The sequence below is a fragment of the Trichosurus vulpecula genome, chromosome 4 (assembly GCF_011100635.1).
Source record: "Trichosurus vulpecula isolate mTriVul1 chromosome 4, mTriVul1.pri, whole genome shotgun sequence".
NCBI lineage: Eukaryota > Metazoa > Chordata > Mammalia > Diprotodontia > Phalangeridae > Trichosurus > Trichosurus vulpecula.
Window position 1 is genome coordinate 169442619 of NC_050576.1, and position 123760 is coordinate 169566378.

At 39.7% G+C, this 123760-nt stretch overlaps 2 protein-coding genes across 2 annotated transcripts; both read right to left on the reverse strand.

Annotated features, from left to right (window-relative positions):
* Positions 1–57818: 57818 nt before the first annotated feature.
* GDPD1 (glycerophosphodiester phosphodiesterase domain containing 1) lies at positions 57819–108259 on the reverse strand. The gene is made up of 10 exons (XM_036757857.1): positions 107928–108259; positions 93883–93925; positions 81421–81556; positions 76178–76223; positions 70200–70318; positions 69648–69737; positions 67940–68073; positions 65301–65360; positions 61950–62001; positions 57819–59239 (listed from the first exon to the last, which is right to left on the reverse strand). Exons 1-10 carry the CDS (start codon positions 108067–108069, stop codon positions 59120–59122), a joined length of 942 nt encoding a protein of 313 aa, XP_036613752.1. The 5' UTR covers positions 108070–108259; the 3' UTR covers positions 57819–59119.
* A 7089-nt stretch (positions 108260–115348) lies between these two features.
* Positions 115349–120725, reverse strand: SMG8 (SMG8 nonsense mediated mRNA decay factor). The gene is made up of 4 exons (XM_036757560.1): positions 118958–120725; positions 118222–118367; positions 116501–117373; positions 115349–116001 (listed from the first exon to the last, which is right to left on the reverse strand). Exons 1-4 carry the CDS (start codon positions 120723–120725, stop codon positions 115804–115806), a joined length of 2985 nt encoding a protein of 994 aa, XP_036613455.1. The 3' UTR covers positions 115349–115803.
* Between the last annotated feature and the right edge of the window lie 3035 nt (positions 120726–123760).

Sequence of the window (123760 nt, forward strand, 5' to 3'; positions counted from 1 at the left end):
ACCACCTAGCTGGCTAGTATAGAGGGCAGCTGAGCTGAAATCACTTAACCCTATTCAGTACCACAAACAGCTCCTATGCATTGTATACAAGGCTAAGCATCTGGGGTTTGAAAATGAAAAATGATAAAGTCCTTGCTCTCAAGGAACTCAGACCAGCAGGGGTCTTTCTGTCCTCCCCACCCCTACCCTCCAACCTCCATTGTTCACCAGATGGTTATTCAATCACCATTTGATGTTAGAGAGTAAGGGAGGGAGATTTTCCCCTCATCACAACCTAAGTAAGTAATAGAAATGAATGCAATCCACCTTTTAACTGTCACTCTGGGGAAATGAGAAGAAATAAGTGGATAGTAAGTGGAGAGTTATTCTAAGCTTTCTAAGAAGGTACATAGTGGGAAGGAGCAGACACTTAAAGCAAGGTTTTGAGAAGGGGGTACATGTGCAAGGATAACCACTGACAGCTATTATTTCATAATGCTATTAATGGACAGAGAGAACTGCTGCTAAAGTTCCTTTTTAGTTCACTTTTAATTAGATAAAAGAAGAGGCTTTGTATTTTATTGCTATTCTGATAGGAAACTACAGCGACGTTAGGGAATACATGTGGAAGGTAGTCATAGATGGCTGTTAAGCAGTGACTGTAGGCCATCCTCAGTCTCCTTGTTGCTTTTTTGTGGTTTCAATGTTTTCTTTGTTAAAAAAAGTATCAATAGCTTTTGTTTTTATGTCAACTACTCTAAATATATTATTCCTCTATTCTCCCCAGAAAGCCATTCCCCATAACAAAGAATGAAAGGGAAGGAAGGAAGGCAGGAAGGAAGAAAGGAAGGAAGAAAAAAGGGAGTGAGAAAGGAAGGGAGGGAGGAAGGGATAAAGGAGGAATGGAGGGAGGAAGAAGGAAGAAAGAAGAAGGGAAGGAAGGGAGGGAAAGAGGAAGAAAAGAAGAAAGGGAGGAAGGAAGGAAGGAAGGGATGGAGGAAAGGAGGAGGAGAGAGAAGAAGGAAGGAAGGAAAAACCAAGAGAAATAGAGAGGAAAGGAGAGGAGTAAGAAAAAGTAGTTCAGCAAAACTAATCAACAGGTTAACCAAGTACAATAATGTGATTTTCTATGCTTAGATTTCCCAGCCTCCCCAAAGAAGAAGAAAAAAAACAATGCATTTCCTCCCATCTGTTCTTTGGGCCAAATGTGATCATTATAATCACAACGTCTTCAGTTTTGTAGGGGGCTTTCTTCCCGCTTAAATTGTTGCAGCCCTTGTTTATATTGTTTTCCTGGTAATGTTTCCTTCACTTTGTGTCAGTTCATATAAGTCTTCCCATGTTTCTCTGTATTCTTCATAATCATCGTTTCTTAAAGTACAGTCAAATTTCACTACATTCGTGAACCACAGTTTCTTTTTGTTGGAGCTGGTCTTCATTTTCTGGGCAGCTACAACGTCTCCAAGCTTCAGCTTTTTCACTTGTGTTCAGTCATTTGCCAGTTACGTCTGACTCTTTATGACCCCATTGGGGGTTTTCTTGACAAAGTTACTGGAGTAGTTTGCCATTTCCTTCTCCAGGTCAAACAGAGTTAAGTGACATGCCCAGAGTCACACAACTAGTAAGTATCTGTGGCTGGATTTGAACTCAGGCCTTCCTGACTCCAGGTCTAGTGCTCTATCCACTGTGCCACTGAGCTATAAAATACTAATAATAATATTATACAACCTATCTTCCAGGTTGGTATGAGGAGTGTTGTGCAGACTTTGAAGCACTATATAAGTGTAAGTAGATACAGATCAGTCCTTTACTTGGTACTCATGGACAAAGAAGCCGTTCATCCCTGTGACTAAATCAGCATTACAGTAAGTAAATATGTCCAGATATCTGTTGATTTTTTCATACTTAAATGTTTCCCTTGGTTTCTGTTTTTTTTTTTTTAAAGTAAAAATGCCTACCAGAGCATGCCTTAGAAACTTCCTCTTCTTAGGCTACTTTTTTTTTTGCCTTCCATCTCTTCTCTCCAATAAATTTAGATTATAATTGTTTAAATTGCCTTTTAAACTGTCACACACATCAGTATATCAAGGATCTCTGATTGCTTGAGGAAATTCTCTCCTCTGTAGCTTACTGAAACCCATGTATAACTTAGTAAAGGACTAAAAAATGTTTTCTGTGCCTCAAAGAGGTTAAGTGATCACTCAGAAAGTGTCAGTCAGGAGGCATTTATTAATTGTCTATTCTGTGCTACAGATGCAGAAACAAAAGAAGCTTCCATTTTATAGGGGGAGACAACATGTACTCACAGAGGTATTATAAGACACAGAGCCTGGGGAGGGAAAGTACTCTCTTCCCACTAAGGGGTACCACTCTGACCTAATGCAGACCAGGTTCAATCCTAGGAGAGCCTGACCTATAAAAAGTGGAAATCAGGTTTTTTCTCCAACTTTTCTAGCTCATTACCCCCACCATACAACTCTGCACTCTGATGATTCTGGAAGAGAGAGTGAAGTTGATGACTTTGGGCAACTCTGCCCCACTTAAATCCAATTTCCCTAAGTCAAGACATCACCTCATGCAGAAAATCTTTTAAACAAAGCTAGAAATAGTTCATGCTGAGGGACTCTCCAAAAATGGCTAACAGGGTCCCTTCTAGAAAGGTACTTTATGTACAAAATAGATCAGGTATAAGCTATTTATCTCCTTCACCATAAAAGAAATGCTTCACACCAACACAAAAGACTTATAAGCAATCACTGGCACTTAAAACATGATACAGTAACTCATCACATATTATAGTCTTCCAGGGGAGGAGGATCGCAATACAGTCTTCAACCAGGAGGTTGATACTAATACTTAAAACTCTAAATGTAACTGCTGAATAGTCATTTCACTTTCACCTGGGATCCACACTCTTTACTGGTAAACCAAGGCATGACTAGGGCTTTCTCAGCCCTTTTACTTGTAGCAGCCTTGCAGAAGTGATCTTTACTTCTCCTCTGAGAACTTGTTTCAGAGATCACTTCCACTAGACCCAGAAGTACCTAATCCCTTGAATTTATAAAGTAGCCACCAAGGCTAGGAACATCCATCTCAAGATGGCTGTTTAATCACCTGTGTTCAAAAAAAGAAAGAAAAAACAGAAGAGTCAGGTCAGGATCTGAACTTCAGTCTCAGGCTCACCTAGATAAATATATATTCTCTCTGGCTTGTGTAAGCAGCATCCATAGCTGCCAAAATATGGGTAAGGGAGAGACAGTTCCTGTGCCCAACCCCCCAGAAGTCTAAGAGAGATTTCAAAGGGTCCTGACAGGCCCAATAGATGGGAAAAGAGAGAGAGAGACTAAGAGGTCAGGGCAACTTCTTTTAAAGATTCTGTACTGAGTGAGTGAGCGCCTCTTCCTGGCTCAGGGGCCAATTTTCTTTAGCACAGTAACCCCTTTCCATGCTGGGGATCTAGGGGTCCCTGTATCATCCCAAAGTACAATTCCTTCAGTGTTGAACAAAAGTAATTTTCTAAGGAAGTGGCCAGGTCACAAGCGTGGCTTCAAGAAAAGTATCCCAACCAAAGAACATGAATCACAGGAAGCAACAATAATACATAGAGGCTCAGGTCCATGGCAAATGCCCCAGATCAGATGCTCAGAGAATTGCCACTTATTTTTTTTAAACATTTAATTTATTTATTTTCATTTTTCAACATTCATTTCAGTAAGTTTTAAATTTCTTCCTCCTCCCTCCCCAAAATGGCATACAATCTGATATGGGCTCTACACATACATTCCAGTTAAACACATTTTTACATTAGTCATGTTGCATAGAAGAATTATAATGAATAGGAGAAACCATGAGAAAGAAAACAAAACAAAATAAAAAAGAGTCTGCTTCATTCTGTATTCCAACTCCATAGTTCATTCTCTGAATGTGGATGGCATTTTCCAATATGAGTCCTTTGGGAAAGTTTTAGGTCCTTGCATTGCTGAGAAGGGCTAAGTCTATCAAAATCAGTCCTTGCACACTGTGGCTGTTACTATGTATAATATTCTTCTGGTTCTGCTCACTTCACTCAGCATCAGTTCATATAAGTCTTTCCAGGGGGGTAGAGCCAAGATGGCAGCTGGAAAGCAGGGACTTGCTTAAGCTTCCCTCCAGGTCCCTCCAAACACCTATAAAAATGGCTCTGAACAAATTCTAGAGCTGCAGAACCCATGAAATAGCAAAGGGAAGCAGGGCTCCAGCCCAGGACAGCCTGATGGCCACTGGGAAGGATCTATCGCATGGAGCTTGAAGTGGAGCGGAGCAGAGCCCAGGGTGGGCAGCGCCAGGACCAACCAGACTGAGAACTGGTGGAACAAGCCCTAGCACCCTGAATCAGTGAGCTGTGGCAGTTACCAGACTTCTTAACCCACAAACGCCAAAGACAACAGAGAAGGTTAGTGGGAAAAGCTGCTGGGACAGAGTGAAAGGAGTTCGCAGTTGGCCACCACCCCAGGGACAGCAGAGGTGGTGCAGCTCTGAGGCTGCTTCCAGAGCTACGGCTGCAGTTGCTTCAGGCCCCAGACCCACCTGGTAGGAGGAATTAAGTGCCAGATTAGAGAGGGAGTGCAAAGCCTGCTTTGCCCTGCCTGGATCTGGGCCGCAATCCTGGTTAGCAGTTCTTGGGGGAGGAGGAGTGCTGGTGTGGCAGAGCTTGCTGTGTAGAAGTAGCTCTGAAAACAGTAGCACAGCCCCTCAAGCTTGGGACAAAGTACTCTCTACTCTACAAGCAGTCATCCCACAGTGAAAAACTCAAGGTCGAGTAGTTGGCTGGGAACACGGCCAGGCAGTGAAAACGGACACAGATTCAGACTCAAACTTTGGAATCTTTCTTTGGTGATAAAGAAGACCAAAACATACAGCCAGAAGAAGTCAACAAAGTCAAAGAGCCTACATCAAAAGCCTCCAAGAAAAACATGAACTGGTCTCAGGCTCAAAAAGCATTTGGAAAAGAAAATTAGAGAAGTAGAGGAAAAATTGGGAAGAGAAATGAGAGTGATGAGAGGAAAAACATGAAAAACAAGTCAATGACTTGCTAAAGGAGACCCAAAAAACATACTGAAGAAAACAACACCTTAAAAAATAGACTAACTCCAATGGCAAAAGAGCTCCAAAAAGCCAATGAGGAGAAGAATGTCTTGAAAGGCAGAATTAGCCAAATGGAAAAAGAGGTCCAAAAGACCACTGAAGAAAATACTACCTTAAAAATTAGATTGGAGCCAGTGGAAGCTAGTGACTTTATGAGAAATCAAGATATTATAAAACAGAACCAAAGGAATGAAAAAGTGGAAGACAATGTGAAATATCTCATTGGAAAAACCACTGACCTGGAAAATAGATCCAGGAGAGATAATTTAAAAATTATTGACTACCTGAAAGCCATGATCAAAAAAAGAGCCTAGACATCATCCTTCAAGAAATTATCAAGGAGAACTGCCCTAATATTCTAGAGCCAGAGGGTAAAATAGAAATTGAAAGAATCCGCCAATCACCTCCCAAAAAGAAAACTCCTAGCAATATTATTGCCAAATTCCAGAGTTCCCAGATCAAGGAGAAAATATTGCAAGCAGCCAGAAAGAAACAATTTGAATATTGTGGAAACACAATCAGGACAACACAAGATCTAGCAGCTTCTACATTAAGGGATCAAAGGGCTTGGAATATGATATTCTTGAGGTCAATGGATCTAGGATTAAAACCAAGAATCACCTACCCAGCAAAACTGAGTATCATGCTCCAAGGCAAAATATGGATTTTCAATAAAACAGAGGACTTTCAAGCTTTCTCAGTGAAAAGACCAGAGTTGAATAGAAAATTTGACTTTCAAACACAAGATTCAAGAGAAGCATGAAAAGGTAAACAAGAAAGAGAAATCATAAGGGACTCACTAAAGTTGAACTGTTTTATTTACATTCCTACACGGAAAGATGATGTGTGTAATTCATGAGACCTCAGTATTAGGGTAGCTGAAGGGAATATATATATATAGACAGAGGGCACAGGGTGAGTTGAATATGAAGGGGTGATATCTAAAATAATAAAATCAAATTAAAGGATGAGAGAGGAATATATTGAGAGAGGGAGAAAGGGAGAGAATGGGGTAAATTATCTCACATAAAATTGGCAAGAAAAAGCAGTGCATTGGAAGGGAAGAGGGGGCAGGTGAGGTGGAATGAGTGAATCTTGCTCTCATTGGATTTGACCTGAGGAGGGAGTAACATACACACTCAATTGGGCATCTTACCCCAAAGGAAAGAAGGAGGAAGGGGATAAAAAAGCAGGGGATGATAGAAGGGAGGGTAGATAGGGGGAGGAGGTAATCAAAAGCAAACACTTGCGAAAAGGGACAGGGTCAGGGGAGAAAACTGAATAAAGGGGGACTGGATAGGAGGGAGCAAAATATAGTCTTTCACAACATGAGTATTGTGGAAGGGTTGTACGTAACAATACATGTGTGACCTATGTTGAATTGCTTGCCTTCTTAGAGAGGGTGGGTGGGGAGAGAAAATGGGAGAGAATTTGGAACTCAAAGTTTTAAAAGCAGATGTTCAAAAAAAAGTTGTTTTTGCATGCAACTGGGAAATAAGATATACAGGCAATGGGGCATAGAAATCTATCTTACCCTACAAGAAAGTAAGGGAAAAGGGGATGGGGGGGAGCGGGGTGACAGAAGAGAGGGCTGACTAGGGAACAGGGCAATTAGAATATATGCCATCTTGGAGTGGGGGGGAGGGTAGAAATGGGGAGAAAATTTATAATTCAAAATCTTGTGGAAATCAATGCTGAAAACGAAAAATATTAAATAAAAAAAATTTAAAAAGTCTTTCCAGGTTTTCCCATTGTGCATCTGCTCATCATTTTTTATAGCACAATAATATTCCATCACATTCATATACCACAACTTGTTCAGCCATCCCCTAATTGATGGGTATGCCCTTGATTTCCAGTTCTTGGCCACCACAAAAAGAGCTGCTATAAATATTTTTTGTGTGTGTGTGGGTCCTTTTCCCATTTTTATGATCTCTTTGGGATATAGAAGTGGTATTGCTGGCTCCAAGGGTATGGACATTGTTATAGCCCTTTGGGGCATAGTTCTTAATTGTTCTCCAGAATGGTTGGATCAGCTCACAGCTCCACCATTTCTCCAACATTTATCATTTTCCTGTTTTGTCATGTTTGCCAATCTGATAGGTGTGATGTGGTACCTCAGAGTTGTTTTTATTTGAATCTCTCTAATCAATAGTGATTTAGAGCATTTTTTCATATAACTATAAATAGTTTTAATTTCTTCCTCTGGGAGAGGATTCTGGGAAGATGGCAGAGTAGGTTGGAAAATTCCAAGCTCTCAAGATTCTCGCCCCCAAAATTTAAAATAGCACCTTAGGGTGAACAAAATGTGGGTGGAGACAAAGAAGAGTAGGGACACAACCAGGATCTTGCTGAGACAGTTTGAGAAGATCCGAAGAAAAATCCCAGGACCAAGTTTGGTCCCTGTGAGGAGTAAATAACTCCAGGCTAGGTTCTAGTGGCAAGCCCTGGGGTTAGTTGGTTTGAAAGGCTGCCTCGGCCCCAACCACTGGAACTTTGCACTGGGATAGTGAGGGGAGTTGGGCATTTGAGCCCAAGAAATTGCAGGAACCTCTGTTGATGAGGAATGCCAGACCCAGCTGTGCTTCAAAGAGTGGTGGAGGCAAGAAGGAACCACCACAGGCCCAGTCAGTGCAAAAGCAGTGGGGCAGAAAGCTCCTGGCTGTGGGCACTTACAGGAGGATGGAGGTTTGGCTTTGGTTCCAGGCTAGAGGGGAGAACTGAAGATCTGAGGCAAGAGGCACCATTTCCCATACCCTAGGGCTAGAGGTAATTACAAAAATCAAATTACCACAAAAAATGCACAGGCAAAGGAAAAAGAATCCAACAGAGAAACCTCTAACAGGAATAGAGATGATCAGGGTTCATCTTCAGAGGAGGATATTGAAGTGAGGAAACCCCCAAAGAGTAATGTCAAGTGGTCACTTGCCCAAAAAGAATTTGCAGAAGATCTTTAAAAAGACTTTAAAAATCAAATGACAGAGATGGAGGAAAAACTAAAAAAAAAAGTGCAATAAAAATAAGAAGATTATGAAAGGAAAGTCAACCAATTAGAAAAGATCCAGAATTTCAAGGAGGAAAATGACACCTCAAATATTACAATTGGGCAAAGTGGAGCCAGTGAAATTATAAGAGATCCAGAAATAATTAAACAAAACATGAATAATGAAAAATAGAAGAGAAAGTGAAACATCTTATAAGAAAAACAATAGATTTGGAGGATAGATCAAGAAGAGAAAATATAAAAATAATCAGACTAACTGAAAGTCATGATTAAAAAAAGAATCTTGATACAATAATACAAGAAATAATTAAAGAAAATTGTCCTGAAGCATTAGAACAAGGCAGTGAAGTAGAAATAGAGAAAATCCATCGATCACCACTTAAAAGAGATCCTATGAGGAAAACTCTTGATGCTTGTATGTTGAACTGATAAGCTCATAAGAAAGAGGGGGATAAACCTGACTATGATATGAATTTAAAAAGTAAAACCATTTATAAACAGCTAAAAAGAGTAACTATTTTATACAAAAGAGGTGCAAGAGGAAGAAAGGATACAGAAGATTTAGATGGGGGAGGAGGGCTGGTAGTTCTGGTAACCTACTTTCATTGGGAATGGATTTAAGAGGGAAAAATACATATATATTTAGAAGAGTATAAAAGTCTTCTAAATTTAGAAGAAATAAAATGGTATGGGTATGGTGAGGGGGGAAGAGGACAAGGGAGGGATTTTTAGAGGGGAGAATGAGGGAATAAGTAAAAGGGGGTATAGAAGGGTGTTTAGATCAATGGGAATGAGAGGATAGGGGAGGGATCCTTGGAGGGGGGAAGGTAAGTAATAGGAGGGCAAGGTAGTTGATAGAGGAGGGGGATAGGCAAGTAATAGGAGGGCAAAGTAGCTGGTAGAAGTAAAGTAGAGGAGGCAGGAGGGATAGGAAACAAGAGAAATATACAAACATAAAAACAAAGATCAGGAGTAGAGTATATTTGGGAAAGTATATATCTATATATGCATGTATGTATAAGTGTATGTATATATCTGTATTGTATGTATATATCGAGAAACATATCTAAACCATATTGTACCCTTCTGGGGGTGCGGGAGGGGAAAAAAGAACAAAGTTAAAAAGTGCACAGCAGAGAGCAAAGAAAACACAAAGAAGCAAAGAAAAGATGGACAATTCTCAACACAAGATGTATTATTTATCATACAGTCTTTCTTGAAATGAAAATTTATTGTTACATATGTTGAATCCTCTCTTATGTTCTGCTTTGCACATAACATCCTTTTTTTTCTTTCTTACTTTGTATTTAGGTTTCAATATTTAAGTTTATGATATGTTTTTGTTTCTTTTCTCTATTCTGTGTTTGTGTTCTGGTAAAAGAAAAAAGAAAAAAAATTCTTCCTCTGAAAACTGATTGGTCATATCCTCTGACCATTTATCAATTGGGGAATGACTTGTATTCTTGTGAATTTGACTTAGTTCTCTATATATTTTAGAAATGAGGCCTTTATCAGAGACACTAGTTGTAAAAATTCTTTCCCAGTTTTCTGCTTCTCTCCTAATCTTGGTTGCATTGGCTTTGTTTGTGCAAAAACTTTCTAATTTAATGTACTCAAAATTATCCATTTTGCTTTTCATAATGTTCTCTGTCTCTTGTTTGGTCATAAATTCCTCCATTCCCCATAAATCTGACAGATAAACTATTCCTTGCTTCCCTAATTTGTTTGTAGTATCAGCCTTTATACCTAGACCATTTGGACTTGTCCAATAGGTGATGGGAGACTGAAACTCAGGAGAGAGATCAGGGTTAAATATGTAGATCAGTGCCTTGAAAAAAGTATTGACAATTGGCATCTGCACTTTATCTCCTTTCCCTCTGTTCTTAATCTCTTGCAATCTGTCTTCAGACTTCATCATTCCAATAAAATCACTCTCTCTGAACCTACCAGTTCTCTTCCAATAGCCAAATCTAATGACAATATTCCATCTCCCACCCTGTGCCTTTGCATTAGCCATATCCCCTGCCTGGAATGCCCTCCCTCCTCACCTCTACCTCTTAGAATCCTTGGTTTCTTTCATGATTCAGATCAAATGTCATTCTCATGAAGTCTTTCTTGCCCACCTTCGTCCAACTCCCTCTGCATTTCCTCAAGCTACCTTATATTCATTTTGTATAAAATTTGCATATATCTGTATATATAAACATTGTATCTTCCATTAGAATGTAAGTTTCTTGAGTGCACTTTAGTCTCAGTCAGTACCTGGCAGGTAGTAAGTGCTTAATAAATGCTTGATGATTGATTGATCTGGATTGATATGATACCGTATTGATGGTAATGAACAAATGAGAACTGTTAAGGTTACTAAGAAAGAAAATACGGAGCAAAAAAAGAGAAGAGGGCCCAGGAAAGAGACTGTATCAGAGGCAGAATTTGAACCCATGTCTTCCTGGCTCCAAAACTTCTCTACTATACAATACTACTTTTATCATACACAAGGAGCGTAAATTAAATAATGAAAGCAACCTTCTTTATTTCTGGCCCATTATGAAGCCATAGTACTGAAAAGGTGTGAATCTAATGTAAAGGGAGGAGATGTCTCTTTCAAATCTGAACAATTTTGCTAAATGAAAGGAGCAAAAACAAAGACAAATACGAGATCTGAATATCAAAAAGCCTAATAAAGCAGCCTGAAGAGAAAGGGACTCACCCAGGGTAATAATATGAATATAATGTTTTATTTCCTAGTATCTAAATCTCATGTGACCAGCAGGAGAATTTTGGATTTGAAAGCTGAGGAACCCTGAACTGTTTTGAGATTATTGGACAAATGTATATTGCCTAGCCAACAGAAATGAGTATTTGGTTAAACAGCATTAGCTAGCTAGAAGCAAGGTCTCTCACTAAAGGAAATCTGCCTGGGACTGGGAAGGTTGGTCCAAAAACATACCTAAACAGGGGTTGAAGGAAGGCACTACCATCTGCAGCCTAGAAGAGCTGACTAGCAAAAGAAAGTCTTTACTTTTCATTTTCTTTGATTTAATGATACCACTACAAGAATTATACCCTCAAAGAGATCAAAGAAAGAGAAAAATAACTCATTTGTAAAAATGTTTGTGGCAGCAAACATTTTTCATAGTAGCAAAGAGCTGGAAACTAAAGGGGTATACATCAAATGGGGGACTGCTGAATAAATTGTCACATGTAAATGTAATTAAACACAATTGTGTTATAAAAATTATAAAAGGCATAGTTTCAGAGAAATCTGGGAAGACTTTATGAACTGATGCACAGTGAAGTAAACAGAACAAAGGAAAACAATTTAGACAATAACATCGACATTGTAAAGATTTTACAGTTTTGAAAGATTTAAGAACTTTGACCAATTCAGTGACCACCCATGCATGATTCCAGAAGAGCAATGATGAAGCCTGCTACTCACTTCCTTTCAGAGAGGTAACGAACTGAAGACACAGAATTAGGCACAGGTTTTTACATGCCTAATGTGGGAATTTGTTTTGCTTGACTATGCATCTTAGTTACATAAATTTGGTTTTTCTTTTTAAAAAATAAGTACTCATTAATTGAAAAGCAAAATAAATAAAAAGAAAATAGACTTAGCATTTGTGTTCCTTGAAGAGCTAACTGGCAGAAGCTGCTACCTGTTGCCTAGTGAAGGGCTGACTTGTGAGAAGGAAGTTTTACCTCTCTCTCTGCATTACCACCTGCTGCCTGGGAGATAGCAATCCCTCAGAGGTTAGTCAAGGAAGCAGAACTGGAAAAGTTCAGTAAATCCTAGGCTCAGGATCTCTGTCTCTTCCGAAAAAGTCTAGCACTCCTACTTCAGCAGCAAAGAGAAAGGGCCCAGTTCAACACAGGAGCAGAGCAACCAGAAGAGAACTGGCTATAATCTAAAGCATTCATGCTTCAGGTAGAAGCTGGACTAGGTGACCCCCAAAATCCTTTTGAAATGTAGGATTTTATAATGACCATCAAACATTTACTGATATTTGTAACATTTTGGTTTTTACCTCTGAGTACTTTTGTCTCGTATTATTTTGTGTCATACTTATGTCAATATGTAATATCTTGTCAGACCAGGACCGTGGTTTATTTAAATTTCTTAATCTTCCCATCACCTAGTACAGAGTTCTGTACACAGTAGATATTTAATAAATGTTTGAATTGAATCAAATTTAATTTAAGTATCCACTATATGCTGGACATTAGTCTATAAAAAGTATAAGACCAGTTCCTATACTAAGGGTATTATAGTCTAGTCAGAGAGACTGGGAATAAAAAGAAAAATATAAATAATAATTCAACATAGCACATGCTAAGTATCAAATAAGAGGGAAGCACAGTGTCATGGAAAGAAGACTAGATTTGGAGTCAGAGGACCTGGGTTCAAATTCTGGCTCTGTTACTGGCATGTAAAATTGGACAAGTCATTTTATGTCTTGGCTTCATGTTCTCTATCTATAAGCTGAGAGAGTTCAACTCAACAAATGTTATTAAACAATTAATACAGACAAGGCACTGTGCTAGAAGTGGGGGAGGGGGAGACGAAGGCAAGAAGGAAATAGTCCCTGCTCTCAAGAAACTTACTTCCTATTGGTGGATAGAACAGGTAGATAGAGAAATACAATATAGGGTATTCTGAAGAGGGAAGAGCTGGGCAGGAGGTGGGGTGGAAGGGGGTAGGGGTAGGGAATCAGGCTTTATAGGAGAGATGGTACCTAAGGTAGGGTTCAAAGGAAAGAGTGTGGTTCAGTGAAATGAATGTTTGAATCCACATGATCTGAATTCAAAAATCCAATCAGCTTCTAACAAAAGACATTTCCCCTCTCTTGGCCTCAGTTTCCCTCTGTGTAAAATGAAGAGGCTGAACTAGATGATCTCTAAGGTCCCTTTCAGTTTGTGAGACCATGAAACTTTTATGAGTGATACAATCAATAATTGTTACAGAAATTCCATCAGGAGAGGTCAGCATGGGGTGTAATTAATAATCTCATTCTCCAGGTTCTTCCTCCTTCCATGATTCTTCTCAAGTCTCTAAATAAAATCAGATTATAACTACCAAAGTCATCTTTCCTACCCCTCCCACCTATCCTTTGCATATTACTATGCTTCTGAAAACTCTCCATTACTTTCCTTTTGATTCTTCTCTTTTGATTCTTTCTTTTTTTTTTTTTTGAGGCAATGGGGTTAAGTGACTTGTCCAGGGTGACTAGAAGTATCTGAGGCCAGATTTGAACTGAGGTCCTCCTGATTCCAGAGCCAGTGCTCTTTCCACTAAGCCACCTAGCTTACCCTCTTTTGATTCCTATATTCTTCAAAGGCCCTCTTGAGACTCATTTCTTATAAACATGCATTACCCATATGATCTCCATTTTATTACCTTCATCTTAATAGAGACTTCCTCCTTCAATTCAACCAGATGTTTCACACTAACAAAAGAGGTCATAGTCAAAGCAGGTGGGAAAATGGGAAAACAGAGGGAATATTTGGTGCTATGCTAGGGTTCCTGGAAGAATGAACAGGTTATTTGAATGGAATGGGAAGATTTCTAATGGGGAGCAGGAATGGACAAGAAAACTTTTATGATTAAATCATTTCAAGTCACTTTCCTTGAACACATCAAGTTTCCCAGGGTTTACTTTGCTGAATCCTATTGTCTGATCCCCTCACCAAGGTTCTTGACTATAGGGCTAGTAATTCAACTTTAAGAAACATATTCCTTGGCCTCTTTTGATTTCTAACAAAAACAGTGTCAGCTGACGCTATAGTCCAGGAAGGGTGAGAAACATGAAATGATCATCCACTCCCTTCTCTTTGAAAAAGCCATTACTATACTTTCTTGGGGGGAAGGGCAGCTAGATAGCACAGTGAATAGAGTGCCAGGCCTAGAATCAGAAAGACTCATTTTCTTAAGATCAAATCCAGCCTCAGATACTTACTACCTATGTGACTCTGCACAAGTCACTTAACCCTGTTTGCCTCAGTTTTCTCATCTGTCAAATGAGCTGGAGAAGGAAATGGAAAGCCACTCCAACATCTTTGCCAAGAAAACCACAAACGGGGTCATGAAGAGTTGAACATGACTGAAATGACTCAACAACAACATGCATTTTAGTGGAGGAAGAAGCTTCTATCTCAGGCCAACTGACAAAAATTGGTCTTTGTGTATGCAGCCACTCCTGAAGCTATGAAGAAAAGCCTACTTCATTATAATGTACCAATTAAGTCTTTGCTATTTATAGTAGGCAAATACCGACTGGGAAATACTCACCAACATAACAGAACAAAAATACAAGAATTTGCTAAATCAAATCCATATGCTGCAGGAGATATCATCTTTAACACAATTCAACAAACATTATTAAGAACTACTTTGCATAGGACACAGAACTAGAAAATATAAAGACAAAATAATATGGTCTCTGCCTTAGTCCAAATTCACCTATCTTCCTTGAACCTCTTCTACTCCAATTGATTCTCCACTTAATTGTCAAAGTGATTTTCCCAAAGTGCAGGTCTGACCATGGCACTCCCCTTCTCGATAAACTACAATGGCTCCCTATTCCTTCTGGGGTGAAGGACAAATTCTTCTATTTAGCATTTAGAGACCTTCACAAGCTACCTTCCCACCTTTCTTATGTATTACTCCCTTTCTTGCACCTTGTGTTCCAGCCAGTCTTCTTGCTTGCTATTTGTCATGCTTGAGTCTCTATCTCCTATATCTGCCTCAGCACTGATCATTTTCCATGCCCAGAGTGCTCTCCTTCCTCATCTCTGACTCCTACTTTGTATAGGCATAAGTGGAATTTGGTTTTCCAGGATCCATGGCCATAACAATCTCTTGTTCCCAGGTGTTGAATATGAGTTCTATGGTTCAAAATATCCCCACCACGACCAGTGTAGATTGTAAGGGCCAGGTGTTGCCTGTTTAGATTGTAACGGTCAGTACCCTGGAGGGGTGGAATGTAAGTACAAAGCAGGTGGGCACTGGTCAGTGAGTGGGGACCCTTTAGGGTTGAAATGCACAAGCTAGGATGCTGTGTGTGCCTTGATTGGTCCCCATCAAGACTTGGGGGTGAATCTGTGTCTGCCTCAACTGGTTCCCATTGAGGCTTGAGGGGATTTAGAGGATGCACAAGTTGTGCCTGTCTCGATTGACCCCATCAAGATTTAGGGGGAGTTGCCCTGCCTTCTTGCTGGCCCCTGTGGGTAGGGTAATTAAGGAATGCTGTAGGAGCTGGTGCTCAGCAAACCTGGTGAGAAGGTTAGATAGAATAAAGTCTGCATTGTTTAATAAAAGCAGGATTGTTAACTCCTTTGAAGCTGTCTTTCCTTTATGAAAGCAGATCAAAGAACCTGTGCTAGCAGGCCATCCTGGGTGTGTTAGGGTGCTTGCTAATATACTTTTTTGGGGAAAAAATTGTGGGGCAGCTAGGTGGCACAGTGAGTAGAGCATTGGCCCTGGAGTCAGGAGACCTGAGTTCAAATGTGACCTCAGACACTTGACACACTTTACTAGCTGTGTGACTTTGGGCAACTCACTTAACCCCAATTGCCTGGCCTTCCCCCCTTCAAAAAAAATGAACAAAAACCAATTTGTAAAAATTGAGACCATTCACTGAGAGTACCCCTTTCTCCCCTGCTACTCAGCTCACATCATTCAAATAACTCTCTTTACCGTCTCCTCCTTCATTCTAGTCTTATACGAAGAGATAGCCCTTTATGCCAAGACAAACATCTTCCACATGTATTGTTTATCCCATCCCCTTCCGACTTCTCCAGCAAGTTGCTCCAACTATTGCCCTCATCCTCTTTCCTCCAATTTCTTCTTGTCTATTGGCTCTTTCCATAGACTACAAACATGCAAGTGCTCATATCTCCTCCATCCTTCAAACACTCACACTTTATCTGACTATCTCCTCTAATTAGCACCCTATATCTCTCCTTCCTTTCTCAGCCAAACTTTTTTGTTGTTTATTTGTTTGTTTTTTGCTTTTGGAGGCAATTGGAATTAAGTGACTTGCCCAGGTTCACACACCTAGTAAGTGTCTGAGATCAGATTTAAACTTAGGTCTTCCTGACTCCAGGATTGGTGCTCTATCCACTTAGCTGCCCCTGACTCAGCCAAATTTCTTGAAAAACTTCTCCCTTGCTGCCTCCCCTTCTTTTCCTCTCACTTTTTTCTAAACCCTCTTCAATTTAGCTCCAACCTCATCATTCAACAAACCACATTGTCCAAAGTGATTGTTTAATCACCCAATCTAATGGCCTTTTCTCAACTTTGATCCTACCTTGACTTCTCTGTGGCATTTAATACTGTCAACCACTGCCTCTCCCTGAATGTCCTCTCCTCTATGGATTTTCAGGACACACTGTTCTTTCTTGGTTTTCTTCCTATCTTTTCCTTTGTTCTTTCACAGCCCCCATTGCTGGTTCTTCATTCATACCAATGCCCACTAACTGTGGGTGTGCTCAGTGGAGTATGCTGGTAAATGTTTAACCACCAACTCTCAAAAAATGTACCCACAAGATATTTTTAGGTTTAATCTGCAGTATCAATGTTTTCTTCATTATTTCCTTAAGTCTAGACAATCAACAAAACAATAAATCAAACCCTGGTTTGTAGAATTTACCTAAATGCTCACACTGAAAATTTCATCACATATAGAGCAGATTACAGCTGTCTCCAGCATACTATACCCCCTCACTTGGTGATTTCATGAGCTCCGTGGGTTTAATTATCATCTTTATGTAAATGACTCCCAAATCTATGTATCTAGCCATACTCACTCTGCCAAGCTAATCAAACATCTCAAATTCAACATATTTAAAACAGAACTTATTATCTTTCCCTTCATACCCTCTCACCTCCCAAACTTCCCTATTACTGTTGAGAGCACTACAATCTTCCCAGGCGCCCAGCCTCACAACCTTAATGTTTTTCTAGGCTCTTCATCCATGTTCACCTCTCAAATCCAAATCTGTTACCAAATCTTGTTTGTACCTTCACAACACCTCTAGTATATATCTTCTTCTCTGTACTCATATAGCCATGAATATAGTTCAAAGCCCTTATCACCTCTCATTTGCCCTGTTCCAATAGCTTTCCAACTGGTCTCCCTGTCTCAAGTCTCTCCTTACTGTAATCCATCCTCCACTCAAGCTGCCAAGGTATTTATTTTTTCTAAATTGTAGGTCTGACCATATCATTCCCCTACTCATTGAGCTTCAGTGACTACCTATTACCTCTAGGGTCAAACAGCAAGTCTTGAATTTGGCATTTAAAGCTCTTCATAAGGAGCCTGACCCAATTCTCTCCTCCCCAACACACATATACAACATCTTTCCAACCTTCTCGAATTGCACTCTGCTCTACACATCCTAGGACCAACTCACATCGGCCAACTTGAAGTTCCTCCAAAATAACACTGTATCTCTTGCCTTTTCACTGGCTATCCACTGGGCCTGGAATGCTCTAACCCCCTCATCTCTACCCCTTAGATTCCTTCAATACTCAGCTCCAATCTCCCCCTCTGCCAGAAGCCTTTCCTAGTCCTCCCAGCTTCTAGTGCCTTCCCCTCTCAGACTACCTTCCACTTGCTCTGTATATATCATGTATGTACCTAGTTATTGGCATGTTGTCTCAACCATTAGAATGTACTCTCCTTGAGGGCAGGTACTATTTTTTATTCTTCTCTGTAGACCCAACACTTAGTACAGTGCCTGGTATATAATAAACGTTTATTGAGTGCTTGTTGACTGACTCCATCTCTTAGAATGCCTAGTTTCCTTCAAGGTTTAGTTCAAGAACCACCTTCTACATAAAACCCTCCCTGACCTCCCAGCTACTTGTACCAAAATTACCTTGCATTTATTTTCTTCTTTTAGATTTGTTTACATATGCATATTGTATCATCCCATAGAAAATGAGCTCCTTGAAGGCAGGGATAATGTATGTAAAAGCAATTAGCACGGTACCTAGCATGTAGTCAGTGCTTAATAAATGTTTGTTTAATTCCTTTCTTAGTATTACCAGTGCTCAAAACAGTGCCTGGCATACAGTAGGCACTTAATAAATGCTTGCTGATTGAGTGCCCTCCATGGGCTTATATCCTCCAAGGGATACAAGCATACACAGAGAAGTATAGTACAAGGAAAATTGAGGAATAAGAGACTATTATTGCTTGAAGAGATCTGAGAAGTGTTGTAGATGGAAAAGATAGCGTCTGAACTGAGTCTTCAAGCAAGACAAGGATCCTAAGTGGTTGCGATGGGGGCAGAGCTCATACTACACATGGAGAGTAGTTTGTTGAAATACACAGAAGCAAGAGATGGGGTATCAAGTTCAGAGAACAACCAGTAGTCTGGTTGGACTTGAATACAGGATTTGTGGAGAGAAAGAATATGAAATAAGCTTGGAAAGGTAGGTTGAAGCCAGGTAGGTTGGAAGCTAGGCAGCTTCCACTGTGTCGGTACTTTGTGGGACAGCAGATAGCGTGTTGGGCATGAAGTCAATATGTCCTGAGTTCCAATCCTGCCCTGCCTCAGGCATTTATTTGCTATGAGACTCTGACCAACTTACAGCATCTGCATGCCTCAGTTTCCTCTTTTGTAAAATGAGAATAATAATAGCACCTATCTCCCAGCATTGTTGTAAGAGTAAGGGAAGGAGGAAGGAAATAAGTACTTATTAAGCATCTTGTTGTTGTTCAGTCATTGCAGTCCTGTCACTCTTTATGACACCATTTTGGGTTTTCTTGGCAGAGATACTGGAGTGGTTTGTCATTTCCTTTTCCAGCTCATTTGACAGATGAGGAAACTGAGGCAAACAGAGTTAAATGACTTGCCCAGGGTCATACAGCTAGAAAGTATCAAGGCCAGATTTGAACTCAGGAAGATGAGTCTTTCTGGGCAGCTAGGTGGTGCAATGGATAGAGTGCTGGGACTGGAGTCAGGAAGATGCATCTTCCTGAGTTCAAATCTGGCCTCAAATATTTACTAGCTATGTGACCCTGGGCAAGTCACTTAACCCTGTCTGCCTAAGTTTCTTCATCTGTAAAATGAGCTGGAGAAGGAAATGGCAAACCACTCCAGTATCTCTGCCAAGAAAACCCCAAATCAGGAGGAAGAAGGTACAACTGAAAAATGACTCCATAACAATAATGGGACATGTGGCTATAGGTATCCAAGAGGGAGCTGACGGTGCATGACTAGAGTTCGAAAGAGATACTAGGATTGGAAATATTGATTTGGAAGTCATCTGCGCACGGGTAGTACTGGAACTCATGGGAACTAGTGAGATCTCCCAAAGAGCAGTTATAGTTAGAAGAGAAGGCTCAGGGGAGACTTCTAGTATAGACCTACACTAGGAAGTAGAGAAAATAATGATGTAGCAGAGAAAACTGAGAAAGAGCAGTCAGACTTGTGGGAAGACAACCAGAAGGGAGTGGTGTCATCAAAGACAAGATGGAGGGAGAATCCATTAAGGAGAGAAAACAAGGAAGATGAGGATTGAGAAAAGCTGTCAAAGTGATCAAACTGATTGTCGATAATCTTGGAGAGAACAGTTTCAACTGAGTGATAGTGATGAAAGGCAGATTATATGAGGCTTCAGATTGTAAGAAGTTCAGAGAATGGTTAGTCAATAGGGAAGAAATAGAGGCAGAAAATGAAAATAGTTCTAGGAGTTTGGCATCAAAATTAAAAAAAAGACATGAGATGATAACTTGAGAGGATGGCAGAGTAAAAATGAAAGTTTTTTTTTTTAAGACTTACATAAACCTGAACATGAACATGTCTTTTTTTTGGTGGGGGGGGGATTGGAGAAACTTGGTGAGATGAGGGGGAGGAGAGAGACAGGGAAGAGAGACAGATAGACAGAGACAGAGACAGGAGAGACAGAGACGGACAGAGACAGAGAAATAGAGACAGAGAGAGAGACAGGGAGACAGAGACAGAGAAATAGAGACAGAGAGAGAGACAGGGAGACAGAGACAGAGAGAGACACAGATAGAGACAGAGAGAGACAGAGACAAAGACAGACAGACAGAGACCAAGAGAGAGAGAGAGACAGATAGACAGACAAAGAAAAAGAGAGACAGAGAGATAGAGAGAGACAGAGACAAAGACAGAGAGGGAAGGAGGGAGAGTGCTCTCCTGGAGGCGTTAGGGACACGGGTGAAAGGGTTGGTCTTAGCAACACCAGAGGAAGAATGGGTAGTGGATTTTGAGATAAGGAGAAGGAGCTCATGACCAAAGGCCTCTACTTTCTTAATTTGACAAGCATTTTAATGTAGAACATTTTGCAAGGCAATGGGGAAGAAACAAAGGTTAGAAAAGACACGGCCCTAACCCTCATAATCCCTTTGAGCTTATTGTTTAGTAGGAGTTTACAAAACATTCACAGATTTGTAGATGTAAGGAACCTTAGAGGTCTTTGAATCTATTCCCTTCCTTTTACAGAAGAGGAAACTGAAGCCTAGAGAGGTTAAGTGGCTTGCCAAGGGTCACATAGCTACTACACATCTGAGCCAGGATTCAAACCCAAGTCTTCCAGACAACAAGTCTGCCTTCCTATCTACATGACTAAAGCAACAGCAGTTTAGTTTGTGGCATTCTCCGTCTCTGTCTCTGTCTCTTCCCCTTCACCCCCATTTCATTATGAATCTAGAAAAATTTTCAGGAGTGAAATCATCAGACTTTTTACATTAATGCTATTCTTCCTTTTTAAAAAAAATTGTTTTTTCTCAATTACATGTAAAAAACAATTTTAACCTTTTTTCAAGTTTTGAGTTCCAACTTTTCTCCCTCTCTCCCCACCTCATTGAGAAGGTAAGCAATTTGACATAGGTTATACACGTGTAGTCGTACAAAGCACATTTCTGTGTAAGTCATCTTGTGAAAGAAAGCACAAACAAAAAACCCAAGGAAAATTAAAATAAAGAAAAAGTATCTTCCATCTGCATTCAGGCTCCATCAGCTCTTTCTCTGGAGAATGACAAATGCTATTCTTCCAAAACACCTCCCAGGGATTGGCACTGACAGCCAGTTTCTGGAAATACAGTACATGGAACTCACTGATAACCAGCTCCCCAGATCCAGTAACCCTTCACAAATTCTACGTGTTCACCTCAAAACAAAGCCATCTCAGAGGTAGAAAGCTACCTATCACAACACCGTGTATCACTTTGTGCTACACAATACATGAGAGCTGTGAGAACTGTGAGAGCTGGGCCAAAGGCAGGTGAAAGGATTTGGGTCAAGAAAACTGAAGCACAAAGGCTCTCTAATATCTAAATAGGGTAAATAGAGATGTGGCACCTAGGTGGCGCCATAGTGCACAGAGCACCAACCTGGAGTCAGGAAGACTCCTCTTCCTGAGTTCAAATCTGGCCTCAGACACCTATTAGCTAGCTGTGTGACCCTGGACAAGTCACTTAACCTTGTTTGACCCAGTTTCCTCATCTGTAAAATGAACTGGAGAAGGAAATGACAAGTCACTCCAGTTTCTTTGCCAAGAAAGCCCCAAATGGGGTCACGGAGAGTTGGACATGAATTCTAGATCTTCACTCCAAAACCACCTGAACAGGAAATACACGACCTTCTTCCCATTTCTCAGTGTAACATTAAACCTAGGCATGATACAATGGAACGAGTACTGTCTCTAGAAGCAGAGGTTCTTAACCTGGGATGGGGGTGGAAGGTGGTCTGTGAACTTTAAAAAATATGTATTTTTTTGTAACCATATTTCACTATAATTTATTTCCTTTGTAAACTATGTATTTTTAATTTATGCATTTAAAAACATTGTTCTGAGAAGGGGCTTTACCAGATAGTCAAACAGATTCAGGACACACAAAAAAATGGTTAAAAATCTGCTCTTGAGTTAGAGTACTGGGTTCAAATTTTACCTGACTGTCCTATTTGTATGACTTAGGGCAGTCACTTAATCTCTCTAGGTCTTGGTTTTGTTACTTGTAAAATGAGATGGTTGAACTAGATGGTCCCTGAAGTATTTCCAGCTCTATCTAGTTCTAGGATCCAAGAGCTGGGAAATGCCCAGGGCAGAAATTCCATGGAACGATGTGGTCCTGGTCAATAAAAAATTTTCTACTGATAGCAAGATTTGTGTTAAACTGGTTCCAGATCAGTCTGCCTACTTGTCCTGGTATTTGGCTTAGTGAATTTCTGGGAGCACTTTACTAGGTGGGTGCATCTGACATAGTATAATGCAAAAAGGATAGCTCTGGAGGCAGATGAGGAATAGAGAATGGGCCTTAGATTTCATTCATTAAAGGGAACTCCCAGATGAGGAGACTCTCTGTATCAGTGCAGGTCAGCATCTTCTCCTCAATTTGTAGCCTTAGAGAATTGTTTGGAGCATAAGAGGTTAAGCGATTTTTCCCAAGAATCACTTGGACTATTTTTTTTCCTTAATTTGTTTTTTATTTTTAGTTTACAACACTCAGTTCCACAAGTTTTTGGGTTCCAAATTTTCTCTCCCTCCCTCTCCTCCCCCCTCCCCCCAAGACAACATGTAATCTGATATCAGTTCTACATATACCTTCACATTAAACTTATTTACATAACAGTCCAGTTGTAAAGAAGAACTATAACCAATGGAATGAATCATGAAAAAGGAGAAATGACACCAAAAAAGAAGGAAAAAAAAGGGAGCAAAAAGTTTGCCTCAATCTGCATTCAGACTCAATAATTCTTTCTCTGGATGTGTATAGCTTTTTCCATCATGAATGAGTCTTTTGGAGTCTTTTGGAGCTGTCTTTGAACCTTGCATTGATGAGAAGAGCCAAGTCTATCAAAGTTAGTCCTTACATATACCATGTGTTCACATGGACTATTCGTGTCAGAGGCAGGATTTGAACCCATGTCTGCCTGGTACTGAGGTCAGCTTTCTATCCACTACAGGTCACACTGCCTTACTATGTCAGACAGTACAGTTTTAAATTTCAAATGTGCAATTTACTGCTTGCTTACTTACTTGGGCAACTCACTTTGGACCACTAAGCTTCCGTTTCCTCCTCTATAAAATGAAGGGGTTGAACTACATGATTATAATAGCAATAACAACTAGCATTCATATCGTGCTTTAAAGTTTGCAAATGCTTTATATATATTAAATCATCTGATCCTCGCATCAACCCTTTTAGGTAGGTAGTACTGTTCTCCTTATTTACAGATGAGTAAACCAAGGCTGAGAGCAAGTCAATAAACATTTATTAAGCACCTGCTGTGTGCCAGGCACTGTGCTAAGCCCTGAGGATATGAACAAAGGCAAAAGACAGTCCCTGCCCTCAAGGAGCTCACAGTCTAACAGGAGAGGCAACATGCAAATGTACAAACAAGTCTTATATATAATATATTGGAAATAACAGCAAGATGGCATGAAAATTAAGAGGGATCAGGGTCACACCGTTAGTAACTGTCTGAGGCAGGATTGGAACTCAGGTCTTCCTAACTCTAAGCTCTACATACTATATGCATTGCGTATTTCCTAAATAGCATTTGCAGGTTAAAAAAAAAAAAGCATGTGAAAACTTTTGCTCACTCATTCATTAAAAAAAATAGTAAATACTGAGTTATGGGTGAAAAAAAATCATCCATCTTAGTTAACTGGCTAAGTCAGACATAACAAGCAGGTGAGGTACCTTTTCCGGCCTCCCTGGTGACTGATTGTAATCACTGATAAAGTGGCTAGTCAGAGTTTAAGGTTCAGTCTGTCCTGAGAAGCTGACAAGTTCACATAGGAACCAAACCCACAGCCTTCAATTCGTTAGCACGGCTTTCTCACTCACTGAACTTACCCAGGCTGGAGAAACCATATCAACACAGGAAAGTCAGAAATATGATCTGAAAGAAAGTGAGGAAAGAGCTTATTCTGCCCAAATCCCCTGAATGGTATTAAATCAGCTAGCTGGTCATGGGGGGAATTAATTGGAAAATTCACTAATGTCAGATTCATTATATCTAGTTTTTACATAAAAGCTTTTGTCCAAGGATCTCCAAGCACTTAGCCATTAATTCATTCATCCCCTCAACAAAACCAGAAGATTAATTCTATTTACCAAAATTCAATCAACATTCTCTGAGCATTTAGTATGTATGAAGCCCCTTGATTTCAATAGAACACAATCCTTGCCCCCAAAGAGCTTATATTCTAACAGGAGGGACAACAGGTAAAATAAATAGGCACATAGAAGATACATTGAGAAAGAAAGCAACCTTAAGGAAGGCACTAGCAGCTGAGGAAACCAGGGAAACCACCTGCAAAATGTGATACTTGAGTTATCTCGAGAGAAGCCACAGCTTCTAAAAGGCAGAAGTGAGAGGCAGAGCATTGTGTTCATGGGAACAGTCAGTATGAAGGCCCAAACACAGAAGATGGAGCAACATGTGCAAGGAACAGCAAACAGACCAGTATGGCTGAACCACAGAATGAGTAGAGGGAAGTAATACATAAGAACACTGGAAAGATAACAAAGGGCCGAACTGTGAAGAGTTTAAAAAGTCAAATAGAAGGGTTTGTATTGAACCAAGATCTGGGATCCTTAACCTCTTGTGTATCATGGACCACTTTGGTAGTCTGGTGAAGCCTTCTTAAATATGATGTTTTAAATGCATAAATTAAAAAGGAAACCAGTTATACTGAAATAAAAAAATATCATTTTCCCCATCCAAGTTCATGGACCACTGAAATTTATCCACAGACTGTTTGGGGGTCAATGAACACCAGGTTAAGAACCCCTTTTCTAGAAGCAATGGGAAACTACTTGAACTTACAGAGTAGGAGATATATGTGATGCCTTAAGAAAGTCACTTTGACAGCTGTGTGGAGGATAGAGGGTAATGGGGAGAGACTTAAGGCAGGGAGACCAATTATAGTGTAGCTATTACAATAATTGAGGCAAGAGGTAATGAGAGCCCCAGGTAAGATGGTGGCTATATGAATGGAGAAAAACACAAGGGACAAGAGAGAGTTAAAGATGAAACTTATTCTTTCGAGTCTGGGTGACTAGAAAGATAATGGTGCCTTGCCTGAAAAGGGGATGTTGGAATGATGAATAAATTTTCAGAAAAGCATGATGATTTTTATTTTGGACAGGTTGTAACAGAAGTATTAAAGGGCTATTCAGATTGGAAGGTATTTATACCTTCCAGGAGAGGTATCAGCTTGGAAATAGAGATTTGGGAGTTGACTGCATAAACATGGTAGCTTAAGTAAGCCAACTCAATGAGATTGCCAAGGGAAAGTGTAGAAAGAAAGAGATTGAACAAAGAGCTTAGGGGAACACCTACATCTAGGAGAGAAGAACAGGAGCTAATGAAGAGAAAGCAGAGAAGGAGAACTGTCATGGAAGAAGCCAAGAGGAGTGTGTAACCAGAGGTGTTACGTGATATTATCCAATGCTATAGAGAGATCAAGGAGAATGAAAGGGGGCAGGGGCAGGAGGAGGGGAGAAGGCCAATGTATTTGGGCATAGATGCCATAGATTAGATGATGGGAGACTGTGGAAGGAAAGGGTGGTGACATATTCAAAGAATCACAGAATATTAGAGGTGGAAGGGACCTTAGAAATCATGTGGTCCCGCCCTCATTTGACAGATAGGGAAACTGAGATCTAGAGAGGAAAAATAACTTGAGTGAGTACCTTTGAAATAGTTGATCAGAAAGAAAAGAAATTTTGAAATTGATGTAAAAACCAAACGACAAGTTTTAAAATTTAAGCATTTAATCTTTTAAAAATCTTTAATTATTTAAAAAATAATACACCTTCATAATTTTCAGTCTCAACCATCATGCTCTTTAGCTCCAGACCTCTGGCCTCGGACTCCAGAATAAAGGAGAAATTAACAGCTCCCTTTGCTCAAGTTGTTAATTTGGTTACTGGCCAGCCAGGCCCCAAATTAACATTTATTTTAGGCTCTAGTCAGTCTACAAGAGAGGCCTTAGCCATTGCGGGCAGACTTATTCTAAGCCTTTGGAGTAGCATGAGCCTCTCATTCCCATTTCCCTCTTCCTGAGTCATGAGGCCCCTCTGTCCTTAACGTAACTCTTCCTCCACTCTGGTTCCAAAGCCTACTTATTGCAGAAGAAAAAAAAAGGGTCAGATAAATACATCAAGATAATGGGCCATGATTATTTCACACAAAGGAAAACATTTTACCCATGCTGAGCACCATAAGAGGCTTACAGCTATCTTAACTCTTTGTGAAGCAAGTTTTATTTAGCTAATCCCAAATCTGGGATTAATGACACCATCTGAAATGTTTAAACCCAGAGGACTGTACTTTTTTTTTCCTTCAAGAAAAGAGGCCAAGTAGTAGGACTCTGCCTCTCACAAAGGTTACTCCTCTTTAACAGTTCTTTCTCTCTGTATGTGTATTTAAATATTGTAGCAGCATAAAGGAAACTAAAATTGGTTGAGTTCCATCTACACTTCAGAGGAAAGAATTCTATTCTCATAGAAACAGGGATCTAGGATGAAAGAAAAGGCAGAGGCCTTCCAATCTCTTGTTTTACAGGGACCCAGGGAGATTAGGTGATTTGCCCAAGGTCATGCTGGTAGTAATCTTCAGAGTGGGGATTTGAACTCAGGGTCTCTGACTCCAGGGCCAATATATGTTCCACTATACCGTGCTGGTTTACAGTCGGAAGCTCTAGTACTTCAGAACCTCACTAGAAACAGAATAACCTTACACAATCTTATATAAGCATTTACTTGGTAGCATGAAGCAGTAGGAAAAAACAGCACTCAACAAATAAAAAAGTTAGATTGTGAGCTCCTTAAGAGCAAGAACTGTCTTTTTCCTTTCTTTGTATCCCCAGCTCTTAGCACAGTGCCTGATATATAGTAGGGGCTTAATAAATGCTTATTGAATGACTAATTATACAAAGGAAAGAAATATTTTTAAATGAGTCAAGAAACTCTCCAAGAACATGCCCAAGTAATAGTAATTCTTTATAATTATGGGGCATCCCAAGAGGTTGGCCAGTGAAGGCCCAGTGTCCCGTAATGCCTTTTTTTTTTTTTTGCCCAGATTCATTTATTGTGGAAGAGCTAGAGAAATGAAAACATTTTCTTTTCTTGCTCACACAAATGGGAAATAGATTCTTTTTTTCTTTTTTTTCATTTCTTTTTTCTTTTTTTTTTTAATTTTTAGTTTTAGTTTACAACATTCGGTTCTACATAATTTTGAGTTCCAGATTTTCTTCCCTCCCTCCCTCCCCAAGACGGCATGGAGTCCCATATAGCTTCCATGTATAACTTCGCATTGAATTAATTTACACACTAGTCAAGTTATGGAGAAGAACTGTGATCAATGAAATGAATCATGTGAGAGAAGAAACAGGACCAAAAAAAAAAACCAACCCAAAAACAAAAACAAAAGAGAGAAAAGGAAAAAAAAAGGGGGGGGGCGGGGAAGGCTAGCATGAAGTGTGCCTCAATCTGCATTCATACTTGATAGTTCTTTGGATGTAGATAGCAGTCTCCATCGTGAGTCCTTTGGAGTTGTCTTTGTACCTTGTGTTGCTGTGCCTTTCCATCATTATTTGGGGCAGCAAGGTGGCACAGTGTCTGGAGCACAGAGTCTGGACGCCCTGAGTTCAAATTTGGCCTCAGACACTTATTAGCTGTACAACCCTGGGCAGGTCACTTAACCCTGTTGGCCTTAGTTTCCTCATCTATAAAATGAACTGGAGAAGGAAATGGCAAACCACTCCAGTATCTTTGACAAGAAAATCCCAGATGAAGTTACAAAGAGTTGGACACAACTGAAATGACCGAACAACAACATCATTATCTGAGCATCAAAAGTGTGGTTTAAAGGGCCCTGAATTTTGAATCAGAAGAACTGGATTTGAATCCCCATTCTATTATTTACTGCCCATGTTACCTTGGGCAAATCATTTCCTCACTCTGAGCTTCAGTTTCCTTACCTGAAAAATGAAAGGGTTAGAGACCAGACAACATCAAAAGTCTCTGTTAGCTCTTAATACTATGGGCTTCATGGTATGTTAACAATGGGATCGTTTCCATAGAGAACCGAGGATTCAACATAGTCCTGCCCATTGGGGTTAAAATCTAACCACAACAAGCAGAAATGACATACATGTGGGGAAGACAACCACTCAAAGCTGATAATGAACTATCTTTGTTTTCTTAAGTCAACTAGCATTTATTAAGTGCCTACTGTATATAGATAAACTTGTTAGGTGCTGGAGAAATACAAATTTTGGTGCATTAACTTTCCTCTGCTGTAAAATGAGAGAGGGTAGATCATGATATCTCCAAGATCTTTTCCAGCTCTAATATTCTTTGCATCTATGATTCTATCAGTAGGATAGGCATCTTACATAGTCTTTTTTGACAGGGTTAATGGATTCAAATTGCACCATCCATGCTTTTACCTAGTACCTCCAGAGACTTACAGCACCCACTCATGAGCTAGCCAGCCAGGGCTCAAAAGGTAAAGCCTGTGATTATTGAAAGAATCTTTCTCCGTGGGAAGCTAACAGGTTCCTATGGGGTTTAAGCCCATAAAGCTGATGCTCCACCGTACCATGTTCTAACTCACTGTCCTAATCAGCCCACACTGTAATTATACTTTTGTCAATTAGCTTTTCTGCCTGACATGCTCTAGTAGACTCCTTAAAAGCAGGGACTGTCTGTTCTTATGTGCATTGCAAGCATCCAGTCCTCTCCTGGGCACTCAATGAAATACTTGACTGACTGATTGACCTGTAAGTGCTCAGGGAATGCTAATAAGGCAGTGATGGCAATTGAACAAGAATGACTCACTTTCTTAAGCATGATTGAAGACACATCGTTTTAAGGTGCTAAACAAGCTCCTTCCTTTGCTTTGCATTCCCCCAACATGGTTTGTCCTCATCTCTTGTCTTTGCTTACCCTTTCTAGTGGGTTGGTGTGTGTATGTATATCTTAACTCCCTGTCTAGATCAAAAACTTCATGAAAGGGGCAGTTAGGTGGCACAGTGAATAGAGCACCAGCCCTGGAGTCAGGAGGACCTGAGTTCAAATCTGGCCTCAGACACTTGACATACTTACTAGCTGTGTGACCTTGCCTTCCCCCTCAAAAAAAAAAAAAACATCATGAAGCCAGGGATTATCTTTTTCTTCTTTGTGTCCCTTTTTACCATTGTATCCAGGCTATCGACAGTCATCTTGACTTCTGTCTTACCACTGGACTTCGATGATTCTGAAAGAGAAGTGAGGCTAATTTGCGCAACTCTGCTTCACTTAAATCCAGTTCCTGGCAGGTCAAGACATCACCCATTGAAAATGAAGGATGAGCAACAATAACACTGAGATAAAAGGGGCCTACAGATTATAGGTCATAGAAGGTTCAGGCTGCAGAAGAACGGAGAATGCAGAATATTCTAGCACAGGCCATAGAATGTCAGAGCTGGGAGGGACCTGAAAGATTATCCAGTCCAACCTTTTCATTTTGCAGATAAAGTAGGTCCCTGTTAAACAAAACTAGAAGTATGGTATATCATTAAGGCAGAATTCATGATTTCAAAGAAAATCATGAATATGCCTGAATGGTCCAGAATCGCAGGATATAAGGAATTCTCTAAGTAGAAGGCAGAGGAGTTAAAGCATTTATTCAAGTTCCAAAATAGCAGACCCATGGACCAGTGTCCCCAATTTGATATCCTGGCAAGAACCTTCCAAAACCAATATGCCCATCTCACAATAGTGACCAGGAGGTTACAGAAAAGTATTATGGCAGCAAGCCAAGCCATACTGGTACTTCCCCCCAATGCTAGGGCCCTCCAGTAAGAAGATTACCCACTGGCCTCAAGCCCTTGCTCAGCACTCTCCGGTCTGCACGAGGGTCAGTCCTGCTTTTGGTAGCGCCTGCTGCCACTACCACCGCCACTTCCGCTGCTGCCGCCATCACCGCTTCTCCTTCTCCTGCCTCCACTACGTCTCGATCTCCAAGCTGTGTTCTCTCCTTTTATATAGTCGCCAGAAGTCATCCCGTCGACTAGAACATCATCTGAGCGACCAGAACTCAGGTGCCTACCATTGGCTCCAGTCTTAGCCACTCCCCCTAGCACCCTGAGAGCTCCCCCCCACCCCCCAAGCCTATTCAAACAGGAAAGATCTTCTCATTTACTTATTGCCTTTACATATGGGAAGAAGCCTGTTGGGTTGGATACATAGAAGGTACTCAATAGGTTTGTTGAATAGATGAATGGATGAATGCATGCTAGACTTGCATTTCTAATGACTAAATCTAAACTAAAGAAAGACTACTAGGACAAACATTAGAATTATAGTTTAATTGCTTGACCTAATAGCAACTGACAAGAGATAGATGAGTCCTAGAAGAGACCTCTGATAACTAAAGAGGGAGATGAAAAGAGACCGTCTCTCCCCAGACCTGTCCTATGACAGATCAAATCCTAGGATTTTTCATCATGGATTTTTTGGAATGGCTTGGACAGTTATTTATAATCTCAGCGGGTCCCAGTTTTCTTACCTATACAATCAAAGATTCCAGGGGTGTGCTGGTGTCAGTTCAAACCAGCTCAGGAGAGCCAATGCTGCAAATCAGGGCTTGGTTTATTGTTTTGTTGGGTGTCTCAATTTAAAAAAGCGATTAAGGAAAATGATAATGATTAAACTTACAGATGTGTCCATTGTACATTCCCCCTCCCCGCAAAGAGCCAGTTGTTACACATTTATCAGCACACCCCTGCCTCTAGGCCCCCTTCCCACTCTGAAGCCATGATTCTACTTATAAATTTATAAATGGAATTTGATTTTTTAAATGTCCTTAATTTTTGTCACAACTGTAGCGCTGATGACAGGCTGACTGGCCTTGTCATGAGGGAAGGGATATATCCAACTGAGAACCAGAAGTAATTTCAAAGTATTCTAGCAGGTGGGCCAGCCACGTAGTAAAAGAGAGAGATAACCCATGAATAGCCTGCATGCTTCAGTGGTTTCCATGCAGTGTCAGGAAATCCAAAAGGTGGTTCCCAGCGCCATCAGGGCATACCATTAAGAACATGGAGGAGGGTTTAACAGGATAAGAAAGTATAAATGGATCAAATGCACCACACTGGAAGGAGAGGCCCTATTAATGAGATTATAGACTCATTGTGGATTATAGGAAGTAGAGTTGAAAGTTGCATCTAGTCCAGCCCTATCATTTTAAAAAAGGAGGAAATTGAGGACTCTTTGTGACTTCAGTTGGGGTTTTCTTGGCAAAGATACTGGAGTGGTTTGTCATTTCCTTCTCCAGCTCATTTTACAGATGAGGAAACTGAGGCAAACAGGATTAAGTGACTTGTCCAGGGACACACAGCTAGCAAATGTCTGAGGCTGGATTTAAACTCAGCTCCTTCTGACTCCAGGCCTGGTTTGTATCCATTATGCCACCTGGCTGCCCCAATTGAGGCTTAGAGAAGTTCAGTAACTTACCCAAGGTCACACAATCAGTAAGCATCAGTAGAATTTGAACTCAGGTCTTCTGATCCCTAAGGCAGTACTTTTTTTTATATTCTCTTCTTAGAGAAGTTATTTTTGATAGGGTTACATATTTGTCTTGAGCTAGAAATTCCCTTAAAAGACTGGGTGCATACAAATGCTTATTAAATATTTCCCTTTCCAGATTAAAAAAAAAAATCCTTTCTCAAACTCCCTACTCCTCCCACCTCTCCCTGCATAAAATCCCTATCAAATGGAGCTGAAAGCTGCTGAACTTTAAGGAATTTGTTCTCTCTTCATTTTTTGCCAATTTATGAGAAGCTGGTAAAAATTCCAGAAGAAAAGAAACTATCAATATTATTAGCAAAAAGAACAAAGCTCTGACATTTCTTGGACTTTATGTCCTCCTCAACATTAAGCAGATATTGGAAGAATAAATTTTCTTTTTTATCTTTTTAATTTATTATTTATTTTTAACACTCATTTTAAAAAGTTTCAAGTTCCAAATTTTCTCCCACCCCTCCCTTACCCATCAAGAAGACAAGAAATGAGATATCAATTGCACACGTGAAATCATGCAAAGTGAAACATGTTTCCATATTAGCCATGTTACCAAAAAAAGCAAGAAAAATAAAGAAAGTGAAAAAATTTTGCTTTGGTGTGCATTCAGACTCCATTGGTTCTTTCTCTGGAGGTGGATAGCATTTTTTTTTTATCATAAGTCCTTTAGAATAGTCTTGGATCATTGTATTGTTCAGAGTAGCTGTCATTTACACAGTTGATCATCAAACAATATTGCTGTTACTTTGTACAATGTTCTCCTAGTTCTGCTTACTTCATTTTGTATCAATTCATGTAAGTCTTCTCAGGTTTTTCTGAAACTATCCTGTTCATCACTTCTTATAGCAAAACAATATTCCATCACAATCATATACTACAACTTGTTCAGGCAGCTGCTCATTTTCCAGTTCTTTTGACACCTCAAAAAGAGCTGCTATAAATATTTTTGTACATATAGGTCCTTTTCTTTGTTTTTTTAATCTCTTTGGCATACAGACCTAGTAGTGGTGAAGAATGAATTTTGAGAGAAGGAACAAAAGAACCTCCTTCCTAGCACATTAAATATAATTTTGGCCAAGTGGAATTAATTTGTCTAGCGGACATCATTTTATATTGACTATTGGTAATTTCTACTCTTGCTGAGAAAAGTTTAATTCTTATTACCTTCATAGTTGTTGGACAGCTTAAAGTTTTTCCCAAACTGATATCAACTTTTCTACTCTTTCCCATGTTAGTTTATTTCCTGATTTGGGTGTGAGTATTTCTAAATAAAGAACAATTTCTTTAACTTGCATAAAATGGAGGAAAATAAAATGGAGTGAAATAGGGACATCCTTGTTAGAATCCCTGACTTCACACACACACACACACACACACACACTGTGCATCATAGGATATTTTACAGAAAACACTTTATCTTAGATAGGAATCACTTCCAGGCAATAAAGGCTGGGTAGCAAATATATTGCAATAGGCTCATATCCATTTAGAACTGCAAAAGTCCTTAGAGGTCACTTAGTCCAGACTCCTCAATTTAGAGGTGAGGAAACTGAGGCCCCATGAGTTTAAGGGGGCTTGCCCAAAGTCACACAGGTGGCAAGTTGCAGAGCTGGGATTCTCACCCAGGTCCTCTGACTCCATGTCCAAGGCTCTTTCCATTGCATGGAATCTTAACATAAATATTTTATTCATTATAAAAAATAATCATACAAAATAATCTTATTTGCCCAGGAAGATCTGAGTTCAAGTCACAACTCCAACCCATGCTAGTAAGTCAATTAACTTCTCGTCATTACCGAGCAAGTGTTAATCTGAATTGACAGAAGAAGTTTCCTTTATCAATAAATCAAAGGTCTGGTAAAAAAAAAAACACAGAAAACTCTCAGAAGAACAACAATTAATTTTTCCCCCTTATATTTCCTAGTCCATCACATAGTCCAAGAAAGGAAGGGAAGAGAAGGGTATAGTATTTATATAGAGCCTACTCAGTTTCTGAATCTGTAAAATGAGCTGGAGAAGAAAATGGTAAACCACTCCAGTATCTTGGCCAAGAAAACCCCAAATGGGGTCACGAAGAGGCAGAAATGACTGAAACAAGTAAACAACATGCACCAAGCATTGTATTAAGTGCTTTTTACAGAACAACCCTGTGAGAGAAGTGCTATTATTATGACCATCTTACAACTGAGGAAACTGAGGCACAGAGGATAAGTGCCTTGCCCAAGGTCACAAAGCAAGTGTCTAAGGATTAGTCTTCCTGACTTTGTTGCCCACACTATGCACTGCATCTGGACTCATTTAATTGGCTTCTTCTTGTTGGTGGTGGTGGTGCTGAAGTCTCAGGACACTTGGGCTCTTCATTTTTAGTCAATGGCTTTTGATCTATAAGATCATGGGAGACAGAAAAGGCAAAGTTCTCCTGGAATGATTTCTGTAACCTTTTCTCTACCTCCTTACCATGAATAAGCACCAGTCCCCAAACCCTGAGGTCCAAGTCCAGTCTTCTGTTCCCTCCCTTCAATATCTGTTCCTCCTTGACCCAGATAAGAAAGCTATAAAAACCCATGGAGTTTTCCTGGCACTCCCTTCCCCTGAGAACTCCAGTGGGTCCTCCCATTCACCCTGACTGCTCCTTTTTATTGTGGGTATTTCTCTTCAATAGGGCTGGCTTGCTGGACCCTCTGCTGACTACCACTTTCGTGCTATGCTTTGTCTTGTGGTTCACCATCCTTCCTTGTACCACACCTTGGAATATGACACTACGTTAAAACATGAGCTCCTCCTCAGTATTTTAAAATCAAACCCAAGTCTCAACTCAAGCTCCTCCTTCTTCTTGTGCTATGGACTCCTTGAATGAAGGAACTGAATTTTTTAATTTTCTTTTTTTTTTTTACCTTTCTTTGTATTCTCGGCATTTAGTACAGTGTCTGGCACATAGTAGGCACTTAATAAATGCCAGTTGATTAACTGACTGACTACTTGAAGGCTTCCCTGATCTCAGCTACCAGTGCCCTCCCTTATATTAATTTTGAATATTCTTCTGTATATAGTTATATATGTACATGTTATCTCACTCAAAAGAATATAAGGTCCTTGAGGGCAAGAACAGTTCTATTTATGTCTTTTTATCCCCACAGCCTGGCATAGAGTAGGCACCAAATACATGCTTCTTGAATGATTAAATGAAACCCTAATTTCTTTTTCCTCCCTCAGGAGACCTGTTTCTTTCTATGCAAATTGTTAGAATAAGGAAGTGGTAAAGCTACCGCTGAATAACATTTGGAAGAGATAGACGAGAGATCTTCCACACATTTTCAACTAAAAAAAAAATCTCACGGGGGGTGCAGTGGCAGGGGTGGGAGGAGATGATGGAAAGTGTTGTAAATGACAAATGAGTCAGTGTGACCACAAACTTCCCCTGCTCTTTCCTGAGAGGGAAGCATCAGAGGGTTAAAGGATTCTGATTGATCATTAGCTCCTTCAAGTCAGGAGCTGAATTTTCTCCCCCTTTACCTCTCAACACCCTGTACCATGAAGCTCTTGACACCCACCTTACTTTGGCTTGGGGAGGAAGAGCTCTTGCAGCCACTCATTAAGAGGAAGGGCAAAGATGAGAGGAGATAGAAATCTCTGGAATAGGCTTACAGGAAAAGCTAGACCAGCCTCAGTGGAAGACTTTACTTGGATATTTCATCAGGGTAGGTCCTGCCCTTCCACAGCTTGTGTGAGTCTTGTCCCTGTTTCCCCATAAACTTCCTTGTGCCAGAGTATGATCAGGCATGGCCTGAGTCACTTTATTGGTTACAAGTGACTGGGTTTGTCTCCAAGATGATGATTAACTGAGAGTCAGAGAGGACAGGCTTCTTGTGGCACATAGGCAAGCTGCGACTTATTCTCACTCTGTCTCTCTGTCTCTGTCTCCCCTCCTCTCCTACCACCACAGCTATAGTCTTTCCAAAGTTCAGAAGAGAAAGCAGAGAATTTTTCTCCTTTTTACCCCACTCCTTCAGGAGCAGAAAATGGCAAATGGCAGAAGCATTTGACAAACTGTCCATATTTGCCCAGGTGGCCTAAAAGTCCCATTCTATTGTGTTTTTGTGAACACAGGTCAGCTACTAAAGTTCCTGAGAACAGTCTTACCATAAAAATTGGAGAAGTCCCAAGAGATAAAGAGTTCCTCATTATTCCCGTCCCTGCCTTCTAGAGGGAGAAGAAGATCCTCTTAGGCAACTGAAAGACTAACGTCATGTCATGATGGGGCAAGCCATATGCCCTGGCTAACTCTGGTATTGTAATGAGTCCCTTGGATGATTCAGATTTAATGTAAATGGAAAATTGTTTGTTCAACAGCTTCACAAAGTATGACTACCTTCGGGGATTAGAGGGAGAAAGTCTAGTAAGTCTTAGAGGGGTATTTGATTGCTTTATATTTCTATATTTGTTTATGGCTTCCTAAGAGTCCTCTGAGTCATGTGTTTTCTGTATGGAGTGAAATTAAGGTTGACCCTTACTTCACACCAATGTTGTACATTATTAAGTACTTATGCAGGTCTTACGGACTCTATTACCCACTTTTGGGGAAAACTAGTCATAAGCTATACCTAACCTTTTATTCCCCAGAGTTTCTGGGGTAGAAACAAGGGCTACAGAAAAGAACTGACCACTTGGGGTCAGTACATAGGATCAAACCTGTCCTTGGGGGGGGTCTGGGTTTACTCTGATATATTGAAAGCTCTGTGGTTTCATCCCCTTGAGTATTTTCCTTTCACACCCTCTCAACTTATGTAAGTCTTGGGTCTTTTCCCCATAAATCCCCCATAGAGGAAATGCCTAACATGCAATATGGAGGACTTCTGGCTCTTTTGGTATCTTGGAAATACCTTTGCACCACTTGAGTTTGTCTCATTCTTGACATGTGACCGTGTCTCAGAACAAAAACAAACCAACTACTTTTTAAAATCGTTGCAATCTTAGCTCTGCTTCCCTGGGTGATAGGCAACACAGAGTATAGTATATAGAGAGTATATATATTTATAGAATGGTGTAGAGTGTTATGTTGATACTTCAACACCATTATTGACCAAGAGGAATGGGAAAATAAGTAAACATGACAGCAGTTTGGGGCAATGGAAATTGGAGCTACAGGACCTGGGTTCCAATCCCAGCTCTGTTACTTACAATATGCATGACTTTGGACAAGTCACTTTGCTATCTGGCCCTACCTACAAGGACAGGCATAAAGATTTTTTTTAAGGCAATCGGGGTTAAGTGACTTGCCCAGCTCACACAGCTAGTAAGTGTCTGAGACAGGATTTGAACTCAGGTTCATTCTGATTCCAGGACCAGTGCTCTATCCACCTAGCCACCCCCAGCATAGAGCTTAACAGAAGTACTCTTACAGGTTCTGACTCTCAAGGGCTCATAATGTCCATCCATAGTGTCCAAAATACACTTGTCCTCATTAGCCGCCAAAACTGAAACGCAGAAAAGGGCTTTGCATTTCCTTTCATCTAAGCAAGTCCTCAGTTTCTTCATGTGCAAAATGGGCGGGGAGCACTAGATGACCTGAAGTTCTTTCTAGCTCTAAATTTATTATGCTAACACCTGAGCTTGGGTCCTGCCTCTGATATATGCTGTTCATTCAGTGGGAGGATGACTATACCCTGTTCTTTGGGTGTGGCTCCTGAAACAAGGGGTTGTAAAAAGAGATGATCCATCTGACCAGCCTAGGAGGGTGCTAACAAAACTGCATTGATAGATCCAGGACTTGTTGGTAAGGGCCCTTCTGCTCAGCCCAAATTTAGGGTATTTCTGAAAGTCCCCACACCACCTGGTAGTCCTGAGTCATTCTCCAGGGACTCCATTGTTAAGTCTCCCCAAGGCAAAGACAAAGGTTCTCCCTGATCTTGTTTGGGTCGATCCTAACTATAGGGCCACGAGGCCATACTCCTACATCAAAATGGTGTAGAAAGCATGTGTGGAGCGGGGAAGGGATGCCAAAAACACAAGGGGCTTCTGGATAACAAGAGACAGATTATTGGGGCAGCTAGGTGGTACAGTGAGTAGAGCACCGGCCCTGGAGTCAGGAGGACCTGAGTTCAAATTTGACCTCAGACACTTGACGCACTTACTAGCTGTGACACCTTGGGCAAGTCACTTAACCCTGCCTTCCCCCTTCAAAAAAATTTTTTAAAAAAAGAGCCAGATTACTATTATACTAGGGAACAGCCCCCACCCCAAACAAGTTCCTAGGGGCACCCACTTCTCATAGGGGATTTTGGCAGGCAGACCACCAAAGGAAAAGGTATACTTGCTTAGATGAAAGGAAGTGCAAAGCCCTTTTCTGGGTTTCAGTTTTGGTGGCTAATGAGGGTGAGTGCATTTTGGACATTATGGATGGACATTATGAGCCCTTATGAATCAAAACCTGTAAGAGTACTTCTGTTAAGCTCTATGCTGGGGGTGGCTAAGTGGATAGAGCACTGGCCCTGGAGTCAGGATGAACTGTCTCAGACACTTACTAGCTGCGTGAGCTGGGCAAGTCACTTAACCCCGATTGCCTTAAGAAAAAAAATCTTTATGCCAGTCATTGCAGGCAGGGCCAAATAGAAACCCTTATACCTGTAGTTATGTGAGCTATCCCATATTTAGTTAGCATCAAATAATACCATGTTCTGGGAAAGTGAAAGATATCTCCTCCTTAGTGATAAGGATGGGGATGGAGGAGGCGAGAATACTTTCCTACATTAATTCCCCTTATAATAACCCTACATGGCTGATAAAGAAAGCAGAGGTCACCTGGAAGCTTATAGTAGATTATAGTGAGCTGAATGAAGTTCTTATGTTCATCACTGCTGTGGCCCTTCTGGACCTCATTTACACATAAGATCAGGTAGGCCGGGGCCCAGGTGAGTGGTAAGGAATTATCAGTCTCAAAAGTAATTTTTTCTCTTCCTGTGTCAGGAGCTTTCACCTAGAAAGTTTCAGCTACCTTCCATCATCCTTCCCCAGGGTCACCTGAACACCTGCCAGAATCTGGTGGGCAGAGACCTGAAAGAAGTTTTTCTTCCTGAGGTAGAGATGTCCACCACTACATTGATAATGTAACATTGACTCAGCCAGTGGAGGCCATGAAGGCAGAAGCTCAAAACTGGATGGTAGTTCATAGGAGGGACTAGGGGTGAGAAATCAATCCTAAGAAAATCCGGAATCCACCTTGCTCAGTCAAGTTTTGGGGAATATAGTGTGGGGAGGGAACCCAGATGATTCTGAATAAAGCCCGTAACTCAGATACTGAGATTTGCTTCCCTACAGCCTTACAAAGCTCAAAGCTTATTGAAGACTCTGGGTTCTTGTTCCTTATTCCCTACCTCAGTTTCCTGATGGCTCTCATTTATTGAGTCACTTGCAAAGCTACCTCTTTCAGATGAGGCCTAGAGCAGGTTTAGGTCTGAAAGACCTAAAGCAGGCCCTCCAGCAATCATGACTCCATGGGGTCCATGCTTTTGGATGCATAAGAAACTGGCTGAGCAGAGCCTTTAGCAGGCACCAAGGGGTGGCCAGGTCAATTGACCAATAGACTTCCAAAACCACAAGCTTTCCAAAAAGACACTCCCTATACCATTTTCGAAAAGCAGCTGCTCATCTATTACCTGCCCCCATTTGCTTCTGAACAAACAATGCAAAATCATATATCCTTCACCCAGAGTTGTTTGTTATGAGTTGAGTCTTGCAAGATGCTCCTTCTAACAAGTCAAGTACAGCGCAGGAGGCTTCCATTGTTAAATGAACATGATACATTCAAAGTCTCAATTGCCTGGGGTCCACAGGTGTTAGTGTCATTCATGAAGAGGTTGCCATCTTGCCAGAGGTTGAAGCCTCCAGTCTCAGCTCTGATATCTTAACTTCTTGGCTAGTCCAATGGATCCTCAAATATGAAGACTTGGCTCTTGAAAAATGCTATTTTACCTGGTGAAGTAAGATATGTCTATTAATCTGATAGGGAAAGGGTGTATACCCTGATGGATAGAGGTCCAGGCAAGTTGTACCAGTGGGCTGAACTTTGAGCTACAGGGGCTGGTGTTTGAGAGTTTTGAGGAATGACATGGAAAAGAGCTTCATTTATCCTGATTCCTGGATGGCACAAAAAGAACAGGGTTGGATAATTTAAGGCACTCCCTTTTGAGGCCAGTAACAATGAATTTTACCAATCTTCTATCACACAATTATTTGTAAGGCGTATCAGTGATGATCAGAGACATCATACATGTTTTGCTGAATTGAACAATCAGGTTGAAGAGTTTAAACATAATCTCAATTGACCTTTTCCCTCCCCTGCCCCTTCCCTTCCTTATTCTGTTCCCTGTATGGAATAGTATGGATCTGAGATTCCTGCTGCTTCAAAGGACTCCATATAACCTAGGGAAATGGCTTGGGTTCCCCCTTAATTTGTAAGCCTACTTCTCTCCAGGATGATTTGGATATCTCCTTCCAAGAAAGATTTTGCGGGGCTGTAGGCCATAAAGTTCCAATCTGCAACAAAAGTCACTGAGAAGTCCAACCGCGATTAATCAATTTATTAGGAATCCAGGGGTCCTTAATTAATTAGATCCAAGATCTTTTTCACAATCAGGGATGCTCCCCTTAAGTGCTAGCCACTTTTATGTACCTGGGAGAACACTAAAAATAGGAGGCTTTACAATTCACTGACTGAGTCGACTCCAGAAGTGGGGAAGTCTCATGGTGGGCTAAAGGGAAACGTCTGTCAATCATAACCACTTTGTCAACAGACCTTTAACACATCATGAGACCTCCTGCAGGTCCTCAACTTCAGGTCATCTCAGCAAGGACTTTTCAAAGGTCATAAGACCCTTTCAACAACATCTCAGGGCCTTCCACAAGTCATGAGACTGTAGTGTTTGGCCAACAGTCTCCTAGGGTCCAAGGAAGTTGTGGGTTTGAAGCAAAGGTCACAAGAGAGTGGACAGTAGTGATTCATAGGATTGAAGGGTACTGCACCAGCAAATGAACCTTATTATAGCATATTACAGACTGGAGGAGTGGGAGGGAGGTAGTGCAGCAATTGTATTCTTATTACGTTTCTATCTAACAATATTAATCTAGCCAAAATATAATATAATCATCAATACATGGTAGATTAATTATATATAACTCTTATCCTAACAGCATTGATATACATAATTTAAACTTACTCCTATTCTGCTTAATTCACTAATACAATAATTGATACCCATCAAATCATAATAAACTGAATAAATATTACTTTGAGTGGGGGCATCAAAATTATTGTCACAGGACCACAAGTTTGGAATTTGGTGGGGAGAGGGGCAGTGGTGGTGGTGGTGGTGGTGGAGCAGGATGTCTTACATGGGGGAAGTGAAGGTTTTTGCAAAACTATGGTGAATGTCACTTTATCTGGAAGAAAAGGGTATTCCTTTGCCAACTTGGTAGCAATCTTGAATCCACGGTGGAAGGTGAGGAAATGTCTCTATTCAGCCCCTGCAGAAGGGAGAAACCCTTTGCCTCTAAAGGGGCAAAGAATTAGATCATCCCCTGGTGGGACTTTCAGGGAAAGGGAGGTTCAGGTTGGTGGGCAAGTGAACACCAACCGGGTGATGGTAGAAGGGAGTCTGACTAGTGACTCAAACCCCAGGACAAGCTATGCGCAAGAGTCATATGGCCTCTTCCCTACCTTGCTACAGATGCTCCTAACTCACGATGGGGACTGGCAATCACACTAAAGATGTCATTTGTAATGTGGCCCTGATAGTCCTGGTACTATTCCTGCTCATCTTTAATGCTCAGCATCAGGATATCCACTGTGAATTGCTCTGATGTAATGCCCACTACATGGACTACATTTCCTCAAAGGGCTATTATATTACCTTCTAAAATTTTTTTTCTTTTATTTGAGCTAAGTTCCTTCTCTGGTGTTGCGTATGTCAGGTTTCATAAGCCTCCAAAGAGTTGTTCATTAACAGCCTTTAAAACCTTTAAGTGGTGGAAGATCCAGTAGACTTTTAGGACTTTGCCTCCAAGAAGTGGGACATGGTAGGAGAAATGTTTGTTTCATGGAGGCTGGGCTAGTGTGTCTTTATAGGGTAGGGAAATCATCAAGACCTACACTGATCCTTGGGACTGGTGCTTGAGCAACTGACATGGTTTCCTGGTCACCTGAGGTGTAAAAGGCCAGCCCTTTGAGGACCACATTTCCTCAAGCTTAATGGAATCCCCACTAACACCTGACCAGGTGCCATTACCATGACAAATGTGGAGGAAAAGGGGAGCTGTGTGCACTTTGGCCAATACCACGTCTCTAATGAATTTTCTCTCCCTTAATAAGTAAACTACTTTATATTGGGTGTTACACAGCCTTTGAGTGTTTTGTTGCATTCCACTTCTGAGCTTGAACCACTGATCTGCTTTGAGTTAGGCCTGGCCTAGAACCCTTCCCCAGATCTACCAAGGGCCTCCTTCTAGACAAATTCAGGGATTTTTAGCCTTCATTTTCCATCATATCTATGCCAGATAGTATTGAAAACCTTCTTTTAAAAATTCTCTACTCTGTGTTTCTGTGGCATTGTATTTTTCTGGTTCTTCTGACTCAGACTCTTCGTATCTCCTCTGGTCTTTCAACGTGGTAATTTTCCAAGGCTCAGTCCATTTCTTTCTCATCCATTCTCATGTCTCCAATTATCTCTAAGATGACTATTTATTTGGAGAAAACGGTTTATGGTTTTCTAGAAAATGTTTATATTTCTTTGTGCACATACACATATACAAAAATAAACACACACACATACACAGGAGTCATTCTTACTCCTCACTATCTTTCACCTGTTCCTCCCCCTTCCCCCCACCCATTCGATCTATTGCCAAGGTCTGTCAATTTTTCCTTTGCAACATCTCTTAAATACACCCCCTTCTTTCTTCTAACACTGCCATCACTCTGATGCAGGCCCTCATCACTTCATGCCTTGATTACTGAAAAAACCTGCTGGTGGGGACTTCATGCCTTAAATCTCTTCCCACCCTATTCTAGCCTCCATATTTCAGCTGCCAAAGTGATATTCCTATAGCACAAGACTGACCAAGTCACGCCCCCTACACAACAAACTCAATTTTATAAATTCCCTATGGCCTCCAGGATTAAGTACGAAATCCCCCATTTGGCACTTAAAACTCTTCGTACCTAGCCCCCTCCTCCCTTTTCAATCTTCTTACATCTAACTCTTCAATGTGTACTCTGATACAGTGGCATTTGGTCTCCTTCCATGAACAAGACAGCCCATCTTTTGGCTCTGGGGCATTTTCTCTGGCTGTTCCCCATGCTTGGAATGTTTTTCCTACTTATTTCGGCCAGCTTCTCTGGCTTTAAGTTCCATCTTCTATAAGAAGCCTGTCCCAACCCCTCTTAATTCTAGTGCCTTCCCTCTGTTAATTATTCCTGTACATAGGTTGAACATCTTTGCTCGCTTGTTGTCTCCATTAGATTGTGAGCACCTTGAGGGCAGGGATCGTCCTTTATATCTTTTTATAGCCCCAGAGCTTATATAATACCTGGCACATAGTAAACACTTAATGTTTGTTGACGGATACATGGCGTCCCAAAGGTCTTATTGCCATTTAAAGCCATCAAAGCTATATACACACACAGAAACACACACATATATACATGTGTATGGCTTTAATATATATATATATATACACACATATATGTAGGTATGTATGTTATATGTGTGTATGTACATTTTGGACCTGAGACTTCTGAGACAAAGAAGCAGGAAAGAGGGGAGTCAGAAATGCAGAATTTGTGAGTTGGTGGTCTGAGAATTTGTCCTTTATCATAGACCCATGTGGGCAGGTGACAGGGGGTTGAGTGTATTATATCTCTCTGATATCAGAGGTCTGGCTTTGGCCTTACCAACAAAGGAAATGACATTTTCAGACTTGAATGTGACTTTCAATTTTTTTGTGGGGATGCCATTAAAAAAAAACTCATGTGTATAGTATAACTGTTTATTTAATGTAAACTCATTTTCAGTGTATTCTTGGTTGTCACTCTTACCTGCCTGAAAAAAATGTATATCAAAAGTGTTATGCTGTATGGATTATTTATTTGTAATTGGACAAGTTTCAAGAATAAAGAAATGTAAAATATGTTTCTCAAGTTAAAAAAAATCTCAGTAGAGTCCCCCTACTTTTGTAAGCAGCTCCCCCACCTCAGAGGATGGTCCACGGATTGGTTCCCAGGTACTATCTCTGACTTCTCGTCCATCAGGAATAGCTGAATGATTAAATGAGTCAGGTAATTCCGAGCAATTCCTGAGCAACGTCATCTGGCTTTAGATTACTCTATGTGACTTTGCAATTCTTATTCTTTTGCTATATTTTGACAATATCTTTAGTATTACAATCTGGATCAATACCTCCTATTGAAAGGCCTGTGTGATATTCATTGCCTATAATGTGCCAATATATTTCAGTGACTTAAGCACTCCTTCTAAGAGATGGCTCTATGTTTAAGGGATTCAACAAGACCAGTAATTGTTATTTAAGCAGAAAATATGCAGGTTTGTACCATAGTATTATAATAAGCAAAATTGTATGTAATTAGTATCCAGTACATAAACATTGAGACAATATGCAAAAAACAGCAATGCAACAAAAATACACTGAAGTTCATGAAAAAGACATTAACTTTTGTCAGGTATCAACATATGGCAAATAATCATGCTAATATATGGTCAAAACCTGCTCATAACCATATAGCACATCAAATTAAATAATAAACATTAATTTCATGTTAGCAGCAGACAGATTATGGGAAACATCAAAATGATATTGGAAATAAAAGGACTTTCCTGGAAAAAACTATAAGAAATTTATAATAGATAATTTTAAAGTTTAATCAAAAAAACCTCAATACCACCTCCCCCCTAAAAGTTTTTTTAATATATTCAAAAGGCATATGTGAGAATTTCATTAATAGTGGAGAAAAGAACGACAAAATAAAATGTAGTTTTTCAGGTTGGGAAAGTATAAAATCTCTTTTAGAGGCAAAATAAAACAAAGTTAAAAAAAATGCATAACACCTGCTTTGGACTCACTCTCTCACTCTCACATTGATGGGCCACAGCCCCCAGGACAGCTGACTACTCCTCCCCTCAGGATTATGTAGGTTTGTGAGTGGTTTTATAGTATAGTATAGTATAGTATAGTATAGTATAGTATAGTATAGTATAGTATAGTATAGTATAGTCATGAACGGGCATCTGATAAATTCTCTGTTCATTATCAGACAGATTTAATTAGCTTTTAGAAAAGAAGTATCTATTAATGTGCAGTAGCTAGGTGGTGCAGTGGATAGAGCACTGGACTGGGAATCAGGGAGACTCAACTTCCTGAGTTCAAATCCAGCCTCAGACATTCCTAGCTGTGTGACCCTGGGCAAGTCACTTAACCCTGTGTGCCTCAGTTTCCTCATCTGTAAAATAAGCTGGAGAAGGAAATGACAAACTCCTCCAATATCTGCCAAGAAAACCTCAAATGGGGTCACGAAGTGTCAAATGACTGAAAATCAACAACAAATAGTAAAAAGAATTGGGGTACAAAAACAAGCTCCTCAAAATCCGAGTCCCTGGGGAGGGCAGGCTCGAGCTTAGGGAGCACAGGTAGTAAAGGGATCACTCAGAACCTGGTTCTTTTTCTCTGGGGCATTCCCTTGAAGTTCCCCTGTGGAGTGTGTATGTAGCTCTCCACTGGGCTCCTCAGGCTTGTAGAGACCTGGAACTCTTTTATTTGGTTTGTCCAGTTTGTTCTCATATCCCAGCTGCAGCTGTTGTTCAGATGATGCTGCAGAGAGACACTGATGCTACATCCAGATCTTTCAACCTTTCTAAATGCTTACAGTCATTATCTGGTCAAGTGTAGAGAGGGAGGTTAAAGGGTTAGGAGACAGAAACATCCTCCCCATCCCAACTGATTCCCTTTCAATGGCTTGGCTGGTGCTGGTCCATTGCCAGCATGGCCTGCTGCTGGAATATTGGATTATTATGAACTGGCTTGCTATTCAGTACAAGCCCCATAACGGATATTTTCAACCAACCACATTTCCTCTAATGTGGTCTTTGTGCTTTCATTTGGTTGGTACTTACTTTAGACCTTTGATTGATTCCAAAGAGGTCTCTAGAAATTGTTCACACCCCTTCGATGGACTGAGGCAATTGAGGCAAGATAACTGAACTAAAAGGTACATTTTGATAAAGGTTATTAGGCAGTATCAGAACAAAAAAAATCTTTTATTAGGTATATTAATTGGGATTGGGGGTGTGGAATGTCCCTCTTTCTTATAGAAGAAAACAAGACCCAAAACAGCATTTGAAAGGCACCACTAAAACCATTAAAGCAATGAATAAACAAAGATGTTTTAAAAGTTAAACAACTGAGTAATAAAAATATAAATTAAACTGTCACTAACAAACCCAATAGATTAAAAAATGACCTCAAAACAAATCATAAATACCAATAACAGCAGAGAAAGCAATGGGAAATTTAAAACAACAAACTTTCAGAAGTTTGTTGGACAGAAACCGGGACAGCCTCCACAGGCAATTACAAATGGACAAAGAGATATGGCTAGATGTCTGGGTAAAGCAGCATGACATAGTGTGGACAGAACACTGGATCTGGAGTCAGGAAGACTTAGGTTCAAATCCCAACTCAGACACGGACTTGCTGAAGCAAGATGTGTCTCTCACTCTACCCAAACCCAAACATTCCCCAAACGATCTTGAGTAACCAGCAATTTTCTTTCATATAAAAAGGAATAACAGGAACACAGAACACAGAGCAAAGGAAGGGTATAGTTTGTTGGTTAACAGCAGCAGCCAGGGCCAAATGCTGCTAGCCACAACAAAAACAATCATTTCCGACTTTATACTCTCCCCTTCCACCCCCACTTTTGCGGAAAGAAGGGAGACAGAAAACTCAAGAGTTGTTGCTCAGTGAATGGGAGTAATTTCCTTCTCCACTGGGAGGCAAGGAAGAAGGAAATTGTCAGGGGAGTAAGGGGTGGTAGCAGGCAGGAATGCCTTATCTCAGCCACCATCATTAGCAACATCCTCATCAGCTACAACAGCAGCTACAACAACAGCGATTTATCATAGTCTAGAAGAGGAAGGCTAGGGAACAAAACACTCGGAGTCCTGGGCTCCGGCCCACAGGATCCTAAGAGAGAACAGCTCACAAACTCTGCAATTCTGACTCCCCATTCTGGCTTCTTTCTCCAAGAAGTCTTTACAAGTACCCTCCCAGAAGTCCCGGTTTTAAAACATTACTAATCAGCCAGCTTCCGAGGTAGTGTCTGCTTGAGCATCTCGTGATTTCAAGGAAACACTAGTTTATTGTATAAGGATATGTGTACATATATACATACATTTGTGTGTGTATATGTATGTATGTATATATATACATATATATGTGTGTGTACACGCACACACACAAACACACATACATATCTGTATGAGTTAAGAATTTAGAAACTCCAAGCTTCTTGGAGAGAAAACAGTCCATATCAGAGGTCAGGCTGTAAAAACTGAAAAGGAACTAGAACCATTAGGCTAAGGGACTCAATTATATATTTATAGAAATCTGATTGGAGAATGGGAGAAAGCTGATGGGATTTGGAAGCCAGTTGCCAGGAAACTGTTGATTAGAAAAAGACAACCAAAGGCAAATACTGGATTATTCACAATGAAACTATAGGTGAATTTACTTCCTTTCTTCATTTACAATGTAAAAAAAGGTAGCAGTTGAAGGTTTCCCTTGCCGAGATCTAATTCTCCCTGAAGAGCAGGGAGAATGTTGCAGCCACTAACATTGAGTGGCCAATGTTTTTAATTCTACTATAGACAAGTGATTTATCTGGTCTCAAAGGGCAGGATGGTTTTCCTCCTAGGAGGGAAAGTAAAGGAGTTCAAGAGATGCTTCTTCACATTCAAAGTCAGGAGAAATAGTGAATAGAAAGGATGCTTAATTTTGAATCAAAGGAGCTGGGTTCATATCACAGCTCTGCTATTTGAGGCCCATCTCTCTGGGCCTCAGTTTCCTCAACTGTAAAATACTATTGGACTGGATGACTTTTAAAGTCTCTTTCAGCTCCAAAGTGTCCTCAAAAATCACACACGAGGGTTTCAATGGGGAGGGGGTGGGGAAAGAAGAAAAGAGGAGGCAGGGAAGAATCCTGACCTGTGTCAGAGGTTGGAGGGTTACACTAAGATAAAGGGGAAGAAAGATCAATGAATCCGAAGGAAATAAACAATACTGACACTTTCCTGAAGAGGAGGAAAATGGATTCTCTGAAGTAACAACAGCTACTTGCTCTCCAAGGAATAAAGATGTGGATGCACAGGTGCTGTTAGGAGAACATTTAATAAGGGCCAGAGGAAGAAGCGCCAGGTAGTAGTGGTTGGTGGAGGCATGGTTGGACATATTAACATGAAAGGTCTGGTATCTTTGAGGACATGTATCCAAGACTTGTCAAACAGAATGACCATAATCCATGACTGTTGATTCAATTAGGTAAAAAAAAAAATACTGTCAGAAAGAACTTGTTAAGCATTGCTAAAAATTGTAAAGTTTTGGACAAGAAACTAACATTAGGGATAGATGGTGCTTTCTCCACTGCAACATATTGAAGGCAAAGGTTTCAAAAGACAAAGGCATTATTTGGGAAGTGAACAGTTGATTATGAAAATGGTTGAGATTTAGATTTCTGGACTATGGCTTAAAATATAGCAATGATGGGTTCCTGGCCAAGGATAGAATGCACTTAAGAGCTGATAAAAATGCATTTACCTGGAGTCTTAGAAATCTAATCAAAAGGGATAAACTGAAAAGGAAGAGGGAAGGAGAATAATCCTAAGGCATGTCCACCAAAAGTGTTAATAATAAAAAAAACTAGCAGAAGTGACTGCTAAGCCACTGTTAATGATCTTTAAAAGACTGTGGCAAGTGACTGAAGTATAAAAGATTTGGGGCAAACAGTATTTCAGTTTTTTAAAATGGGAGGAGGGAAAAATAGATTTTGCAAACAATAAGCCAGTAAACTTGACTCCAATTCCTGGCAAAATTCTAGAATTTACTATCAAAGATATGATTAGTGAAAGTAAAGAAAAAGAAACAATGATCAAAAAGAGCCTCTGTAGCTTTAAGAGTCATGTTAGACTAATTTATTTCGTTTTTTGACAGGTTTACTATACTAGTAGATTCTAATTTACTAAACTGGTACTATAGGTACAATTTACCTAGATTTTAGTAATGTTTTGGCGCAGCGAGGTGGTGCAGTGAGTAGAGCATTGGCCCTGGAGTCAGGAGGACCTGAGTTGAAATCCGACCTCAGACACTTGACGCACTTACTAGCTGTGTGACCTTGGGCAAGTCACTTAACCCCAATTGCCCTGCCTTCCCCCCTCCAAAAAAAAGAGAAAAAAATTAAAAATAAAGACTAAGGTTTTGATAAAGTTTTGTTGTTTAGTCGTTTAAAAAAAAAGAATAAGGTTTTGATAAAGTTTTGTTGTTAAGTCATTTCAGTTATGTCCAACTCTTTTTATGACCCCATTTGGGGTTTTCCTGGCAAAGATACTGGAGTGGTTTGCATTTCCTTCTACAATTCATGTTACAGATGAAGAAACTGAAGAAAAACCAGTTAGGGGACTTTCCCAAGGTCACACAGCTGGTAACTGTCTGAGGCAAAATTTGAACTCAGGTAGATGAGTCTTCCTGACTCCAGGCCCAGCATTCTGTGCACTATAGTGCCACCTAGCTGCCCTTTGATAAAGGATTCTATGCTACTCTTGTGAAAAAGATGGACAGAAGTGGGTTAAGACCAATAGGTTTTCACCTTTTGGATCATGCACCCTGGGTCTCAGTAAAAAAAAAAAAAAATTTTGAACACGGATCCTCAGCAAATTGTATATATAATATACATATATACATATATATACCCACGTACATATGATAATGTAAATTATACATTTATTTCTGCACTGACATAGTTTATATTATAAAACACATAAAAATGGACATTTTAAAAGGATAAAAAACTAAAATATTTGTGTTTTAAAATGAATAGTATAAAACCTGATTGTTTTTCCTAAAATATTGAAACCTTTGGTGAGAATAATACGCTTTTTGTTTTTTAAATCCCTATCTATGTCCTGGGGGAAATGAAGGTCTTTGGACATAGTAGTTATTACTTAGTGTGACTAGTAAAGCAGGTGAATCTTTTAAAGATACTTTTTATTAAAAGATGCAAAATATTAAGTCAATACATCAGAACTATTAGTAAACACAAAATTTCTAGGATTCCTGTTTTTCTGTATGTATTCACTATACAGAATTTAAAAAAAAAAGAAAAGCAAGCTTTCTCTGGTTTCTATTCAGTAGAAAAATTTCAATGTAAATCCATTCTTTAGATGGTAAGCTTGATGGATAGTGCTGTTGTATCTTAATTTTCTATTAATATTTGGGTATTTTAGTTGTGTTTCTATACAAAATAGTAAGATGGACAGCTTGGCTGGACTACAGAATACAGGAAGTGAGGGGTAACATGTAATAAGGTGAGAAGGGTAGGACAGAACTTGGTTGTAAACATGCTTAAATGCCCAGCAATGGAGCTTATATATGATCCTAAAAGCAATAGGCATGCGCACACGCACACATACACACACACACACACACACACACACACTCACTAGAGGTTGGCTGGTGGGGAGTAGGGGTGTGACATGGTCCTATTTGCACATTGGGAAAATCACTCCGGCCACTACTGTGTAGGGGATGGCTTGGGAAAAGGGAGAAGACTTGAGGCTGGGAGATCATAGCTATAGTTCAAGTGAGAGGTGATGAAGGGCTGAATTAGAATGGTAGCTATGTAAATGCAGGAAGAGGGACAGATTCAAGAGAGATTGTAGTCCCCATACTTTGGAGATCACTTCACTAAAGGAGAATACAATTAGCTGGATTAGGAACTGGTTGGAAGTACAGCTACTTGGCCTGATGTTAATTTCAACACTGGAGTACACCAGAGAGCTGTGCTCAGCCTGGCGCTGTTGAGATTTTCCCACTGGTTTAGATACAGGACAGGCAAGCCAGCCTAGCTAAAGTAGCAAGGTACCTTAAAGGAGAGATAGGAGATGTACCAGGCAAGTCAGACCACCACTTTGACTAACATCTCTTCCCCCATCCCATGCAGACAGCCAGAACCCTGAACCCAGGAGTCTCGGAAATAGTAATGCTTCCACCAGTCTAGTACCTATAACCATCATCTGGGAAGCAACCAAACCCTGTGGAGATGTAAGCTGGAGCAGGTACTACAGCCACAGCTACTGAAGACTCAGAAAAGAAAGTTTTTGCCACTAAAACCCTTGCCACTGTCACATGGTTCATCAGAAACCATTTCCATTCATGGAAACGACATTAAAGAAAAGGCTGCTTTGTTACTCTCCTCCAAGGGCCATGGGACCTTTCCCTCTGACTTGCAGCTGAAACCTTCCATATGTGTTGTCTCCCTCCATTGGAGTGCAAGCTCCAGGAGAGCAGAGTCAGTCTTACTTTTCTATTAGTATCCCCAGTACTTTGCACTTGGTAATCGTTTAATACATCATCCTCCCCATTTATTCACATGGGCAAAATAGCACTCTAATCAAATTTGGTGGTAATGATACAGATCTGGGAGGGTTAGCTAACATTCTGGACAACACAACTGGGACTCACAAAGATCTTGGCAAGGTAGAACAACGGACCAAACCTAGTATGATAAAATTTAACAGGGACAAATGGAAAATCTTACACATTTCAAAAAATCAGCTTCCAAGTGCAAAGATTGGGGAGGCACATTAGCAATTTGGGAGTGGGGAGGAGGGCACACCTTTCAGTGTCAGGAAGCTTACTAGAAGTGTGATATAGCAACCGAGTAGGCCAATGCAACTTTAGGCTACATTAAGTGAGATGGAGCATCAAGAAATAATAGAGATAACTCACCATGGTATACTCTGATCATTGAGAGTATTATATTCAGCTTTAGGACCACATCTTGGGAAGGATATGAACAACCTGGAAGAGTGCCCACAGGAGGGCAAGCAGATTGATGAAAGGTGTGACGTTCCATATGAGGTTCCATGGAAGTAAATGGGGGCATTTTTTAGATCAAAGAGAATTTCGATGGCGGGGGGGGGCAGATATGATAGCTGTCTTAAAGTATCTGAAAGGCTTTCATGCAGAAGATGGATTAGTCTTATTCTATTTGGTCACAGACACAAAACTAAAAGCAAGAGGTATAAATTTAAGCTTGGTGTAGGGAAACACTTAAAAAAATGGAATGGGTTGCCTCTGGAGGTAGTATGTTCTCTCTTACATTGTGGTCTGCAGGTAAAGGTTGGTTGAGCATTTGTAAACATACTATGGGGGGGGGGTGGACGAACATTTTTCCTTTTTTAAGTATAGGTTAGTCTAGATCAGCATTTCTTAAACTGTGGGTCATGACCCCATATGGGTCATGAAGGCAACAGTAGAAGGTTTCTAATTTGCAATGACCAAAAATTAATTAAAAATCAAACTCATAATGAATCCATGGTATTTCTGGCAGTGCTTGACCACATTGCATAGAGCAACTTCACCGCATCCTTGGTTCTGAACACAAAGCACGCACTCTTTGCACTTCGAATGCCATCATGCCACGCAACACCAACTAATGCTGACGAAACCTGAAAAGGGGTCTAGAGTGGAAAAAGTTTAAGAAGCCCTGGTCTAGGGGACCTTTAAGGTCTCTTACAATTTTCAAATTCTGTGAAACACTTAAGAATCTGTTATGTATGATGCTCAAGTGATCTACAAAGTTTAGACAAGTACTCTCCTGAAGGGATATAGGTCAGAAGTAGTATCTTCAAATCAGAAAACTGACAGGGACGTTAGAGATCTTCTCCTAATTCCTCTTCATTCTTACCAATTAGGAAATAAGCCCATAAGAGGAACATGCTTCACTAGTTTTGTTTTGTTTTGTTAAATAAAAGAGCTAGAACTGAACTTGCCTTGAAAGTCCAAATGTATCCCAGATCTTTACCAAAAACTGGTTTAGAGGTTTAAACATGATAAATCAGTCCCTACAGGATACTTTCTTCTTTTATTCCAGGGATCAGTGGGTTAGCTTAAGTGATCACTTATTCCTGATGGTGTAGTATACACAGAAGAAAGAGCAATAGATTTGGAGTCCTAAGACCTGGATTCAAATCACAGCCTCTATTTAGTACCTGTATAGTTTGGGGGTAAAGTCAAACACTTGGGCTTCTCATCTGTGAAGCAAGGAAGCTGACCGGGTGTCCTTAGATTCCTTCCAGCTCCAGATCCTATATATGTATCCATTCAACCAAGTTTTAATTTCAATCAATAAATTTTAAACGATGCTGGCTTGAGTGAAACTTTTTGTTCCTATGAATAATTATAGAACTTGAAGTTGGTCATAATTATCTAATTTACAATCCTTTTTTTGTCCTTCTTGGGCACCAAAATTACATAATGTTAAATAGGATTTCAAACACATTCTGCCTGAAAGAGGGCCGACATCTCTTCAAGAAAGTGTATGATCCTTACAAATTTCCCCTGAGGATTTCATAACAGACACAAATAACTACAATACAAAATAATGCCTAGCTAAGTACCAAAGACAAATATACACAAAACGTTGCATGTGAGGTCTGAGGGCAGTAAAGAAGTCATTAAGGGGAGATCAAGGAAGGCTTCATGGAGGAGGTAGTATTTGAGTTGTACTAGGGAAAGTTTCCAGGAATACAAAACAAAGTAAACAATAATGTGGAGGCAAGAAAAAGGGTGTGTGTAAAATGGCAAAGGAGTAGTTTGGTTTGACAGTAGAGAACCAGACAAGGATAAGGCTGTTCCTGGTACCAAATTTGTAGGGGCCTTCAATGCCAGGCAAAGATGTTTGAATTTTCCTTAGTCTGCACTAGGAAATCAGTGGATGAGTCTGGGAAGAGGACCAGATATCTTCCTAAAATTAGCCTGGCAATAGGGTGAATGAAGGTTGGAAGGTGTAAAAGAAATGGTTAAAGAGTAGAGACAGACCTGTTAGTTAAGATGCTGGCTGGGTGTTAGTAAGGGCCTGTGGCAACAAGGTGATAACAGCGGGGGAAAAGAGGTGGGAAAGGATGTGAGAGGCGGAAGACATGGACTAGATAGTAATTCAATGTGAAAAGATAATACATAGGTGCCAAACATGGAAGACTGCCACTGACAGAATAGGGTTTTAGGGAAAGGAGAAGAAATTTAGTTTGGGGGAAGCTGATAGTCAAGAGATATGAGATTAGGGTTTTGGCTAGTGACAATATAGATGATTCATTTGTCTGTAGAGCCAATGGGTATAGCAGTGAAGATGAAGTTGTCCCCTCCTCTCCCCCCCGCCACACCAAAAAAAAAAAAAAGGCTAGAGAATAGCTCATTGCAAATAGCATTTTATACCAAGCTTGAGTCATACATATATGATTTGGAAAAGCTATTGACAGAAAAAATCAACAAGGTTCAAGGTAAATTAGGAAAATGTTATGCTCCAGTCTGAGAGAAAAACAAGGGTTAAGTCGAATAACTAATGTTGAGGAAATTGATCACACCCAAGTGTATTTCTTGAAACAGTCTATAGGAAAAGAGGTTTAAGAATCTGCATGTGTAGAAGAAGGAAAAATTATTGTAGGCAGGTAGAGGTCATAAAATACAGTTTGGCTAGATATAGCATGTCATTGTTAATTAGCTAGGCTTGGCAAGTGTAATCTTAATTGGAAAGTTGAGTCACTGGGCTCTAACCATGACCCCATGCTTTAAATTGTCTCTCATCTCATCTTCTTTTTGCAAGGGTATATGAAAAAACAATTTAGGAAAAAGAGAAGGAAGGGAAGAGGGAGTTATTGGCAAAGAAAAGAACAGCTAATTACCAGGGAAGTTAGTCCTAGAGCTCATTAGGAAGTAAAGATAACATCTTATTTTAAAAAGACAAAGGCTGGAAGAAAGCTGCTCATGAGCTTTTCTCATCTCTGGGAGCACAGAGCATAAGTGTACAGCAAGGAAGGATTTTGACCCTAAGAAATGTCTCAGTGTGAGTTTGCAGCTCAATTTGTTGAGTTAGCAGCTATTTTTAAATATTAAGTAGAGATGAAAGCAAAGGCAGCACTCCATGCCTTAGTGTGATACTTCTTTTAAATCTTGTTTTAACTGGTATTTTCTTTTCATGTTAATAGGTCAATTGTGATTAATCAACATTTATGCTATAGGTCTTGAGGGGCTATTTAAAATTGTAAAAGTATTTCCAACTGAATGAGCTACTTTTTTTTTTGGTCTAGGGAAGTTTTAATCATTTGGTCAACACAGTTCACAATCCAGAGGAGCATCATCCAACTGGTACTGGTTACCTGAATAACGAATACACATTCCTGCAAGAAGAAAATTATCTCCCTCTAAGGAATATGTGTGCATGTGTGCCTTGCAAATCTAAACTTATTTCTAAGAAAACCACAGTGCTTAATAAGTGCTGGAAGAATGAAGTATTTGCTAGGCCACACTCAGTTATGTTCACTTTGCAAAGCCTAATTTAATCCAAAAACAAGGTCATTGAATAAATGTGACCAATGTGAGACAAAATAGTTAACGAGGATTGCTACCATCAGTCTGATTACCCATCACACAATACACACACACACACACATAATATATACACACAATCTATATCTATCCGTATCTATATATATATCTATAAATCATACAGGACCAGTTTGAGTACCTACCACACACATACATACATACACACACATTTCATATATATGTGTGTGTGTGTGTGTGTGTGTGTGTGTGTGTGTGTGTGTACACATATATATACATATATACACATGTCTTTTTTTTTTGTAGGGGAGAAGGCAGGGCAATTGGGGTTAAGTGACTTGCCCAAGGTCACACAGTACCAAGTGTCTGAGGCCATATTTGAACTCAGGTCCTCCTGACTCCAGGGCTGGTACTCTACTCACTGCACCACCTAGCTGCCCCCACATACATCTTTATGGCATTATACTAGACAGTGGGGATAAAACAAAGTATAAGACTTGGGTCCCTGCCCTCAAGAAGCTTTCAATTTATCTTGATAATTCCTCCATTACTCAAAATACAAAACAAAGTAAAAAATTTAAGGAACCCTCTTTACCACAGTATTCACACTGTTTACTACACTAGATACTGGAGTGGTTTGCCATTTCCTTCTCCAGCTCATTTTACAGATGAGGTCACTGAGGCAAAGGGGATTAAGTGACTTACCCAGGGTCACCCAGGTAGAAAGTGTCTGAGGCCACATCTGAACTCAGGAAAATGAGTCTTCCTGACTCCAGGCCTGGCCCCCTATCCACTGTACCACCTAGCTGCCCCAAATTATATCAGTAGCTAATAAAAAGAACACTTAACTTTGGAATCCTGAGACTTGGGTTCATCTCAGCTCTATCATTTCTTTACTGGACAGATGACTCACTACAGGCAAAACACATGATGTCTCTGAGCCTCGGTTTCATCAACAAAAAGGGGAAAATAGTATTTTAAAAATCTATGCCTCAAGGGCTACTATCAGCTTCAAAAAGCAGATGTCTGCAAATCATAAAGTGCTAGCTACAGCAACCTATTTATCCAAAATAGACCTTTGGCAAATTCAAGTCTTCCCCCAGGACACAATTCCAAACTTAAATGGAAAAGGCTCGGAACAACTCAAATACCTGTCCCAAGCCTGTATACTAAAGCCAGATTACTTTAGGCTCTCAAAACATATTTTTTTGGTTGTGGGGGAGATGAGAGGTTGCTTTGAGACTTGTGATTTCATAGATTTGGGAAGATCAGATTGTAGTCCAACCTCCTCATTTTAGAGATGAGAAAAACTGAGACCAAGTTCATGCTGGCATTAAGAAGCAGGTGTTTTAAATGGTCCTCTGGCTACAAATCCTTGGTCTTCCCTACCTCCCCCCCCCCAACATTGCTTCTATTCACCAATCTAGAAGGTTCCCAAGGAGAAAAGTCCCTCTCTCAATGCAGCCTTTTATTCATTCTCCCACACACTGCCTCATCATTTATTTAACACGCGTGCCTTAATGATTTAATATTAATTCTGAACAAACTTGACTATTTGGTTTTCAGGTCCTCTAGGAGAGATCAGACAGAAAACCAGAGGTGCCACAGAATTCTTAGAGACAGGTGTCAGATGGCAGAAGTGACAGCTGCTAGCCTGGTGCGAGAGGTGGCCAAAACACTTTAAATGTGAGTGCAAAATTGCATTTCCACTGAGTTCAAAGCCTAGATGTTCAAAATGATGACCTTGCAACACCAAGGAAAGATTAAATTATATTCAGTATCTTCTCTTTAAAAAGGCATTGAAATGTATGAAGCATTTCAGAAAGCTTCCTGTCAACAATGCTTATAATAAACGCAGTTCTGGCATTTGAAGTAATCACAACTGCAACCATAGACAACCTACTTCACTATAACAGTAACTGACATTTGGTATGGACTTTTAAGGCTTGCAAAGAACAATAAATACATTCTTCATTTAATCTGATCCTCACCGATGACCCTGTGAGGTAGTTACTGTAGATATGAGGATCACCATTTCATAGATGAAGAAAACAGGCTGAGAAGTAGTTAAAGACATACAGTAAGGATCAGGGAGTTGGAACCCAGGTCCCTGTGGACTCTGGCTCCTCTGACACCTGTTCCTCTATACCACATTGTACGTGCGGTGCCTCGTTACCTACTAGAGCAGGATTGATGAGATATTACTGTAGAGGGAACCAGGTGCCCTTGAGGTCCTATTTTTCCATTTTCCCCTACTACACCTCCAGTCTTCTCATTAACTAAACAGTATTAAGTTACTAAGCATGTTAATTAGCTACTTCTTCCTACCCTTTCCTTAGTCTAGAAGTAAATTTCAGGTGCATGGGCTCACCTTTATCAATTAATTCACAAACTGTTGAGTTAAAAAATTTCAGAGCCTGTTTGGTACTATGACAGTTAAAAACAAACACACACCAAGAGATTTCAGCATGTCCTTGGAAAACTTTATTTCTGTTTTTTTTTTTTTAAAAAAATGCTATTTTTACGCTCATGGGAAAGAATGATTATCCCTTATGAGAAAATGGTTTACAAATGACAAGAGTCTGAGATCTCACCTGCCCTACCATAGAACGTGGTCTGCTGCTGACCAGAGGCCCCACTGACGGCAAATACCCAAAAGGATTAGAAATAGATTTACATGGAGTTATAGAAGAAAGGTTGAGAGAGGAGGTCTTAGAACATTGGGAAATCTTATTTCCAGCTAACATTCAAAAGGGACTACTTGGTTAGCAAAACGGTGGCTACAGATTAGGTGGGGTTATCCAAAATTATGGAAACAATGAAATCCCTTTCTTTACCACAATGAAGAGGCCAGAGTCAAAGTGGTTTTGTACATCCAGAAATAGGCCCGCGAAATACAAGTAGGCCTTGTCACAAACTGTAATGTTCCCTCTTGAGAGGCTCTAGTCTCAATAATAACCTACAAGTTTACTTTGCAATGTTTACGATGAAAACGAAGTTAGCCATAGAGTTGAGCGTACGTTATGTACACATACATACATGTATGTACACACACACACACACACACACACACACACACACGCATGCGCGCTCTCAAGCACCCCAAAAGACTTCAAAGATTAGTCTAACATTCTTATTAACAAAAGCACATAACAATAGCCAAAGAAAAATTAATTCAGTCTACCGATTTTCTTTCTGGTCAAGTGGTGATATTTTCAATTATTTCTATAAGACTCACTACTGATCACAGTGTGTGTCTTGTCAGATAACTACATCATTTTTTTTTAACTGCTTCTTCTACTGGCTTCTTTTTCACTGTGCAGACTAGCAATATGTGCAGAAATAAAGACCAAATTTAAGAATGGCTGCAGTTTTTCAATAATTTAGTTCTACTGATTAACTGATCTCAGCCGGGTGAATATCAAGATCCTTCAAAGTCCTGGATTTTACCTAGTCTGTTAGTGTTAGTCTTTGATTTGCAAACTGCTTGCAATAGCTGTAACACAGAAATCTTCACCTACTATTCATCATCTTCCTGCCCTATCCCAATCACTGTTAGCTTTCTAAACAAATCATGTACAAACGTAAAATCTGGAATATACTTCAAAATAAATATACATTATAGTTTCTACATTGTGAACCAGGTTTAAAAATGAGGTAATGAAACTCAAATGATTACATCTTATACCATTCTGGAAACGGCTTATTTATGTGATGATGAAAAAAGAATATTCCTCAGTCTTCTTCGAATGCTTTTTTTTATGCTGACTTATGCATAATTATGTAAAAATTCCTTAAGCTTTGTTGGATAGTCTGTCATCACCCCAGTTGCTCCCAAATCAAAGGCTTTTTTGTATTCATGTTCTTCATTTAGTACCCAAACATATACCTAAAGGTAGAAGAATAAGCAAAAATGTCAAAAAGACAGAGCACACTTTGCCTTCACATAATAGTATTTAATCACTGCAATCCCAATGCATTTGGTCAGGCACCTTGTATAAGGTTTAAAAAATTCATTAACCATTCAGAAAAATTCAACCTTGATCCCACTTAGCAATGTGGGGTCAAGGTTGGGATCCATCCCTCTTGGTCACTCACACCTTGATATACATGAAAATCTAACTTCAGATAATATATCCTCTGTTCCCAACTCCCTCACATTCCAAAATAAATTTCCACTGAATCCTTACTAAAAAGAAAATAAAGCACCTAGAACCCTCTTCTGTCAACCGTTCAGTGAGCCAGCAGCATCAAAGGTAGGGGCAGGAGTGAAAAAAAAAACAAAACCAAACCCTTCCCTTAACCCTGTTTCTCTCTTTTCTCTCTCTCTTTTCTAAAAAGTCTGTTTCCCTTCACTAGGCAGCTAGGTGGCACCATAGTACACAAAGTGCTAGGCCTGGAGTCAGGAGGAGTCTTCCTGAGTTCAAATCTAATCTCAGACACTTATAGCTGTGTGACCCTGGGCAAGTCACTTGACCCTGTTTGCCTTAGTTTCCTCATCTGTAAAATGAACTGGAGAAGGAATGGCAAACCAAAACCCAAAATGGGGTCATGGAGACTAGGACAGGACTGAATACAACTGAATAACACCACCTCCTCACCATGTAATTTACTCCGCCAACTCCCTATACTCTAGCCTCTACCACCCCATCCCCTTTCTGTCTCCACCATACACCAGACCAGTCTCTTCAACATCACCGATAACCTCTTATTTGCCAAATCTAATGACCTCTTTTCCATTTCGTCTTCCTTGATACATCTCTGACACTGCTGAGGCACGTTCTCTCCTCCCTTGGCTTCTGTGACCCTCCTCCCCCTCCTCTCTCCCTTTCTCTTCCTCCTCCTCTCTCTTCTCTCTTCCTCCTCTTTTCTTCTTCCTCCCTCTCTCTCTTCCCCCCTCCTCCTAGTACTCTTACCTCTCCTTCTCTATCTACTTCTCTGATTCATTCTTCTTCTAAGCACTGTCCCCCAAGGCTACCTGGCAACCTCACGGCTTCAATGATCCCTAACAGGATAAATCCTCATTCTATATAGCTTTAGAACCACCCCCTTCCCTGAGTTCCAGTCTAGGATTCCTAACTATGACCTCCAGCCGGTTGTCCCTCAAACATCTCAATCTGAACACACCTAAAACGATTCCATCTTCTTCTCTCTAAAGTCTGCTCCCTTGCTGTTAACTTCCTTTATTTCTGTGGATAGCAGCACCATTCTCTTAATCCAGTCATGTTCAAAACTTTGGAATTATCTTTGACTAGTACCCCTCTACATTTAGTCAGTTGTCACTTGTGTCCATTATATCTGCACAATGCTCAGCATCAACCCTTTACTTTCCACTACCACTGCTACCATCCTAATTTAGACCCTATTATATATTTCCTGGTCTAATGCAATGGCCTCCCAACTAGTCTTCCTGTCTCCCTTCTCTCCCATCTTCAGATCAGTGCCAAAGTAAACCGACAATGCAAAAATCTGATTGTGTTTCTTTCTCTTTTGGGGAGTTGCTCAGCCTTCATTTAAGGAGGGCCCTGGGCTGGCCTCTTCCCATTCCTCTCTGGGCTGAACTTTAAGTCTCCTCTTCTGTGGTTCTTCACCAGGTTCCTTTGCTCCACCCCACCCCTGCCTCCAGCTTCCTTTTATATGTTGTCTTTCTTCGTTAGATAGAATGTAAGCATCTTGAGCCCCAGGACTTGGCTGTTTTTCTTCTTGAATTTGTCTTCCCAGCACTTAGAAACTGTGCCTGGAACACAAATGCTGTACAACGTACAGTCTTAAGTGAGTTGTCTGAGTCACTAAGAAGATAGGTGACTTGCCCAGGTTCACCCAGTCTGTGTCGTCACATGTTGAAATCCTCTTACTTCAAGGCTCAGCTCCTGTGTCACCTCCTCCATGGAGCCTTCCCTGTAACCTTCCTCTGCATGGAATTATATTCTTTCATGCCTGGCCTCAAGACTTTTTTTTTTTTTTGGAGGAGGGAAGGCAGGGCAATTGGGGTTAAGTGACTTGCTCAAGGTCACACAGCTAGTAAGTGTGTCAAGTGTCTGAGGCTGGATTTGAACTCAGGTCCTCCTGACTCCACGGCCGATGCTCTACTCACTGCACCACCTAGCTACCCCCTTAAGACTCTTACTAGATGTTTCACCCTGGGCAAATCACTTATCCCCCTTTGCCTCAGTTTCCTCATCTGTAAAATGGGGATAACAACAGCATTGACCTCTCAGGGTTATTAAAGTAATTGAAAGTGCTGAGCACAGTGACTGGCACATAGTAGGTGCCACATAAATGCATGCTGTGATTATTACCTTATATTACAGTGGTTTATCTGTGTGCATTATGGATTATATACTCCTTACATGGAGGCATTATTTTGTTTTGCATCTTTGTAGTCTGAGCACCAGCATTTGCCTTTGCAGGCATTTTAATAAATAATTAATTGATGTGGATTCCAAAATCAGTCCAAAGTTCTTGTCCCTCACCAAAAGTTCTTTTCCCTATGCTAAAATTAGCTATCCTAAAATAAAGTTTAAATGAAAAAAAAATAGCTATCCTGCTCGTAAGAACATGATTAGAAAACAGCCTTCATATGTTTTCCAGAAATATACCTGAATGCCTCGGGCAGTGAGGTGGTCAAATAAGGCTTTCCTCATTAGTAACCTATAAAGAAAGAACAGAATAGCATTTAGGACATCATCTTCAACCCAGCATTTCCTTTGTGCCTAGCCAACAGCATAAGATCACTCAATGAATCAAACTCATTAAGCAACTACTATGGACACGGGGGACATTACTATGGATATTATGGACATTACTATGGTACTGGGGACACAATAATAAACAAGAAAGTCTCTGCTTTCAGGGCACTCATATGCTATCTGAGGAAACTGTATATGTCCTTAAAAGCAAATTTTTTTAAAGAAAGCCACATTGGGGCAGGAAAGGACAGGAGCAGCTGAGCTTAAAGGGAGCTGGGGAGTCTAGGAGGTGAAAGTGAGAAAGAAGAACCTTCTACTCAGTCCTGGTGGAATCTAAGTCCTGACCATCTATGTTCCAAAAGCTGCCCCAGCTTAAGGCTCCATGTCACAGATGCCAAGATGCCCTCCATTTTCTGTCTAATCTTGGGAAACTTGAGGTTTCCATCCCCTGGAGCCTCTCCAACCAAGTTCCTCCTACTCTGGCTAGATGCAGCAGGAAGAAACCAATCCCTCTTCTCACTGTTCGAGCTAGAGTGGGAAGAGATATATTACTGGCCTCCCAAGTTTTCAAAGAAAAAGGAAGTTATGCCATTAGGGCATATGCCACAATTTGTATTCTAACTCATCTTCATTATGGGTCAAATGGTCTGCAGTCTATCTTGAGAACCCATCCCCCACTGATGTTTCAATGGGAAAACATGTTCTCAGTTCAATACATGCCTGACTTACAAATGAACTTTTGGAACACAACATGTGTCTTTAAAATTAGATACTTCCTTTATAAGAAAGTATGTACCTGGATTTCAAGGCCAAGCACATTAATCAGAGGAAGTGAGAGGCATCACAAATTAGCAGTTAAATGAGTATAACATTTGTCATTTATACTTTTCTTGCTTACCACAATGATAAAGTAACAAAGGCTAGCAAGAAAGGTGGTGAGATAGCTGTTGTGTAAACTGAGTGTGAAAGACCAATGTTAAATTAAATATTTCAAATTAAAGTTGGATCCTGAGGTACAGAGAGAAGGACAGATTAGAGAACTTCTCAAGGCCCTGTGAAAGGAACACTAAGCAAACAACAGTTGGGATATAAGACTATTCATCTACTTCGAGAACCAGGGATCAGGGATCAGTTTTAGACAAAACAAAGTATAATTGCTTTATGGTGTTTATCAAAAAGGAAGTCAAGTTATCCTAGAAAAGAAAGATTTTTCTGCAAATTAAAACAACTCTGAGGTACCACCTCAAACCTATCAGATTGACTAATATGACAAAAAAGGAAAATGATGGATGTTGGAGGGGATGTGGGAAAACTGGGACACTAATGCGCTGTTGGTGGAGTTGGGAATGATTCCAGTCATTCTGGAGAGCAATGCTATAAAATTGTGCATACCCTTTGATTCAACAATACCACTGTTAGGTCTATATCCCAAAGACATCAAAAGAAAGGGGAAAGGATCTATTTGTACAAAAATATTTATAGCAGCTCTAAGAATTGGAAATTGAAGGGATGCCCATCAATTGGGGAATGGCTGAAAAAGTTGTGGTATATGATTGCAATGGAATATTATTGTGCTATAAGAAATGACAAGCAGGATGATTTCAGAAAAAGCTGGAAAGACTTACATGAACTGATGCAAAGCGAAGTGAGCAAAACCAGGAGAACATTATACACAGTAACAGCAATATTGCTCGATGAAGAATTGTGAATATGTTAGCTATTCTCAGCAATAACAATGATCTAAGACAGTCCCAAAGGACTAATGATGAAGCATACTATCCACCTCCAGAGAAAGAACTGATTTTCTTTGAAAACAGACTAAAGCACGCTATTTTTCATTTTCTTTCTTCTTTTAATTCTTTTTCTTTTATTTGAGTCTTCTTGTACAAAATGGCTAACATGGAAATGTTTTACATGAATGCACATGTATAACCTATAGACTGCTTACCATCTCAAAGAGGGGGGAGGGGAGGGAGAGAGGGATAAAATGTGGAACTAAAAATTTTGGGAAAAAAACGCAAATGTTAAAAAAAAATTGTTTTAACATGTAACTGGTGGGAAAAATATGTTAAATTAAAAAAAAAAAAGAAGAAACAGAGTTCTCTGAAGTATACAACTACCCAAGGAGGGCTTCCTTTCCATTTGCAGGATTTTTTCCTGGCCCCCTCTATAGAATCTTAATGTATATTTTCCCAGACAAACATTTAGGAACTTAGTAATTAAACAATGTGTTTTTCTATATGTGATAATTATTTATACTTATTTCATAATGTACCTTAATAGTTTCTGATTGTCAAGTAGTAGTGGGAAAAAACCTATTTCCTATTAGTTATTAGACCTGAGCTCTAGTCCTGGCTTTGAAGCTCTCTAGCTGTATAACTGAGGCAAGTCACAAACTGAGCCTTAGTTTCCCCCTTTTTAAAATGAAGGCATTAGACTAGGGGCAGCTAGGTGGCTAGACAGAGCACTGGCCCTGGAGTCAGGAGGACCTGAGTTCAAATTCAGTCTGACACTACCTTGTGTGACCCTGTCATTTAACCTTGATTGAAGAGAAGGAAGGAAGAGAGGAAGGAAGAGAGAGAGGAAGGAAGGAAGGAAGAAAGGAAGGAAGGAAGGGACAGAGAGAGAAAGATGAAGGCATTAGACTATATGATTCCTAAGGACTCTTATAGCTCTAAAAATTCTATGATATTGCACATTCAGAGAAAGATCTATGGAGTCTGAATGCAAACTGAAGCATACTATTTTCACTTTTGTTTGTTTTTTTCTGTTTTTTTCCCTTTTGTTCTGTTTCTTCTTTTACAACATGACTAATATGGAAATATGTTTACATGATTGCACAAGCGCAACTTATATCAGATTGCTCGTTGTCTTGGGGAGGGGGGAGAGAAGGGAGGGAGAAAAAATTTTAAACTCAAAATCTTATAAAAAATGAAAGATAGTTGAAAACTATCTTTACATGTAATTGGAAAAAATAAAATACTATTTACCAAAAAAAAATTCTATGATATTATAGTTCTTTGACTCACCCAGTAAATAAGTTTTAAAGTGATTCACTTAAATCCATTGACATATATTGCAGATATACAATACTTAAAATGTTTTAATTAATCTTTTCGATTAAAATCAACTTCATTTCCAAATGCAATGGATACAAGAAGTGTATTTGATACATTTGAGTATTTTGTATTTAATATTGAGTATTTGTATTTAATACAAAATTGAGAAAGCCATATTTTTTAAAGAAATTAAAAATTTTACCTGTCAGCCAACCAGATGAGAAATTTTTGACTTCTTGATATGCTATGTGGTTCCTTCAGTCTGAGAAAAAATGAAAATTGAAACTACAAATTAACAACATAGCAATGTACCAATGTTCTAAACAGCCTCCATACCCCTCATTACCCCCTCCCTTATCTCTGCTCCCAAGAGGCTATCTCTAAAGCTACAGTTAATGCTGGTTTCAGGTTAACTTTCTGTTGCCAGGGCCCAAGAGTAAAGGGGTGGGGAGGGGGGAAGATTTATTATTCAGACTCTGTTCCTGTCCTTTCCTTATTTTCTTTTTTCTCCTTTTCTCTTAAATGATCTATTGCAATCCAGCACACTTCAGGCGCTTTACACTAACAAGAGAGAAGTTTGTGCTATCAACCTGGTATAATTAGTACTGGTATTTTCTGTTATTTTCTTTTCCAGTATGAGACTCTTTGGGGTTCCTATTCTTGCTAGTTTATTTCATTATTTCCACCATTAAGCCTAGAATAAGCTTCCTCTTCCATTCTCCATATGCCATTCTCCTGACTAAAAAGAAACATGTCACCTTCCAAACTAAAGTTACCTGAACTGAGCCAGCTATCTCTATCAGCACATCATGGATTCCATTCTCTGTCCCTCCCCCTAATTCCACTCTTCCTGTTTTCTATCTGTTATTCTTACACTTTGGAATTTTCTAATGGGCTAGTCACCTAGAACAAGGGGTGAGGAACCTGCACCCTCGAGGCCACATATAGCCCTCTAGGTCCTGAAGTGCGGCTCTTTAACTGAATCCAAATTTCACAAAACAAATCCTTTTAATGAGAGGAGTTGTTCTGTAAAACTTAGACTCAGTCAAAAGGCTGAACCGAAGGACCTAGAAGGCCACATGTGGCCTGGAGGCTACAGACTCCCCATCTCTGATCCTAGACCCTCCTTTCTGGATCAATTCATCTTATATTTTGTTTCTCTATGAATCCAGTTTTTCCTAAATTACTCTGTTATTTACAATGCTGCCTTTCTCCCTTAGAACCTCCATTGTTTCTTACCCAATTCAACCCACCTGGTCCAAGCTGCAGTTTCCTTCCTTTTGAAGGAATGAATCACCCTACTCCCCTATAAGAGATTCTAGAGCTCAAACTCAAATCAGCATGTTAAATACAATTAGGGTCTTGCCCTAGAAAATCTCTGTAATTGTTCACTGAAACAACTAAAAAATACCTAAGGCTCCAAATTTACACATCAGCATATTTCACCATCTCTTCCCTCAACACACAATCATTTCTTGGAAAAAGGAATCTATCTGTACACACATAAAATTCCTAGTCTCACTAGCATCTGCTTCTAAAGGGAACACTCGGATATACTCATTTAAAAGAATTTAGATTCCATTCTGTGCTAAAGGAAAGCAGCCAATCATGAGATCAAAAGGTTAGAGGGAATTTGTGGCCTAAGGGCCAACTTTGAAAATACACCATGAAGGGAGGAGAATTCTTTTGTGAGGAGGGTTTTTGTTGTTTTTTTTAGAAATGGCTACCAAGAGGAAACATGCTAATGAATATGAGTAGAATAAACAAAAACCAAATTGGAAAACTGAAACCATAGGAGGTAAATACAACAGCATCCACTAATACTTTTAAATGAATACTGTGCACATAGCTATTGGTTATTTTTGCGTTTCTGTTTTGGGGTTGATGCAATATTCAATACAGGTAAAATCCCAACATAATGAATTCTGTAATGATTCCAAATTCTTTTGGTGTGAATGAATTGTTACAATGAATACATTGCTGGATATCACATTCCCAGGCTACAGGACCTTGAGACAGAGCTGATCTGTTTCTTCAAAAAGCAAGGCTTTGTATTCAGTAGGGGACTTGGGGAGGTATCACATACACACCTTCCCTACCCTTTTCTTTCTCCAAGCTCCAGATCTTTTTGGTAGTTGTTTTGGTGGGTGATTTGAGAGTCTGATAAACTTTTCAGGTGAGGCTGTTGGGATGTTTGAAGTGAAAAAGGATGAGTAACATTGAAGGGGCCAGTGCTGCTTGATGGCAAGTAAGACCCCATAAATTTATATTTTAACACATCCACCTCTGCCCCCCAAAATCACTTTTTGTAAACATTAGTATAATAATAACAACTCATTTTAAGCTTTAAGGCTTATAAAAGGCTTTGCCCACAGAACACTTGTGAGGCAGGCAGATAATACGAGTATTATTATCCACATTTGACAGATGATGAAACCAAGTCACAGACAAGTGAAGTGACTTGGCCAGGGTCACACCATGAGTATCAGAGCCAGAACTCAAACCTAAGGCTTCTGACTCCAAGGATCGGGTAGTTTTGCTTCAACTCAAGGCATCTCTTCTCTTTTCCCTCTCATCCTACTTACAAAGTATGCAGCACAAACACACAAAAAAAGATTGTTAACTTGGAACCACACGAAGCATTTATTGTGCTTATTAAGAATTTACTGTGACTGGTTAAGTCGAGCAACAAATATCAACATAAGTCACAGTAGGATGTGGAAACAGATTTGTATACAAAGCTTTCCTTCGTAATGGTATTGATTTTCATGGGATTTTACCTGCAACTCTCCTGTCATTATAATGATAAATCACAAAAACAAAAACAGGGTGGCCACTTACTTCAATATTATAGAAGGCATTGGAATTTCAAAAAACTGCTCACAGATGGGCACAAAGGGCAAGAGGCCAGTGTAGAATAGGCCAAGAATGAGCAGAACACGTTGTAGACTGAAGAGAATGGGGATATCTGAATTCTACAAAACACACATGTATAATATTACACATTATTTCACAACTACTTAACAAGACAGGCCTAGCAGGTAATCCTTAAAATTTCAGTAGGATATATATTAAAGCTTAATGCAAGTATTCTCCAGTTACAAACAAGAGTCTCGCAAACCTTCATACATATGAATGGCAGGCCCATGGTATACTGAAGTTACCCAGGACACTGGGTCCCTTTCTTCTGGCAAACATGGCCTAGAGATGCCTATGCATGAAGCATTCCCCAAGCCCACTACATGCCCTTCTTACTTCATGCAGGGTGGACTGCAGGTGCCCAAGCTAAGGTCCAATTTAGCAAACATTATTTAGTACTCATATGGAAGTTAAGGTTCTCTAGGCCAGCCCACAAAAGCTTATACCACAAAGTAACTGAAATACTGTATAATTACCATAAAAACGAACAATTAAGTAGTAATGACCAGCATGCTAATAAAGCCATGGTATTCACTGTTGGTTACCAATAAAAGCTACTGAGTGAATTAGAATAAACTATATGACTGAATTACAAAGCATTTTGACAACTTATTTTACAATGTTGTCAAGAGGCCAGAAATAAAAAAGTACAGGGTAATTAGTTGGTTGGGTGTATTAGGCAAAATAAGCCAAGACACTGTTATTCCCAGTCTCTGAAAATGTTTGGGGGGCACTGTTGCTTATGATTGTTGCTAAAAATTGTGATGTTTGAAAATGACTGATTAGCGATCTGGGCTTTTTAGTAAGGATTTCCCCAAACCTGAGGCTTCTAGCTCTTTGTAATAGAGCTGGGACTGACGAGCTGGGGCTAGGTCTGCTTTCTCTCATTCTCTCTCTCTCCATGTACTGCAGGGGACAACCCCCAACCAAATCATCATATCCTGTTTGTCCTACATTGTATGTGTATCATACTCAACTCAGAAAAGGCCTAAACAGAATTCTAAGACTCCTGGATTTTCATATTAGCTTTTCTATACAAGGAGGCCTTACCAAAATTGTAATCTTTAGTATTTTAGTACTTTTACTTGAGATGGGGAGGTGGGGGCCCCACTGGGTTGTATCCTATTTTGTACACCCAAACACTTAACACACTTTTTTCTGACCAGAAACTATTCAGTTGGTAGAATGCCTTTTCAACTTTTACAGGGCATAGGGGGAGAAGGAAGAGACACTTAGGGTACAAAGCTTAAATCAGGATTCCCTTTCAGTTCTAACTAAACAGGAAATTTCTAATTAAAACAAACATCTAATGGACGCATATGGGAAAAAAAAGCAGGGCCTATGGTCTCCCTCAGTTTTGAACAGAAGAATGCTGTTATTAAATATTCATTTGTGATGTCAAGAATTCTGAGATGAGCTTAAAGATGTATGGCCCAAACCTAAGGCCTCCACCATTAAGCAAAACTGTCTGCGCTACCCACTGCTTCTACCCAATGCTATGTCTTTTTTTTAATATAAGTATCAGAACAACAACTGCTCTGGAACTACTAGAAAAAAAATAACCACTGTAATCTTTCGTAGGCACAGTAACAAAAGAAGTGAATAATTCTGGTTTTTGGAGGGAGCTTACCTCTTTGTGACACTTTTCTACTATTTCATATTTGGCATTGCCCCACACTGTCAAGTGTTCTCGTTTGTACTGAGTTATCAACTCTGAAACCTGCATTTGAAAAATCAAAGCCTCACGTACTTGTCCAATTCCATTCACACTATTTTCATTTAAAAAAAAAGATTACATCCCCACCCAACTCTTATTTCAGAGTATGTGAATGATTTAATATTAAACTATCTGAAACACCAAATGATACAACCTGAAATTCTCTCACAAACTAAAAATTATCTACATTTCTCATTTTTCTAATTAATTAAAGACTAAATATAAATTCCTGCCTACATAGTTGTAAAATGCAGAAACTAGTTTAAAGTGGCATAATTCAATTACTTAAATGGCAAATGGCCAGGCCTTTAGCGTTAAAGGTCATCTAAAGACAGGCTCTCCCATTAAAGGGCTTTAAAACAATGATGACTCTCTAAGAAATCACTTACCCTAGTTTCATTTGTGTTGTAAAGTCTGATGCAACATAGACAGAGGAAGTAATAAAGTTCACAATAAAAAAGATACCTTCTTAATCAGCAGATTGTTATTGACTTTGATATCAATGTTCACTGGAGTGTGAGGAAAGGCCTCAAAAACTTCCTTCAGTAATGGAATGCGCTTGTCTTCTCCCTCACTTTGGCTTCCTGAAAAAAATAGGCATTATGCCATATGAAACGATGTCGTGTAGTCCTACAGATGAGAGGGAAGTAATCCTGCTCAATTCAAAGGAATCAAGCACTATACTTGCATCTAGTTGGTAAAATCGTGTCCATTATCTTGCTACTTGGAAAAAGGCAGAGGCTTCTCTAAAATATCTTTATCACCACCAAAAATGGTGGTCATCAATTGTTTCTTAAGTTATTGAGGCTAAATGTTCAGATAAGGTGAAAAGATACTCCAGGTTGTTTGCTGAGGAATCAACCTAGGGTTGTACTCTTCAAAGAAAAAAAATATTTCATGAAAAACTGGAAGCATCTTCTACCTGATACTTGTGTGGGAGGGATACTCTAAGTAGTATTTCCATTTACTTTCCCATAGACTTTCAGTCCTGTCATTTACCCAACCACTACGAGCCGGGTCAGTCATATTCCCTTTCCTGTCTGTACAGCTCCTTTTAATCTATCATCCCAAATCCTAAAGCAAATGAAAATGTTAATTTTTTTCTGTTACAGATTTACAAAGTCCACTAATTAGTGTTTTTAAAAGAGAAGCAGCAGGTGAATGAGAAAATATTCATCTCTATTTTGAGGTACCTGGAAAGAAATTATGCATAATCTAACTTAATAATAGCTAATATTTATGTAGTACTTACTATGTGCTAAGGGCTCTAAAATTGCTATCTCATTTGATCCTCACAAAAGCCTTGGGAGGTAGGTGCTTTTATTATCCCCATTTTACAGATGAGGAAACTAAGGCAAACACAGATTAATGACTTCCCCAGGGTCACATAGCTAATAAATGGATTTGAATTCAAGTCTTCCTGACTTCAGATGCAGAACTTTAACCACTGTACCACTTAGCTGTCTTCAACCTAAATTTTCAGTTGATAACCCCTAGACATAAATAATATAAAATGAGAATGATAACCCAACATAATTCCTACAGGATGTGAATAATGGTCACTAGAACCTTAAGTAAGGTGGAATCCAGGATAGCCATTAGAAAGGGGGAAAAATGTGAATTAGACAAAGATAACAAGCAAGAATGGCTGGCGGATTAATAAAATAAATGTTTAAAACTGTTTTTACATGTAATTGGGGAAAATAAAACACTAAATCGTTTTTAAAAAAAAAGAAAAAGTTGTGTTCAAATTAGGTAGATGTTAAATTAAAAGCTGTCTAGGCTAGCAGAAAATCTAGGAGAGTTAAGCAAGGGAGGTGGATACACAAGGAACTCGATGACCAACTTAAAGAGTTTTAAAAGACACACTGAGAACACGAAAGCTGGGACAGATCAGAATGGTGTCAGACAGAACACAAAAGCTGATGAGGAAATTGTGATTTGTTTTTGTTTTGTTTTTTGTTTGGTAAAGAGATATAAAGAAGGGACAGGACTGGCACTAGGGATTTGACGGGGAGGGGGAAGGGGGAAGGAGGATGAATAATGAATGAGGAAGGAAAAGATCAGTGCTACTCAACTTATTTTAATTTTTTTCAGGCAAAGCAGAATGGTCCTTGAACTAGAAATGATACAACTACAACAAAGATGGCTTACAGGGAGTTGAAATCGATTGAGAGGATTTTCAGGGTCCTTGCTATAGTTACAGGCCAAATAAGCTAGTATAGGATACAGACAGAAAGGAGGCAAGCTGGCCTAGATGACTTCTGGTCACTACTCAGATGGACCTATATCCTAGGGTGCTGGAAAAACTAGGAAACCTTTTCCCTGGCTGGACCCCATGCCTGGAATGCTCTCCCTCTTTATCTTCATCTCCTAGGCTCCCTGGCTTTCTTCATGTTTCAGCTAAAGTCCTATCTTCTGAAAGAAGCCTTTCCCAGTCCTCCTTAATCTTAGTACTACCCCTATTTCACCTAGCCTGTATATTTATCTTGTTTGTACAATGTAGATCTTATTGAGGCAGCTAGGTGACACAGTAGATAGAATACCAGGCCTAGAGCCAAGAAGACTCATCTTTTCCTGAGTTGAAATCTAGCCTCAGACACTTACTAGCTGTGTGACCCTGGGCAAGTCACTTAACCCTATTTGCCTCAGTTTCTTCATCTGTAAAATGATCTGGAAAAGGAAAAAAACTCCAAATGGAGTCATGAAGCATCAGACATGAATGAAAAGGACCAAACAACAACTTTTTGTATATGCCCAGATACTTACCCATTATCTCGCCTTTCATGGGGAGATGGTAGCACAATGGATAGAGTACCAGGCATGGAGTCGGGAAGATTCAACAACAGACTGAACAACCACAAATCAGACTGGAGGGAAGCCTCTAAGATGGAGTGCCCCAATAACCTGCACTTGCCCTCTGCTATGTAACATTAGCTGACATTTAGATTGTGCTTTATGGTTAGCAGAGGGCCCTCAGCTCATCTGACCCTCACAATTTAGAAAGGCAGATAATACAGAGGTCCAGAAAGGATAGAAAATGCTTAGCAGGAATCTGTGAACTAACTCCAGGGGTCATACATAGCAGGAGATGGTAGCCAAAGCCCCACACCACATTTTAGCTCCACTGACAGTTTTGTAGGGCTAGTGGTTTGAATTATAAAAGGATTACCCTGGGGGCAGGATGGCAGGTTGGAGGGAGTGAAATATTTTCTGGAATTTCAAGTATCTGCAGCAAGCTTTCTATTTCTGAAGTCTTAGAGGGAAATTGTGTTTTATATCTTTTTACTATAGAATTCTATGGTAAAATTTGAAAACTTGAAATATTAATTTTAATTGAATTTTTATGGTTGAGTGCCTGCTGCACTTTAAATGGGAAAAATCTTAAATCTGAAGGAAAAACTAGCAACCAGGACAGTAGGTTAGGGAATTTGCCCAAGGTGGGACTTGCAGGGGGTAGGCACTGAAAAAAACTTTTAACTAATCTCTAGGAAAACATAAAATGAGCATACTTTAAAATTTAATTTGCTTTATTCATAGTTTCTCCACTTTCTTAAGTCTAGATGACCAAAAAACAATAAATCAGACACATTCTTAACCTACAGGCCAGTGACCAGCAACTGAGGAACAAGGGTGGGCCAAGATCACAGAATCAGCACTCAAGGCTCTGAACTAGGCCAGCAGCTCAAGAACACTCAGAGCAGATCCTAGACTGAACCCCAGGCCTAGGCCAATACCTAGGGATCTTCCTAGAGGCGCCAAAATTCTAAACTCAGTGCCTAGAGCTCTGAGCTAAGCCTACATAGAGATCAGAGATGTCAGAGATGATGCTGGATTCTGTTCCAGCATACAGCAGTTTAGAGTCTGGAGCACAGACTCAGCAACTAGAGCTCCTAGCATGAGGTTTCCCAGAGTAGTCCCTCAGTACATCAGTGTTCAATCTCTCAACCAGTCCCTCAACCTGGAAAGCAGCACAGGAGGTTGGGGTGGGCAGTGAGGGTCCTCCCAGAGGGGCTGAGATGGCAAACTTAGCTGAGTTCCCAGCTAAGCCAGCAACTCCAAGTTGACCAGACCAGATGACTGGATGAAAGACTATACAAAAAAGAAAGAACTCTTACAAGGCCCAGGGATGCCTAAGACATAAACCCTGAAAGGAAAATAATTCCAAAACATTTACAAGCAAAGCCTAAAAGAAAAACATGGTTTGCCTCCAAGATCAAATAAAATTCTTAGAAAAAAATGATGTTTTTCAAAAAAGAGTTGAAAAATGAGGAAAGAAACTAAGGGTACGGAGAAGAGCCTTGGAAAAAGAACAGCTTGGCACAAGAAGTATAAAACTTACTAGCCAAACACAGGAGACATATAGAGAAGAGAAATATAACTTTGGAACCTGAACATGTTCATCGCTATCTCATCGTGTCGGAGGATCTGCATAGTGCCATCCATGGAGGTGTGCTACAGAATGTGCCTTGCAGGGCTCAAAGAATGTGCTTCTGCTGTCTTGGGCACACAGGCCTTTAGCTAAGGCAGACACTACTGGGAGATGGAGACAAGAGAGCAACATTGGTGGACACTGGTTATCTGTAAAGGATTCCTGACCAGGAGGGAAAGTGCACACTACCATCATGGAGACACAGCCCTGCCTTCTGGTTTTTGTGTGGCAAATACTATGTTCTGACCTGCTTCCCATATATGTTAAATCGAGTAAGACTGCCTATGCTTATATGCTTATGGGATTATTTGGGGGATTTTGATTTTGAAATTTATATTTTACAATGCCCTCAAAGATGCTCCCATATGTACTACTATCCCCTACTTCACCCTTTTCTGAGGCTCTTGGGGCCCAGCCCATCTTTTCACCCAGCCCCCACTGCTGTGAATAAATGCAGGTGTCATGACCATCTGTCCTGTTAACTCTAACATGTGAGGGAGCTGGTGGCCCTGGGCTTTCTCAGATAAAAAACACATAGAACAGCACAGGTCTCACTAGATACAAATGATTTAGGATGGTTCAAGTGGGAAATGGAGGAAACTTGGATGAACCAAAGATCCCCACTTAGAGAATTCTCATTCCACAATGCAACCTTAAGGATGATAATAATTACCAAATGGCTTTTGTTTGGTGACCCCCAAAGGTCAAAAGCAAGGTATAAAATCTAAACATCTGAAGTTCAATTAAATAATCAAATTCATGTAGCTTTTCTTGAGCATGAATTATGTGGAATGAATGCACACTGTCAGGACTTGAGGGGTATCTATAGATGTATAATCCACTATCCATTTCCTCATGGAATTTATAATTTAGTCAGGGAGCAAGGATAAGACATAAACTCGAATAGAATACAGACTATATAAAAGAACCACAATGTAATATTAGATTTTAAGGGAGAGAGGGTTCACTTCTGTCTAGAAACCAAAAAATCATTTCATGAAAGCAAACATGATTTTAGGTCCTGGAAAAGACACAAACTTTATGCACTTTTCAGTAAATCCCTATTCTCAAGGAGTTTACATTAGAAAATAGAGGTATCTTGTTAATATGCAAGTGAACACATACAAAAAATAAAGAATATATTGCTGTTATTCAGTATTTCTTCTGTGACTACATTCACTAAAATAATTAAATCTGAAATGTTATGAAGTATTTGTCTATTATGGTTTTCCAATCATTTTTCTCTATTCTCAGGAATACTAGAACTCGGTATCTGCTAACATCATTCACTTTAAAAATAAACACATTTTTGTTGGGATGATGGGGGGAAGATGCAGCTCAAGAATCATCTTCAATATGAAGCCTTTCGTGATTTTTCCAACTGCTAATCCCCTCCCTTCCAAACTGCCTTATATTTAATTACTTTGTATATGAACTTATTTGTTCACTTTATATTTATTTTGTATATATTTTTATATGTACTCAGAGTCTCTTCCATTAGAATCTAAGCTCCTTATGAGTAGAAATTGTTTCATTCATGTATCTTCAGGGCCTCGCGCAAGTGTCCAGCACATGTTTCATATATATGTGATTGCTAACTGATTTTTTTTTTCACTAAGCAGTCTTCCAGTCTCAATTTAGTAGTCTCCCAAAGTGTGGGAAGAGAATGCATTGAATGGCCAACATGATACTCAGTTTATTTGACAATTAATGTTCTTCCTATAAGTTAACAAAATGTGGCATGTGGGCACAATAATCCCTAGGCAAACTTGGATAGAATGAATCAGCTTTCTCTGGGCTTAATTACTTCTAGATGAACTGGAAGTTTCACTCTGCAGAAGCAAGAGATCCCAGTCCAATAACTCAGTCAATACATGAGGCTCCACCCAAAGTCATTGACAGCTTATCTACATTACTAGAATCATTACTGAGCAAATATTTGTTTCTGTTTCTAGATACAAAAGAACACATTAATGACACAAGTGTTTAAGATGACAGTGTAAAATATTACCTTTTTGAAATGTTACCTCCAATTTGCCAAGGTAAGGTGGGAGTTCCTTTAAAAGATGAAGAGAATGTTAGCTTTAGGAAAAAGATTGGTCTAGTTTTTTCAAATAAGGTGCAAAGTAATTTAGGAAAATATAACAGATCTTTAATGATAAAGAATATTTATTTATACATAGCATCTCTCAGCAAAATTTCCCTAAAGATTATTTCTGTCTACCAATGAAAATGCCAAAGTAAACAACCTATCGTACTGATAGAAAATTATTAATGTAAGGACAGAAATTGTTAATACCAAATGCAATATTATTTGCCATTCACTTAAATGATTTGTAATGTCAGAATTTCAGTAATGTCCTCACATTCCTACTCTTAAGATATTTACTCTTGATTAGGTTGAGCTGAACCACACCTAGGGTAGTTTCCTTCCCCCACCCACCCCACCCCCATCCCCCAGGAGTTTAATTCATGGAGAGCCCAGCCTAAGCTGGATCTCAGCTTCTAAATGTCCTTGCCCCCTCTGTTGGGATTCATGGTATGAAGGGCAAAACAGCCAGAATGCAGTGGCTTTCCTTGCCCATTTTGCTAAGGGCCACTGGAGTCTCATGACCAGACCTTGCTACCTCACCTATCTCCTCCCCCTCTCCTCTTAAAACTATAAAAACTTTTTCATGGGTCTTTTTGGTTGGGAAAATCCACTGGACATCCCCCAGGGAGGCAGGTTTGCTACCTTGTTATCTCAATTAAAGAGGCTTTTATTCCTCAACTCATGGCTTTGATTTATTTTAGGACTCGACAGTACTATTAAAAGTTGGTCTTTTTTTTTTACAGTTAAGAATTAAAATTATAGGAAGTTTCATCTGATTCTCACCTACTACAGGAAATTCCAAACAATTAGATAAAGAAGTCATAAATTTTATTTTAGAAGACACAGTAATTTTCATTAAATTATTTTTTAAACATTTTATTTTACAAATTTTGTTTTAGAGAACATGGTAATTTTCATTAAATTATTTCTTAAAAAGAAATCCACATTTGTTCACTGAACCTAGAATACATCAAGAAGGTGCTGGTTACATATTACTTCCTACTGCTATTTACAGACCTTTGTTTTGCCATGATCATTATCACCCGAGAACTTTCCCAACCTGTGAAGTTCACAAGGATCAGATTAAAACAACTATATTTTTGGATTCTTAATTCTAACATCTATCAACCTCTATGACATTCTCCTACACTCACTCCTCTGTGACTTTATCACTTGGCTTACAGACACATTTTCATTTTTGTTCCATTATTGCTCTTGGTGACTTAGCTATCTTCATAACAATCTGAACTTTCAGCTCCTTAACCTCAATTCCTATTTGCCCCTCTACTTTTATCACTCACTGAATTAGTGCCAAGCCCTGACCTTGCCATCACTAGAAATTACTCATCAAAAGCACTCATCCTCCATCTTCCAGCTGTCCTGAACAGCCTCTTCAAAGTCATCACAACCATCAGGCTCTGTGTTCTAGCCCTTCTCTGGCTTAATTTTCTCCTTTCATGGTCTTAGGATCTGAGATTTAGAGTTAAAAGAATCTCAGAGGTCATCTAGTATGATGCCCTCCAGAGGCAACCAAGGCCCAGAAAGATTAAATGACTTAGCCAAAGTCACCCAGGTAATGAACAGCAGGCTGAGGTCCCCAGACTCTAAATCCAGTGCTCTTTCACTGGACTATTCCCTCCCTGCCCCGCAAGGGTCAGCCATTTCAATGACATTCTCATCCCTCATTCTCTGCCCCATTAACCTTCCATTGTTTCTACTGCACAAATGTGGGGAGATATTTTATATTTGTTCAGAAAACCTTATTTATTAATATTGTTTGAACTTAGCTTGTTGCAGCTAGAAATTGGCTGATCTCAGATGTGCCCCTTCACAGGAAGCTGTGAAGACAGCAGGCAAGGCTTGGATCCCACCCAAGGAAGCTTGGGTTTGGGGGTTTCCCAAATTTAAATGTTCATGCTTACATCTCAATTGACCTTAATTTGAATGTTTATGCTTACCAATATACATCTCCCAGCCAGGAAACAGCTCTCTACAAAAGAGCTATTAAGGCTATCAAGTTAACAGGGGGTTCAAATGCTGGTATTTCCTTATGAAACCCTAACATAAAGCAAGCCCTGCTTAGACTGAGGAGGGAGCTTCTAGCTTTTCTCCTCTACCTCTACCAAATAACCAAATAAATTTCTTTCTAAAACTATTTCAGATTTTGGGATTCATTCTCATGACCAGCACCAGTTGCCTACTGTGAGTATACATATACCTATCTTCCTTCTCTACTACTCCTGAGCACTAGAGAGATGCCAGAGAAAAGCTTGAAAGTGTGCTGAGTATACTACACCCTAGATTTAAGCTTTCAAACCTTTAGGTGGGTGGGGCGGGGCTTCACTGCTACATGGCAATCTTACTATTCTTACTATCTTCCTCTCACATCACCCACAGCTGTGGTTTCCAAATCTTTTCTCTCAAGCCCCTTTTCAAATGATGACCACGGATTCTACTTCACAAAGAAGACTGAAGAGTTCCTCCAATATGAGCTTCTTCACCTTCCCTCTACCACACTTGCCTTTTCCCATGGTCTTCTCCTCTAGCCTGAGGATGAAGTGGCCCACCTCCTTACCAACCACCCATCCTATGCTCTATTGCCTTCTCGAGCTCTTTCTTAACCTACAAACATGATAAACTCTACACTGTCTAGTAAACAACAAATTTTTAAAAATCTCTTCCCTTGATCCAATTGTCCCTTCAAAGTATTTTCTGCTCTTTCACTTCCTCCTTCCCTGCCAAACTTCTAAAAAGCTTGATCTATATTCACTGCCTCCCTTTCCTAATTCACTCACTTCTGAATCCCCAGAAACCTAGCTTCCATCTCTACCCCACCATACTAAAACTACTCTCATCAAGATTTCCAATGAACTCTGAATTATCAAACCCAAAGACCTCCTCTCAGTTCTTATATTCCTTAACTTTTTTGTCACTTCCTGTTATTTACCAATTCTTCTTTCATGATACTGTTTTCTCTTGGCCTTTGTGATGCATCTCTCTCTTTGCTTCTCTGCTAACTCTAATCATTCCCACTGTTCCTCTTCCTAACACCCTAAGTGTGGGGGGGCATGCCTCCCCCTAAGACTATCTCCTTTGTCTTCTCTTTTCTCTCTTCACTTTCTTCCTTGGCAACCTACTACGAGAGTTTCAAATGTTACCCTTATGCAAAGAATTTCCACATCTATACCTTTAGCCTCAAACTCTCTTCTGAGCCCATTACCAGGATCTTCAGTTATCTACTGGAGACTCACACTTGCATATTTCACCAACACTCATTATATTTAAAACAAAACTTCCTAATGAAACTCACTGTCTTCATATTTTCCTATTTGTGTTAATAGTGTTAGGGAATTTCTCAGCCTGGATTCCTTGAGAGCTTAGGGAGAATTCACCTACCAGTGGATCTGTAAGACAGAAGGTCAAATAAAGACAGCAGCCAAACTGAATGAAAGGGAAATAAGTTAAATTAGCTTACTAAGGGAAGTCACTTATGGGTAGCAATATCAGCCTGCTAGGGTACAGGCTTGGCTTTTTCAGAACATGTAGCCAATCAGTAGCATTCTATGGCATTTGAATAAGACAGCCTGTCTCTATGGGAAAGATGATGTGGAAAGTCCCTAGTTTTATGCTGTCAAACATTTGGGACAACATTTGTGTGGTTGAGAACATCTAGAGTGTCTGTCAATAACAAGGCTTTATGTATTCAGCCTAAGTAGGAAGGAGGTAGTTGAGTCAGGTTTTGTTATTCAGTCTGCAGCAGAATGGGGATGGTGGTGAAGGGAGAGTAATTTAGTCAAGCAGCACATTCCCAGCATGAAGACACTTTTGATGTGGATCCCTAAGGACCTTGTGAGGCCGATCCTGAGCCTGAGGTCATCCTAGTCTCCTCCCCTTATCTTGAGTTACCATATAACTTCCATCCTGGACCATGGAATTCCTGGTTTCCTGATCCACCCTGGGTCATAAAATGTCTCCCTTATCTTGTGTCAATTGCTGTCCTTATCACATAAGACTTATCCTATCCCTTAATCTTCAACCCCCATAAGAAATCCTAAAATCATCCTACAGGCTGTATAGCTTTTTGTCTATATAAGTCTGGTTCCTTCCCTACCTCAGTGCCTTTGTGTAGCTCCTTGCTAAATCTCAGGCCCCCTGCTTTTGTGTCAATAAAGCTCCCAATGGCTATAGAGAAGGTCTAAGTGAATTCTTTCACATTTGATGAACCAGCTCTCCCAACTCTGACCTCATCACTTTTCCTCTACAGTGGTACCAGGGGTTATCTTGGTCACTCAAACCCAAAACTTCAGAATCTTTCTTCTTTGATTCTTCTTTCTCTTCAGTCCCTCCTACCCCAATCAGATGCTAAATCAGGTCAATTCTAACTTCACAATAGTTCTAACATCTGTCCCCTCCTCTCCACTCACAATGATTTCCTGACCTTCCCTACTGTGTGTGTGTAACATAATCCCTTTCCAACCTTTTCAACTTGACTCAGATGCTACCCCTTCTTCCCAGAAGTTCACCCTAATCCCTCTCTGTTTAGTTGGGGGTTTCCTCCCTCCTTAAATTCCTCCAGTCATTCAGTCTGGTGAAGGCCAAGCTACTTAATCACCTTCTAACATATGTTAATCATTCATCCCCAAACCCAAGAATACGTTCCCTGAGGCTACAGACCATCTTTAATTTGTATCTTCTGCACTTAGTAGGATTTCTCAGTTATAATAGGCACTTATTAAATGTTGGCTGAATTTAAGTGCTATATTCAAGGCATTTAGCCAGATGTGGAGAAATAAGGAGGATAAAGACAGTCAGCCTTTCAGGAGGAATCAGGAAAGCCTTTGCTGAGGAAGTGGCACCTAAGCTGAGTCCTGAAGGAAGACAGAGATTCTGAAATGCAAAGAGGAGAAAGGAAGGTACTGAGTGCAAGTGACATATGGCAGATGGCAACATAAAGACAAAGATGCTAGCAATGGCCTGTTAAGTTCCGGAAACAACTATTAGCCTGGTTTGGCAAGAAGTTAATGTATAAGTTTCTATTGGATAAAATGCTTACGCTCCAGGTGATATTTCCTCATTTTTTCACCATTCATTGCTTAATGGACTTCATTAATGCTAAAATCATGCCATCCCAAAGCATATGCTCAGAATGCATTTTTACTTACACAGTACTTCAGGTCAGAGATGTTCACATTTATTCCAGTTGACCTCTTCAGATTCCCATCGTGGGATACGACCACTTGTTCATCTTTTGTGATATGGCAGTCCAGTTCCAGCATATCAGTTCCCATATTAACTGCGCTAGAGCCAAAAACAAACCAAAAAAGTCATCTTGGAAACACCAAGAGTTTTAACAATCAATGGGAAGCATCTAAGTGGTCGTTTGCCTCAGATACAATATTAAGAATATTACGAGACTGAATTAAAATGGTGAAAAGTAGAAGTATTAAATACCTGTCTGATAATAATCAAATATCACTTCAATAGTCCATAAATTCTTTTAGCTATTTAGCTAAAAATTAATTTAATTGACAAATGAAGAACTTTTTAAATTCAAATTGATCGAACATTTATTATTCCTCTCTTCTTACTTCAGCAAAACAAAGAAAAAACTTTTGGTCTTTGTCCATGGTTAGCTTAAGTTTTACTGATGGAATACAGTATGAACACAAATAACTACATCCTAGGTTCCTCCCACTCCCCAGAGTTTGCCTTGTGGGGAAAGCCCAGCTCAAGCTGGACCTCAGCTTCTAGTGTCCTTGCCCCTCTCCATTGGGATTCATGGCATGAAGGGCAAAACAGTCAGGATGATGTGGCTTTCCTTGCCCAGATTGCCAAGGGCCACTGAGGTCTCATGATCAGGCCTTGCTACTTCATACTGCCTCTTCCCCTTCTCCTCCTAAAACTATAAAAACTTTTCCATGGGTCTTTTTGGTTGGGAAAATCCATTGGACATCCCCCAGGGTGGCAGTTTTGTTACCCTGTTATCTCAATTAAAGATGCTTTATTACTCAACTCATGATTTTGATTTATTTCCAGACTTGATACCCTTCAAGAAAATACTGGTAAATACCTCCACACAGGCAGCTAGGTGGCACAGTGGATAGAGCACTGGACTTAGAATCAGGAAGACTCATCTTCATGAGTTCAAATCTAGCCTCAGATAGCTACTAGCTGTGTGACCCTGGGAAAGTCAAATGACAAACCCTATTTGCCTCAGTTTCCTCATCTGTAAAATGAGCTGAAGGAAATGGACCAGTATTTTTCCCAAGAAAACCCCCAAAAGGGTCATTAAGAGTCAGATATGACTGAAACGACACAACAACAACAAAGTACTGCCACACAGACCATCATTTTAGGAGAGGCTTTCGACCATGCTCACTCCACTCATAGTTCAACCTACTCTGGACTTCTCTTGCCTTTCCAGCAGCCCTGCTTACCCTCTTCCCCCTCCCCTCCCCTTCTAGTTCCAATTTATGTTGTCTTCCCCCATTAGAATGTAAGCTTCTTGAGGGACTATCCTGTTTGCTTGTAGTTATACCTCTCTTTTTTTCTATATCTCCCTGTATTGGCAATTAAGGTGGGGCTTTTTTTTTTTTTTCTTTACTATTTTCTCTTTTAGAAATGCTAAAGTAATCAAATGCCTTTCATTAAGCCTTTCTAGGTACAAAGCCCCAGGCCCACACCCTTTTGCTAACTAGGTGCTAAACCCCAGGCTCACATCCTTTTGCTAACTAGGTGCCAAACCCCAGGCTTACACCCTTTCGCTGATTACGTGTGAATCCTTCAGGCATATAAGATCCAAGGCTGGCCTTTGACTTTTGGGGCTCTCAGTCACTGGAAGAGTGGAGTGTGACTATGGGAAAGCTGTTGTTAAGAGCTCCCCAGCTTTTCAACCCAGATGTTGATGCTTTCCTGGTAACTATGAATTATGATTTGGTCTGTTTATATTGTGTATGTTTGTAATTTGTTTGTATTTGCTCTGAAGTTCAGGGTGCTAGCTTTTCCTCCTGAACTGAGTTTATATATATGTGTTTGATTAAAGTAAGATTGTTAATCCCTTAACATTGCTTTCCTTAGTTAAGCAGATCAAAGAACCTGTGTTAGCAGACCTTCTATGTGCTGGTTGTTGTTGGTTTTACACAACCACAGTAGCTGGTAGCCGGATTGTTGCTACACTCCCACAACACATAGCATAGTGTCTCAAACAACAAAGGTAGGTATTCATTAAATATTCCAATGGCTCAATGAAGTCACTATTATGGGTATTCCCTCCACCAGTATGGACTGGAAATGCTTCACATTTTGTCCATTATTTTTTATAAATCTATGAAAATACACTGTGAATACTGTAGGCCCACCTCATGATTCTTTAATATTTTGTGGTTAGCAGTGTGACATTGGAGCAATTTCTATCCGATGAAAGCTAGGCTAGTTTTTCATTAAAAGTTAATAAAATCATCCTCAGAACTTAACTGGTCCAGGTGACTAAGCATGAACTGCTGTCATAGTTTCCAGGTCACCTCAGCACAGAAGACAATGTACCAGGAGCCAGAACCTCCTCTGAGGGTTGGCACAGCTTCTAACTAGCATATCACTACAGTAAATACCACAGAGAAACTGCCCAAACAAATCAATGCTGTATGCTTGGTGAATGCCTCTTCCAAGCCAAGGTGTAAACCTCCTTTCGGTAGCTGTTAAGTGACTCATTTTATTCCAGATTTGAACCTGAACCAACAGACTATCCTGAGCCAGGACTGACCTAAGATATTTAGGGTCATTTGGTAGAACTAGATTGGAATGATTTCATGGTTGAAAGTGGGGGAAGGGCAATGTGGAGGAAGGAGAACCTGGTAGGATACCCTGAAATAGGAGCCCATTTAACCTCTGGCTCTCTGGCCACTGTGCTGAGTAAAATTGCAACAAAGGCAGGTTGAGACAGTTTTCTCCAGGGTAAGATAACAGTGTATTAACAGTGTCTCATAAACAGTTCATAAAGTGGGTAACATTGGCCATCTTAGCTAAAAGGCCAGGGACCCCAAAGGGAGTAGAAAGTGTCCCTTTATTGGGACACAAAAAAGGAGTTCTGGGTGATTGGGAATGCCACAATTGGCTACAGCTAGAAAAGGGGGGTTTGGCCTTCAAGTGTGGATAATTCTGCCCTTCTCTTGCAATTAAGGAATGTTAATTCCTTAATTCCAGCTGCCTCTGGCAATCCTGGCTTAAAAAAACCAAAACCATCCCAGTCATGATTCCCCCATCCACCTCTGGTTTTTCCTTGGGAGCCTAGACCACCCCTAACTTAAACAGGGAAAAGATGGACAGGAGAGTTACCTCCCAACCCCAGCTGATTCTTTGTTGTTGTTATTGTCCTTCATTCTGGAAGATGGCCAATGAGGTCAGGAGGGTGATGTCTTGACTTGCAAGCGAATTGGATTTAAGTGAGGCAGGGCTGTGCAAAGTCATCAGCCTCACTCTCTCCAGAGTCACCTGAGTCCAGTGGCAAGACATAGGAGATGTCCCTGGACGCAATAGGAGACCTTGGCCTTTTTAAGCTAAGGTCTTTCCCAGGTCTCAGTTTGTCTGAGGCAACACCCATTAAGTGATTCAAGGCTAGGTAAAAACTGAGGCAAAAGATGGCCTAGTTTGCCTACTCAAAAGAATCAATCCAGGAGGGGATCCAATGAGGCTAGAAAGATAGACTGAGGCCAAGATGTGCTGCAATGAAGGCCCAGCTGAAGTTGGAGAACATGAATTCAACACAGTTGTGAAACTTGGTCAGGGTTTGCAAAGGATAGCAAGGTGCTAATTTCCTGATAAAGGAGGAAAAATAATCTGGGGATTAGTATGCAACAGCCAACACGATTTGTATTGAGCGTATTGAGTGTATTTTAAAGGTGGAAAAGCTGTTGAGCAATAGAGGTAAAGAGAGAGTCTGAAAGTGAAAACGAGGACAAAGGAATGCATACTTGCCATGTGTGGCAGGGCATGCGAGAGGAGGAACAGCTGATACCTTCTAGACAGTGGGGATGCAATGTCATCAGAAGGGAGCTAGGTCTCAGTGACACCTACTAAATAAGGGGACTGTAAGAGCAAGAAGTCTAGTATCAAGTGGTTTGTTCATTAAGGATCTCAAATTTCAGAGGGCACAGTGAAAGAAGTGGGTACGGTTGGCCTGAGGATATGGATGGTGTAAGGCAGAGAAAAATGAGGATCAGAGAAGAGGTGGGGTAGGAAGGTGTGAACTGTTTTCTCTTATATAGGCAGTAACTGAAAAAAGGGACTTCCCTGGGTTAACAGTGGGTGGCAGGTGAATAGTGAAGCTTGGTCTCCAAGGAGTGTTACAGAGAGCACTGGACTGTGCCTCAGTCTGGGTCTGGCTTAATCTGCTGTTACAGTTGCTCTTCCTCCTGCTGGTGAGCCAGCAAACATTTAGGAATAGTGGTATAGGACAAGTTTTAGTATTAAATCTGGCCTTGGGACAGGCCAGGGACAGAAGTTCCATGCAAGAGGGTAATGACCTTTTAGCTCTATTACTATAGATGACCATTATCCATATTGAGGATTGGTGACTATTTCAGAAATGTCATCATCTGTGCTGTGGCCCTGATGTGAAAGTGACTAAAAAATAGTTACATTTATGATTTATATTTCTTTAGGGGCTTAACCACCCAGATTTCCCATCTCCCCAAGAGTTTGAAGCTCAGAGTAAAGAAGGAGGCGAACAAGCCCCGTGATTGTTGAATAAGTAAGGAGATACTCTTGAGCTCCTAGATGCCCTTCATGAATTTAAAGTCTGCAAACTATACGCCAGTAAGCTTGTCTCCAATTCCTGGGAAAATGCAAGGACAGATCATTACAAAGATGGCTAATGGATATTTAGAAAAGGAAGTGGTGATTACAAAAAGCCAGCAGAGCTTCATCATGAACAGATAATGCCAGACTGATCTTATTTTCTTTTTCGATAGGCTCAAACTTGTATATCAGAGGAATGTTGGTTGGAGTTTACATAGATTTCAGTAAAGCATTTGATAAAATATCTCATATTATTCTTGTGGAAAAGATGGAGAGAAATGGACTAGAAGTTAATATAATTAGATGGATTTGGAGTTGCCCGAATAGTCTAATTGGTTGAACTTTTATCCCCATGACTACTACGTAATTTCATTTCTAAGAAGATTCCTTTTCAAGTAACTTGAATTTTGCTTTCCTCCGGTGTCAGTTATCCATATCATTTAGAGGTCAATCTGAATTTAACCTCAAGCAAATCATCTATTACAAGGGTTCTTAACTTAAGCATTTGAACAATTGCTAAAGAAGAATGCACTTTAGCTCAAACAACTCATTTCCTTGGGAAGCCCACTTGGTTGCAGAGTTTCTATTTCAAGGCATGGTTTTCTTTTTTTACTCTTTTTTAAGCAGGGGAAAATGTATGACTTATTCAGGATAAAACTTTGTCATGTTCTTTTCAAAATGTGGGTGTGGGTGAAACATGGGAATATGGAATGCTATTTATACTACACTATCATGCACCTATGTAGTGTTTTATTTAGTGCCAGAATGATATAGCTTTCCAATTATCTTGTAAATTCCTAAAAATAGTAAAGATGATGATAATATATTCTTATTTTCCACACTCCACAGTACATGACAGACATATTATAGTTATTTAAGAAAAGATTGTTGAATAAACTAACGAAAGCCAAGTTTTAGGTAACAAAATAATAAACGAAACTAAAAATGTTAAGGTATGGTCACCAAGAAGATGGATTTATTGTCATCAATGTCTTATTAACCAACACGAGCTTAAGGCAGGAATTTAAGCATAAGGAAAAACTGTCATTTTCTGTCTACAGAATGCTACTATTGAAAAGTGAAGTCTTCTTATGAAAATCTAGAGACTGATGGGTATATTTCTTAGAAGATCCATGCTGTAAGAAGCATAGATAGCAACAAATCCAACGTTCTCATTTTACACGTGAGAAAAGAAACTGAGGTACGCTTATACTTTAAAATTCATAGCATCAACTACTAAATGCTTAACTGAACTATAAATTCAGGGAAGGTCAAGTAACAGTTTCTTATAATCACACCAAATTCCCTCAAAAGTATATATTACTTTTTAAAAAAAATTCCAATGCTTTAGAGGATTGACTATGAAGCAACCCTACCTCTTCTGGGCCAAGGTGGAAAGCAGGGAGGATCTATCGGTGTAGAATGAGCTATATATCATCAATACATTGTCAATGTGTTCAATGTATTCATTTATTTTGCCTGACTGGACTTCTGCGGTACAAAGGGGATGGAAGACAATGGGAGAGAAGGCCAGAAGTCACTGTAAAGTAATAGCAATGCTAGAAAAAGAAGTTCACTAATTTTTTTAAAAAAGTTCCTACAAAGCAGAGATTATCCCCTTTTTTGGTGTCATGGACCCCTTTTGCAGCCTGTTTAAGCCTATCAATCCCTTCTCAAAATGGTTTTAAATGTATAAGATACATGGGATTACAAAGGAAACCAATTATACTACAATCTAATTACTAAGCAAGTTATATAGGCAACAAGTTGTGCTTTCTTTTAATCTAAAATATAATGAATATTTTAGGATCTTTGTAAATAAATTTGCAGTGAGAGTTTATAATTTATAAAATATCAGCTAAATTATTTTTTCTAGTTATTAGCATGTTTTCTACTAGTGAAGTAACAAAGTCAAATCAGCCAAGTTAGTCTATCTAGGACAGTTTTGGAAGCTAATGTAATTTGACCTTCATATTGTTTCAGGAATAGCAACAATATGTGTCTACTTTACCTTAAGAAGCAGATAGGTTCTAGCTAAGTTTCCAATGGTTTGTTGATAGGGCATGAGGAAAAAAAAAACTTAGGGAAACCAAAGGCAAGGAAGAACCATTCCCTGAGAAAAAAAGAAAATCTCTAGCGTTGAACAAGATGCATATAGTTTCTGAATGAAACTCCATTCAAATGTTATACTGTTACTTTATTAATCAAATGTTCTCAAAAGGGTTACATAAAATAAACAGCAGTTTATAGTGGCTAGTATTGACTGAAAGCAAAAAACTATCACCTATTGTTAATAACCTTGATTCTATGCCCACTTGTAATTCTAGCTGTTACAAATACAATTTGCTTCCTTCCTTCATGCTCAAAGTGAACTGCTATAGGGACTAAGGAGCCCTATGGGTATTCAGATATGATCACCTGCCCTAACAACCTAGTTTTATTAGCTCTAATGTAACAAGATCCCTGTTACATTATTCCCCTACTTTCCAGTTCCAAACCTAGTATGTTTAGGGATCTCTCCTCTTCAATTGCCTCCTGCTTACACCTGTCTTTGCTTTTTGACTACCAATTCCTTTCGTTTTGAGGGGTTTTTTTTTGGGGGGGGGATATAGGAGACACTCTCTCCCTCTCTCTTTTCCCTCCCCTCCTCTCTCTCTCCCTCTTTTTCCTCCTCTCCCTCCCTCCCTCCTGCACCACTTTGCCCCTCCTTAGGCAGCCTGGTCATTCTCCACTCCTGGGAGATCATTGTATTTGTGTCAAAACTTATTGGACACACAATAGTTTTTAGCCCTACTACACCTCAGAACTATTGGACACCAACACTCCTCCAGCCTCAGCTTCTTCAGTAACAGGGATCCCAGGGATACATCCCTACACCTGGCTTCCCCAATCCATTAAAAAGATTTTTTTTAAATTAAATTAAATTTTTTAAATTAACCTAACTTTTAAGTATCAACAAAACCATTAAGCACTTTATCACTTTGGCAGGTGAATGGAAGACAGATTTTTGTCCTGGGTAGAGAGAGGTTGGGAAACCAATTAGAAAGCTATTGCAATAGTCACGGTGAGAAGTGACAGGGCCCTTATCTGGAGAGAAGGATGCAGGAACTACAAGACGTTGCACCCGTTTGCCAAAGTGGAAGAGAGGGAGTCGTTGACTCTGAGGTTACAAAAGTGGGTGTATAGATGACACACATCCATGTGAACTATAAAACTCCTGAAGTGTTGGGTACATAGTATCTATTCTCATCACTACTTAGACCTATAGACATTTGAATACAGGAACTCTAACATACAAAGTATCCATAAACACTTAATCACAGATTCAGTTCAATCAATCAACAAGCATTTACTCAGCAAGTAATGCACACAGGGCACTGTGCTAAGTGTGTTGGGGATATAGTGACAAAACAGTGAGACTGCCTCTGCTCTCAGGCAGCTTATACAGGAGATCTGGGAAAAAGCCCCTCCAAACAAATAAGCTTATACATAATATAGACACAATTAATTAAAAGGTAGCTTTGAGAGGGCGTACTCTAGTAGCTTGGGGAATTAGTAAAAGACTTTTCTTGCTCTGATTTTTGAAGAAAGTCAAAGATTTTAAGAGCAGGAAGAGAAGGAGAGTGTGCTAGCCAGGCATGAACAGAGCCAGAAGCAGCACATCAGATGCTGTGTGAAGAACAGCCAGGGAGCCACTAGAGTTTACTAAGGAAAGGGTAGCATGGTAAGATCAGTAGTTTAGGAATATCCCTTCGAAAGCTCTAGGCAGGAAACATTGAAAAAAAGGAAATTTGAGGCAGGGGTAATCAATGAGAGGGCTATTGAAATAGTCTGGATGAAGGGGGATGAGGGCCTGGATCTAGTCACAAAGGCTATGTAAGAGAAGAGGATATAGAAACCATAAGACTTGGCAACTGATCAGACATGTGAGGAGAGGGAGAGGTTTGCTCTGAGGTTGTAAGTAAATGATGGCATGTATACATAAGTGTATAAAACTCTTGAATAGCATATATTTATTTATACAACATATATTTTGGCCACTATGTAGGCAACTGTCAGTCAGCCACCTATTATCATCCATATTCTAAGCTCTCAGAGACTGATAATTATGGTGCCTTTTCAAAAATTCAGACTACCTATCACCAAAACCCCAGCACCTTTCAATAAACAAACATTTATTAAGTACCTACTGTGTGAGAGAAACTGTACCTGCTCAAAAAACCTCAGAGAGAGCAGTGGGTCTGAAATCAATAAGATGCATCGTCCTGAGTTCAAATCACTTTAACAAGTTACTTTGACCCTGTTTATCTCAGTTTCTTATCTGAAAATGAGCAGGAGAAGGAAATGGCAAACTACTCCAGTATCTTTGCCAAGAAAGCCCCAAAAACAAGGTCCCGGAGGGTTGGACACAACTGAACAACAAAAATTCCCTCTACTGGGGGAGGCAATGTTTATATATAACAAGTTAATAATGCCTTGCGCACAACAAGGATTCAAAATTTGATTGTTATTCATCAGGTAGTAGATGTTGCTTCTACCACCTTATTGTCCTAGAAATAATACAGTCATCACAGGAACTAATAAATCAATCCCTCAACTCTGTGTCACACTTTGGCATAAATTATCTGGTTTTAAGACCACACCCACTCCCTGTGAGGTAGGTAATTATTCCCATTTCACAGAAGAAGAAGCAAGCTCAGACAGGTAAAGCGATTTAGCTGGATATTACATAGCCAGTAAAAGTGGCAAAGTCTGACAAAGTCAGTTCTTCTGACTCCTTTGGTCCAAGGAAGGACTAACTTTTCCCTGACCTAATCGCAGCAAAGCAGACAAAGTAAAGCAGACAGGAAGGCTATTCACCTCCTCCCCGATATCCTGATCACTCAGCTTTTAACTTCTAGGAGCGGAAAGATAATTATATAATACAGGACTTGTAATTATAGAACCTAAGAGAAATATACTAAATATGCTAAGGAGAAGTAAAAACAAAACAAAATAGTGGTCAATAAACTGAAATTTGAGTCCCAAGACCCCTGCATCAAAAGACAAAAAGATAATACACAAATAAAAGGAAAGCTGAAAAAGGCAGTTTTATTTATATTTATGGAGAATTCTGAAGCCAGAAACTGACAATCTTTCAAAAAAAAATACATCCTCAAAGTCATAAGGAACCTAAAATAACTTCCTTCTTTTGAAACACTAGAAAAAAATTCAAAGAAAAATTAAGAAATCCAAAAAGCTATACAAAGATTTATGGAGAAGACTATATATAATTCTTTTTTATGCTTACTATTTGATTTGAATAACAGTACTGCTGAAGAAGAAAAATGTGCTCTTTTAAAGAAAGTGTTTTACTCTAGAAGTGCTATATCTAGCAAGAAAAAAAAACCCACCTAAATTGGATGCTTTTTGATGGCTGGGAAGAATTTCAAATGATAATTTTCAAAGACCAAACCTAGTCATTGCAACATTTGCCACTTAAAACCTGCTATCTTGACAAACGACTTCTTAAATGCAATGGTTTTGGTTTATATTTCATGGGGACCAGTTTGGGGTAAGCCCTTCAGAGAAATAAGTGTGTAAAAAACATTTTAACATACAGAATGTTGAAATTATTCAAACAGAAAGGCAGTACAACTTTCAAAGAAATGTCAACAAGAATTTGACACTTAAAAATCTACATGACGGTATCACTTCTTTCTTTCCAAGGATAATGAGAATTTAAATAAAAGAACTTAGAAAAAATTTTTGGGCCACAGACCATCTCATATAAGCAGAGGGTTGCAATTTCATAAAGATGAAGTAAATATTGTAGATGGAGTAATTTAAAGCTGTTTTTCACAGTACAATGACAAAGGGAAAAATCTCTAATTGCCTGGTTTTAGAGAAGGAACAGAGAATTTAAAAATGTAGAAAAAAATGTATTTTTTCAGAGGAGCCTTGGAAAATAGAAAAGCAGAACCACTGGACCAAGTAAGAAAACAGACACAGAAAGGGGAAATAATTTGCAAGGAAAAAAAAAGTCATTAAATAGGCCAGAGAGAAAACCAGAAATAAGTTCCAGATTTCCTGGCCTACTGTATCTACTTGTACAAATACACAGACTCACCAATTATGCGAGAAAAGACTATTTTTCATATAGACAAAACTTTTCCTTTCATGTGGTTTTTTAATTTTTCAATTCACTTTTAGCTTTTAAGGTAAAAGGAAATAAGCCTCTCATTAGACTGACAGTAACCATTTAGTCAATTATGGAACAATGCATTTGAGCTTCATTTCAGTCTCCTCTTTCTACTTCCCTGTAAAGTACTTAGAAACATATATACTATGACTTATCTTTTCAAAGGAAACAATAAAAGTAAACTTTTAAAAGGCTAAAAAATCTAAAGAGAGCTCAAATGGCTAGAGACACTCATTAGTTTGAAAGACATACAGTATAATCTTTTAAAAAACAACAAAACATACCAAGTGTTTTAATTCTTCCTCTGGGACCAATTAGCATCAAATAATTTGTTCATGGTTATGTTTTCTTTAAGCTTGAAAAACTACAGTTCCTAATTTTTCAGCTATACAAAAGCCTAACACTCTTTGTAACAAATATTTAATAATTTTTTAAAAATGAAGTCTTATAAACAAAGGACAAAAGGGATCATAAAATATAAAAGATAATTTCAATTACGTGAAATTAAGAAGCTTTTGTGTGAATAAAACAAAATTAGAAAAGAAATGGTAAATGAGAAAAATACTTGAAACAAATTAAATATCCCTGAAAAAGTAATATCCATAACTATGCACTAAATTGACAAAATTGTGTAAAAACCCAAATCAGCCATTCCCCAATAAAAATATTCAAAGGATCTGAACAAATAGTTTTCAAAACAAAAAAATTAGTGAACTATAGAGGACCACATCAAAATGTAATCCAAATCTATAGTGTAAGAGAAATAGAAGTTAAAGCAATTCTTAAGATCTCACTCCATGCCATGAAAAATGGCAAAGATAAAAAACATTATAAGAGTTGATGTTGAATGGGCTGTGGCAAGAAAGGCATATTGATGCATTGTGGCACAGCTGTGAAGCATCCAACTATTTTAGATCTCAAGCTGGAATCATGCAAGAAAAGTGATTAAATTGTCCATACCCTTTGACCCACCAATCCCACTACTGGACATAGACTCAAGGAAGTCAAAAACATAAGCAAAGTTCTAATACATACTAAAGTATCTATAGCGGCACTCTTTGTGGTAACAAAGAACTAGAAACAAAGTGGGTATTAATCAACAGGGGAATGGGGTAAAAAAACTGTGGTATTTGGATATAACGAAATGGTTTTGTGCAGTAACAAATAGTGAATATAAGGACTCCAAAGAAACATGAGAAGATTTCTATAAAACGATGTATGAAATAATGAGAAGAGAACAATTTTCCCCAATAGTCATTTAATTACCCAATAGTAACAATTTAAAGATCACTAAAAAGGAAGTTGACCTAAGGATTACTAAATAAAGTAATGGAAACACCAATGAAGGTTCTGGAGTCTGGAGAAGACATAAGGAAACACCTCCCTCTCACAGAAGGAAGTTGAAGACTACCGGGATAGAAAACTAAGTAAGTTGTCAGATATCATCTTCATATTGGGTATTTTTACTTAATTGTTTCTCTTTGTCACAAGAGAGGGGTCAGTGGGGGAAAGAGTGAAAATGACTGATGTAAAGACACAGGGCATCAATAAAAAATTTCTTTAAAAGCAGTCTTATAAAACCACCACCACCTATCTTATTTCCTCGGTGAAAGCAATTCTCTTCCACTATAAAAACATTTTACATACTTACTGCCGAAAGGCTGCCATCGTGTTCTCCAAGTTCTCTCCAGCACCTGCAAAAACATCAAATAAATGATCATTGATTCATTTTACTTAAAAGTTCAGTTCTTGTCTGAATTGCTGCATTTTAAAAAGATAAATCCAATTTGTCTCTGGACATTATATAGTCATCAAAATGCAACCTAACTCAAAATACACCCTTTTAAGAGTTTAATGTTTATTGAACTTTATTTCTTGAGCTGCCTTCAAGAGCAAGCAATGATTAAAACATCGCCAAGGCAACATTAGCAGACAGAATAACTAAAATGCCCTCCAATGATCCAAAGACATTCTTGCTTTCTTGTAAAAGAAGGGATGACAAAGAAGATGGCTTACGCCGCAGCATAAATTTAAAGAAACACCAAATGTTTAAATGGAATTAATTTCTGTAAGTTTTTACAGGCATGGAGGCAAAAAAAAGTAGTCTAAAACTAAACTGACTAAGTTTGACAGGTAATGCAAAAAATAGCCTCATACAATTGAAATTCATTAAAGTTAACAAAATATCTAATATCCAAAAGATTAACAAAGATTTGAACAGTTAGGATATGCATATAGGAAAACATTCTGGCAACATAATAGAAATAGCCAATTTCTCCACAGCAAGAAGACACACAAAGTTTGACCTTCTTGAGGAAAGTCTTATTGAATGATTTCATAAGTTATTGCTTCAAAGTACATTTATAAGTGCATTAAATGATAGTTAAATTAAATGTTAGTTAGATAATTAAATGTTGGTCAAAAAAAATCTAATAAACACCACAATACACAGTATTCAAATGCAAGTTTCCCCTAATGTACTTGAAGTTAAGAGTTGTTCATGAAGACAAAACCAGAGTAATTCCAATAGTGGATGATACAGAGTAGAATGAGGAAGGAAGATAATTCCAATCTGAGTCTTCCTCCAATAGAAAACAGAAATGATTATAAAATTAAATGAAAAATAGTACCTACTTCATGGAACTCAGTATAGCATATGAAGAGATTACTAACATCATTTTGGAGTTTCTTGCAGGAGAAAACTGGTGGAATCCATTTCTACTTTGCCCTCTGGTTCTAAAAGATCCGGGAGTTTTCTTTTAAGATTTCTTGAAATAGGATGTCTAGGGAGCTTTTTTTGGTCATGGTGTTCAGATAGTCCAATGATATAAATTTTTTAAAATCTGTTTTCCAGGTCAGTTGTTTTTGCTATGAAATATTTTACATTTTCTTCCTCAACCTTTTGACTTTGTTTTAATATTTCTTGCTGCCTCATGAAGTCAATGGATTCTGTTTAATCCATTTAAATTTTCAAGTTGTTGTTGCTTAGGCAAGGTTCTATACTTCTTGTGCCAAGCTGTTAACTCCCTTTCCAGTTTTTCTCATTTCTTTTTCCAGTTTTTTCAAGCACTCTCATTCCATGTATAAAAATATTCTTTTAATTCTTTTTTCCCCTTAATTCATGCTTTATATCTCTTCTAGGGATTTTAGTTGAGTTTGTGCCCAAGCTGTGTTTTTCTTTGAGGCATTGATGGTAGATGTTTTGGAGTCATTATCTTCTTCTGTTGTTGTATCTAGAGCATCCTACCACCATGATAACTCATTATGGTGGGGTTTGTTTGGTTTTTTTTTGGTTTGCTTATTTTTCCAGCCTACATCCTGACTTTGGATCTAATAACAATAGTTATAGTCAATATGTGTATAGTAACAGACACTGTGTTAAGCACTTTTCTGGAGGGTAGGTATGGCTTGGTCCTGTTGCTGCCTTATTGGAGTACAATGATATGTTATTTCTGGATATCAAGGACAGGCTGGGGACTTACAAGCATTCAGTGTTCCATAAGGCATCTGATGCAGGGAAAGTCAGTTTGCTATCCCCCTGGTCTGAGCTGTGCAAGTTCTTGACCTGGGTTTGGGTCTGAGCAATAGGAGACTGCTATGGGACTCCATCCCTATCAGCCAGTTGGAAAGCTCTGTTGGTTCCAAGTAGCAGAATTGTAGGCTCCCCTTTGGTCTGGGTTTCCTGCCTTGGTTATTCCTCTGCAAGCTGGACTAGATGTTGGAAGTGAGAAACTGTTCTTGGCTTGGGGTCTGGAGCCATATCAATGCTGCAAATGGTCTCTGAACTTCCTCTTTTCTCAGTACACCACCCAAGGCATGCCTACCTGGAACAGGCAACACCTCTGCTTTGAGCTGACCCCTTCTCACTCCTCTCTGGATCTGAGACTTGGGATTCTATAATGAGCAACAAAGATGTCAGCTGGCACCTGTCTCCATAGCAGTGCCACAGTGTGGGTCTAAATGGGTTCCAGGACAGGTCTTGGACCTCCTTTTGTGCTAGTGAGCTGCTTCTCCCTGGGTGCAGGAGAGCTCTTGACCTGATCCTGTTCCCAATGTCTGCAGAATTCTGTCTCCCTATGCTGACCTGGGCTGGACAAAGGACCCAATGTGTCTTTTTCTGGATCTCTCCATCAGAATTCAGTCTGGTGCATTTAACAGAACTGTTTGGAGGAGTTGGGGCCTAGAGCTCAACTGCATTGCTTCCTTTTACTCTGCCACCTTAGCTCTACCCCTCCATGACTGAGCCCAGGCCACTGGGAGAATGATGGTTCCATCAACAGATAAAGACTAAACTGCCAAGAGGTCAAAATGATAACTTCTGTTTGAGACATAAGGTAATAACACAACATCTAGATGGAGCTATCCGGAGAATGTTTGGAAATGCTACATAAGAGCCCAGGGGAGAGTTTAGGGCTGGAGAGATAATATGCAGATTGTGTAGTCCAAAGCACACAGGTTAACAGTTGAAGTTAAGGTAAACAATGGAAGGAGTATAGAGAAAAAAGAACGTTGAAGAGAGAGCCCTGGGAGAAAATTACATATAGGGCACTGGAGAAGAAAACAGTGAAATCAAAGCATTTATTAACCACCTACTATGCACTAGGCACTGAGCTAAGCAATGGGAAAACAAAGAAAGGCAAAAGCTGTCTCCAATCTTGAGGAACTTATAGACAAGATGCGAACAACTCTATTTAAAAAAAAAATAACCAGGATAAATTGGGAAAGCAGAATCAGGAAAGGCTTCTTGCAGGGATTTTAGCTATGACTTGAAGGAAGTTAAGAGCCACAGATGAGGATACAGAGAGTTTAGGCATGAGGATGAGTCAGTGAAAATACACAGAACTGGGAGATGGAACAGTAAAGATGCTAACATACGGGTATGTGGAAGGGAATAAGGTGTAAGGAGACTAGAAAGGTAGTTTAAAAGTAGAAAAGAGGATTTTATATTTGGTCCTGAAGGTAGTAAATAGGAAGCCACTGGAGTTTAACTGAATAGGGGATTGATATGGTCAGACTTGTGTTATAGGAAGATGACTTTGACAGCTGTGTGTGGGATAAACTGAAGTGAGGAGAGACTTGAGACAGGGAAGCCAGTCAACAGGTTATTGCAATAATTTGGGCCTGAAGCAATGAGGGCCTATACTAGGGTGGCGGCAGTGTCAGAGGAAAGAAAGTACAAAAGATATTGTGGGCAGGGTGGGAGAGGGAGGATGACACCTAAGTTACAAGTCTAGTTGACTGGGAAGATAGTGGTGCCTTTGATGGTAATAAGGAAGTTAGGAGGAGGAAAGTTTTTTGGAGAAATGATGAGTTCAGTTTTGGACATGTTGAATTTAAGATATGTATGGAAATTTCAGTATGTGATATCCAATAAACAGGCAGTAGGAAATTTAAGACTGGAGGCTGAAAAGTTATGGCTAGATAAATAGATCTGAGACACATCTGCATACCAAAAAGGACTGATGTGAAATGTAGGTAGAAAATCAGTATAGTATATTGCCATGGAATCACAGCATCCTGAATTTAGAGCTGAAAAAGATCTTAGAAGCCATCAAATCTCTGCCCTCTCATTTTAATAGATGAAGAAAGTGAGACATAGAGAGGTTAAATGACTTATCCAGTCACACAACTAGTGTCTGGGGGAGTGAACCCAAATCACTCTGTCTTGAGTCCATGCTCACTACAGTATGATCCTTCTCTAGTTCAAGTTATTCCAAGAAGTCTCCAGGAAGAAAGAGTGCTCAAGAGGGTCAAATATTGTAGAAAAGTCAAGAATAAGAACTGAAGGAAAAAAACAATGGTTTTGGTGATAAGGACATCATTCATCATTCTTGAAGGAAGTTTCACTGTAGAGAAAACTAGGTTATACAAGGCTGATGAAGTAAAGGCAACAAACTTAGCTTTGGCAAGGTAAAGGATCACCTCATCCTCTCAAACCAGAGGTCAGGAGGGGCTCGGTGAAGAAGGTATCTTTGAGCTATAAACATAAACTGAAGAAATTTGTGGCTTCCAAATACAGGGCAAGGTGATCTGTTTGTTCAAAGCAGCTCTGGGGACAGGCAGCATATAGTAATGACTAAAGAGTCAGGCTTGAAGTCACAAAGATCTTTGTTCAAGTCTTGTGTCTAACACAAGAGGGGATGGGACAATGATCAAATCTCCATGCACTAGGCAACTCTCTAAGAAGGTACCAACCTGCATTAGTAAATGGGGTTTTCTCACCTGGAAGTTCCCTATACTAATGAAATCACAAGTCCACTCCCTATCCCCTAATGACAATTCTATAGGAAGGAAGGAGAGAAGGAAGTAAAGGAAGAGACAAAGGAGAGAGGGGAAGAAAGAGAGGGAGATAGGAAGAGAGACAGAGAAAGAACAGAGAGGGAGAGAAAAAGAGAAGGGGAAGGGAGAGAGAGAAGGGGGAGGGGGGGAGAGAGATAGAGAGAAAATGGGTGGAAAAGGGTAGAGTTTGGGGCTTGAGAGGATAGATCAGGTTTAAATAGTTGCAATGGGTAAATGTGATAGAGGAAACTAGGTGACATACTAGATAGGGCACTGGGCCTCAGTCAGGAAGACTTAGGTTCTGTTTGGCTCAGTTTCCTCATTTGTAAAATGAAGATAATACCACCTACCTCTCATGGTTGTTGTTAGGATCAAATGAGATGGTAACTAAAAGTGCTTAGCACAGTGCCTGGCACATAGCGCTATATCAATGTAAGCTCTTGTGTGCATGCACATGCACGCTCTCTCTTTCTCTCCATATGTATAAAATATATTTACACATATGTGTACATATGCATATATATATATATATATATTTATGTCAACAAAAGATGGGGGAATAAAAGATGGCTACATTGCCTAATTGGGGTTAGAAAGCATAAATCTGTAGTGGATCCTGTTCAGGTGATTTAATGTCTTCTACCTTGGTGCTTGGTGATCCCCAAGCAGATGCAAAGAAGGCAGGTTGTATGGGTTACCCAGGTTTCAGAGTTAGCAGAACAGAAAAGATAGCAAGGGGAAGAAAGAGACGATCAAGTGTAGAAGAGACTGCAGAAGTAAAATGGCTGACTACAGACAAAGAGGAAAGTAAAGGCAGAGAAAGAGTGGCTTAAAAAAAAGAACTAAGGGAATGACTGACTAGGAGAAAAAGAAAGAGAAGTCAAGTTAAAATTTAGGAAGTGGGAGCTAACGGTGTGAGAGATAGACAATTTGATTGGCGGGTCTAAATCTAATCAGGTTACCCGATCCATTTCTTCCTCCAAAATGTCTCTTAGATTTAATCCTTGGTTCCCATTCACACTGCCATTACTCAATTCCAAGTGTTCATCACCTCATATACAAATTACAACAGCCTTGTGGCTGGTCTCCTTGACTCTGGGCTCTCCCTGACAGAGTTTGTTGTTGTTGAATCATTTTTCAGTCATATCCAACTCTTCTTGGCAAAAATACTGGAGTGGTTTGCCACTTTCTTCTCCAACTCATTTTACTAATGAGGAAACTGAGGCAAACAGCATTAAGTGACTTGCCCACGTCACTCAACTAGTGTCTGAGGCCAGATTTGAACTCACAGAGTAGTCTTGCTGACTCCAGGCCCAGCACTCTATCAACCAAGTCGCCTAGTTTCCAGGGTACTTATTCCTTAAATAACAATACTATATACTTGTTTTCAAAGTGCTTTCACATACATACTTTCATTTGATCTTCACAATAACACTGGAATACAAGCTGGGATAATTATACTGCCTTTGTTTTATAGATGAAGAAAATGAGACTGAGAGATTGACCTACCGAAAGATAACAATTGCAGTACTTGTTTCATGGAGTTGTGTGAGGAAAAGTGCTTCGTGGATTCTAAAGCACCGTATGATTACAGAGTATTGTGACTTTATGCCCTCGGTTCCAATCAAGTCACCTTTTTCTTTCTCTTTTTCAGCTAAAAGCTCATTCTGCTAAACACTTTTTCCATCCTAGTTCCCATAGTTTCATTTGCCTACAATTTCCAAATTCTATTCACCTACCCCTACCTATCCTTTGTAAAGCCCACAATCCTTTGGTTTTAGAGATTATTTTACTTGATACTGATCTTTGATCTCTCTGTCCCATGACCTCCTAGTACTCTCTGAATCAATATTTCACAATTTAGTACGAAATTGTCCTCTTGCATTATGGGGGTCATTCACCCTATTTAGGAAGCACGCTGAGGCAGGGGCAGGGGAGGGAGAGCCTGCCCTGGCATCAGGAAGACCTCAGACAAGTACCAGCTGTGTGACTCTGGATAAGTCACTCAGTTTCCCAATGCTCCAGAGAATTCTCTAAGAAAACAAGTAGAAAAGAAGCTACTGCCTTGCTCTGGTAGAGACAGTTTCCTCAACAGTAAAATCACAGTTTGGGCACAATGCCATGCAAATCTTCCTTCATGTAATGTAAATACTCTTGGGGCAAGAACCACATCTTCCTGTAGCCCTCAGTGTGTACAGCAAATAGAAGCAGATCAGATTTGGTGAGGGGAAGAACAAGGGGTGGGGAGGAAAAATGTATTTTGAAACAAATGAATAATATTTAACTACAACATTTACATGCCAATTTCCACCTATATTCTCATATATCTTTTAGCTATGACTCATTCAATACATAAGGCACACAAATGCTATTAAGATCCTTAATGAAAATTTCATAGCTAGCCCTCCATGAAGTATCTTAAAAACATGATCAATGTCAGATATAGATATATACTTTCCCTTTACTTTAAATTTAAAAGTGAAACTCACTAGTTCTCCTTATTCGTACACACTTATTTACATTTGCAAAGATCATTTTAAAGCTTGATAAATGATGTTAATGCCTGCAAATTACTTATAGTTACACACTGGGAGTCCGGATGCTAACTAGGACACTAATTAAAAGGTCTGCCACTCTTCAAAGAATTATTTTGTCTTTTATTCTTTCATGAAATATAATGGAATTTCCTTCAATCTAAATTATCATAGACCATTCCCAGAAGCAGACTTGCCATAAATATTTTTTCCCCATGGAAGTCACAAACAATGGTCGATTTTGAAAATTTTGAAAATTGGAAACAATGTGGAAGTACCTTCTGCAGCCAAGTTCCCATGCTGCCCCCCTCACATGATTTATACATTCCTGTCTCCACACTTTTGCACACACCCTCCTCACTACTGTTTACCTTTTTAACAAGGTAAAATTACTCAACTTCTTGAGAATGTCTTCCTTGGATAGCCCCAATTTTGCTCACTCATTCACACTACTCTATCAACGCTTACATAGTCTACACAAAAGCTTAGTCAAAAGTGCCCAGGACTTAGGGATAGAGAGACCAGGGATTACTTCCTGCCTCTGCTACTTACTCCTAGATGACCATACAGAAGCCCCTTAGTTCTCTGGGCCTCATTTTCCTCATCTGGTAAAAGAAATTAATAGTACTTTCTCACAAAATTGTTGTAAGGAAAAAGTAGTTTATAAATCTTAAAGCACTCTCTTTACACATGTGAGCTATTATGATGACTGTATTTACTTGTGGATAAGGAGTGAACTCTTATAAAAGGTTCTTGGTCTCATACATATTGAGAATCTCCAAACTAGATTTTGATTTCCACTTGAGGGCAGGTAACATATATCCTATTCTCTCCTATCTCTCACAGGAATAGAATAGAGGTATTGACTCTCACAGGAACTATTGAATATTCAGAAAAAAATGTTAACTTGTAAGTTATAACTTATAGTCATGCAAACACAGCACATCATCATCAGTAAAGTCATTCTGAAATACGGAGAACTTAAAATATATGCACATCTTCATATATAAGGATCCCTGCAGGAACACACTGACTTAGAAAACTGTATATTTACATTATCTATATTATAAAGGTTTTTTTAAATTTGTTAACTATTTCCAAATTACATTTTAATCTGGTTTGGGCCTCACTCAGAAGTATATAGTGTCTTTGGCATTATCCTCTGTCTCTCACCTGGCAATCTCTAATTTGTGATCGATGGTCTTAGCAGAGCTATTAATTCCATTACAGCATTTTGCTTTTAAATATAATTTAAAATGATCTCTACAAATGTAAATAAGTGTGTGGGAATAAGGAGAACTAATTGTTTATGGTACGGGGGCAGTGTGTTTGACACCTCTGGCCTACAGCACTGAGATTAAATGATTTGCCCATGGCAAATAGGTGTCCACGGGTGGGACTTGGATCTAGGTCATCTTGGCTGGAAGACTAGTCTTTTTTCTATCCCTCTCTTTTTGTGATAGTGGTATCTCCATCTATTTAGAAATCAAATCATTAATAGCATACAAGGTAGGTCAAATACAAAAGAATGCTCTTTTCCATTATAGAATTCATTATTTTTCTACCCAAACCCACCCCCTTTTCTAACATCCCTATTTTTCTTGAAAGCACTACATATTTTCAGTAATCCAGGTTTGCGATCTTGGAGTCATACTAAAGTCTTCCAAGTCTTACAGATTTTACCTCTATAACTCAATTTCCTCATCTTTTAAAATGAGGATAATAATATAATCTACCATTAAGGACTGTTGTGAGAATCAAATCAGATAATATTTGTAAAGCACTATGCAAACCTTAAAGCACTGTACTATATAATTAATGATGATGATCAGTATTATCTCTCACCTTCATAACAACCCAACTTAGTTCAGGCATTAACATCTCACTTAGAGCCTCCTAATTGGTCTCACTCTTCTTCAATCCCTCCTCCACTTAGCAGCCAAGTTGATAGTCCTAAAGCCCAGGTCTGGCCCTGCCACTAATCCTGCTAGAAAAGCTTTAGTTGCTCTCCCTCACCTCAAGGATCAAATACAAACTCTTCTGTTTGGCATTTAAAGCCTCTCATAACCTGGCTTATGCTGTTATTATTCTGCTCGAGCCCACTCTATGCACCACATCCAGTCAAATCTACCTATTTGCTGTTCCTCATAGACAGCATTCTATGTGAAATCTCTGCCTTTGTACAGGTTGTCCCCTGATGCTTAAAATGTATCCCCTCCCTATCTCTCGCTATCTCTCATAAACCCTAGCTACTTCCAAAGCTCAGCTCCAGTATCACCTCCTACTTAAGGTCTTTCCTGACTTTATCCCCAACTCCTCCCCAGCAGACTACCAGTCCCTCACTGCCTCACCTCACTCCTCACACCTAGTATGCATTTACTTCGTAGGTATTTTATTCTTGTCTGAGTACTTCTTGTTCCCCCTCATGACAGAAATGGAAGCTCTTTGAGGGCAGGGTCACTTTCATTCTTATCTTTATATCTTTAGTGCCTAGTTCAATACCTGGCACATAGTAAAGTCTTAATAAATAGTTATTGATTTAGCTTTTTTTTCCCAGAAAAGTATGAAATGGTCTCAAATCGGAATATAGTACATAGGCATTAAAACAGAATCATCTGAAAAAACAAATAAGAATGTGATTTTTTTTTCTTGAATCTTCTCCAAAGATGTCACCAGACGATCAAAGTCAACAACCACACATCTTTTGCTATTTAGTCTAAAGCTTCCCTCTTCTCCTAAATGAAGTATTGTTTTTGGAAACATCCTTGAAATATTTACAGGCTTCTTTTGGTAAGATTTAAGAGCAAAAATTTGAGAGGTTGGAAGCATAACATGGTTCCATTCTTTCTCAATCCAAAAATAAAGTTAAAGCAGATAGACTCTAGTCTACTACATTTTACATAGTATGACCAATATTTCAACTTTTTGTGGTATACAACTTCACTTCTACATAGTACAGGAGGCATCTGCAACCTTAGCAATGAGTCAAAGGACAGGATTTTCACTGGACAAAAGAGGTACAGCCTACTACTGCAAAGTAAATCAAGTTTTGTCTTTGGCACTATCCTCTGTCTCTCACCTGGCAATCCCTAATTTGTGATGGACAATCTTAGTTGAGCTATTAATTCCATTATAGCATTTTGCTTTTAAATATCCTCTTAAAAATGAAACCCTATCATTAAATTTTGTTGTGAGTTTCCATCCTGGATACTCAATGCATTCAGGAGTAGAATTTTAAATTACACAGTGTTTTTGCAGAGCATATTCCCTGTATAGCTTGGGACTTCTCTGTATCATGTATGTATCATTTAGGAGGAATTCATGTGGCTTCTTACTGTAATACTTTCAAGATCACTGCACAGGGCTATAAACCTATTCTCTAGGTCAGCAGAAATAGCAAGACTCACAGGAAATAGTGATTTCAGTTACTCATCTTAGAATATTCCAATATTATACAAATATGCCTATACCTATTACAAATAATTAATGAGTAAGTACATACTGAGATTTATGTGGGACTCCACAAACACACCATGCTCTACATACATTCTAATTAAATCCAATCAACACTGTGAATTATGTAGACACAAGCATTATACATAGTAGGTAGTAAAGCAGATATTCAAAAATCTCTTGCCATTATTCCACATTACTTTTCAAATTATATAATTTGAAACCAATGGAAAAAGTTTTCATGATTATGGGGAAACAAAGCGTTTTGGAAATAATTTACTTGCAGCCTGGAGTGATGGGATGAATAGCAAACTAAAAAGTAGGAAACTTGTTTTCTAGTCCCCGTTCTTTGATTAACTAGCTGTGTGACTAACTAGTTTGGCCAGTTACTCAGCCTCCTCTCATGTTTGAGCTTTCTCATCTGTGAAATGAGGGGGAGAGTGATACCAGTGGCCCAAATTCATATGCACACCAATCATTCTCATTATACAACTTCTCAATCAATGTAGTTCTATCACCAAGTGGGAGGTATGCAAAATTCGGTCTCAAAAGAGATTCTCAAAACTTAGAGATAAGGATCTACTGGGTGAGGTCACAGGATTTCCAATTTACCTCCCAGTTCTACAACTCAATAACTATCTTAGTTCCAGAACTTTAAAAAGCTTAAGATTTACTTTTCTAAGTATAAAAATTTAACTGCACACAAGAGGAGCTGACATTTGTAGAGTACTTTACAGTTTACAAAACATTGTGAACATCATCTCACTTCATTCTCACTAAAACCTAGTAAGGTGGACAGTGTAGCTCTTATTTTCAGATTAGGAAACAAAGCCTCAGATAATTTAAGGGATTAACCCAGGTCACATAGCTAGTAAGTGTGCAAAGCCAGGATTCCAACACAGATCTACTGACTCCAATTCTAGTTGAGTTTTTTTTTTCTACTACACTATTCAGCCCCGAATATCTTACATTTATAGGACTTTAACAACAACAGCAATAGCTACCTTTTATATGGTGCCAACTATGCGCCAGACACTGTGCTAAGAACTTTACAAATATCTCATTTGACCCTTACAACAACCCTGGGAGGTAGATGCTATTATTATCCCCATTATACAAATGAGGAAACTGAGGCAGGCACTGGTTAAGTAATTTGTCCAACATCACAGCTAGTAAGTGACCAGAGGCCAAATTTGAACTCAGGTTTTCCTTACTCCAGGACCAGCATTCAATGCACTGTACCACTTATGCCTTGTTATAGCATGTATTTTACACATATGACTTCATTTGATTAAAACATCTTTGCTAGATTTTTATGTCTAACACTTTCTATGTATTTTCTTTCTTTTTATTTATCAGTAACACAAGAGTTAGTCATTTTAATTCTTTTCTTCTTATCTTTCTTATCCCCAACCAGATGATCACCAATAAAAACTGATTATAGAGCAAAAGACACAATCATAAAGCTTGGTGTTTAGTGCATAGGATGAGACAATAGTGTTTATTTAACACCCTGCAGTTTGGCCATCAAGTGTACATACCACATCCACTAGAAGGGAAATAAAACTGAGCCAGACCTGTGTAGTTAACAACTGGTGAATAATGAGAAACATTACCCCCTACCTCAAGAGGAGCCAACTAGAATCAAGATTAAATCCATCTTTAGATAAGACTCTCTCTTCCTTGTATCCCCATTGTTTAACCCAGTACCTGGCACATAATAAGCACTTCATAAATGCTTGCTGACTGACTGATAAATGATGGATATTTCCACCACATTTTAAAGTTGCCCTAGTCCTTTGGTTGTAAAGGGGGCTAGCAGATTTAACAGTTCAAGTTTAAATGGCAAAGTTCTAGGAGGCAGGCACCATGACTTAAAGTTAATCTCTATAGGGCTTGGGTGAGGGTGGATGCCATAGTTATATTTGTTGTAGCACCTTGAACAGCTCCAGGAACACAAAAGTATAAGTTCTTTCAAGGCAGGGTCTTCTATTTTTTGTCTTTGTACCTTTATTGCCTGGCAAAGCACCTTCAGATACTTTAAAAATGTTTGCTGAATTCAGTACACATTGTTTTGAAATACAGAGGCAAAGGCCTCTAAAAAAGCTAGCTAGAAAAATTTAGAGTTGGAGTATCCAGGCCTGCTTCTATGAGCAAAATAATCTTTTCATATAATAAGATCACAGATTCTTAGAGGAACCTCAGAGGCTGTCTAGTCCAACCCCTTTACTTTACAGTTGAGGAAACTGGGGCCCAGGGAACTTAAATGACCTGGCTAAAATCACACAGGCAGCGTCAGAGGTGAGATCTGAACTCCAGGTATGCTTAATCGTTTTAGCTATAGGATTATTCCTCCTAGGATTCCTGTTAGGGCTGCATTGAACAGGTGGGAGCCAGAAGACCACAGGTTCTTTCTCTAGCCCTTCAAAGATGCTGCTTCCAGTGACCCTGAGAAAGTCATTCCAGCTGAGCCCTAATTTCCCACTCCAAGTTGGTGGTCTGAGAAGCTAGTGCTGGAAACCATGGTTACAGGTAGGCGCTTAGGCTGGGCTCAATGCTCCAAGCCTTCGACCCTGGATTGCTTCCACAGGACAGAGAATTCAAAGAAGCCTGGAAGACCCCCGAAAACCAGAAGAGCCAGAGACCGTTTCCAGATTCGTCTGGCGTTTCTCTCCCCCTTTGCCCACTAGTGACCCCGAGATATCTCCTCTCCCTCCCTGTCATACCCCTTAATAGTAATCTCCAGCACTTCCTTGCATCAACATCCCCAAGCTTACACCTCATCCCCCAAGCTTTGGACCCTTACTTTAAAGTGACCCCAACCAGGTAAGCCGTATAGAACGCCCCTGCCGTCCTCCACCTGAGACCTCAATATAGCGCCCTAATATCTTCCACCCTCAAACCTCGTTACAGCATTTCTGCATTCCCCACTAGAACCATCGTTATGGCGCCTCGGCAACTCACACCAGGGACCATCCTTACAAGACCCCCGTTACAGCACCCCTGCATCCTCCACTAGGGACCAGAAACCAACGTTACAGTCCCCTTGTCCCTCTCGCAGGACCATGGTTTCGGTGGCCCCACTTTCCCACGCAGCATCCCAGTGTCCCCCAAGCAGCAACCGCGTTACAGCGACCCGGTAGCCCCTCACCTGGTACCCCAATACAGCACATCTGTGTCCTCCACGCGGGACCATCGTTACAGCGCCCCTGCGTCCCTGGGGAAACCCTCAAGGCGACCCCGTGCATTAGCGCCTCCTTAACTCCGAAGACCCCCGCCCTTCGTTACACAGCTGCGGCAGCTCCCTGGAGACCCTACATCTATGCCCCCGCCTCCCCCCAGCCCTCCCAGGCTCCAGCGCCTCTCTCCGGGAGGGGTCCATCACTCCACTCTCCACCACCCCCAACGCCGTCACCGCCGCCGCGCTCACCTCCGCGGTGAGAGATGTGTTTACTGAGGAATCGCTGCTTCTTCCTCTGGTGCAGCAGGGTCGGGTACTTGAGCAGCAAGAACGAGGTCACCACATAGCCTCCCAGGGTGGACAGCAGGTAAATCGCCGCCGAAGACGACATCTCAGCTGCTCGAGTGAAGAGAGCCGTCCCCTCCCAGTAAGGCCCTCGCCCCTGCGAGCTAGGCGGCGGAGACCGTAGCACCCACAAGACACCCGGCAGCTCCGTCGGCTGCTCGAGGTCTGCTCGCCCCCAGCCGGAGCCCCGGCTCTAATACACTTGTCGGCGCAGGACCCACTGCGCAAGCGCGGACAGGCCCAGAGGCGGGGGGGGGGGGGGAGTAACAAAGGGGTCCTAACGCGCAAGCGCACATGGGTTACTCGAGGAAAGCTTCCCAAGAGGATGCGTCACCTGCAGGAGTGAAGTGCCTTGGAAGGCGTAAGAGCAAACCCCTAGGCTGAGGCAAAGGTTTGGAAATCGGCCACTTCCCAGACTGGAAAGCATGATTACAAGGCGAACTAGGATAATTATAAATGTAATTTAAATAGTCATCATTAAGTGTTTCCCGTGCTATATAAGTACCATAGGCAATATTAAGATAGATCCCAGGGTATACCTCCCATTCCCTGGTTACAAAAGCAGGATTATTTACAGAATCATAGACACATAATGACCTTTAGAGCTTTCCCTCAGGAGATCCTATTGCACGTGGATAAACTAAAGCCCACAAAAATGAAGAAACTTACCTAAAAGCTAGTTACATTCACAGCAGGCTGCCAGACAACGTATTGATTAAGGTGAATGTGGAATTTAAATCACCCAGTCCAATCATCAATATGTATAAATTCCAGAAAATAGAAATATGCCAAAACATTAAAAAAATTATTTTAAAAAATAACAGGAAACTGCAGGGAATGCTTGGATCCCACTCAGGTCTTGGGTCCACCCCAAAGTCTGTGTTTTGGGTTCCTCAAATTTGAATGTTTATGCATACATTTCAATCTTATTCAGACTTGAATAACTTGAATGTTTATGCTGTTGATATAGTCTGAGAACCTGCCCTCTCTAAAAGTCGGGTGGACTAAGTTGGCTGTACTGCTACCAGCAGTACTTGTCTGAACCCTATACATATGTGAACCTCAAAGAGATTAGATAGGGAGCCTCCAGCTCTCTCCTCTACCAAATGATCAAATAAAATTTCTTCCTAAAACTTAAAAAAAACCCAAAGTGGAAGCCCAGGAAAAGTACACCACAGTCACTCAAAAGGTCAGGCATTCAAAAAGCAGAAACTTACACATAGCTAACTGGCAATAAAAAACCAGGCTATTTTGACAGAGAAAATGAAATTTTTCAACATGAAATACTCACCCATCTGAAATCAGGTAAGTTAAACAAGGGAAGCAGTTCAGAATTTCAGGAAACATTTACAAAAAACTCTAAGCCAGTAAGGAAATTTTTTACACACATCAAAGGCAGGAAGGAATCTAGCTACAGACACAGTGGGACTACAAAAGGTACACAAAGGGCCAAATGGCAAGAGTAGAGATGAAATAAATTCTTAATCTTGGGCTTTAATTGGTTAGACATATGGAGTCTTCCACTCCTACATGGCCTACGATTTAGGACATGGGTTCCATTACAGACTTTGAAAATAATTTGCTGTATGACATTAAGCAAATCACTGTATACTTCTGGGCCCTTTTCCTCATCTGGATAATTAAGGATCTCAATTTTTAAGGACTAGGCATTTTTTTTAAACTAGGTATCACTCTCCTCCAGGCTAGAAAATGTAGTGGCTCTCACAGGCCTGATCTCACTACTGAATAACAGAAGCTTTAAACTGATTTTATCTCCACCCTGGACCCCTCCTTAGGCAGCCTGGGAGCCTCCATTCTCAGGGGCTCACCATACTGGGTTCAGACAGTGGACACGATCAATCAGCTTCAGCCCACAGTAGCTCAAAACTCCCCAGCTCAGGCAATCCACTAGCCTCTGAGATTACAGGTCTGTGCCAACACACAGCAGGCATTTTCTAAGTCCCTTCCACCTTTAAAATATCTAGTTTTCTACATAGAAATAAGTGTATTAGTTGTTGTAGTTGTAAACTACCAATCCAACATAGTTTCCTCACTGTAGCCAGATGGGGTCTACCTAAGAATTTTGTAGTGGCTCCAAATTTGATGTTGGCACACTTAGGATCTGCCAATATAATTCCCAAACCTAAGACACGTCCTGTGAACTATAATAGATGAAATAAAAATTAGTATGATCACTGAACAAGTGAAATATAAAGTATCCTACCTGAACAACAATGGTTTCTCCAAGAAGCTGCATCTGACTAATCTACAATTTGCTGAGGAACATGTGGATAAGAGGAAGGCCAAGGGCAAGATTTAAACTTTAGAAAATGTTATAGATTGGGCAGCTAGGTGACCAGTGGATAGAGCACAGGTCTTGAAGTCGGGATGACCTGAGTTCAAATCCAGCCTTAGCCAAGTACTAGCTGTGTGACCCTGGGCAAGTCACTTAACCCTGAATGCCTCCAAAAACAAAAGAAAATCTTATGGATATGTAAATGCGCAGAAAGACAATTGTTTCAAGCATAAGGAAACTAAGGCATTTAAGAAGAAAAATACACTTTTAACACTTGAAAGTCTAGGAACATCAATTGACACAAAAATATGATTTTAATTTGAAATAAAAATTTTCATCTTACTATCTCTAAATATGGATAAAAAAAAATGCACTGCACCAAGTAGACACCACTAAGTCCTACAAAGCATTCTTAAATTCTAGTCATTTCAGTGTTACTGAACAATCAGACCAAGAATGGAATTTAGAAGTCATTTTATACTATTTCCTGAAAACATCACTCGATGACCAATGGACCAAAAAAAGCAAAAACTTGATTGGAAGGGTAAATAAAAAAGAACACATTACCCTAGCCTTGTCCAAGTCATAAACTCAATGATTTAGTGCTGAAAGGTGTCTTAGAGGTGAACTTGTCCAATTCCCTTATTTTACAGAGAAAGAAGCTAACGTCCAGAAAAGATTCAGTGACTAGTAAGCAACACAGCTAGTAAGTAGTAGGATCAGGGTTCTTACTCCCAAGTTCAGTTCTCTTTCCACTAGGAGGCCAGGCCTGGAATACTCACCACAATTCTGAATGTCACAGCCTAAGAAAGACATAAAAACACTGGAGATGGTCTAAGGGGAAATTATAATGGTTGATGATTTGTAAGGGCAAGTATGAGTTCAAAGATTAGAATTCTTCATCCAATAAAGGTTGAGGTATGATATGAACAGTCTAACTTTTATTATTACCTATTATTCTGTTAGCATAGGTACTTCCTTCTCCACAAATACAAATTACAGTTTCTGCACCTTAATAAATGGGTTTTTTGAGTTGCCCATGAACAAATTAATGTCAACTAACCGTCTGGTGATGAGACCTCTGAATTTGGCTAGGCTAATCCTCATCTGGCACTGGACTCATACTCAAAGACTTTCCATCTTGGTAGAACTTATACAGTGAAGGCAGATTTTGAAACCCCAGAATCACCTCTATGCTACAACAAGGCACTAGAGTAAGATAGTCTTAGTAGATATCCACTACTAGGAAAGTAGAGAAAAATATATGAAATATTTTTAAAAGAAAACCATAGCATCTTTAAACAGCACCTTGTGTATTATGTAGTAGGCAAATAAAAATTTTATTTGAAAAAGTATGGTTAGCACCTATAGGCTTCCTCACCAAATCTCAGAATATCAGAACTGATCACTAGAAATAAGTAAATCTTGGTCAAATAAAGAGTACTATTTTATAAGTAAGCTTTTTGTTGTTGTTTTTCAGTTTTTGTTTCTGACTCTCCTTGACCCTATTTGGGGTTTTCTTGGCAGAGATAATGGAGTGGTTTGCCATTTCTTTTTCCAGCTCATTTTACAGATAAGGACACTGAGGTAAACAGGGTTAAGTGACATGCTCAGAGTCATACAGCTAGTGTCTGAGGCCAGATTTGAACTCACGAAGATAAGTCTTCCTGACTCCAGGCCCAGCACTCTACCCACTTCTATACTTAGTTGCCCAATAATAAGCTTAAGGAACACCAAAAGGTGGTGCAGGTTGATAATGGGTTCTGGAAAAAAAAAAGACTTAGCCAAATTCATGGTTTATTCTTTTCCTTAAAGTAAAGTGGCAGGTAAAGGAACAACAGTGGAATAGAAAGAATGCTGGCTTTGAACTGAGAAGACTTAGGTTTGGATCCCTGCTCTGCCACTTACCACCTGTTCAGGCCTGAGCTTCCTCATCTGTAAAATTGAGGGAGTTGGACTAAATAGCCATTAAGGTTTCCTTTGGCTGAAAGTCTATGATCCACATCTCTACCCTTTTAGGAGGTTGTTATAAAAAAAGAAATCTCCCACGTCTCTAGAAGTCTCTTAGACACAGAACATTTAGGTAAAGCAATCATGGTCAATTCTTAAGCTTATATATTCTAATTATAGTAAAAATTTCCTAGCACCTCCCCCCTCCCAAAAAAAAATTAAATTCATTGAGGACTTTTGTCTTTACCTAGCTCCTTTTTTCTAGAATTTCTATACTTGAGTCTCAGAAAACACATAGTTATAAAGTACAGAATAAATGGACTCAACTTTCCAAAAACCAATTTATACACAACTTTCAAAGAACACATCTATTTATAAATAGACTTCATTCTCTGGAGGTAGAAGGAAGAATGTCCTCTGGGGTTTATACGCTGCAGCAATAGATATCTTTCAGTCAGTCAACAAGACTTTATTAAGCACCAACTATGTACTGGGCACTGTGCTAAGCACTGAAGATATGAAGAAGGGTAAAAATACTCCAGCCTCTCAAGGACCTCACATTCTAATGGAGAAGATAACGTGAAAATAATTAGGTACATGGGAGATATAAAGAATAGACAGAAGGTAATATTAGAGGCACAAGGAGCTAGGGAGATGACAAGAAACATCTCCTGCAGAGAGTGGGATTTGAGTTGACTCTCAAAAGAGACGGAGGTGAAGAGGAAGTGCGTTCCAAGCATGGGAAAGAGCCAGTGAAAAGGCAAGGAGACAGAAGATGGATCGTCATGCAAGTAGTCCATGTAGCTGGATCATAAATGTATGAAGGGGAGTAAAGTATAGTGTAAAGACTAGAAAGATAAGATGGGGCCAAGTCATGAATTTCATAAAAATCATTAGTTTTTCTTTTGGGGGGAAGGGGGAGGGACTATAATATCAGTCAGATAAAAGAGAAAAATGCAAAAAGTGTCATTTTTATAGGCTCAGTATACAATAAAAAAAAACCTTGATAAAGCAACCTGTCAAGCTATTCAAGGATTAAAAAAATTAACATACTACTCATTGTTTAAATGTATAATAAATACATACAACTAGCAGAATAATCCATGATTTTTTAAAAATTCCAACTAAAGTGAATTCCCACATTACCAAAGGAAAATATGGAAAAGTTATTAACTTTAAACAAGATGAAAGTTCCACCAAATAAAAAAGTAATACCAAAAATGAAAAGAACACTAAGAATATTATTTGCTCAACAGACACATGCTCCCAAAGACCTTTAACTTTCACCTTATGCTGGCCATAAAGAATAAATTTCAAAAAAAAAAAAACCAAACCCTAAAACACAACAATTTGTAGCTGTCCCACAGAGAAATCTAGTGCCTAAGAAATGCAGGCTGATATTAAGTACAAACTCCACTGCCACCCCACACCCACCAGGAATAAGTATGCAAGACTTTATGAAACTAATATGAAAGACAATGGATTAAGGTAGAGGAAGAATACAAACAATAATCCTCACCAGTTCAGCTCCCATTTCTTAATGAAGCCATGGTTATATGGGCAAAAAAAAATACACCTAATAAACTTATTGGCTTTGAAAAAAAGTTGCTTAATTACACATTTTTCTCTTGTAGTTTAAAATGAAGCATTAATAACTGCTTCTCCTCATTTGAGAAAATCTGCTTTAAAAAAATGGACAGTAGCCTGGCAAAAATAAGGGCTAGATCAAAACCAATATCTATCACAAAATAAGCTCCAATTGGATACATGGCCTAAATATAAAAAACTGCCTATCATTTCAAAGATTATTTGCAAGTAGAAGACTTCCCAGACAACTGTGGCTAACTAAACATGAGTGATTAGAGGATTAAATGAACAATTTCAATGACAAAAAATTTGAAGGCTTTCATAAAGACAACTCTGAGGTTTCATCTTATTATGCCCACCAGTTTGACAAAGATGACAAAAGATAAAATGATAATGTTGGGAGCCTTGCGTGAAAGCATAAACACTAATGCACTGACAGTGGAGCTGTGAACTAGCCCCAAAGTTCTGGTCAACAATTTGGAGTTAAATGGAAAAAACTCACTAAGCCAGAGGTTGTCACTCTCACACTCACAGCAGTACCCCCCCACCCCCACCCCCCAAGCATGACCTGAGCAAGATTAAAATGCAATTGGGAAATATTTAACAAAATAAATAAAACAGAGATAATATGAATATGTGGTTTTCCAAGTCAATATGTCGCCCACAGGAATTCTTATGTACAGTTTGGTGGCCCCCATTTCTATGAATTGGATCCCACTGCACTAAACTATACATCATTTAACAGAGCAATACCACTACTAAGTATAAATACCGCAAGGAGGTGACTGACAGAGGAAAAATTTTCTGTATGAAAATCTCACAAAATTGTAAAGATATGTACGAATTGACATAGAGCATACACAAGAGAACAATTTACACAACGACCACAACAATGTAACTAAAAACATATTAAAATACCTCAGAACTCTGCAATCAATGCAGTGCCCAATTGTGACTTCAGAGGACTTTATGGAAAGTATGCTTCTTCCTGCCTAGGCAAAGAGGTGGTAGGCAACAGGTGCAGAATAAGGCATACATCTTCAGATACAGTCAATGTGTTAATTAGCTTTTTCTGACCGTACTCACTTGTTATAAAAGAAGCTTCTATTTCAGGGGTAAGGAGAAGGCTGGGACATGACAGTGACATTAAAAAAAAAAAAGTTAAAAGCATCAATAAAGCATTAAAAAAAATACATTTAATTTTGCTGGTATGTAGGACTGCTCAATTATACTGAAAAGGTTATCAAATAAGTCTGACACATCAGCACCACTATCTTTATTCATGTCTACCACCAAGGGTTAAGAAGATCCTACGTCTCAATGAATTGTTTCATGGCATAAATGTCTAAAAATATAGTTTTATGTTAAAATTGTGGACTAATATTATTTCAATAAGTTTCGGTGCTTGTTTTAAAAATTGGTCCATCTTTGGCCTAAAAATGTAATGGTCTAAAAGAACAAACACAAAAAAGCCTTAACAGATACAATAATACTTGATAAATAAGTATTTAATTGAAGAAACCAAACCACCTTTCACTCTTACCAGATTAATCTTATCAAATATTACTTACTCTATTTTGATGAAATTTTTAATAACTATCTCTTAATGAAAATCCCAGTCCAAATATTTATTTTATCCAATACCAGGATTATCTTTCATCTTTCAACATTCTGGGATGCAAATTCAAGTACAAAAGATAATGTTTTAATGTGGAACACTGAAACACAAAGAAGGAAATAAGAGGGATCAACAGTAATAATTGTATCTTTCTTGTTCCTTTTGAGAACATCCAATTTTTATTAGGAAGGTGAATTGTATTCCCAATAAATAGCAACAATATTCCCAATTAATGAAACAATTACTGTCCAGATGTTAACCCTTGTAATTAAAAGCCATGTTGAGCTGAAAAAGCAGTTCAAGAATAGAATTGATCTGTTTGGAAAACACTACTGTGTAACTGCTTTAAGAACCCCTCGGATGACCTTGTAGCTCATTAACTGCACATTTTCCTTGGGAGGAAAACAAGGTCCTCGATCAGTCACATAAGCATAAGGGAACCGTAGTACCCACAGTCCATCCGGTGGAAGGGTGATTTCCTGTTTCTCGGGGTAGAATACTGGACAAGGTGGTGGGCCTGGCTGAACCTGGAAAAAATGTAAAGAAGAAAATGCCTTATATTTTTCAAAATGGTAATTTAACAATACACATCAGTGGCACAATATCCTAAAGAGTTAATCATTGGGCCTCAATACCATATGACTAAGCAGATATGCTTGCATCTCTAAAATCATACATATCCAACCTATTTGGTTTATAATAGTTTATCTGACCTATTTAGTCTATAACAAATTTCAAATAGCAATAAATACAGTCCCTCCCTAGAGATTTAAAATTTAAATCTCAATTCCTGAATTAAATTGCCATATTTTAATAGGATGAATTGGTTGGGAAAATGGATACACTTTACTTCTTTTCAGAAATCAATGCTGTCTCAAAAAGTTTAAATTTTGTCTGACACTGTAAAATGTACATAAAAGGCATTCAGTAACTCATTGCTCAGTGAATACTTTTATGTTACAATTTTAAAACAAAATGGTTTTTGGTGATCAAAAGGCATGTCAGTATTTTTTTTTTCTTCCTTACCTGAGGCGTTAGTATTATCTGTAAAGGAGCATCAGGAACCACAATAAAAAGCCTCATAAGTTGAGCATAGTGTGGTTTTAGTCCTCGACCCTGAGATGATGACAGAATATATAAGGGCATATCACTATTGAGGGCTTTGATTGCAGATTCCTTTGGTCCACTTCCCATTACTTTCATCACTTTGTCAGGCCCAGAGCACATGAACCTCCGACCACGAGAGTCTTCATACTCAAATCCCACAAAAGCTCGAGCTATGTCATCTCGCCGCCTTCCTCTTCCCATAACAACTGAACTTCTCTTTCCAGGAACAGCCTTATTTGGAGCCGGCCAAGAGTTTGTGTCTAAATCTCCCTCATCTTCAGATCTTGTCCTGATGACAATGTCCCAAGGCATAAGATAATTTGTTCCTGGAATGAAACCCTGTTGGTCTAAGCCAGTATGAAAGTTATAAGACTTAGCAGGGCCTAATTTGACCAAAGACCAGCTGGAAAATTTGGGTAAAAGACCTTTGGGGCAATTTGAATGTAGCATGCCTGGGAGATACTCAACAGTGGATGCCTGACGATCAACCAAGTTTGGACGTTTCTCAGTTTTTACTTCCCCTTGTCCATGAGCTTCAGGGTTGTCTCCTCCTGCTTGTGGATCAGCAGGATATGTGCCTAAGCTGTCAGTGGACTGACCAAGACTCAATGCTAAACTCAGGCTTGTGCTATCTCCTTGGGTTTGAGGTTCTTTTTCTTTAAGTTTCTCAGCATCTGTATCTGGAGGGGCAGGTGATGATTCATTTTTGGCAGGAGCAGGATCAGGGGTACTTGGCTCAAATATTGGGAAATTGATATGATCCAGTTTTCCACAACATTTTTCTTCTAGAAGCTATGAGAAATGCAATACAATTAATCTTCCATTTCAGTCAACAGGTTTAAAAACAGTATCAAGATCCATCACTTAAGCCAAATAACCAACCACTGTAATTTAACATTCATGAAAACCAATGTCAGATACACTGTGAGCTCTTTTTACTGCAAGCATACAAAACCATACCAACATAGTTATCACATCTTCTCTCTCCTACAGTAGATTGTCTATGTTAAATAATGGTACATTAACTAACTATAACAATATAAAGGAAAAGTGAATGAAAATGAATGAACAAAGGAGGTCTAACAAATGCTTAAAGGGAGTAACTGAAAAATTGGCATGATGCTTCACATTCAAATGACCTACGATCTAATCAATTTGGATATATTCTTTACACACACAGACTGCAATCCATCCATGCCTGCCCATCCTGTGTGACTCCTGACCTCCCACGATACTTTTTTATAATTATTGCTATTTATTGCTATCTTTTACTATCACCTGAATTTTTAATATCACCTGCATTTCCCTTATGTTCCTCCCCTAAGAAAGCCATTCCCTCATAATATGGCATTTTTTTTGAAAAAAGAAAAAAAAGGGAAAGAAGAAAATTTAGCAAAACCAATTAAAATTTAGGAAAAAATCCAGCACTGTATGCAATGTTCCATTCCTTGGGACCCCACCTCCCCAATTTTGCAAAAAAGTAACCAAAGATACTCATACACTGACAAATTAATGTAAATGTAAATAGTTAATAGGCTATATTGTAGTTCAATGTTACAATTTTTTTAATAAAAGTAATTAAACAATTGTTCTTCAATTATCTGGTATTCAGAAAAAAAATGAAAATGAACATTAACTACCTGATAAAAGTCATAATTAGCTGCTTTGATATCAAAGGGGTCATCTCGAGGTGCTTGTTTCCTTCCACAGTTACAGGCACCAGTGGAACGAGCTCTGCTGTTGTGATACAAGACAGGAGGATTTCTATCAGCTTCAGGCTTTTCTCCTATAATAGATCAATGGGCAATATTTACTTCACAAATGCCAAGAGAAAATCAAGCTTAATCTAAATTCTACTATTTCCAATCCCAGAACTTCTCTGAAAAATTCTCTAAGAGACAGAAGTCTAAAGTATACAGCAGAAGAAACTGAAAAAGAATTAACCGCCCCTTTTTTTTTTACTTTAAAGATCTAAGGATTCTTGTAAATCTTCCCCGTTGCTCATCAACATCACATTGACCAAACAGCATCTAGCAAAGTGCATTGTTAGAAGTATGTGCTTAATAAAGATGTCTTGAATTACTAAACCTGGCTATAATTAAATCAAGTTAGAGCTCAATATACCCTTTTCACAGCTACAATTAATATTTAGTTTAAAATTTTTAATTCAATTTCCTGGTTTCTTGCTAATCCACTGATATAAGCCTAGTTTCTCATGCTTCAATACTGGTAAAAAAAATCATTGGTGGACATAGTAGGTTTTGTTTGGAAAAAAAACCCTGCCTTTTTCTAAACATGTAGGATTCTCTTATGAACCAAAGCAGACACTGAGATGAAACAAAGTGACTTCAATACAATTAAGAAAATTTCAGCTACCTGATTTAGGTAGTGAGTGAAATTTATGTACACAGTGTTGATCTGTTAAGCTCCTCTCCTCACAAAGTTGGTGACCATTGCTCCAAAATTTGTAGCAGTCCTCATGCAACTGCATGGCATATTTGTGAAAGGCAGGGCCCCGGGCATGTTGGCTATATACCCGAAGAGCTTGGGCAAGCTGATTCTTATGGACAGTCATTGTGTAATTATGGGGCAGATTGGACTGGTAGGCACTGTGAGCCATGGGCAATGCTTTCTGACAACGGTTTTCTGAGAACTTTGTGTCAATATCCAAAAACCCTTCCAGAACTTTGATACTGCTTAAAATCTTGGAGGTTATTTCTCCTGTGGGAGAAGCAGGGTCTTCCTCTTTCCCGTCAATGGCTACTTCGTATAATTTTGAAGCAGCTGCAATCCACTTCTGATAGGTAGGGAGTTCAAAGTGGGAAGGCTGTGGGTTCCTGCCCACACTATCATCAAAACCTTTCTTGCTTAGTACCAGCTCAACATGCTGCCACAGAAACTCTCGGAGGGTGAAATCCACGAGCTGGCCTGAAGAAGAGCTGGAGCTGCTGCTGTTCTCTATATGGAAGGAAAGTTGTTGACGACTGTGCTGTCTCATCACCTGGTATCGCCTAGGTCCAGAAAGGGGTGCAGGGACCAACAGGGACTCAGAGTCTTTCACAGTGCAGTGGCTCCGAAGCTGGTCCAGCAACATGCCTACTGGGTCTTCCTCCTGCCCTCCAGGGACAATGTACACAAAAGCCTGGTTGGCAGGAACCGTGAAGAGGCAGTTGATGCTCTGATTGGTCAAGACACGACTCTTCCGAAAGATGCGGTAGATCTGGTCCTCTAAAGCATGCTGGAGCCTCCTTTTGGGTGAGTGCTTCTTGGGCTTATCTGGATGGGCTGGGTCTTGGTTCCGGGGAGGGTCCACCTTGAGAGCCCCATTGAGTTGAAAGAGAAAGAGGAGTCTGGGCGGGCAAGGCCGGCAATTTAGCTTCCAGTCTTTGCCCACCGGGCAGTCCTTGATGGCAGTCTTGAGGAGGGGCAGCACCTTCTGCCTCAGCCCATCCAGAGCTCGGAAGACCCGGTCGTAAGTGATATCAAAGGAGCAGGTGGGGTGGACCAAGAGAAGGATGTGACAGACGGAGAAGAGGTAGAGGAGGCTGAGGCACTGCAGCTTCTCTTGGTGCTTCCAGAACTCGTGGGCTTCGGCATGAGGCAGGGAGGAAAGGCCCCCTCCCACCTCCCCGCTCTGCAGGGCTCGGCAGGCTCGGAGCAGCTGCGAGTTGTCACAGATGGACGTGAGCAGCAGGTACAGGACTTTGCTTTCTTGATTGTAATAGGCCTGGAGGAGGCTGTAGTCCTGGGAGGTCGGGTCCTCCTTGGTCGCTTCTGGGGCTGCCACGCTCGCCCGCGCCGACTCCCCCCCGCCGGCCCCGGCGTCCCCGGCTCCGCCCGCCTCACCCACGGCCCCGGCCTCGCCGCCGGACCCGGGCCCCGGCTCCGGCGGGTCCTGGCGGCGAAACAGGGGGAAGACCTGCCGGTCGCACACGGTGTTCACCAGCGAGAACTTCTCGGAGCTGAGGCGCAGCGCAGTCTTGCCGAAGATCCCCACCACGCAGATCTCATCCTCCCGCCACGGCGGCTCCGCCCCGCCCGCCCCGGTGCCGCCGCCCTCCGCCGGCGACCCTGCGGGGCTCGCAGCCCCGGCCCCCGCCGCCGCCCCCAGCAGCAGCTCCCGCAGGCTGACCGGGCCCGCCATGATGCCGCGCCGCTCGCCCGCTCCTTCCGGTCCCGGTCCGTCCCGGATACCCTTCCGGCACCCGGAGCGCTGTCAACCCTACTTCCGGTCCGTCCTCCATCGACCTCCCCTGCGGCTGCTCCTTGCCCCCTATTTTCTTCTTTTTCACTGTCCGGATTGCTACTTGGAGGATTTCTGTCCTCTTTCATTCGTCTTCCGGCTCTCGCTTGAGGAAGCCCATTTCCTCTCCCGGACGGTTGGGAATGTGGCTGTGACCATTCATTCCCGTGGGAATTTAAGGTGAATCTCTAATCCTAAACCAAGGAAAAGCAGCCTTTGGGAGAAGTGATGGTGATGATGATGGTGGAGATGAAGATGATGATGGTGGAGATGAAGATGAAGATGACGACAATGATGATGACGCTCAGAGCTAAGAACTTAGAGCTTTTAGTTTACAAAGCATTACCCATAGTATAACAACACCTAACATTTATATAGTGCTTACTATGGGCCAGGCACCATACTAAACGCTTTGCATTTCATCCTCCAAACAACCCTGGAAGGCAGGTGTTATTATTATCCGCTTTTTACAGATGGGGAAACTAAGGCAAACGGACATTAACAGATTTGCCCAAGGTCACACAGCTAGTGTCTAAAAGTGTTTGAATGCTGGTCCTCCTGATTCCAGACCCATCTCTGTATCCACAGCAACCCTGTGAGGTAGGTGTTATCATCTCCGTTTGACAGATGAGGAAAGTGAGGCTCAAAGGGGCAAAGTGACTTGTCCCGACCCACAGTTAGCCTCAATAAAATGGAAATGGAGTGTCATTTTTGAGAAATAGCAAGTAGATCTATTTTTGCTAAATCCTAGAATGTGTGGAGGAAGAGAATACGTAAGAAGACTGAAAAGATAGGAAAGGACCACGTTAAAATGCCAAACAGGGGACTTTATATTTGATCCTATAGGTAAAAGGGAGCCACTGGAGTTTGAGTAGGGGGTTGAAACGGTCAGACATGTGCCTCAGGGAAATCACACCGGTAACTGAGTCAAGGATGGATTGCATCAGGGAGAGATTTTAGGCAGGAATACCAATTAGGAAGTTATTGCAATAATACAGGAAAGAGATGATGTACTTGGGTGTACTTGGGTGATAGCAGCTATGTGCATGGAAAGATGGGGACATATTCAAGAGATGTTTTAAAGGTAAAAATGATAAGATGTGACGAAAGATTGATATGTGCCATGAAGGACAGTGAGAAATTGAAAATGACATTGAGGTTGCAAGCCTGGGTGACAGGGAGAATCATGATGTTCACAGCAGAAAAGGTGGGAAGAGGGGAAGATTTGGTGGAAAAGATAATGAGTTCTGTTTTGGACAGGTTGAGTTTAATAAGCCTATGGGACATTTAATTCAATATGTCCAAAAGGCAGTTGATGATATAGAACTGAACTTTGGCAGAAACATCAGAGCTGGATATGAGAGTCATCTGCAGAGAGATGATAATTAAATTTATGGGAGCTGAAAGGTAGAATAGAGGGAAAAGAGAAAAAGGCCCAAGATTGACTATTGGAGAACACCTGCAGTTAGTGAGAGTGACCTGGATGAAAAAAAAATAGATCAAAGGAGACTGAGGAACAGTCAGGTAGGAGGAAAGCCAGAAGAGAGCAGTGATGAAACCTAGAAAGGAGAGAGTATCCAGGAAAAGGTGATCAACAATGTTGGAGGCCAAGAATTTAGAAAAGGCCATTAGATTTGGCAATTAAGCATTCTTAATAAAAAATTCATTTCTCATTCCACTATGCCCCCATTAGATTTATTAATAACAAAATATTTTTTTAGAAAATGATCATTGTAGTTAAAAGAATGCTGGATTTATGTCAACTTAAGCAAATTAGTTAATTTCTCTGGGCCTAAATTTCCTCATCTGCAAAATGCTGGATAATAGGATTATGCATTTAGAGATGAAGTAGAATAGATAAGCTGTCAGGTACCTTCCATGTCTAAATTTATGATCCTATGATTTCTATCAGTTAAGAGATGGAAAACACCACGAATATTTAGTGAACATAGAGGAAATGTCCAATGATTAATGCTAGGGCAAGGTCATTAAACTAATGCTTAATTCAATTTTTAGATTTGGGGGCAAGTTTTTTAATCCAAATAAGGAAACTAGAAGTTTTATTTATTTGTTTGTTTTTTTTCTTCTTTTTCTCTTGCTATGAACAATAGGATTGAAACGTGAAGTCTATATTCTATTTTCTCTGATCATTTAAAGATATTATCTCTTTTTTGTCTTAATTGTACCCATTAGTGTAACAAATTTAGAAGTTACCCACTTAAGTTTCCTCAATAAATTTTTGTGGGGGCAAAGAATTGGAAATTGAGGGGATGCCTAACAATTGGAGAATGGATAAACAAGTTGTGTATATGATCGTGATGGAACATGATTGTGATAAAAGAAATGACAAACAGGATCGTTTCAGAAAAACCTGGGAAGACTTAAATGAACTGATTCAGAGTAAAGTGAGCAGAACCAGGAGAACATTGTATATAGTAACAGCAATATTATAAGGATGATCAACTGTGAAAGACTTAGCTACTCTGATCAAGAAAATGATTCAAGACAATTCCAAAGGAGCCATGATGAAAAATGCTATCCACTTTCAGAGAGACAATTGATGAATTCTGAGTGCAGATTGAAACATACTCTATTTACTTTGCGTGTGTGTATCTTTCCTTTTGCAACATGGCTACTATGGAAAACTTCATATGTATAATTGATATATTGTTTGCCTTCTCAATGTGTGGGAGAGGGGCAGGAGGAAGAGAAATTGGAACTCAAAATTTTCAAAAATAAATATTTAAAAATCTTCTACATGTAATTGAGAAGTATTTAATGAAATAGATAAAAATACATTTTTAAAAATATATACTTAGGCTGTTGCGATACTGTTCAATATTCTTCACATGAGAGATAATGAATTGAATTAGATATAAGTACTCAACTTTAAATATCAACACATTATGCAAAGACCAACATAAGTATTTTACTAG

Coding starts and splice junctions, on each gene's coding strand:
- GDPD1 (XM_036757857.1), bottom strand. CDS start 108,069: ATGTCGTCTTCGGCGGCGATTTACCTGCTGTCCACCCTGGGAGGCTAT. Junction 93,926..107,927: donor ACACATCTCTCACCGCGGAG/GTGAGCGCGGCG, acceptor ATGTTTTTGCAG/GTGCTGGAGAGAACTTGGAG. Junction 76,224..81,420: donor TCTCTGACCTGAAGTACTGT/GTAAGTAAAAAT, acceptor CATCTTTTAAAG/GAACTCCCACCTTACCTTGG.
- SMG8 (XM_036757560.1), bottom strand. CDS start 120,725: ATGGCGGGCCCGGTCAGCCTGCGGGAGCTGCTGCTGGGGGCGGCGGCG. Junction 117,374..118,221: donor CTAATTATGACTTTTATCAG/GTAGTTAATGTT, acceptor CATTTCTCATAG/CTTCTAGAAGAAAAATGTTG. Junction 116,002..116,500: donor AGATAATACTAACGCCTCAG/GTAAGGAAGAAA, acceptor CATTTTTTCCAG/GTTCAGCCAGGCCCACCACC.